This window comes from Telopea speciosissima, chromosome 4, assembly GCF_018873765.1.
Source record: "Telopea speciosissima isolate NSW1024214 ecotype Mountain lineage chromosome 4, Tspe_v1, whole genome shotgun sequence".
Classification (NCBI taxonomy): Eukaryota; Viridiplantae; Streptophyta; class Magnoliopsida; order Proteales; family Proteaceae; genus Telopea; species Telopea speciosissima.
The window spans coordinates 60441070-60552932 of record NC_057919.1 but is presented as its reverse complement, the minus strand read 5'-3'; the positions used below and the strand labels follow the sequence as shown (position 1 = coordinate 60552932).

The following is a 111863-nucleotide window of genomic DNA, read 5'->3' as shown; positions in this document are numbered from 1 at the left end:
ATCACATTCTCTCTCATTACTGACACATTCTCACCTTTTCTTGACCCATATGGGATCTCCTGTACAAATTGTAATACATTTTTTTGCGTCAGTTAGTTCCATTAGGTTGATTAAGGAAGCGTTTGGTTCTCCAAGTGCTAAGAATTTGAGTCTACGGACTCCTGATTCTTACTAACATATAGCGTTTGTTTGAATGTGAACTGGATTCTACAAGAATCATTCTACAAGAATCTACCATTTTGGGGTACCTGATATAAATAGGAGACTTTTTTGGTGATTCTTGAAACCTAATTCTAAATTCACGATCTCGCGAACGAACTCGACCTAGAAGGAGAGGGGAAAGGGCACTGAAGCTCACCAACGGTCGTTGCGTCGCCTTCAACATCCAGAAATTCGATCGCTGCTCTCTGCTCTCTACTCGCCGTCGCCTTCAACCTCCAGGTACCAACTTTTCTCTGCTCTGTGCTCTCTACTGGCTGCTCTCTGCTATTTCTCTCTCTCGTTCTCTCTGCTCTCTGCTATTTCTCTCTCTCTCATGCTCTCTGGTATTTCGCAGTCTCTGTCCCTCTGTCTCTCTCTCTCGTTCTCTCGTGCTCTCTGCTGTGTCTCACTCTCTCTCTCGCTCTTCTCTTAGCTCAGACCACCGATGTATATTTCAAAAAAAAAAAAATTTATGCTTCTCTGTCCGATTTAGGTTTTGTAGTTATTGATTAAAATTTTTGTTGTGTTTTTCTTCCAGGTGGATTAAGGTGGACAGGGAAGACCGGGTCAGGCAAGGCAGTTGGTTAAGGTGATTTTCTTATTCTCTTTTCTCTCTCTCTCTCTCTTTCTCTGTATTGGGTTGCTTGCATTTCATCCTAATTAATTCTGACCTACTTTATTGGGTTGCTTGCATTTCATCCTAATTAATTCTAGTTCTTGTTATATTATTCTTAACCAAAATGATTTCGAGTGTTTGATAATCCTGGTTGCTTTGCTGAAAAATCTTCTCCTGGGGCAACTGTGCCCTTGTAAGCAATATAATCCATATACTGTTGAATTCCGTCTTCTCATTTGTCAGGTAACCTTTTTCTCCAGAAAGATATCCCTTGTTCTTGTTCATAAGCTTTTCCATGTGTAGATGGTTGCTGGCCTAAAATTAGTTCTGATTTTCTTGAAGGTGGAGTTGAACGCATGTGCGGTTCTTTCATGTGCTTATTGTTGTCATGACATGATTCTCTGGAATGCAAGCTTTCATGATAAATTTTGTTGGCAATGAGTGTTCCAGGCATAAACAACTTGGCTATTTGCATAGCTTCCGGATGGTCATGACAGTTTTAGTTTGTGAGGGCTTCAGTCTCTTTCATTTCATGCGTAGCATGATCTTGTGTAGAGTCATGAAAAAAATAGTGATGATCTAGTATTATTTGCAACTATTTTTTAACACTTGTTTCCCTTTCCTCTTGAACCACCAAGTTCCCAGAGTGGGAGGGGAATTATACTTTCCTTGTTGCACTACAGGTTATTGGAAGTATAGAAACGAAGATAGAAGCTAATTGAGTAGTTGATTCTCTTTGTGGACATGACTAAGAATGATTGGAAGATTACTGTGTGTTTTAACACAGTAATGACAAGAGATAATTGTAATGATAAAATTTCTGAATGTTGCATTTTGTTGTGTTTAGGATTGCTGTTTTGTTTTTCTATTGAGTCTCCCTGGAAACATTATGTGATCTTGAGAGGAAGTCTGCAATTTGATTACTAGAATCATAATTTACACATTGGACTGCATGAGTGTGCATAGATTGCTTTAAATAGCTGTAATATTTCTCCTTCTAAGGAACCAGTACTGCGCTTGAGTGTGAGTGTGTATTGGGGCAGCATGGGGTGGGGGTGAGTGTGAGTGTGTGAGTGTGTAGGGGCAGCAAGGGGTGGGTGAGTGTGTGGGGGCAGCATGGGGGTGGGGGTGAGTGTGAGTGTGTGAGTTTGTATAGGGTCAGCATGGGGTGGGGGTGAGTGTGAGTGTGTGAGTTTGTTTGGGCTGTATTTTCTTTGTTTTATTGTTATTAAATTGTCAGTAGTCAGGCTGTATTAGGTTACTCCAGTCCTGTTTTCAGTATATTTCTTTTATTTTCTCAGAATCCTGGTCAGATTAGGACACCCATCACAGCCTGCACTTGGAGAATCTAGAGTTAGTTTTTTATTCTTTTTTTTTTTTAATCTGGTCAGGATTGGCTCTAGCCTTTCCTTGATTGAGTTTGAGACAGCTTTTAGTAAAGCTATAAATATACGTAAAAGGTTAAGACCACCCCATGATTTTGATGATTAAAAAAAAACTTTTTATGTTACTGGTTCTGTGGATTTCAGACCAAATACTGCTGTGGACTCAGTAATGTAAGGCCTAGAGGATTCCAGGTTAGGCTCTGGACGGATTTTAAGCCTGCAATCAGGTGGATTTCTGATTGGTATCTTCTTTGTTCTTCTACTTTCTTCTCCATCAAAATCAGGTCAGTACTTCTAATTTTTATACCTGCAGTTTGATATTCAATTAGAATCCTTCAGTTTCAGGTTAGTTCTTAAATCTGAATCAAGTTGCTGAATTGATTAACAGATATCCTTGTATAAACTGCCAACAATTTGCTTTCCTGAACCTCAGGTTTATTTTCTGAATTGCATCCAGTTATCTAAAAATCAATTTTTTAAAATTTAATTTAATTTATTCTTTGTCTTTTACTGCAAGAAACTAACTTCAGACGCAGAGAGGGAAAAAGAGAGAAGAAGAAAGAACCATGGTGGGAAACAGGGGTGTGCCTGAGAAAATGAAAATCCTCTTCATTTTTTTTTTTTAAAATTTTCTTGGGTTCGTTGAGTCTTTCATTCTCTATACCCATCGGTATTGGAGAGCTAGCACCCTTTGTGTCTGTATGGGGTGGGGGTGAGTGTGAGTGTGTCAGTGTGTGTGGGGACAGCAAGGGGGGGTGAGTGTGAGTGTGTATAGGGGCAGCATGGGGTGAGTGTGAGTGCGTGAGTGTGTATAGGGGCAGCCTGGGGTGGGGGTGAGGGTGAGTGTGAGTGTGTGACTGTGTATAGGGGCAGCATGGGGTGGGGGTGAGTGTGAGCGTGTGGGTGTGTGTAGGGGCAGCAAGGGGTGGGTGAGTGTGAGTGTGCATAGGGGCAGCATGGGGTGGGGGTGGGTGTGAGTGTGTGTATAGGGGCAACATGGGGTGGGGGTGAGTGTGAGTGTGTGTGTGAGTGTGAGTGTGAGTGTGAGTGTGTATAGGGCCAGCATGGGGTGGGGGTGAGTGTGAGTGTGTGAGTTTGTGTAGGAGCATCCTGACTTTTATATATTGAATTATATAGCACTAGACACATATTAATGGAACTTAAGTTATAAAGTAAGGATACGAGGAGAGTTATTTTATGAGGTTTTCATGTGAGGAATTTAGGTTATATCTCGATCTAAAAGTGTTGTGTTTTGAATTGTAGATCAACGTATAAATGGATTTCGATGACGAACACGATGAGGGTTATGCGAAGCGCAAGAAAGCCCTGGATGATTTGATCTTTCTTGTGGATTGAGATGCATGCTCAGTCTTGTGGATCCCATTTGTTCGTATTTGTTAGATTTGGAATTTTTTCATTGGGGTGGATGGGTGAAGAATACTTTCATTGTTCTTGCAAAATTGCATTGTAGGTTTGCTGGGATTTTCTTGCATTTGTAGGTCGACATTGAGCAAGGGGTTATGTATGTGGTATATGAAGTAGTTGTATAATGTTTGTTTTATCATTTTTTTTTCTTGTCAAATCTTCATTGGTGAATGCCCTAGATCAAGGTTTATGGGACTATACTTAGTGCATTTTATTTATAGGATCAGGACCACCATACAGATGGGTCTCAACTTAATCTGAAAGATTGCATGACAAAAAAGGGAAAATGATGGTGGGATCGATCCTCTCTATATATAATAATAATGAATCTGAATCTATGTAGGCTCTAATATTCAACAGGGAATGATGGCCAAGTCACTCTTATTGGATAGGTACGTACTGATAAGTGGTAACTATGACCCATATCTTAGCTAAATTCTAATGTCATTAAAGATTAAGCAATGGAAATTGTTTTCAGAACTGGTGTCCTTTTATATGATTTCTGATTTGTTCAAAATTGTCCACTTATAAGTTGGACAAAACCTGAGTCAAATTGATTGATCCAACTGGGAATGGCCCATTAATTAAAGAATTTAATTAATTCGTACAAAGCTAGAACTAGATCATTTCTGTTTTGCTTCTATATCTATCAACTGAATGTGTGTGGTTTTGTATGGAGCGGCCCAGTGGGATGAAGGGATTGGATGAAGTTTATTTTACCTAAGCGATCAATTAGATTAGGCCTGACCGGAATCAATGAGATCAAAGTTCGGAGTTCCAAGGCCGTGCTGAAGCCTGGAACTTCCTGCACTTGCAGCCCAAGGCTGGGCTGTATCTGGTCCAGCCATGCTGTGTTGATCATGCTAAGTAGGTAAAATTTGGGGCCGGATAATAGAATTTTAAAATTTGATCCTGATTTTTTATATAGTGGGCTGAATTTTTGTTGTGTTGGTGGAATTTATGTTATTTCTAGTATCCGATATCTATTGATATTTTTTTTTGTCCAGAGGGATAATGTAGCATTTTGTGAATTTATGTTAACTTTCTCATGCAAATATTCATTTCAATGCGATTTTCTTGTTGTATTTCTGTTTTAGACCTTTGCTCATTTCATTCTTCATGTGAAGATTCATGCTACTGTGACTTTTTTTTTTGTTGTATTTCTGTTTTTGGATATCTACTTAATGGGGTCTTTAGCTCAAATTGGTAGAGCACTTGAAACATGAGCATGTTCCAAGGGGATGGTGATTCGAATCCACCAAGACCCTTTTTATTCAACTGCTCATAGTATGGTCAGTTATGACATTAATCCACACAAGAACCCAATATTAATGATATTTATGAAATTTGATATTTTATAATTATTTTGGTTATGTTAATGAAATATTTTAATTTTATGCTAAGGTTGATAAGAGAGAAAATGATTTTGCAAGTATTTTTTGGTATACTTTAAAAGGAAATGACATTATTATAATTAATATCAAATAGTGAAGAACAAATTATACCAAACACTATTTTCGTTCTGAACGGCGTTCTTGAGACCGTAGCAAGAGATGGAGATTATTTTGTATTCAACAAATTATAGCAAACACTATTATTCTTTTACTTGGTCATCAGTAACTGACACCACCAGGAGATGGAGATTTGTCTTTTTTATTACTGGACAATTAATAATGTGGCCAATATCCTTTTTCACATGATCAACTATACACACGGTTGATTTAGGATGAATCTAACTACAAGACACAGGGTAGCCAAACAGTTATTTAGATAGATTTTGGATAAATCCAAGTCACAGACTCGGGGTAACCAAATGGTTATTCATATAGATTCAGAAGAATCCACCTGATAGATTTAGGGTAACCAAATAGTCTTTCAGAAAGAATCATGTTACAGAATCAGGGTAACCAAACAGTTAAAATTTTCAAGTTACGAATCCACAGAACCTGATTTTAGAGAACTTGATCCAGTATCCGAATCTAATCTTTCAAAACAACCGAACCAAACGCTTCCTAAAGGTGTCAAAGTTCAATCTAAACTAATTGGAATGACTGAAACCGATCGTTTCAATTGGGATCAATCCAAATCCTTATCGGTTTGGCTTCGAGTTTTATGGAACCAACAGAAATCAAACTAGGTCAATCGAATACACTAAATGAAACCAAAAACCAAATCAGATTCAAGGAAAATAAGAAGAGACCGAATCGATAGTAACCCAGCAAGAAATCTAATAATGATAAGAAATTGTACCAAAATCGAAAACTTTCTTAACAGTTTGCTTTTATATTAGCCTAGTAACACACTAAAACTGGTTCAACCTCGAATTAAAACCGGACCAAACCAATCGATTGACACCATTAGGCTGGATGTGCGAAATGTCAGCATATACTAGCAACATATTGATCCCTACCCAAAACAAATACAAATATATATTGAACAAATCACCAAATTTAAAGGAAAAACGATGAAGGGTATAATAGCACCTCTTTCTCTCTCTCTCCTCACATGAAATGATCTCACCGCCCTCCTATGTATAATAACAATTATCTCCCCTCATTGGTGCACTCCCTTACACCACTTTCTCAGAGAACCCTTTAGTTCACGGTATTGACATCAGTATCGGTCGTTGCCGATACTCATACCAATACTGATCGATTGTATCAAGTTGATTCTAATTAAAAAAATTAATTTTCATAAAAAAAGATATTTTTTGATCATATCAACCGATAAGTATCGATGCAATATCATAATCAATCACTTGCAATACCGATATGATGGATATAAAAATGGATTACCTAAATCCAAGACCCACTCCCCAAATTTTCTCTCATTCACATTGTGACTCGTTGTGTGTAATAGCCTAGGATCAAGACTTATTTCAACTAGGTCCAATAAATGAGATTAGAAAAAATAAACTTTTTCACGAATGATTCCAAGAGGAGTGCTAGCAAGTCTTGTAGATCAACAAGGATGGCCCACTCTTTTACACAATAAGGCACATTGTATTGAATAGAGGGATCAATTCCAAAGTACAATTCCCAATTTCAATAATCAATTGGGCGGTTAAGAACTCTGATTCTCTGATTTTCTAATAGTGTTGATAATTTAACAAAAACATGTAGGATGAGCCTCTTTCATTTAGTTTCAAAATGAGTTCTTCTTTGTAGAATTTGAGAATGGATTGACAGATAGTGAGATCAAAGCAGAGGCGAAAGGTATACTTCAAGGGGTGGAAGCATGTAGGAGATTGGGATTCAAATCAGTAGAGACGTGGACAGATTTGAGAAGGGTGGCATCCCAAATCCTTAAAGGAAGAAATATAGTTTGGCCGTAGAAAATATTCAGAATACTTTACAATATTCATCTGGTTTGTAATTAACTAATGAAAAAAGAACGCTTCCTAACAACGGCCTTGCACTCTCTCACATAAGACAATGAAATGACCACCCACCCCTCTCCTTGGATGCCCGTGCGCACGCTCCCATTAGCCTCCGCCCTAGCGCAGAGGCCACACTGAAGGTAAACATCAACGGCCACTAACTCCAACTACCATCCAAGACCACCGTCTAACCACCGTCCAAAGTTTTAAAAGTTCAAGTTCACCTCCAGTAGGCACCATTACATGTAGTTGTTATTTGTTGAAATCATTCATGTAGAAACTCCTTATAAAAGGAAACCTTACCGATTGTAATCTCATCTCAATTCAAGTAATTGCAGAACAATAGATTGTAAACCTGTTATTGTATCATAGTGTTGAAGTTTTTCAATAAATATTTTTTACAGTCTCTTTTAATATAATTCTTCAATTTAGTATCGGGGCAAGAGATAGAACAACCAACATCCTCTTCCTTCTCCGGCACAACACTTCAACCACTACTATAACACAGTTGGATCACCATTACATGTAGTTGTTATTTGTTGAAATTCTTCATGTAGAACTGTAATGCTTTCATCATATGTGGGCTAGCATCCAGTCATTGTTTGAGTATGGACAAGTGGATGGATGTTAATTGATGTGCATGGTTAGATGAAGCCCTACGCGGGAGGTGGTCTCCCTAGTGGGTAGAGGCTTCAGTGTACCCGTTCTAATAAGTGTAAGGAATAAAGTAATAAATTTATGTGTAGGTCTGCTTGCAGTAATGTCCTATTATGGGAGAAACATAAATTATTTTTAATTACAGGATTGGTCCCTACTCCCAGTCTATATAATGGTAGCAATTCCGATTAATTGCTAACCCTAGCAATTGTATAGAGAAAAGAGTAGACAAGACTAACATGAAGGAAAATGATATGGATCCGGATATGGTTCCAATCTAATCTCTATTACTGTATATTATTTGTGTTTAATGATTCATCATGTTTGATAAACCCAAGATTATACAACCAATCAGAGGCTGTCACGTGTCCCGATCCACGAAGTGACCCGTTCCGGAACCAGAGGAGAACCAGCTCGGACATAAACATCAAGGAAGACCGTGAGCGAGGCCTCACTCGCAGGCGCGGCCTCACCCGTAGGTGCGGCCTCACTCCCCGGATGCGACCTCACTCCTCCGGCGCGGCCTCCTCACCACGGGCGTGACCTCTCCACGGGTGCGGCCTTATATGCGCGACCCCTAGACATGACCTACGCGGACGTCAAGACACCTAGCCTATGATCCAGTCATCACTATAGACATATGCCACCTCCAGGACTCTAGGCCACCGCCTAGAAGTCACGTTGTCCAGACGGACTCAAACACCAAAGGAGCTATCACCGCACACGTGGATATCTATCTATTAAGAATATCAACACCATTGGGCCCTCCTACAAGGAGGCGACCAACCATGGAAGAGCCTTGCTACCCAAGGTCTCTATCCACTCTACGGCTCACTTGCCATCAAATTGGGACTCTCTACACCGCCATACTCTACTATAAAAGGAAAGACACTCAACCTCATCAAGGGACATCTTAACTTATCTTGAATACTACTATTCATCTGTTTGCTCAGAGAGATCTAACTTAGGCATCAGAGAGTCTTAGGTTGGAACCACACCGGTTCTTCTTTGTTACCTAAGGTCTTTTGCAGGTTACGACACTCGAAGGACCGTTGAGCGATTTCTTGACGCAACAATGTTGATCCTATAAAATTTTTAACAATTGGTATCAGAACCTCTATGATTGAATCGTTGAACCAAAATTGTTCTTGAATTTAAAAAAATAAAAATAAAGAATCAATCACTATTCAGTATAAATAAAGGATCAATGGACTCCACTCTGTTGCAATTGTTTATTTTCAATCATTTACATCCAACTACTGTTCAATATAAAAATAAAGGATCGATGGACTCTACTCTGTTACAATTTGTATCTGAATGCAAAGAGACTATACATACTCTTCTTTTGAGGACTCATATAACAGACTAATTAGATCAAGTATCAGCTTGACAAATATAGTTCACATAATAGTAAATAATCACGTTGACTTAGATGGTAATATGTCAAATACAGGTGGTAACGGACCAAATACTTTAAATAAGGATTGCAGAAATTTTAAAAAATACAAAATAAACTCAACTTTCAAATTATCTTCAACCTTAGATCAACTATGAAAAATTAGATTCCTCATAACATGCATAATATTAGTTTAACATTGATATACTTTTCTTACTTTATTATTCTATGTATCATATATCTTTGCTTTATCGTAAGGGTCTCCATCCGAAATTAAATTATGTTATTTCAGATTACCTAATGCCATTTATATAGCCAATTTACAGTCTTCAAGCCTACTACCGAAGTAAATCTTGTGGACACGCATATAATAATCGTATATTTCTTGATAAATGAAGAAAAAAGGATGACACCCATGATCATTAATTGACTTTTTCATTCGTGTACGTAAGTGTTGGAAAATAGCCAATCAGTGTAATGATGAAATTACAGTTTTCAAATTAATGAAGAAATTTTAATATAATCTTTCAATATTTGATAATCTCGTTGCATTTGATAGACTCTGTATATTTTGAACTGATTATATTTGGAACGAACTATAGAGTTAAAAATATCCATGATCCTATAATTCATTCCAAATGAGACGTAAACTGTTCTTAATTACAGGGTTATGTCTTATTATGGGAGAGACATAAAGTATTTTTAATTATGGAGTAGGTCCATACTTCAAGCCTATATAATGGTTGCAATCCCGATTAATTGTTAATCCTAACAATTTGTATAAAGAATGGAGTAGACAAGACTAACAAGAAGAATAAAAGAGCATTCGAGGAGTTCTTTAACGAACAATATGTATCTAGGTATGGTTCCAATTTAATCTCTATTACTGTATATTATTTGTGTTCAATGATTTATCATATTGATCCTATAAAATTTATAAAAATTGGTATTAGAGCCTCCATCATTGAATCATTGAACTAAAATTGTTCTTGATATTTTTAAAAAATAAAAAATAAAAGATTAGTCATATACATTCCAACCACTAGTCAGTATAAATAAATGATTAATAACTTACATTCCAATCACTGTTCAATATAAATAAAGGATCAATAACTTACATTTTAACTACTGTTTAGTATAAATAAAGGATCAATGGACTCCACTCTATTGCAATTTCATAGTTTCAATCATATACATTCAAACCACTATTCAGTATAAAAATAAAGGATCGATGGACTCCACTCTGTTGTAATTTGTATCTGAAAGCAAAGAGACTATACATACTCTTCTTTTGAGGACCCATATAACAGACTAATTAGATCAAGTATCAGTTTGACAAATGTAGTTCACATAATAATAAATAATCATGTTGGCCTAGGTGGTAACAGACTAAATATAGATGATAGCGGACCAAATACTTCAAATAAGGATTGTATAAGTTTTAAAAAACGTAAAATAAACGTTACTTCCAAATTATTTTCAACCTTGGACCAACTATAACAAATTAGATTTCTCACAACATGGATAATATCAGTTTGACATTGATATACTTCCTTTACTTTATTATTCCTTATACCATATATCTTTGCTTTATCGTAAGTCTCCTGTCCGGAATCCAATTATGCTATTTCATATTACCTAATGTCATTTTAATAGTCAATTTACAATCTGCAAGTCTACAATCAAATCAAATCTCATGGACACGCATATAATAATCGTATATTCTTCGATAGTCGAAGAAAAAAGGATGACACTCATAATCCTTAATTGACTTTTTCATTTGTGCATACAAGTTTTGAAAAATAATCAATCCGTCCAATGATGGAATTGCAGTTTTCAAATCAATGAAAAAATTTTCAATATCATCTTTCAATGTTTGATAATATCGTTGCATTTGGTAGACTCTACATATTTTGAATTGGTTATATTTGAAAAGAGCTACAGAGTTAAAAATATCTACGATCCTATCATTCGTTCCAAATGAGATAACACATCTTAGTATTTCAAGCACAATCTATTGTAGAGCAGGTGTGAGTAAGACTGAAATACTGAACTTAGACACCACAAATGAATCTCTCATTGTTGTTATAAATTGTGATAATTTGGTTGCCTTCTAAAATGAAATCAATTTATCACCCTCTGTCCTAGAATTTAATAAAACTATTGGGTTTAAAGCACCTCTTGATTGAAAAATTAAAAACTCAAAATATTTAACATCGTTATCCTAAAATCAGGCATAATATTCATTCTATTGAAATGAAAGATAACTGCAGTCTCTCTCAACAATCTCATGGTCATATTTTTTATAAAACAATGGAAGTTCATCGTTGGCTTCTATCACAAAAAAGTTCGTATATGAAGGTTTAACATTAAACATGGGAATGTACTCGTAAATGTATTACTCCTTAGTGTCATCTCTGTAAACTAGAAGCCAAAAAACCTTAGAGAAGCAAAAAAAATCCCTTGTTTGTCTCTCCAAAATAACCTCAGTTTCATCCCCCTTCTGAAACCCTCCCTCTGCCAAACTCTCTTTTTGTATACCCTCTTCCGTTTCGTCCTTCTTTTGAAATCCTCCTCTACCAAACACCATTTTTGTTTAGTAATGACGATACTGATTCTATGTAGTGTCAGTATAACTTCTTGCCTAAATAATCTCATTAATAATAATGGATTGGGAGAAAGGGATGACCTTTTATAAAGGTAGCAATCACCATTAACCCTAGCAACTGTATAGAGATGAAAATAGACAAGACTAACAAGGAGAAAAGAGCATTTGAGTAGTTCTTCAATAATCGATATGGATCTGGATATGGTTCCAATCTAATTTCTATTATTGTATATTATTCGTGTTTAATGATTAATCATATTGATCCTATAAAATTTTCAACAATTGGTATCAGAGCCTCCATGATTGAATCGTTGAACTAAAATTATTCTTGAGATTTTAAAAAAAAAAAAGGATCATTCATTTACATTTCAACCACTGTTCAATATAAATAAATGATTAATCACTTACATTCTAATCATTGTTTAATATAAATAAATGATCAATGGACTCTACCTTGTTGTAATTTGTATCTGGACACAAAAAGACTATACATACTCTTCTTGTGAGGACCCACATAACATATTAATTAGATCAAACATCAGCTTGACAAATGCAGTTCACATAACAGTAAATAATCACATTGGCCTAAGTGGTAATAGTTCAAATACAGGTGGTAACAGACCAAATATTTCAAATAAGGATTGTAGAAGTTTTGAAAAATGCAAAAAAACTCAACTTCTAAATTGTTTTCAACCTTGGACCAACTATGGCAAATTAGATTTCTCACAACATGTATAATATCAGTTTGACATTGATATACTTCTCTTACTTTATTATTCTCTGTATCATATATCTTTGCTTTATCGTAAGGTTTCCTTTGTCTGAAAGCAAATTATGCTATTTCACATTACTTAATGTAATTTTTATAATCAATTTATAGTCTTCAAATATACTATCGAATTAAACTCGTAGACACGCGTATCATAATCGCATCTTTTTCGGTAGTCAAAGAAAAAAAGATGACACTCATAATCCTTAATTGACTTTTTCATTTGTACACGCAGGAGTTGAAAAATAGCCAATCCGTCCAGTGATAGAATTGCAGGTTCCAAATCAATGAAAAATCTCAATATTATCTTTCAATGTTTGATAATCTCGTTGTATTTGGTAAACTCTGCATATTTTGAACTGATTATATTTGAAAAGAATTATAGAGTTAAAAATATCTACGATCCTATAATTTGCTCCAAATGAGATAACACATCTTAGTATTTCAAGTACAATCCATTGTGGAGTAGGTATGGGTAAGACTGAAACACTGGACTTAGACACCACAAATGAATCTCTCATTGTTGTTATAAATTATAATAAATTGGTTGCCTTCTCGAATGCAATCAATTTATCACCTTCTGTTCTAGAATTTAATAAAGCTATTGGGTTTAAAGCATCTCTTGGCTAAGAAATTAAAAACTCAAAATATTTAACACTGTCATATCAAAATTAAGAATAATCTTCATTCTGTTGAAATGAAAGATAGCTACAATCTCTCTCAATAGTCTCATGGTCACATTTTTCATGAAACAATGGAAGTTCATTTTTGGCTTCTATCACAAAAAAGTTCGTATACGAAGGTTTCATATTAAACATGGGAGCGTAATCGTAAATGTATTGCTTCTCAGTGTCGTCTCTGTAAATGAGAAGCCAAAAAACCCTAGAGAAGCCAAAAAAATCCCTTGTTTGTTTCTCCAAAATACCCTCTGTTTCGTCCCCCTTCTGGAACCCCCCTCTGCCAAACTCTTTTTTTGTATTCCATCATCTATTTCATCCCCCTTATAAAATCCTCCCTCTGCCAAATACCCTTTTTGTTTAGTAGCGGCCATACTGATTCCATGTAGCGTCAGTATAACTTTTTGTCTAAGTAATCTCATTAATAATATTGGATTGGGAGAAAGGGATGACTTTTTTTTACTGTTCTTGAGTTATTGAATTTATTCTTGTCTGAGTAATTTCATATGCTATTTTGTTGTTTCAATCTAATATCTATTACTGTATATTTTTTGTGTTCAAAGATTCATCATGTTGATCCTATAAAATTTCTAACAAAAATTTTCTATAAAAGGGAACCTTGTCGATTGTAATCCCATTGCAGTTCAAGTAATTGCATAGCAATAGATTGTAAACCGTTCTTGTGTAATGGTATGAAGCTTTTTCAATAAAGTTTTGCAGTCTCCCTTATTGTAAATCTTCAATTTGGTATCAGAGCTAGAGATAACATCGCATTCTCTTCCTCCGTCACATCCCTTTAATTGTTACTAAACACATCTAGATACCAAATGTTTTCTTCTTCCATCAAATGTCGTAGCGCATTTCATACCTCTTTCTCCTATGTTGCTTTCCATTTTTGTTTGCCTTTTTTTTTCACTGAGTCAACCTTATTGTTCTTCAATAGATGGTATTATGTCTTTTTTCGAATGTTTGTCTTTGCCAAGTTTTACTCTTCTTGTGCTCTCAAGTATAGCATATAGAGAAGAATTGTGTTATAGTATAGGGTGAGAGAAGTGATAAAGAAAAAAACAAAAATCAAAGTTTACATTTGAGAGAGTTGGAAGTGTGATAGAATTTAAAATAGGTGAGACTTGAGAGTGACGGTCGAGAGTGAGTTAAAAAAAAAGGGAGAGTTGAGATGACATGTCTCCTTGAAAGTTAAAAGGATACATGTGAGCTATAATTATGTGTTGATAAAAAAAAGAGTGAGAATAGTGTGTTGAGATTGATCTAGTCAAAGAAGGATTGTTCTTGTGTCAACAAAAATTCAAAAAATTTCTTACAAAAGTATAACATGGATAACTGCCAATCTATTTCTACGCCAGCAAAGGTCAACACTAAACTAAGTTGATGATGAAGATGATTTATAAGACTCGATCATATACAAATAATTTATAATTAACCTGATTTATATGACAGTGACTAGGCCTGATATCACTTATGCAATTGGCCTAGTGAGTCGTTTCATGTAGAAACCAAAGAAGCCTCATCTTGAAGTAACTCATTGTATTTTATGATATGTGAAGAGAACTGTTGATTTTGGTATTCTATACAAAAAGAAGAAGTGTACGAGCTATTTGACTATTGCGATGTTGATTATGCATATGACTAAAGTACAAGAAGATCAACAACTGGATATAAATGCAATCTTGGGTTAGGAGTAATTTTTTGGTGTAGTAAGAGACAACTGACAGTATCTCTATCAACCACAGAGGCAAAAAATAGATCAACAACAATGACAGCATAAGAACGCACATGGTTGATGCAAGTAATGAATGATCTAAATCAACCAATAAATTATTTGATATCATTATATTGTGATAATTTGTCTATCATATGATTAGTAGAAAATCTTATTTTTTTTTATGTAAGGACCAACATATGAAAGTACGTCATCGCTTCATTTGAGAAAAAGTCTTACAAGGAGAAATAACACTGCAACCAGTTAAAACAGATGAACAAGTTGCTGACGTGTCCACAAAAAACTTAGTTTTACCAAGCTTGTCAAATATAGATATGAACTAGGCATGACAAACATGCTTGAAAAGAGATGTTGAGGGGGGAGAAATGAAGTTAAACATTGACGGCTACCGACTCTAACCACCGTTCGACTTCCGTCCAAGACCACTGTCCAAAGCTTCAAAAGTCCAAGTTAACCCACTAGTAGGCACCATTACGTGTAGTTGTTATTTGTTGAAATACTTCATGTAGAAATTCCTTATAAAATGAACCTTACTGATTGTAATCTCATCATAGTTCTAGTACTTGCATAACAATAGATTGTAAACCAGTTCTTGTATCGTAGTGTTAAAGTTTTTTCAATAAAGATTTTTATAGTCTCCCTTATTGTAACTCTTTACATGTTGCTTGGCAGCAAATCTCTTCCATTAACTCATTTACTCTTAAGTATTGTAACTATAAACAAGTGCAGGTTGCTTACTTTCTTACACAGAAAGTTAGGCTTTAGAAGTAGAACTTTAAGGTGATTACAAGTGCTTTTAACTTGAAAATTTTTGTTTATGTTTGTTTTATTCCGTTTTCTCTGATTTTCATAGAAAAAGAAAGATGGTTAAGAAATATTTCATTATGATTCATAATATCCTAAAGATGAATACCAAAATTAGAGGGTGCAAAATTCTTTTAATTGTATGTCTCCAACATTATTTAATGCAATTAAAATTCATTTAATATAGTACTTATATAAAATGATAGAATTTACCCTTAGTGAAAAAAGAAAAAAATTGTTATCTTAAAATGGCAAAAAATGTAAGGTTAAAACTTCGTAGTTCACCTCTTTGGTTGGAATAAGATTGTCCCTAGATTAGATGGTTAAAATCATATAATGATTGAATTTATAGAAGGTTCGATAAGTTGAGACTCTCACTTAACTATTTAAAGATTGGGAGTGGGATCAACACAATGAGAGAGAGAGAGAGAGAGAGAGAGAGAGAGTGTGTGTGTGTTAGGTGGACCATGGTCGCGTGGACCCCACCTTGGGCAGTGTTTTCGGGAAGGGGGTAGGGTAGTCATTTCCACCCCGTGTAAGGAATTGGAGGGGATAACGATTCGTCGCGTGCGTATCTTGGGATTTCACTGGTGCCATTGATACCGAAACGAATTGGTAATATTGGATTTGATTAGACAATTTCATCCTGGATTCCAATGCCTTTTTTTTTAACTATATTACCCTCCTTATTTTTTGTACCACTGGTACAATATCGATCGAGTCGATACGGATCCCTAAATCCATGTATAGAGAACTACTCCTTTTTTTAATTGCCCTTTACCTTATTCTCAAAAGGTTTTTAAGTTAAGGGCATAACAAGATTTTTAAATATAAATTGAAAGTGACGTATTATCAAAAGGTGTCATTGTCATGCACATTATTCGAGTATAAATGTGAAATGACTCCGTTACCTTCATTGAAAAATTGTAGGTCATACCAAAATGGTAAAAATATAAAGTTACAAATTATTTAACACCCTGAGCGGTATCAATAAGAAATTCCCTAATATAATTGACCCAAAATTCGGCATGTTGATTGCGCCTAAATTTGTGCACAAGCAGAACTCCAAGGAGATAGGTTCATGTTCACGTACGTGAGCGTATGAGAATGAGTCACATTTGTTTAGATGGAATCCATTTGAACGGATGTGACCCGTTCTCATACGTGACCGTGAGTCCAACTCAACACTAAGTCCTCTGCTACCATGTCAAGTTTCACTACAATAGAGAATGGAGCTCTACAAATCCATGACCATGGGAGAGTGAACAATAGTAGTTGGAGTAGCATATGTAAGTTTGGACATACATGGGGATGAATACTGATATATGGGGGAGTGTAAGGTTGAATTTTAGTGAAATTTTTTTTTTTTTTGGTAAATAATTTTAGTGAAAATTAAGATAGATAAGTGACCTATGCAGAATGTCCATTGTCTATACAATGATGGTTAGAGTGGCAACATTATTCATGACATGTGGCAAAATTTTGCGGGGCATCAAGGAAAGGGACTGTGAAGTGATACTTTTTTTCCCATGTATTGAATGCTATTATATAGTATTTATCAAGAAAAAGCATTCCAGACCAAAATCTCTAACTAGACTTTGGTATTTGGATCCAGATCTTCTACGGCCCAGCTGCCCGAGTTGCTATAGCGGTGCAGACCATGTGAGGTGTGTATTTACTGCCTTACTCCTGCCCGAGCGCCTTGCCTGAGCAGGGGTAAGGCGGTCATTGCACACCTCATTGTGCTTGCGCTGCTATGGCCGCTCAGATAGCTGCGCCGTAGAAGATCTGTTTCCTTGATATTTACAATATTTTCGAGAACCTCCACCCCTTCTTAATCCTACATCCATTAAACTGTGTATCTATATCATCTTCATCGGATCTAGCCAGGCTCTTAATAGTGCTTGTGGTGGTCACTTAGTGAAGCTGGTATTGGATAGGATTGAAATGACATTTAGTCTTAATTGTATAAAATCTTTGAATAAAATAGATTAGTGAGAGGATTCATGTAGCCAACCACATTTAGTCGGGATATCGAGTTAAAATAAAATAAAAGCAGAGGATATAAAAGGAAAGAAGAGGAAGAGTCCGGCTTGAAGACTCCGTGATAACCACCCGCTAGAAGTGGAACCTGTTACGCTATATTATCATTCACTATTCAATGGTCGTTCACAGGTTCACTCACTCACTCTCTCTCATCACATAATTACTCTACGACTGTTCTTCCACACATCAACAATGGAGTTTTCAATTCTTTCAAAATTATAAAGCATCGGATCCTTTTGAGTCTAGATTCTGTTCTCTCTATCTATAGTGATTGAGTAGGAATAAATTTTGCAAACCACTGTCATGATTTTTTCTTTGCTGCACAACAACAACAACAACAACAAATATGGTTGTGGTAAAGAAGCAGAGGTAGATCTCCACTTCCTCTTTCCTGTTGCTTGTGTTGGAATGCCATGAAGATGTTCATCACTTGTTCTGTGTGACCTTTTTCCTCTTGATTTTGAAAGGGAATGGATATGGGTTAGAAGAAATTCAGTGGGCAAGCTTTCTTTTTCTTTTTTTCTTTGCAACCATTTATCATGTTTGGATGGATTGTTCTTTATCTGTTCTGTTTTTTTTTTCCCCTTCTGCCACTCCCTTTGAGGAGTTTATCTGTAATCCTTTGTGCTCATTGAATATATTTAATTATCCATCCAAAAATTAAAGAATCAAATTGAGAGCTCAACAAATATCAAAAATTTTTTGGTGGGTTCTCTAATATTCAACTCTACTAGTTACTTTTTTTCCCAACTAAATGTGTTTGAAATCCTGTTTTGCCATTCAACTTCTGTTAAGAGCCATCTTTGTTGTCTATTGTGGAATATCAAATGGTATGCAATTTGCTTTTTTGAATTTGGTGTCTTTCTATTTGAAGGAGTTGTTGAATTACACCTTCAAAAATGCATAAAGCATGACTTCACATTCCCATAAAATCTACATGAAGTTGTGCATTATCAGGTTATTGGTGCCACCAATAAAAAAGTTAATCTTTGTGCTTTGCCTGTGGGTTCTTGCTTGTGCATTTTGGTTATAACAAATGTATCTTGTGGCTCCTCTGTTAAGGATATAGGTTTGATATGCTTTCACTTTATTATAATTGAAATTCACAGTTTCATATTGGGATTGTTGCATCATGTCTTCCTTAATTATTTGCAGGAAATGTCTACATGCCTCAAGTGAAGAAACCAGTCAAGAAGGTGGTTCATTTGTTGATGTTGTAAAAGGATTTTGGTCTGAACTTCATGCTGACCTTCTTGAACCTATCGCATGCCGTCTGGGTATAGTTGAGCTACTGTGTTTCCGCAGTACTTGTAAGGCGTGGCGTTCTGCTTCTATTAATGCTTCAGCCGAAATTGAATCCACAGAACAAACTCCATGGTTTCTACAGTATGATGATGATGGTTCTGAGTGCATTTTGTATGACTTATAGCAAGATCGCCATTACATTATAAATATCCCAGAGTTGGAGGGTGCAACTTGAATTGCATCTAATAGAGGATGGCTTCTTGTGTACAAAGATGATTTGGTCTTCTTCTTATGTCCTTTCTCCAGGGCAAGAATAGACCTTCCACCATTGCCTCATTCAGAGTTTTCTGACCATGTTGGAGCAATCTCATCATCTCCTACTTCTCAGGACTGCATTGTCTGTGTCATTAATAAAAGAAATAGCAGCAACACATTGGTGTTAAATTTGATTCGATGTGGTGCTACTGAATGGACTACACATGAGTATCTCGACAGACAAAAGCGCCTAGACGCCATTACATGTGCCTCACATTATAATGGTGTTTTCTATTTTCTGAACTCTAAAAATGCATTAGTGACCTTCTCTCTGAAAAAACCAGAATGGGTTCCTTACACAATGGTCTCTCCTTATAAAACCTTTAATTATACTCCCTCAGAGTCATTACCATTTGGAGCAATACAAGACTACTTTAGCAAAAGAAAAATGGAGGAAAGGTTGGGATTACCAGAACATTTTTCAATTTCCACTTGTGGAACAAAGATCACGTGTGATGACTTGGACCGATACATTTACAATGAGAATGTCTCCCAATTCGACGATGGGATAGATACTCGTCACCTCAAAGGAGTATGGATCCTGCCTCGATTCCATCACCTTCCTCCAAGTTATAGTTGGTACCCCTGATGGTTTGATTCTATTAAACAAATTAGCACTTTTCTCTACATTTGTTATTAGAAACATATGTAGATAATGTTTACTTCTCCATTTCGCACTTCCTTTTCAATTCATAGGATGCTAGATTTGATTGTTTATGCAAACTTGTACTGATAACCTTTTATTTCCAGCAATTGGTTATTGTTTTCTTTCTTTATGGTGCTCATGGGCAGTTTCCTTTCTTCCTTAGAGGAATTGTTATCCCTGTTTGATTGTTACTTATTTTAATTTGCAAAATCCTGGAATTGGAAATTGGTATCTCTGCAGTCTCCAGGCAGCAACAGTGGGTCATGGAGCAGCACCTAATACTAATAATTTAGGCAACAATTTTGATTGTTAGTAAATTTATCAGGATCTTTCTCTTTATTGAATGGTGAATCACAACAAAGGAATAAGTAGTTCTGTTCTTCATTAAGAATAATTACTGAAGATTCAGTCAGACATACAAGAATGACAGTTTCCAAGCTATCTTGTATGAATGGTTAATGGTCCAATGTGACATTTTGCTTCCACAATGAAAACCAGACCATGTCCCTTGTTCAGCCCTAATTTGTTGAAAGGGCTTTTTACTTGTGAAGTCCGGTGTAAGGCTCCAAAGCTGAGGCGATAATGATCCTAAGCTCCTAATTTTGTTTTAGTGTGATTACACAAACCGAACCATACAAGTTTCATCCTTTCAAGGAATGGAATGCTTTATAGTTTTCAAAGCCAAACAAATTTGGATTTCTCATTTCAGATTTTACAAAATTTAATATTTTATACAAGTCTTCCATGTGAGGATATGAATGTTTCCCAGCTACAAAGACCATAACCCTGTTTCCCACTTCAATCCAACTACAAGCAGGCATCTTCTTTACCCCTTGCTCCACCAATGCCTTCCGCACCTTCTCTGCTTCCTTCCATTGTCCACTTGCACAATACAAATTTGACAGTAGCACATAGCTAGCTTCTCTCTGAGGTTCTATGATCATCAAATCCTCTCCTACCATTGCCCCAAGCCCCACATTTCCATGCGCAACACATGCACCAAGAAGAGCTTCATTTGAGCTAGTCTTCATACTTACTGTACTTGAATATTCCTCAACCAACTCTCTTGCTTCTTTCAAGTACCCAGCCCGGCCAAGCATGTCCACCATGCAAGTTATGTGATCTGCTTCTTGAGCAAGTCCATAAACTGATACCATTGATTCAAAAAACACAAGGCCTTGCTCTATTAGCCCTGAGTGACTACAAGTCATCAACAACCCAATGAAGGTCACTTTATCAGGCCTTAGACCAGAACCAACCATCTCTTCATAAAGCTTTACAGCTTCAAAAGCTTTACCATGCAGCCCAAACCCAAATAGCATTGCATTCCAAGAGACCAAATCCTTATTGATTATCTCAGTAAAAGCTTGCCATGATCCTTGTAAGTCACCACACTTGGTGTACATGTTTACTAAGCCATTGCCCACATAGGTCAAGGAATGAAAACCATGGCGGAATGCAGAGCCATGTACCATCCTACCACACCCGAGAACTGCTAAGTTAGAACAAGCGTGAAGGACAGCCCCAAATGTAAAGTCATCGGGTTTGATAAGATTACTCATCATGTCAACAAAAAAGACAATGGCCTCTTCTCCGTGCCCGTTCCTTGCATACCCTGAGATCATAGCCGTCCATGATATAATATTTTTCTCGGGTGACTGCCAAAACAGAGCAAGAGCACAGTCAATGTCTCCAACCTTCATGAAAGCATCGATCATGGCATTCCAAGAAACCTGGGTTCTAGTCGTGGCAGATGCAAAAGCCTTCACAGCATCATGCAAGCAGCTTAGTTTGGCGTAAAAGCTTAAAACTGAGTTGTTAGCCTCCACTGCAAAGCTCCAACCGCTTTTGATGATACAACCATGCACCATGATTCCATAGCTAAGATCTGCTACTTCAGCACAGGCGTTCATGAGGCCAGTGAATGTGCAGAGGTCGGGCCGGCAAGCAGCTCGTTGCATATGTTTGAACAGGCTCAAACACAATTCGATCTCTCCATAATGAGCATAGCCAGCAATCATAATATTCCACGCAAATTCCCCCCTTGTGGGCATGCTATCGAAAAGCTCATGGGCATCACCGAGCCGACCGGCTTTCACATAAACAAATAAGGCGGAGCACCACGAAACTTCATTCCTGAGGTTCATAGCATTAAACACCTGAACAGCACAGCCGGGAGAGTAACATTTGCCGTACATGTCTATGAGTGAATTGCAGACGGGCAAATAAGATTGGTAGCCGAGACCAATGACGAGTGCGTGAATCTTCTTTCCATACAAGAGTTCGCCGGCATCTGCTGATGCACTCAGGACGGCGGTGAACGAGAAATGATCAGGCACCATGTCGGCAACCCTCATGTGAGAGAAAAGAGAGAGGGCTTCTTGGGCATGACCCGATTGGGAATAACCAGCAAGCATTGCATTCCAAGCAATGGAATCTCTATGCGGCATTTCATCGAACAGCTTTCTCGCACAAACAATCCGCCCCGATCTCGCAACCGCGACGATCGTAGATGTAGTGCGGAACAAGCCTGAACGCATGTCATTCTCCTCGGAGACTCAATATGTGGAGGACATATTGTAGGCAGAAATGTTTCAGGCGTAATGGTAATGACGGTCAGGCCACAGACCTGGAGAGTACACACTACAAATTGAGGGCAATGAAAAGAACACTAGGCCGTGTTTGGTATTTATAACTAGAATAGATTTTAGGTATTCTGAAGTGCGGGAGCCTCATGCACTGGTTACTCTCTTTCTTTTTTTTTTCTTCCAATTGTTCATGGTTTTAGTGCACGGTATCGGATTGGGTATCGGTCATCTTCAAAACTGATTCGATACCGATATGGTATCAGTATGGATTAGTTGTATCAGACGAGTTTATCCCTGGGTTTCCTTAAAAATGAGTTTTTTTTAAAAAAAAAAAACTATTTTACCCCTTGTCCATACCGTTCCACCGATATGGTATCGGCAAGTCTCGGTAACGGTCACGTTTAAAATCACGCAATATCAATCATATCGGGCGCTCCGATACTGATACCTCAAATCATGGTCTTGATAGTAACCTTACACAAGGCTCCAACATATTAGTGCTCTTCTATGGTGCTGCAACTCTTAAAAGGCAAATCAAACCTTAGACGAGAGCGCAATGGAGAATAGAGTTACAATTACTCTTCCACACATCACACAAGGCTCAAACATATTCTTGCTCTACTGTGGTCCTGCAACTCTTAAAAGGTAGACCGGACCTTAGATGAGAGCGCAATGGATAATAGAGTTGCAGGTTCTCTTCCACACATCTCTCTGTTTACAAAGAATTTCCTGTAACCCTAGTAACCCTGTTACCACTAATTTGAAGGAAACACAAAGAGAGTACTGCACAACCTTAAAATCTAGGCAATTTGGGGGAAAGCTAGTTAGCTAATGATGGAGGCTAGCCTTGCATCTCATTTTTTTTCTTCTTCTAACGAGATTAGCTCATATTCAAGCTATGGCTCAAAGTCCCAAGAAGTACTCAAGCCCAAGACTAAGAACCAATCCAAACAAGGCCAACCCTTGTCTAAAGTTAACTCAAGACCAACTCTAGTTAAGCCCGACGAAATTTTGGGTGTTCCTCTTAAAGACCGTCTACCTCCCATAGTGGAAGATGATGTGGAATTCACTTTTGATTAGCTGTCAACAAGTCTTTTTGGACAAATCAATTTTTGTCTTTTCCAAGAGTCTCTCGTAGGAGACTAAAAAATATCTTATGAAAGGATGTTCTTAACCTAGCTTTGGAAGAAGAAATCCTGTCGATCCAGGGCTTGCCCTGGTGGTTCGCTACTCCCTTGGGAGAACGTACCATATTTGACCTCTTGTGGGTCCCCTCATTGCCTCCTTGTGGGGTCCTGTTGAAGTTGATGGCCGGTGGGCCCTTGAATTGCACCCAAAAAAAAAACAAAAAAAGAAGAAGAAATCCACTTAGTCTTAAATCAATCCTTGATTTTTGCACTCGTGTTGTAATTTGTTATCTTCTCTATCAAGTCATTTTGTAATTGGTCCATGTCATCATTTGACCATTAGACTTATAACTTTTGCTTTGGATTATGTAATCAACATAGGGACTTATAGAGGAGGGTACTTAAGTCATTTTGCAATTTTTGTTAAGCTTATAAATAGTGGTCAATTCTCATGTACTTAGATATTGAAGATTGAATTTGATGAATGAAAATTGCTTTGAGCATTTTTTTTGAACCAAGATGAGTTTTTTCCTTTGAATTAGAAGAGTTCAACTAAGAAAATCTTGAAGAAGTTTTTCTCCTTTCTAGAAGAGTTGGAGTTTTGTTCATCACCTACATCCTACAAGAGTTGTAGACCACCATTTGAGTTGATTTGCATTCTAGAAGAGAAGTAAGTCACTCTAATCTTCCCTTGTTTCTAGATTTTCGTTCTGTGTTGCAACTTCTTCACTAGCCATTATGACTTTCTTCCATCCCGAATCTTTGAAAACCTACAGAACCCAAGTTGGCAATTTCTGCTAGCTTTCTTCTTCAATTGGAATCACTTCAAACTGAGTTGTGAGTTGAAAATTATATTCGTTTTATTGACAATGTGTGAATCTGTCATGTTTAGCCTCTTTATAGTTGAGTTGTATCTATTCTTCCGATTCGAGTCTGACAGCCTATCTTGAGACTTGCATAAGTTAATTAGAGTATTCCAGATTTTACACTTTTACAGGTCTCCAAGGCTAACCTCAAATATTTGTCATTTGAGCATTTCCATCCCATGGAGAGCCTAAATACTCATAAAACTATGGAGCAGAACTAATGAGTTAGTACAATGGCCAAACAAGAAGTCTATTTTCAAATACTAATAGTATTGTTTACACATGAGAGGATGAAATGATGAATGTTCCCAATGGAGATCAGATCACCATTGGGTCGTAGCACTTATTTCTATTTTTAAACACATTTTAAAAGAACTCAAAAAAAATAAAAAAAATAAAAAAAAATTCAAAAAGTGAAAAAGAAAATTTTTTTTCCATTGGTTCGTAGCATTTATTTCTATGTTTAAACACATTTTAAAAGAACTCGAAAAAAAAATTAAAAAATTGAAAAAGAAATTTTTTTTAATTCTAAAAAATTTAAAAGAACAAAAAAAAAAAAAGACCGAGTGACAATGAAAATATAAAAAATTCACTTAGAGGGAAAGAGAATGGTGATTTTGGTGTTTTTGTGTTTCAAGCTTGCCATTGGGTTAGAGCCATTAGTTACATTTGCTTAGCCTTTGGGAATGTGAAGTGTGGACCTTGGTTTTTTGTTTGGGCTCTTTTGTTATCCCTACCAGTCCAACCCATCCCTAATCTAATCCTTTGGACATTTTTTAGAATCTGGGTCATGGACCCATCCCCAATCAAACCTCTAATCTCTAACCTTGTAGGATTAGCATGTTAAGCTTTTGGGTAATGATATGGCTTTTAAATGAGCTAATCCAGGCATGATCATAGTTAACAAATTTGGATTCGGGAATAATTCAGAAAGAGAACAGTTTGTGACTTTAATTCGTTTCACTAATTTGAGAATTTGGTTAAAAAAAGAAGAAAAGAGCAGACAATGGGAAAAAAAAAACTCGGATCTTGATTAATTATGGAATTAATTGTTTATGTTTGGAAATTTGAGAAGAAAAAATTCGAGACATTTTTTTTATTTTAGTTTTATCTAATTTTGTATTTAAATTTTGTAAAGATTTCAAAATTTTGAAATTAAATCAGTTGTTGGTTCCTCAATTAATCACAAACGATTTTTTTTTTCTTTCAATTTTTTCAAAATATTCGGATTTGGTCTAAATTTATGTTGAATTGAATTTTTGCTGAACATGATGAGCTAGGAAATCCCCCCTCCTCTTCTATCCATGTTTGTTGCTTAGATTGTATTAAATGAAAAAAAAAAGTACAATGGAGGAAAGGAAGGCATGCCCTGCTTTATACAAGTACAAAGGAATAAAGAGAACCTACCTTCGGCATTGCCATCAACAGGAACTCCTTAAACCCAAAAAATTAAGAGAATCGAAACCTTGGTTTGCCAGATGTATTAACAAATAGTTCTTCCTTAATGTGAGAAGGAAGAGCAATATGAGAAGGTGTGGATAAATTTTTTGCTGCCTCCTTGGCCAAGTTTTCTGCAATACAATTTGCCTCTCTATAACAGTGTGTAATAGGGCTGCAACAGGGTCTGGTTGGGCCGGGATTTATAAAACCCTAGCCTATCCCTGAGTCCCCTAAGTTGGGCCCAGGCCAGACCCGACCCTGACTTAGGGCCTGAAAAATCCAACCCTAACCCGCCTTCAAGGTTGGGCCGGGCTGACCCTGATTGGCCCTGATCATGGGGAGGGGGGGAAGAAAATGCATGGGCTAGAATGGACCGAGGAGAAAATTATAATTTTTACGTAAAATAACACTATAATAAAATTTATTATATCTCTTATTATCTTCATATATAATATATTATAAAACAAAATGTGGGTAACATTTAAAGTTTATAATATATATATATATATATATTTTATAGTATAAATTAAAACAGGGCCCGCCAAGCTTAGCCCGAAGCCTCAACCCTGACCCGACCAGACCCTGACTCAGGGCCAAAAATTTCCAACCCTAACTTGCCCTCAGGGCCAAATATCTCAGCTCAAGACCTGTTCGGGCTCAGGGTGGGCCAGGGCCGATAGGGCCAAACTTGCACCCCTACTTTGTAATCTTCCATGACATAGAGCACAAAAAGGTTGAAGGAAGTGCCAATTCTGCTTTAAATACCCTGGAATTGAGCCTGATTGAAGGGATACAACCACTGAAGCGAAATCACATTCAATCCATAACTGTTCAACATTCAATTCTTTGGCTTTGAGAAGGCCTTAGATAAGACCAACAACAAATTCCGCTTGGGAATTAGTAGTGTGGTCTATGTAAACATTGAACACATCTACCACTTATCCCAAATGATTCTTATGAACCTCTCCTACTCTTGCTCTTAGTTAGTAAGTAAGCATATAATACGCGTATTATATGCATACCGGAACGTTTAGATAAAAAAAACTTCCGTCCCCGCATTTTTCCGTATTTTTACAAAAAAATGCATTTTTTAAACGTTCGAGCATTAAACGCGTATAATTAACGTATTATACGGTTTTTATACTTTTTAAACCTAATATTAAAAAAAAAAAAAAACCCAAACAAAAATATCTATCGCTTCACTTTCCCTTTCTCCATTCTCTGCGATTTACGAATTGTCGAACTCGAACCCTAGCAGCTGCCCCCCCAATCTCCAATCATCCTCACCATCTCCGTTCAACAGCCACCGACGATCATCAAATCCTCGACGGCGACGGTGATGGCTTCTCTTCTCAATCTTGAAGGCCTCACGGTTCTCTTCTCTTCTCAATCTTCAAAAACAAGAGAGATACACAGCAGGTTTGTATTTTTCCTTTGTTTGATCTCACGATTCCTATGAGCCTATGACCCATCTTGCAAAGAAAATTGTTCTTCCTAATTTGTACAAGGTTTTAAATTTGGTGTGATAAAGTGTTACTGCATCAAACAAAATCATGGGCTGAATAAAAGTGTCACTTGATTTTTCGGTCAAGAATATAAAGCTAGTGTGTAGGTGATCACAATAAAAATCCTCAATGATTAGACATGAAATCATGATAATATTTTGTTTATTAGGTGGTGAATGTACGTTACATAATGAATATATACCCGTTTTTTTAAAAGTATTATTGCCATCTAGGCTGTATTAAACACGTATTAAACGTATATCGTATTATTGTCGTATGCGTTTTATTATGCCGGATTTTTGAAAAGTATTATTGCCATTTAGTCCGTTTAATTGCCGTACGTATCCGTTTCCGTTCAATTGCCGTTCCTGAACTTACTAACTAAGCTCCTGCTCTCCCAAAGATTATCTAATGAACATCCATCAACATTTGAGTTTTGATCCATCCTACCTCAGGTTTGTGCAAAAAAATTTTCGATGTTCTCTGAGGATGACGAGAACGCAAGGTGAGGTTTAGTCTTCTTGACTATAGAAGGTCTGAAATGGAACTTATCGAACTCTTCATGAAAGGACTCAAATCTGAGATTAATTTTAAAACCAAATAAAAAATTTGATTTGTTGAATGCTTTTTCCCTTCAAAGCGATAGGAATTTCTTTTGATCCAAAGGTTGAAAGGGATATGATACTCGCAAGCTAAACGAAAAAAAATCCAACACTGATCTATGGCTTTGCCAAGAGAAACCAAAGCAATCCATAAGTTTGCACCAAACCGCCTTTGAAAGAGGACATTGAGATTGTATTTGGTATGCATTCTAGGTTAATTTTGCATTCTCAAACAATAAAAACAACTATTTTTATCATATGAGAATGCAAAATCGACCTAGAATGCATACCAAACACTGCCTGAATGTATTGGATGTAGGTAAGAGTTCCAGATCGTAGAAAATTGTGGTATCTTAGGATTCCTTTTTCTGAATATCATTTCAAGTTGAGAAAACTAAGAATGACCTATCAATTGCTTGATCGGAGCATGGGACCTAGATGGCTGAGGGAACCCCCACAAACAAGCTTTTGTGCCACATGATTATATTTGCTAATTAATATAGCTAATCTTTTTAGGGCATGTCTGTATCATCATCTAATCATGACTTGAAACTTTTTATCCTATTTGACATTTTTATGTTTCAAAATAATACTTTACAAACAGTTTGAGAAGCTAAAATTTTATTTTATTTGCTTATTGAAAGAATTTCCCCTTCTATTCATCATCTATTGAAATTCAAAATCATCAATCCATGTGGACGTAGAACTATGTGACATGGAACAATGTAGGGAAGAGAAGGTCGGCTATCCCATCATTCATGGTGAATTGTATCTCTCCCTTTGCCATTCCAACACCCTTTGCGATTGTTGAGATGGTGAATATCGCACTCTATTTGGCCTCCGATGATGCAAAGTACGTGACCAGCCACAATCTGGTCGTGGATGGAGGCTTCCGCCTCCTTCCTCCTTCAAGACCCTGGGATTACCGACCGGCACAATCCCATTGAAACATAAACAAGTCAGCTGAATTAACAACCTTCATTTACAAAATACTCTTAAATGGTTACTGGAAGCCGAGGAGACATTCTGGTATCAAAAGTATAGGCATCTCTATATTTCTGATGGTGACCGTAATATTTGATTCTACCATACCATAGCTAGAGTCCATGAAAAGATTAGGAATATAGATTCTGTCAAGGGATAGTATTGGGAAGTTAGTCTTTGACCCTCTTGGAAAAGCTCATATATATATATATTTTGCTTCCCATTTTATGTCTATTTTCCAATTCTCCAATCAAAGGGATCCTCATTTGCTGGAGCCTCTTTTCCCTCCCTCTCTATCATTAGATGAAGATCGAATTATAATGGAGTTTCCTTCTATGGATGAAATCAAGGAGTCTGTTTTTAGTATTGGAGCTTTCAAAGCTCTTTGGCATGATGATGGCTTCCCAACTGTTTTCTTTCACCAAAAATAAAAAAATAAAATAAAATAAAATAAAATAAAATAAAAAAAAAAGGATTTTATTGGTCCTGAATCCTGATGTTGGTCAGTTTGTACCTAATTTCTTTACATCCTTAGAATTGCCTTTTGGAACCAACCACACGTTGATCATGGTTTCATAAAAGGGGCCAATCTGTGCTCTTTGAAGATTTTCGGCCTATTAATCTCTGTACTATAGCTTATAAGATTATTTCAAAATTGCTAGCTAGACGGCAATGATTTCTGCTCCCAAGGTTTATTTCCCCATTCCAAGCTGCCTTCCTAAAGGACTGACAGATCTTTGATAACATTATTATTGCCCATGAAATTTTCCACTAAATGAAACATTGTAAGGGGGAGTAGTTATGAAACTGGATATGTCAAAAGCCTATTATAGGATTGAATGAGAATATATCGAGCAATTTTTCCATCCCTCTGTTTCTCAGAACAAAGATGTGATTGGATTAGTGTCTTATTGTCTATTGTTTTCTTATTCCATTTAAATTAGAGATTCTTGTTTTAACTTTTTTGAACCTTCTAGAGGACGTCGACAAGACTGTCCCTTAAGTCCATATCTTTTTATCCTAGCAATAAGGGTTGTCTAGGCTTCTAACTTTGTATAAAAGTTCAAATATGTTTCGGAGTATTAAAATTGCTTGAGGCGCTCTTGAGATCTCCCATCTTCTGTTTGTGAATGACACCTTTATCTTTGTTGTGCCACTAGGAGTGATGTACAATGCTTTCAAGCAATTATCTCCATAATTCTGATCAATTATCTTTTAGGCATGAAGGAGATGCCCTTGGGGGTCTGTTATCTATATGCTCTTCTTGTTAATAAAGCCAAGAATAGGTCCTTATCCAGAGTAATTGATGGAATTCAAACCAAGCTTGCTTGTTAGAAGATTCCTTTTTTATCTCAAGCTAGTGAGCCATTTTAATTAAGTTTGTTTCGAGTTCAATTCCAACCTATTTAATGTCATATTTCTTATTTCCCTAGAAATTATGTACACTCCGTTAGATCAGATCAATGCAAGATTCTGAAAAGGAGAAGTCGGTGGTCACTCTCTCTAATTTTTTTTTTTTTTGGTAGAACACTCTCTCTCTCTCTCTCTCTTAATTTCGTGGTGGGAGATTTGCGAACCAAAAACTTTGGGCGGATTAGGTTGTAGGTTAAATGTTGTCCACAATGAAGCTCTGTGATTAAAATTAGGTTAAATTACACGTCACCCCCTGATTTTCAAACGAAACTTCGTTCACCCCTGATTTTTGAAAAAACTCAAATCACCAAACTGAGTTTAAAAACTAGGGGATGATGTGTAATTTACCCTTAAAATTATGATGGACATTGCTTTCTAACATGGTTCTTTATGGCCATGGGATCGGCTCTTAAAAGCAAAATACTTTCCAAACTGTAGTATCTTGTCTGCAGATTTTAAGCCAAAACAAGGATCTTGGCCTTGGAAAAGTATTGCTCATTCTCTCTCTTTCTCTTCCAACCTATTATTCAAAGGATGGGTTGTTAGAAAGTAGGTACCGGGGCTTCTACTGTAGAGCTTGTTGAGAGCTTCGATTTGATATGTATTTCGACCTATTTCGATTAAGGTCCGAACTGGATAGATTATAGGGGGCGGTTTTGTACTTTCTGGAGTTAGGGTTTTCTTATATACTGTTGTTATTTCATTGAGAGATGTGTAAGAGGGTTTTGTATTTTGCTTCATAGATTAATGGATCCATATTATCGCTCGGCCATGAATGTAGCCTTCCTTCATAGGGGTGAACCACGTAAATCTTGTCTTAGGCATGTGTTTTCTCTTTCACTTTACAATTTCTTCTGCAAAATCGTCATTCTGGGTGCTGTTTTTCTAACAATCTTTCCCTGAGGATCATCCCCATTTTAATCATGTGCTTCACTGAGGATCGGTTATTTGGACTGGCCTATGAAAATCTAAGAGTCACCCCGAGTTTAAGCTCTTCACTTGGGGTTATGAATTGAGTATTTCTTGGCCACTTCTTTTTTTGACTTAATTTGATGATGAACAGAGACTGGATCATTGCCATTACCATTTGGACTAATTGTTAGGATCTAATCAGCTAGCTAGGAGATATGGATCATTGGCCTTAGAAAATTTTAACTTTTTGTTAGATCTTAAGTCTGCTATGCACAATTATGGTTCTGTAACTTTTATTAAACAATCTCGCTCTTATGTTTCAGTCGCTCACTCTCTAGCCAACAAGGCTAGAACAGAGAAGCTTAGGATGTATATTGATGATGATACTCTTTCTTGTTTTAGTTTTAATCTTTAATGCATTGAAGAAAAGAAAAAAGAAAACCAACCTTCATCTTTCTAAATACTTTGGAGTTTGGGTCAACAGATTCTCAGGATTCATGTGCATCTGATTCAGTAGGATAGAAAGGTGTTGCATGTTGCATCTAGCATCTAGCATCTAGCCTGATCTGATGTATAGCTTAACAACACCATTTCTAGTTTTCAACCTTACATCAGTAGATGTAGATCTTCCGTAAGCTAAGAACTTAAAAGCAAGGCATGATGTGGCAATGGTTCCAGCTTCCAGTTCTCCAGCAGTCGATCAATGTGTTTGGTTTCTCCTCTATTAATGGTGAAGAAATTTCAGGGCATAAGGAGAATGATTGATTGACACAAAAGGTGGAAGGATAGGATCCATGCTCCAGAGATGAAGATTGGCCCCGCAAGAAGAAACTCCTGACATTTTTGGTAAATTTATGCTCAACATATGAAGTCATCCTGTTGATCAATTTCATACTTTTGCTCACTAGCTTCCTAAACATTCTGGAGTTCAAAGTCACTGTAGTGGAAATATTCTTAGAATATGCTTTGATTATCATTTCCCCTGAATGCTATGTAGTTTTCCCCTACATAGGCAAAGGCAAATACAGGAAAATCAAGAACCAAGTAGAGGTTTTCTTCCCACATAGATTCATTGTTAAACCCAACTCCCGACATAGGAAAAAAAACATGATACATGTGGAACAACTTGAAAATCGAAAAGAAAAGGGGAAGGGGATTGATTCAATTTTTTTAGGGCAAATATCTGAAATTCTGCTAACAATGGGAAAACAGAAGAATTACCATACACTTCTGAAGCCAACAAAACTAGTAAGAGGAGAGCTTTTGTTTTTGGAAGGGGGGGGGGGGGGGAGGTGCTAGACAATAAAACAGCGGGAACTAACAGTTTCTACACAACCCAAAATTAAACAAATAAATTACAATTAGAAAGGGTTTCAGCTGCAAGGAGACTATTTAACAAGGGCTGAACAAATACACTCAGTTTTTTGTCATGATTACTTCCCTGAACAGTTCCTTGGGTGCTGCACTTGGAGAATGATAAAGAATCAAATAAAGAACAAGAGTTGGACAAGAAAATAAACTCAAAGTTGTCTCAAAGAAGATTGTTTTTCCAGCTTACCAGGCAAACCTGTGAACCTCTCATATTGTTCATATGCCTGCCCAATGAACATCTCCAACCCGGAAACAATGGTGGCACCAGACTCTTCTGCTTCTCTCAAGAGTCGGGTCATTTTTGGGGTGTAAACAGCATCAAAAACTAGAGAATATGAGCTCAGAGCTCGCTGCAAAAAACATACTATCTGTTCACTTTTCTAGAATTTTTACATCAACAGAGAAGACAAGCAAAGTTGATGCTTATACATGACAGGTAAAGCACTTGGTTACAACGATCTGCACAAAGTTTTCTTTACCATTATGTGTCATACATATATATATTTTTTGATAGGTCCTACTCTACCCTATTCTATGGGGGGAGGGGAGATGTGAACCAGGAGACTTGAACTCAAGACCTCCTGGTAGCAATGGGCTTACACACACCACATACTACCAAGTGTGCTAGGCACCTTGTTCACAGTGTCATACATATTGGTTAATCCCAACCCATGTTTTTGTCATTATGTGTCATAAATCATATTGGTTAATCCCAACCCATGTTCTTTACCATTATGTGTCATAAATCAGATTGAACCATCCCTTCCTCTGACTTGGGCAAACTATCTAAGAAGAAAAGAACACAACCAAATTCAAGAAATTCAACCTTCCTTTAGGTCTGTATCTTCTCTCTTACTTGTGTCCTAATTTGTCCTGTATTTTTTTGATCTCACAAGTCTAAGATTCTAACTAATATTCCATTGAGCGTCACAGGTATTAAAAGCAAAAAAGGAGGGGAGGGGGGAATCAAAATGTGCCCAAATCTCTTAACCATATAGTTTATCACTTTATCCCTGAAATAAAATCAAAACCTTTCCCCCCCAATTATATATATATGGGCTAGGCTCCAACAAGCCTACTTCCTGCCATTTAATAATAGATGGGTGGGTGCATTAAACATTCTAACTTGATCCACCCAACCACCATTCCTTTCCTACTTGGGTAAAAATTCCCCAGGATTCTTCTAACGAAAATACACATTTTGTCATGTCAGATACATGGAATAAAAATGACTAGGAGATATGCATTTCTCATATGGACAAGAGGTAGTGATGTATGTGGAATATGGAAAGAGGTGTACTGACAAACCTTAGGTATGGGAGTCTCATCTACTTTGGGCTGCATTCCAATAGTTGTTGTATTTGCAAGGATCATTCCATTCTCTGGATGGAAATTTTCTAATTCAGCTATAGAGATAGCTTCTCCTCCCATCAGCTCAGCCAGTTCTTTAGCTCGGTCTTGTGGTCAAGAGAAAAAAATGAATCACCATTGAACAGGACGAGCACAAATCAATGTTTAATTAAAAAAAATATTCTCATTATCATGGTAAAAGAAACTGATAAATGCCTGGATTCATGGGCTTCATGCATTTTGTATCTGGGTACTTGGTTGTACAGCCTGACTATAAGTTGACTAAGTATTCCAAATTGTTTAATACAAATGCATGAAACAAGCTGCGGCAAATTGGTGAAGTGCCATGTTGTCTCTTTTTCTAAGAGGTCTTAACATTGACTCTCATTATCACAAAAATATATGTAGTTTGGAGAGTTAAATGCCAACTCAACCCATTTTGGTGGCTAGCTGTCCAACAAGTTCAGTACAGGTCCGATGCCCATGACTTACGTAGTAACACATCTACACAGTTGCAGATTCAACACATGATAAACATAGTTAGAAAAATTATGTCAACTCAACATTGACACTCATTATCACGAAAATATAGGGAGTTTGGAGAGTTAAATGCCAACTCAACCCATTTTGGTGACTAGCTGTCCAACAAGTTCAGTACAGGACCGATGCCCATGACTTACATAGTAACACATCTATACAGTTGCAGATTGAAGTATGATAAACATAATTACAAAAGTTATGATGAAACTATTGACAAATAAATGATAAGTAAAAACAATCTTTTTAAACTTACTCGAGGTGAGCATCCACGAATAGGAAGTTCTCTCTTTTTCCTCTCCCCCCCCCCCAAAAAAAAAATTAAAAAAAAAATAAAAAAGAAAGAAAAATGGTACTCAGCATGACATAGTCATTACAATAATTCAGTGAAACTTTGACATACCTATATGTTAAGAAATAGAATGGTTTAATGCTTAAGTGAATCATATTGATTCCCTAAGCCTTTATTTATACTAATAAAAGAGAATTACATAAGACACTTATGCCCCTATATAGCTGACATAAGTATAAACAAAGGAAAGAGAGTAAAAGAATAAATAACAAATTAAAAGGAGGAAAGGACCAGAATACCCCTACGGTATTCTGGCCCCTATATCTCTAACACTCCCCCTCAAGTTGGTGCAAAAATGTCACACATGCCCAACTTGGCTAGAAAAGGATGAAACACTTTGCCAGGCAGCCCCTTGGTGAACACATCAGCCAGCTGATCAGTAGACTTCACATAGGGAACACAGATAAGGCCAGCTTCAAGTTTTTCCTTGATGAAATGTCTGTCCACCTCCACATGCTTAGTACGGTCATGTTGGACAGGATTATGAGCGATGCTTATGGCAGCCTTATTGTCACAATATAACATCATTGGAAGTTGGACAGCAACTCCAATATCCTGCAACAGCCCCTTAAGCCACAACAATTCACAGATACCATGAGCCATCGCACGAAATTCAGCCTCAACACTGGACCTGGCCACCACATTCTGTTTTTTACTACGCCAGGTGACAAGGTTCCCACCAACAAAAGAGCAATATCCAGAGATGGACTTCCTATCACTTGAACCAGCCCAATCCGCATCAGTGTATGCTTCAACCTTCAGATGACCAATTGGAGATAAGAGTATCCCTTGTCCTGGAGTAGACTTCAAGTATCGTAAGATGCGAAGGACGACCTCCATATGAGAAGAATAAGGGTCATGCATAAACTGGCTGACCATACTCACTGCAATGGCAATGTCTGGCCGAGTGTGAGATAGGTAGATAAGTTTGCCCACCAACCGCTGATAACGACCTTTGTCAACTGGTGAGCCTTCTTTCTCCTTGAGTCTTGTCGTAGCTTCTATGGGAGTTGCTGAAGGATGACACCCTAGCAGCCCCGTTTCAGATAGTAGATCCAGGACATACTTTCTTTGAGACAGAAATATACCCTTTGAAGAACGAGCAACCTCTATCCCGAGAAAATATTTCAGAGTCCCCAGATCCTTAATTTCAAACTCACGGCCAAGGAATAGCTTCAACCTGTTGATCTCATCACCATCATTACCGGTCACTACAATATCATCAACGTAGACTATGAGGAGAGTAACCTTAGCGAACAAGGTATGATCAGCATTGCTTTGCTGGTAGCCCACGGACAACATAGCCTTGTGAAATCTACCGAACCAAGCTCTAGGTGACTGCTTCAAGCCATAGAGTGCACGCTTCAGTTGATACACCTTTCCCTTGGTAGCAGGACTTGAAAAACTTGGAGGAACGTCCATATATACTTCTTCCTTTAGTTCACCATGGAGGAAGGCATTCTTCACATCCAACTGCTGAATATCCCATCCAAGATTCACTGCACAGGATAGCAATACCCGTACAGTATTAAGTTTTGCTACCGGTGCAAAAGTCTCCTGGTAGTCAATGCCATACGTCTGAGTGAAGCCTTTAGCAACCAGACGTGCCTTGTACCGATCTACTGTACCATCTGCCTTCTGCTTGACCACAAACACCCATTTACAACCCACTGGTCTTTCTCCTGGAGGAAGAACTACAAGATCCCACGTATTGTTTTTGTTCAATCCTCTCATTTCTTCCAACATTGCTGCCTTCCACTTCCCATCTGTAGACGCTTCCTGCCAATTTTTAGGAATGGAAACAGAAGAAAGGGAGGAAACAAATGTACGAAAAGAGGGAGAAAGAGAACTATATGACACAACGGAAAATAGGATGTAAAGTGCAGGTCTTGGTACTTTTGCGATGAGCAATGGGTAGATCAGAAGAGGAGGGCTCACCAGGAGAAGGAGGATCTGGATCCTGAGGCGGCAACTGGATGGGTATCGGTGCTGCAGTGGCCTGATTCTGCCCTCTATTAGAACATCTCCGGTTATAAGTGAGAATGGTGGAATTGTCAATGGTCCTCTGAAAGTTACGAATGGTCCTCTGTACTGGAGTCAACTCCCCCTGAATAAGAACATTACCACCATCTGTTTCCATGATCTCCCCCTGTATTGGATTCCCCGCAGGTGAAGGGACAGCAGCCTCGGGAGGCTGGACAGCAGCCTCGGGTGGCTGGACAGCAGCCTCGGGTGCCTCGGGAGGCTGAACAGAAGCCACGGGAGGCTGGACAGCAGCCTCGGGTGGCTGGACAGCAGCCGGGGAGTGATGGTCGGTGGCTATAGGTGATGGGGAAAGGGGAAACCCAAGAGTATGAACCGCATCTTCACTAGAACGCTCCCCCTGAAGAGGTGGGGAGCAATAATAGGAAAGGGTTTCATGGAAAACCACATCCATACTGACCATAGTACGGCGGGTAGGGGGGTGGTAACACTTGTATCCTTTCTGGGTTGGAGAATAACCCAAAAAAATACACCGTAACCAACGAGGTTCAAGTTTGCCAGGGGAATGAGTATCCCTAGCATAACAGACACAACCAAAGACTTTGGGAGGAACCACAAAGGAGGAATCACCAAGTAAAACGTCAGACGGGCTACGGGAATCCAGTACCCGGGAAGGTAACCTATTAATAAGGTAAACGGCAGTGAGAACCGCATCACCCCAATATTGGGATGGAACATGTCGAGCAAACATTAATGCTCGTGCCACTTCCAATAAGTAGCGATTCTTTCTTTTGGCCACACCATTTTGGGCCGGGGTATCAACACAACTAGTCTGATGTATAATCCCATGATCAGCAAGGTATTTTTGAAATTGGGATTCCTTATATTCAGTGCCATTATCACTCCGTAAAACCTTAAGAGTGGCCTGGAATTGGGTCTGGACCATTTTATGAAAATGTTGAAAACACGAGAAACCTTGGTTTTTAGACTGAAGAAGATAAATCCAAATATTTCGAGAATGACAATCAATAAATGACACAAACCAACGATGGCCAGAAATAGAGGTCTTACGACTAGGTCCCCAAACATTTGAATGCACCAAATGAAAACAAGAAGAACTCCGTTTATTAGATAAAGAAAAAGTTGCACGTGTCTGTTTGGCCAGAACACAAGCCTCACAAAAAAAATCATCCTTATTACATTTGGTGACCAAAGATGGAAATAAATGCGCTAAAATTCCTAACGGAGGGTGACCTAATCTAGAGTGCCATTGGTAAAGTTCAGAAGAGACCAAGGAGTTCTGATGGAGTGGAGAAGGTAGCGATGAAGGAAGATGACCATCATCAAGCAGATACAGCCCACTGTGAACTTTACCCAATCCAATCGTCCTCCCAGACGCCAGATCCTGAAAAACACAATGGGAAGGATAAAAGGTTACCTTGTAGTGAAGAGCACGAGTAATACTACTAATAGAAAGGAGGTTTGTAGTAAAATTAGGTATATGTAAAACAGAAGACAAAGGGAGGTTGGAAGTACAGTTGATGATTCCTTTTCCAGAGATGGAAGAAAGGGAACCATCAGCCACCTTGACCTTGTCTTTCCCAGAAGCGGGAGAATATCTATAAAATAAGCTAGAAGTACCAGTCATGTGATCTATAGCCCCAGAATCAATGATCCAGGGATGTGAAGCTACAGAAGCACAATGACCACCAAAAGGGATACCTGACCGGGCAAAATATGAACCTGAAGGAGCTGAGGAATTGGCAGTGGCAGCGGAAGTAGTAGAGGCAGCAGCAGCGGAAGACCTTAGTATACGCAGGAAAGCTTGTAAATCGTCCTTGGATAGACCAATGTTTGTAGCCGGGGCTGTATCAACAGATTCAGATTGATTAGCCTTACTTTTAGGCTTTTTCTTGGCAGCCCGCTTGGCTTCAAAGTCAGCCGGTTTCCCATGAAGCTTCCAACACTTGTCTTTGGTATGATAAGGCTTATAACAGTGGTCACAGGTAATAGGACCTGAAGGAGAACTACCAACAGATAAAGGCCCAAGAGGGGCAGCAGTAGCCTGGGCAGCAGTCTGGAGAGCCGATCTGTCCGAAACAGGAGGATGTAACATAGCAGTCCTGCGGTTTTCTTTTGAAGAGACCAGGGCATAGGATTGTTCAAGTGTGGGAAAAGGGGAATGGCCCAACACTTGAACACGAATCTGGTCATATTCAACATTCAACCCTGCCAAAAAATCATACACCCCAATCTTGTCAACATGCTTCTTATAGGCAGCGATGTTGGTAGCTGTATCAGGGTGATAATCTGAAAAATGGTCCAATTGCTACCAGAGGCGGCGGAGAGTGGCATAATATTTAGACACCGTGAGGTCCCCTTGAGTAGTATGAAGGACCTTTTTGCGAAGCTCATACACCTGAGCATCATTACCATTCTGCCCATATGTCTCTTTACAGGCTGCCCAAATCTGAGACACGGTATCAAGTAGAAGAAATCCCTGGGCTAGATCTGAATTCATAGAACCAACAAAATATGACATAAGAAGACCATTGTTGGCTAGCCATCGAGTCTTGGCAGTACCAGGGGCAGTCGGCATAGGGATAGTCCCATCAATATAACCAGTGAGGCCACGTCCAGCAATAGCAAACGAGGCTGATCGAGACCATAGAAGATAATTACTGCCGTCTAACTTGATAGGGTTAGGATGGAGATCACGGAAATCAGATTTGTCATGGCTAACCTGATCAGATGTAGCAGTTGAAATATCTGTGGAGTCACCCATAGTGAAGAAGAGATCTGTCCAGCAGCAAAATAGGAGCCCTCCCCAATATCAAGTGTTTTAGGGTTATGGAAGAAAACCCAAAAAACAGAGATCGATGGGGCAGGGAAATTCAAAAAAATTGTTGAAGAAGGCTTATCCACGCTGTCCAATATACTGTAGAGAATGCCTTGGATGAAGAATAAAATTATCCAAAAGAAGCCGGAGCCGCAAGCAGTCCAATCCCAAAAACCGAGAATATTCAGGGATTTTTTGAAGAAAAAACCTGAAAGTAGGTCTCGATTGGGAGATATGGTCTTCAGTTGCTGTTGGAGTCTCGATAGTAGCAGTCCAATGTTGCAGGAGGGTCTCCAATATAGGGAGAAACAGTCCCAATAAAGCACAAGGCCTGATCTTCAAAAAAAATCTGGAAACTTCAATTGCCGCAGGAAAGAACCAGCAGCAGCCATCGAACAAAAAAAGAAGACCTGTTGTAGTCTCGATAGGAGCAATCCAATATCGCAGGAGTGTTTCCAAAAGAAGGAGAAGCAGTCCCAATAAATCGAGGACTGATCTTCCAAAAAAAGGAGGAAACTCTAATCAGCGCAATAGGGAACCAGCAGCCATCGAGAGAAAAGGTTTAGGTCATGAAACAAAGGAATAAAAGAGGTGGGAAAGGGCAGCCACTAGATCATGTGATCACCTCTGCAGTGCTGCCCTTAGAGAAGGAGAAGAAGCAAGGAGAAGGGGGAGAAAAAAAATCGATAGAGAAGGAAAAGGGAAGAGACCACGATGGGAGGGTGGGGTTTTTGAAAGAAAATCAGAAGTATCGTTGCTCTGATGCCATGTTAAGAAATAGAATGGTTTAATGCTTAAGTGAATCATATTGATTCCCTAAGCCTTTATTTTTATTAATAAAAGAGAATTACATAAGACACTTATGCTCCTATATAGCTGACATAAGTATAAACAAAGGAAAGAGAGTAAAAGGACCAGAATACCCCTACGGTATTCTGGCCCCTATATCTCTAACACTATTAATATCTCAGTCACTTTGGCCACATTTACCATTTTGGTTAACACAAACACCAATTTCAACACCCACCACTTAATTTTACCACAAATTAATTTGAGCATTATAGTGTTGTGTATCATGTAAAAACTGAAAAAAAAAAACACAAGATACCTACTCACTTTTGTATTATCCTTTTATTTTTTGCATATATAAGAGGTTTATGTGGTTGGTACTATATATAATTTCTTGAAGTAGGCATTGTTTTCTCATGGTATTCAATAAAATTTCTAAAATACATTAAAAAAAGGTAGAAAAATATAAATACATATAAAAAAAGGATGATAGAAAAATATAAGGCAATGCAAACTGCATATTTCGTCATCGTTTCTCACAAGATATTGTATATTATACTTTTAGGGTAAACAAATTTATTACTAACAGTCAGGATATTGCAAACTTGTTTGCTTCAATTAGGCACATGCATTTATTAAAAAAAAAAAAAAAAGGAGGGTGGGCATCCACTTGATTGAAGTGGTGTTCTTGGATGCAAGGCAAGCCACATGCCCATAACACTGTAAAGACCTACTCCTTTTTCCACTAAAATTGTTTCAACCACTATATACATCTAAGACAACCTAAGAGATATGAGGGGTCTAATAAGGTTTTCTCTTGGTGAAAAATAAAACCTAATGAGTCTGCGATATGGATTTGGCGATTTGCAGCAACAAATCTCTGAGCTAAAGATGGAATTAATGGTGGATACTGAGAAAGGTAGGAAAAACATCTTATGAATTTTCACTTGATGTTTATTCACCACAGAAACAATGAAGAAAATAATATAACATTTCTTCTTGTGAAAAACACCATGGGAGATGCATTCTCGATTTATCTTACCATAAGTGCGATTGGCAATTACAACTCTTGCTCCCTTCACCTTTGCACCATAAGCAAGTGCCTTACCAGCACCACCAGCTCCAATGACTACAAACAATTTACCAGCTAAGGGTGAACCACTTGAATTGTTTGTAGGATGGGAACCTGTAAAATAAAATAAGTAGATTTTTAAGCAATAAGGTCTAGATATAATCCTCCATTAGCTTGTAAGACATAATAAAACCTCTTAATCCATCCTCGATAGCAGTAATTGCACCAATATAGTCCGTATTGTAACCAATTAGCTTTCCATCACTTGGTCTCCTAATAATGCAATTAACAGCTCCAATAGCCTGTAAGGATTTGTCAACAGAACACATAAATCAGGGATGACATTTGAAAGATAGTAAATTCACCCTCAAGACCAAAAGAATTCGAAGGTCTAGATAGTCAAATGATGGGTCATCTATTCACATTACCTTGGCAACAGGATCAACCTCATCACAGCGCCTAAGTGCATCCTCCTTGTGAGGAATTGTACAGCTACATTTCAAATTAAACAATATAGAAATTGTAATGAGAAATTACCGCTGAATTTCTACTAATATGATTCTTTAAGAAAATTGCATAACCATTGAAGACTAAAACTAAATCTATGAAGCAAATCCACTCTAGAAAACAAAAACATTGAATACAGAGAAACCAGTAGCATACAAAACAAAGAACAGAGCAACTAGCACTAAAAATGAATAAACAATTGGGGAAAAAACTCATCATACCAATCAACATCATGCCAAAGACTACAGTGACTACAAAATATATACTTTTATTTAAACAAGCACTTAATCATGTAAACTAAATTTAAGTTGTTATCAGAAGAAGGAGCTTGAACCTGAATCCCGCAAAATCAGGAGATGAATATACATCAAAAAATTTTCCAACGTCATCCACCAGTAATGGTACGAAAACTCCATTAAAACCAACTGCTTTAAATGCTTTATTGTAAAGCAAAGGAGATTTGCTGTGCCCAACTGGTCTGCCAATAATTCCAAATACTTTGGTATCAGGTCCCAACTGTCTGAAATTGTATAAATCCAATAGATCTTTAAGTGTTGGTTGCCCAGGAGCGGAAACCATTCCAGCATTGATTGTACCAAAAGTAAGATATCCACCGAATTTTGGGCAAAGCAATCGTGACATCAAACCCCTCTCACTCATAACCAGCCCAATTATTGGAACCTGAAATTTCAATTAATGCGCCATCTGTAAAATTGTAAGAGACATAATAACAACATAGAACATCTGAATACACAGTGAATTCTAGAAGCACAATAATCAAAAGTTATGTTGTTTTGTCCTCTCTAATCATTATTATTAATTTTTTTTGGCTTTAATTCTCAAAGAAGCAACTTCCTCAAACGGGCTACATAATTCAGTTTAACAAGTATCCAGTATGGAAGAAAATTATTTTCCACTTTCTGGTAGTACCAATATGTAGCTACCCCTTATTCAAGTAGGGGAAGGAGAAGAAGAAGACGAGAGAATATCGGGACAATGAGTTGGAGAGAGATCTACTCCTCTCCGCTCTATGTTATAGATTCTTAAAACCAAATTACAAGTATGCCCTTACATTCTAGCGTATTATGCCCATATGACCCTATAACACACTATTTCCCATTATACCCTTACAACAGTATTCCAGTACAAGTATGTCCATCAAAGAAAAAATATGTGATAGATGAAAATCTTTTACCAAAAAAAGATGGGTGGGAATCTCGATTGAAACACAAGTGGAAAATTTTTTTCCTGTCTACTTCCAACCAGAATCTCTACGTCAATTAAACCTTATAAACCTGATGCGGTCCCAGGTTCTAGACCCTTAAAATGGATCGCCATGGGCCCACAAGAATAATAGATAACTCGAAATGAATGAGTAATGGCAATTTCATAAACATTCAGAACGGTACAATAACCTTTTGATAGAGACACTGAATTGGGACGTACGAGTAATTAAAGTTAAAGAGAAGGGAAAAGTAGAATTTAATTTTAGATTGGGGATAAAACAGAAACAATTTTGAGAATGGGCAAACCGTAATTTCAGCCCACGTTAGGACTTTTTTTGGAATTTCAAAATAATTGGGTGAAACAGAAACAATTTTTCTGAAATATTAAATCTCAGCAGTGGAATCAAATATGAGATAATTTCAGAATGAGGGGATTTTAAAAAATATGCAAAGGACTTGTCATTATTTGTAAATACTAAGAAGAGGTCATCCCCTACCTCTCGATCTGAGCATCAGTAACCCAAATTCGTTTCAGGTTTGATAGCACACTCAATATGAGACCATCCCAACTGAGACTTTAGGGTTAAGTTCCTAACCCTTCGGCCTCTTAGAAACACCCAATAACTGACCCCATAATCAGGTAATAGGTTGAGATTAATTGATTGAAACAGATCAGAATGGTAGTTCACAAACCAGACCTGGTTATGGCTTCAATTCTCACTGTAGGAGTAACAACAGGAGCCAAGTTTACAGGTTTCAGTTGCCCTTTGGTAAAGAACCACCATACAAAATCTCAGAAGGGTAGAAAGAAAAACGAAAAGAGACCGACTCACTTTTATCAAACTGTTAGTGCCACCAGCTGCGGGAGATAAGATTAAAATAGAATAAAAACAAAGGAAAAAAGAATAAGAGAAAGTAAATTGGATAGCACCTGAGACAAGAAGAGGAGATCTGAGGGGAGGAGATAGATTAGTGCATCCTCAGATCTTGGCAGCCAACATTAAAACTCAAATTCATTCATTCCAATCTCCCTAATACGATGGTTACAGAGAGTATATAAAGACCCAAAACAATCCTATTCTTATCCTGAAACAAAACTAAATATAGAGTTCAAACTAACTTGGACTCCTATTACTACTAAACAAGAATAAAATAAAGAATACCAATTAACAAAAATAACTCCAAATAAAAAAGAAAAAATATCCTCATTTATCCTAACATTTAACTACATCAAATCTCCCGGTCCTAAAAGAACTCGACTTCGTCGAGTTAGGTCATGCTCCAAGATACCCTTGTAAACCACTCATCGATGAGGTGCCCCATTGTTGAAATCCTTGAATAGTAGCTTATGAACAATGTGCCCACAGCCTCTTTATTTATAATCAGAGATCATTACAATAAAGGAAATAAAATCCTAGTCAAATCACATGTGCAACATGTGCATAATGAACCTGGACACTTTAATGTATCTGGGTCCGGGTCACGGTTCAACGGGTAATCCGTGAACATTCAACACTCCCCCTCAAGTTGGTGCATACATGTCAAACATGCCCAACTTGATAACAATAGAACAACATAATTTACTACCAATTCCCTTTGTAAGAATATCAGCCACTTGATCACTAGACTGAACAAACGGAACACAGATGACCCCTTGCTCCAGCTTTTCCTTGATAAAGTGCCGATCAATCTCAACATGTTTGGTGCGATCATGTTGGACTGGATTATGGGCAATGCTGATTGCGGATTTGCTATTGTAATAGAGTCTCATTGGAAGGTCAACTGACAATCCAAGATCTTGGAGAAATCCTTTGAGCCAAAGAAGTTCGCAAATACCTTGTGCCATGGCTCTAAACTCAGCTTCAGCACTTGACCGAGCAACCACTGCCTGCTTCTTGCTTCTCCAAGTAGTCAAATTTCCTCCAACATAGGTGCAATATCCAGAGGTGGACCTTCTATCATCAGGGCTGCCTGCCCAATCCGCATCAGTATAAGCTTCTACCCGGAGATGACTATGTGAAGAATATAGGACTCCTTTACCAGGAGAGGACTTTAGGTACCTTAGGATTTGGTATGCTGCCTCCAAGTGAGAAGAGTAAGGATCATGCATAAACTGGCTGACTACACTTACTGCAAATGCAATATCCGGTCAGGTATGAGACAAGTATATCAATCTCCCAACCAACCTCTGATAACTGCCCTTATCAATAGGGTCACCATCTTTACTCTTCAAGTCTGTGTTAGGTTCCAGAGGTGCATCGGCAGGTTTACACCCAAGCATCCCAGTATCCTTCAATAAATCGAGAGTATACTTTCTCTGAGAAAGAGATATACCTTTAGCAGAGTAGGCAACCTTTATTCTCAAGAAATACCGCAACCTGCCCAGGTCCTTGACCTCAAACTCGGTACCCAAATAGGTAATCACTATATCATCTACTATTTATCACTTCCGGTGATCACTATATCATCTACATAAACAATCATGTTGGCATTATCATGGAGTTCTTTTTTTCTTTAGTTCAAGCTGGATCTTCTTTCTTTACTTATTTGTATAATCCAGCTTGAGGGGGAGTCTTTGAATATGTACTCCAAAATACCGTGGGGGTATTCAGGTCTTTTTTGGGTAGTTTTTTTCTTCTTATCTTATTAAGTTTATGTCGGTTATGTGGGTTTTAGTCTCACATCGCCTAGTTTAGTCTCTTTGTAATTTCCCCTCTATTATAAATAGAGGGGCTTACCTATCAATGAATCAACATTCTAAGCAATTATTCTCTCATTCTCTCTTTTCTAGCCCACGATTCTTCCAACATGGTATCAGAGCTAGTCTAATGTAGGTTAGAAAAAGAGAAAAAAAACACCCTACTCCATCTCTTCAATCGACTTTTCCCTTCTTCTCCCTTTCTCGGCTTCTCCTCCTTTTGTTTTTCTTCTTCCCAACCTTGTAAAGGGGCAACACTAATGAGGTAAACACAACATATCAATGATTTAGTTGTTGTTCCCCTCCCTTTCTACCTTTTTTATTAAAAAAAATTCTGTTCGAAATCTGCTGGAGCCATACCTGCTATATTGGAGCTTTCCAGAGTTTTTTGGAGATCTGATTTCTACTTAATGAAGACTGATCCTCCATTGTTGGAGCCTCCTGTACACTCTTTTCCAGCACCCTTCTACCCTATTCCATTGTCTTCCTCCCCTTTTTTCTTTCTCTCCATCTTTTATTAACTTTTCTAGCCGCCATACTCAAATCGATCTCAACTCATATAGATTTTAGGGTTTCCCTTTTCAGATGCAGCTGATTTTTTGGGGGTGATTCCCTACTACTACAAGCCCTACTCGACCTAAGTTTGGACCCTTTCTGATGACTGGATTTGTTTCTACAACAAAATATCCTTAACCTGCTAATTTGGTTACCTGCTAAAAACCCACTTTCAGATTTCAGTTTTTGCTAATTTTTGGAGGGCTGATTACTCCAACTACAAGGATCACTCGACCTCAGTATTAGCCTCTTTCCAAGTGTTTGAAGACCCCTAACCCCAATCGATCCTCCTTTTCAGGGTTTTACAAAATCCTGACACATATCGATTTTAGGATTAGGGTTGCTTGCTGCTGCTAGAGTTTTTTGGAGGTGTTTCTACCATCAAGAGGGGCATTCCACTTCAACTATTCATGGCTTGAAGAAGTTCTATTACACAAGATAGCTGCTCCCTATTTTTCCAACAATTTTTGGTGTTTCTCCCTCTTGAAGATCAAGTCTCAAACACAAAAAGAGATTGGTTATTCACATTGGAGATCCATTCAAGTTGCAGAGGACAGCATCTATTAAAATACATCATCAATCTTTGACAAGTCATCGTCAATTTTTCTTTGAAGCCCCCTTCCCTACAATCGATCTCAACTTTCAGGGTTTTTTACAAAACCTTGACTTTAATCGATCTTAGGGGAAGGGATGTCCTCTCTTGCTGATTTTTTTAGGAGAGTTTTATAAACATCAGAGGAGTATTCAACCCATATTTCAGCATCATTCATCAGTTATATTTGGATAAAAATTCAGGTTCATTCTTATGGCTGGGTTTCTCCAATTATCAACCTTTTTTTTACTTGTTCCTATGTGGCTGGCTGCTTCACCTACCTATGGATCTGTCGGGTTATTAATCTTATATTTGCTTGTTCTATTGAACTTTACTACATATATTGCTGGTTTTATTGATTGGCTTTTGTAAGCATGACTAGTTGACATGTTACTGCTGCCTTTATGAGGACTACTGCTGCCCTGTTATTGAGACTGAGTATCCTACTATTGGAGATCGAATTTCTTTCATTATTGAAGACTCGAATCTACTACCCTGGAGATCAGCTTATTTGGGATTACAACATTGTGTTCCATGGTTATTGGTTGCAACTTGCAACTACGAACCTATTCAGTTATGTGAAGCTTTTCTGGTTTATATCCGGCTTACTTTGGAGCTTGATCCTAGCATTGTTCACTAATTCAGATCTGATCCAAGTTTTCTGTTGAAGCTTCTTACAACAATTGCTGTCCAGATATCTTCGTCAGTTCTATTTATCATATGGGAGTTTAAAGTTTGGACTTTTGCACACTGGTTCTTCCTTGTGTGAAGATCGATCAAATTTTTTAGGAATGGTGCCTTCTCCTTCTACAAATTAGACCTGTTTTTTTATAATTCAGATCTGATCATTGGAGATTGGTGTTTTGGAATCAGTTTGATCGATTGAAAAAGGTTGTAGATAATTGTGTTGCTTTGTCCATGGTTCATTATCCCATTGCTCTTATCACTTCACTACCTCCCAAAACATACCTTTGACATATACCCATAACCACTTTGGACGATAATGGTATTCTCTAATTTGCCATTTCTTCCTTTTCCATTACCCTTAGCACCTCTTGGAAAATTTTGGAATATTATGTTTTTTCCCTATCTCTTACATCATCTCTGTTATATCCACATGTACTACACGTGTGGGGGGGATTATGCACAATACACCTGCAGACATTGTAGAAGCAGAACTTGCAGGAACACTGGGTGCAATACATAGAAGATCAGGGTTTCCACCATTGCCATTGGGTATCTACTTTGTTATTAGGTTGAGTTTGCCGTAAGGGGGAGATTGAAGATGTTTGGTTATTGCCTGCCTATATGAGGTTCTACAGTTGGGTTGATCATTTATCATTTCTACTGTCTGATTCATTTGTTTCCGCTGCTTGCTGCCCTTATTACTTATCTTTAAGATTATTATTTAGAGATTATTCACTGGGCAGATTGGTGAAAGTTGCCTTTTTTAGGAAGACAATAAGACATTCCAGTCCCGGTTTGCTGATCTATTTTTCAAGTTCTTGAAGGTTTATTTAGGAGCTGCATTCATCTGTCCAGCTGGATTTTGCTACAACTTAGTTTTTTTCCATTTTGTTCAAGTTGGGCATTAGTACCTTGTACATGCCAACTTGAGGGGGAGTGTTAGCATTATTATGGAGTTCTTTTTTTCTTTAGTTCAAGCTGGATCTTCTTTCTTTACTTATTTGTATAATCCAGCTTGAGGGGGAGTGTTGGAATATGTACTCTAGAATACCGTGGGGGGGGTATTTAGGTCTTTTTTGGGATAGTTTTATTCTTGTATTATTAAGTTTATGTCGGCTATGTGGGTTTTAGTCTCACATTGCCTAGTTTAGTCTCTTTGTAATTTCCCCTATATTATAAATAGAGGGACTTACCTATCAATGGAACAACATTCTAAGCAATTATTCTCTCATTCTCTCTTTTCTAGCCCACGATTCTTCCAACAAATCAAATTAGTGATATGCTGTTCCACCCTTTTAACAAATAGCGTGTGGTCAGCATTGCTTTACTGATATCCATTAGCAACCATAGCTCTATGGAAACGACCGAACCAGGCCCAGGGAGACTGTTTTAAGCCATACAAGGCTTTCTTCAATTTGCACACCTTTCCTTGAGTATTTGGTGAGGCAAAACCCAGAGGTATCTCCATGTAGACATATTCTTCCAACTCTCCATGTAAGAAGGCATTTTTCACATCAAGTTGTTGAAGATCCCAACCTTGATTCACAGCACAGGAAATGATGACTCTCACTGTATTCATCTTTGCAATAGGAGCAAAGGTTTCTCGATAGTCGATTCTTTGGGTTTGAGTAAACCCTTTGGCAACCAACCTTGCTTTATACCTTTCAACTGAACCATCAGATTTATGCTTCACAACAAATACCCATTTACAGTCAACGGGTCTCTTTCCTGATGGAGGAGTTACCAAATCCCAGGACTGATTTTTCTCTAAGGCACGCATTTCTTCATGCATTGCATCCTTCCATTTTTGCTCCGCTATTGCTTCTTGCCAATTGTTAGGAATAATAACAGAGGATAATGAAGACCATGGTTCAAAATCTCGCGATATTTCGCCGAAATATCGCTTAATTTCGTATATCTCGAGCTTACCGAGATGCGAAATCAGGTCGAAATGAAAAAATACCATATTTCGATATCTCGTGAATATCGGAGATATCCGATATCTGTGAGATATCGACAATATCTCGATATCTCGTGAGATATCGACGAAATATGGTATTTTGGCTTAAAGTGTCACGTGAAGGGGGGCTTTAATACAATATTTCGCAAATTTCGGTCCATATTTCGACCGAGAGCTGCATTTGCTAAGGAATTTCAGTCTTTTGCCTATTCTTCCACTCTTCCAAGCTCTCATCCAACACTCTAGCCATTGTTCAAGCACATTGTTGTCGGATTTTCGCCGGTAAACTCATCGGAGGGTCATCTAAGCTCATCATCCAAGCTTTTTTCCACTATTTAAGGTAAATTCTATTCCTCTAAAACTATTTTTTTGAAAAGACTATGTACAAATTTTGTTGGATGGTGATGATATTAATATATGTTAGACACCGGAGGCCGATCTATAGCCTCACAGTGTCGAAATTTTTTTTCCATATGTATTTTTTTTTTTTTTTTCTGGTTTTAAAAATTCATTTTCCTACAATTAAAATAGGAAATAATTAGGGGTAATATGACTTAGATGGTAATGAATTAAATATATGTTAGACACCAATGGCCGATCTACGGCTTCACGGTGTCGGATTTATTTTTCTGCTCTTAAATAATTATTTTAATTTTCGCACATACCACTCCATTGGCATCGGATTATGGTGCATCACAACCTTACGATGGATATAGATATGGATCATCATCATATGGGCAGTTTAGTGGGGTAGGGGACTATGACTACCAGTCCCAGTCCCAGGGACATACTGGATCATCTTTTGTAAATAACATCTTTGCATACCCTAGCGGACCTAACTACCAACCTCACCAGCCATACATGCAGCCAATGCCATCGCCTGCTTGCGCCGCGCCAACATCATATCACAGGTGGATCATCTTCTTCACGGATGGATCGATTGGTAACCCTAGTTTATATCCTAGGATAGGTTACTTACATATGTTGATGATTCCATTTACGTGACACTTGTGGATGACTATACTCGTTTCTTCTCCGATTCTATACCGTGGTCCACATATGTCCTTCAAACAGAGAGCAATGGGCGTCGACTCGGCGAGGCATGAGTGGGATTGATCCAGGAGGCACAACAACTACTATTAGCGATTTAGCACTTGTAATTTGTAACTTAAGTTGTGATTTCATTGATCTATGAACTTGTGAGTTGTGACTTGCGAGTTGCGAGTCTTGTGACTTACTAACTTTGACACTTAGTGTATTGCCTTTAAGGCTTTAAGCGAGTTATTGAATATTATGGAGTTTATGAGAATCATGGCACTCATCAATGTGTATTGGCTTTAACTTGATATGTGATGAAGTTAAATACTATTATTAAATATTAACTGCCTAATCTATGTGTATTTAACTATTTATACATTAGGGTCGGCGACCGTATGTCAATCAAGGGTGCAAGCCCAAAACACCAATTTGAATTCACATTTTTACAATTTTATGGTTTAAATGTGTTTATTAAGCTTAAATAAGGCTGTCCATGAAGTTTCAGGCCTAGATATGGCCAAAAACCCCCCGAGATGGACCCCCGAAATATTGCAGAAAAAATGCAATATTTCGGTCATATTTCGCGATATCTCGGATATTTCGGATATCTCGGTAGGCCCGAGATACCGATATATCGCGAGATATAGTACTATGATGAAGACACAAAGTCATGGAAAGGAGTAAGGGAGTCGTGAGATACAAAATTAGAAATTGGATGTTGAGTACAACTCCGCTTTGGCTTCTGAACAACAATAGGTAAATCCAGACTGGGATCATAAGGAGGCTTACTAGGAGAATGAGTGGGAGAACTCGGAACAGGTGCTGATTGAGTAGGTAGTGCGGTAGTGGTCTCTTTGTACAATGGTCCATGAGGAGGAAAAAACATCCCCTGAGAATAATTCTTCAAATCTTTCTCCCCCTGAACTGGTTGCTACTCAATCTGTCCCATTTCTTGTTCTTGACTTGTAATCCCATCCTCCAATTCCACAGAAGAATCCTCTATAATAGGTACATGAACATTTAGAGGAACAATCAGTGGGACCTTTGAATCTGCACTTATGATCTCCCCCTGTAGAGGTTCCGATGATGAAAAGTAGGCCTCGGATTCACGGATTCACGGAATACAACATCCATGGTAACAAATATTTTTCTGGTTAGAGGATGGTAGCATTTGTAGCCCTTCTGAGTAGCCAAGAAAAATGCACTGAAGTCCCCTTGGGTTGAGCTTGCCATGAACATGGTGGTTTCGGGCAAACACCACACAACCAAAAATTTTTGGTGGTACAACAAAAGTCGAGGAGCCCAATAAAACATCCAACGGGCAGGGTCCTCCCAAGACTCTTGAGGGAAGACGATTAATAAGATAAGTGGCTATGAGGACCGCATCACCCCAGAAATAAGGGGGAACAACCATATCAAACATCAAAGATCGAGCCACCTCAAGTAAATGCTTGTTCTTGCGTTCAACGACCCTATTCTGAGCAGGTGTATCCGTATAAGAGGTCTGATGGATAATCCCATGAGTTTCCAAGTATGACCGAAAGGCACCATCCATGTATTCTTTGCCATTGTTAGACCGAAGAATTCTTACCTTGGCATCAAACTAGGTCTGAACCATCTTATGGAAAAGGGTAAAACAACGGAAAACATCAATCTTATTGTCCACCAAGTAGACCCAAGTGGTCCGACTACAACAATCAATGAAGGTGACAAACCACTGAAAGCCAGAACTAGAAACACACTGGGCAAGGCCCCAAACGTCAAAATGAATCAAATTAAAAGGTGATAAACTTCCACTATCAGAAATAGGATAAACCGTCCAAGTTTGCTTGGCTAAAATGCAAGCATCACAAGAAAGATTAAATTTATTACATCGTTTAACCAAACTAGGAAAAAGATTAGATAAAACCCCTATAGGGGGATGGGCCGGATGGCCCAAACGTTTATGCAAATTATTCAACTCCAAAATTGCCGAATCAAATTCAGTAGAGGAAGACTGAGATGTCAAGGTTGCCGGCGCACCATCAAGTACATAAAGACCACCAACAACTTTACCACATGCAATCATACGACCCGTCTCCAAGTCCTAAAACAAGCAATGGTTGGGAAAAAAAGTCACTTTGCAATTTAAATCTTTGGTTATACTACTAATTGAAAGTAAATTAGTAGAGAATTTTGGAACATGCAAGACAGAGGAAAGGCAAAGAGAAGATGTGCACTGTATAGATCCCTTTCCCGAGATAGAAGAAAGAGATCCGTCAGCAACATGGACTTTAGTATGACCAGATAAAGGAGAATACTTGAAAAGAAGAGATGAAGAACCTGTCATATGGTTGGTTGCTCCAGAGTCAATCACCCAAGAATCGGGAATGACAGAGGAGCAGTTCCCACCAAATGAAATACCTGGAGAAGGAGTGGTAGGAGTAGTAGTAGGCACAGAAACAGCAGAGGCAGCTAATGAAGAGGATGTAGATGCCGAAGAAGACGTGTCCAAACGAGTCACCATATCCCTGAGATGATTGAGTTCAGCCATAACTTGAGAAAGAGACTGCACAGGTTGTTCTTCAGTGGATGCCTGATTTGCACGTGTGCCAGTAGACCGATTGGAACCACCCCTGCCCCGCCCCCGAGTATCTGCAGGGCGACCATATAGCTTCCAACAATGATCCTTTGTGTGCCACTCCTTTCCACAATGATCACATTTAATAGGAGGACGATCCCCAGATGGCCGATCACTAGGAACCAAACGGGAAGTATTGCAACGGGTAAAAGACTGTGAACCATTAACAGCCGATTGTTCCTAAGGGACAGGATTAACCATGGCCATACGTCGACTGTCCTCGGCAGAAAGAATTGCATATGCCTGTTCAAGAGTAGGTAGAGGATCACGATTCAGAATATTAGACCGGATCGGATCAAATTCAATATTGAGCCCGACCAAAAAATCAAAAACATGAAGACCGTATTCCCATTTTCTGTAAGCCGTTGCATCAGCAGCACTAGTTGCAATAAAGGTGCCCAAAAAATCCAACTGTTGCCACAGAGTACACATGGTGTTATAATATTGTGAAAGGGACAACTCTAATTGCTTGGTAGAGTGAATCTTTTGACGAAGTTCATAGGACTGAGCGGCATTCCCAACTTGAGAATATGTGTCCTTGGCTGTTTTCCATATCTTGGCCGCTGAATCGAGAAGATGATAACGTCCGACAATCTCTTGCTCCATGGAATTCACCAAATAGGACATAACCAGAAAATTAAAATCCTCCCACCGATCTTGGGCAGAACCAGTTTCAGCAGGCCTGACAGAGGTTCCAGTGATGTAGCCAAAGAGACCACGGGAACCGATTGTAAACAAGCATGAACGAGACCACAGGAGGTAATTGGCCCCATTTAACTTTATAGGACTGGCTGGAAAAGGAACAAAGTCACGCTGCGATGAGCCGTCAGGGCCAGAGGAAGCAGATGTAACATTAGAGTTGTCAGGCATGGTGACTAGTTAGAAAAAAAATAATAATGGAAAAAAAGCACAGATTTGTTTACTGCATAGGGGAAAAATTTTAGGGGAAAAAAGAGCCCTTGGTGGGAGACAACTCACCACCAAGGGAAGGTCTAAAAGGATCGCAAGGATGCGGGAAGTCCTCTCGCGAGAAAAAAAAGAGAGAGAGAGAGAGAGAGTCGCAGGAGGGAGGCGATGCAACCACAGGACCTGATGAGGTCCCAAGACGACTTGGCACTGAAGAGACCCAACGAGGGGGCAGACCAAGACAATATCACATTATAGTTCAAACTTAAAAGGGGTTGATTCTAGCAAGAGAGAAGTAATTTACAGCAACAAAGAAGGAGAAGAAGAGGAGAAGAGAAGAGAGGAAGAAGACGAAGAGAGGTGGGGAGAATAATCGATATGTGTGTTGAGTGATTCTCAACACACATAATAACTTCATTAATAAACTTCTGAAAATTACATAAGCCTCCCTAGGGAGGAAAGAAGAAATAAAAGAAAGAGAAAATAACAACTAAGTCATGTCTTATAATATTGCAATGACAGAACTACCCTTACATACATAACTCTAACACTCCCCCTCAAGCTGGAGAATAGATATCATACATTCCCAGCTTGCACAATAAGGTACTAAATAGACAAGGGCTAAGACCCTTGGTGAAGATCTCTGCTACTTGATCACCTGTCTTCACAAAGGGAGTACAAATGCACCCAGAATCCAACTTCTCTTTGATGAAGTGTCGATCAACCTCAATATGTTTGGTTCGATCATGCTGAACCGGATTATGGGCAATGCTTATAGCAGCTTTGTTGTCACAATAAAGTCTCATTGGCCCTTCAGCTTCAAAATTCAAGTTTTGAAGAAGTCTTTTTAGCCATATATGCTCACACACTCCATGAGCCATGGCCCTAAACTCAGCCTCTGCACTGGATCTAGCTACAACTGGTTGTTTTTTGCTCCTACAGGTAACTAGATTACCACCCACAAAGGTACAGTACCCAAAAGTAGATCTCCTGTCAGAGATAGAACCAGCCCAATCAGCATCTATGTAGCCTTCAATCTGCAAATGGTCATGCCTGGCAAATAGAAGGCCTTTTCCTGGACAGGATTTCAAGTATCTAATGATGCGATACACCGCATCCATGCATGAACTGACTCACCACTCCAACTTCATAAGAGATGTCTGGTTGAGTCAAGGAGAGATAGATTAGTTTCCCAACTAATCTTTGCTACTTGCTTGCATCTATAAGAGAAGAACCACATTCATCACCAAGCTTATGATTCGGATCAATAGGGGAAGTTGCTAGTTTGCACCCTATCATGTCTATCTCTTTCAAAAGATCCAAGACAAATTTCCTTTGGCAGATGTTGATTCCTTTCCTTGATCTAGATACTTCAATACCCAAGAAGTATTTCAAGAGTCCAAGGTCTTTGATCTCAAACTGTTTAGCCAGATAAGACTTCAAGTTGTTTATCTCTGCAACATCATTCCCAATTACCACAATGTCATCAACATAGACAATGAGAGCTATAACTGTACCATTACCTCTCTTGATAAACAAGGTGTGGTCAGCTTGACTCTGATAATACCCATTCTTCAGGATGGGTTGTCTAAATCTCTCAAACCAAGCCTTAGGAGACTGCTTGAGGCCATAGAGAGCTTTCTTCAAGAGACACACTTTCCCTTCAGTTGAGAGACACTTAAAACCAGGTGGAGGCTGCATGTATACTTCTTCTGCTAAATCTCCATGAAGAAATGCATTCTTCACATCTAATTGGTACATTAGCCAATCTTTATTGGCAGCCACTGAATTGAGTTATGCTTGGCTATAGGGGCAAAAGTCTCCTGGTAGTCAATGCCATACACCTGACTATACCCTTTTGCAACCAGCCTAGCTTTGTATCTTTCCACTGTACCATCGGATCTATACTTGATTGTATAAACCCATCTGCATCCAACTGGAGTTCTCCCCCTAGGAAGATAAACTAGTGTCCAAGTATTGCTCTTCTCCAGAGCCACCACTTCCTCAGACATTGCTTGCATCCATTTTGGATCAGATAAGGCCTCTGTGACATTTTTGGGAATGGAAGAAGACTCAAGGGCAGTGGAAAAACAATACCTGTAGGAGAAATAGAGTCATAAGAAACAAACTGGGCTATGGGGTTAGTACAAGCTCTCTTCCCCTTTCTCATAACAATGGGAAGATCTAATTCAGAAGGAGAAGAATTACCTGACTGAGGATGAGACTGGGGATGTGTATCCAAAGAGGGGTTTTGGCAGGGTTGCATTCCCTTCAACGCATACTAGGGTTGCTTTCCTTTTCCCTTCAACAAGCATTCACCTCTTGTGAATACAACATCTTTGAATCTTATTCCTTTAAATCTTATTCCCTTATATTCTTCTTTCCTGCTAGCATCACCACCACTATTATCATCAATATCAAGAACACCATCAGCATCAGCAACATCCACTTCTTTATATTTTCCAATATCAAATAGGAATGGGAAAGTGGAGGTAGGCAAGGGAGATAGAAAAGGAATGACATCAGCATCCTGTTCACTTCTAGTATTCTTCCCCTGAAGAGGATGCTGAGGAGAAGAAAAGTACGGAATAGACTCAAAGAAGCTGACGTCTTTGGAGAGAAGTCGCCTTCGGGAAGGAGGATGGTAGCACTTATACCCTTTGGTGGAATCAGAGTAGCCCAAGAAGATGCACTTGAGAGCTTTGGGATCAAGCTTGGTGCGGGCGAATTTGTTGACATAAACATAACAAACACAACCAAAGACTTTTGGAGGTAAGGAGAAGACTGAGGATTGAGGAGAAAGAAGAGCCCAGGGAGATTTGGAGCCAAGGAGTGGAGTTGGCATCCGGCTAAGAAGAAAGGCAGTGGTAAGAAGAGCATCAGACCAGAAAGTCTTAGGCACATGCATACCAAAGAGAAGTCCCCTAGTGATTTCCAACAAGTGGCAGTTCTTTCTTTCAGCCACCCCATTTTGTTGAGGGGTGTCAACACATGCCAGTTGATGGATGATGCCATTATCAGTAAAGCACTGTTGGAGCCCCCCATACATGTACTCACCCCCCTTATCAGACCTAACAATTTTGATCCGGGTACCAAACTGAGTACTGATAAGTTGAAAAAAATCCTTAAAAGCATCACAAACATCACTATTTTGTTTCAATAAAATTGTCCAAGTAGACTGAGAATAGTCATCCACAAATGAAACAAAGTAACGAAATCCAGACAAGGAAGTAGTAGGGGAGGGCCCCCAAACATCAGTGTGAACCATAGTTGTCACGTCGTCACGGCGATCCAAGTCGGTGGAGGGGTGTCATGTCGATATATCGACTTGTCGCCCGCCCATATCGACCATGTTTTATTTTTTATTTTCTCTATTTTTAATGTCATTTAGTATGCTATAATATATACCCTATAACATAAAAAATTAACATGAAAGTGTACTACTAATCTACTATGGTTTAATTCATGAAAGTGTAATATCCATTAGTGTATATGAAATCATGGATTATCAAATAATTGATAGCAATAGTCTTGCTGATAATAAAGTTGAAAAATCATGAGTTGAGATATGATTCATATGAAAGTGACTACAAAAGTAACAAAACAAAAAAACAATTACAAGAACGTAAGTTATATTGAGTGAATAAAGCTAATAAACAACCCATCTAAATAAAAAAAAAAATTGCTGATATGAAAATGTGATTGTGTATTAGTAAATAGTGTATTAATGTTTGATGTTTGATGTTTTTTTTAATTTTTTTTTTATGTTAAGGAAAAAGCATTAAAATAAAAAATGGTTCAAAAAAATTATTGTTAAAAAATTAAGTTTTATAATTTGAAACAACCATGTCGCCCGATATGGCCATATGTCGTGGAATGGCATCCATGGCGGCGCCATGGCAACGACATGGAGGCCATATCGGTCGATATTCTTACATCATCCATATCGGTGGTCGATATGCCCACTTCTCTAGTGATATGGCAACGCCACAACAACTATGGTATGAACAAGAGAAAAAAGTGCAGTAGATCTATTACCCCGATAAGGATAAGATGTGCGACAATGTTTAGCAAAGATACAAGATTCACACTGAAAAACATAAGAAGAAGGAAATGAAGTAAACAAATGGGGTAACTGTCTCCTCATGACAACAAAAGAGGGATGACCAAAATGTTGATGCCAAAGCATTACAGACTCCAAAGTACTACGGTCACTCCGACCACAAACATAAGCTGTAGCACTAGATCGATCAGGTAACCGTGGTTCAAGAAGATGGAGTCCTCCTTTTTCAGTCCCATTGGCAATAACCCTCTTTGTCTCCAAATCCTGAAAAAGACAATAGGAAGGAAAGAAAGTGACAACAATTTAAGGATTTGGTTAGGTGACTCACTGATAATAGGTTAGTAGCAAAATCAGGAACATGAAGGATAGACTCAAGGGAAATAGAAGGGGTAACTCTCACATTACCCTCACCAGAGACAGAAGAAAGGGAACCATCAGCAACCCTTACCGTGTCCCGGCCAGAGCAAATGGAGTAGGAATCATAATACTTTGACATACCAGTCATGTGATCAGAGGCTCCAGAGTCAACAATCTAGATGGGTGCAGTAGGAGGAGTAGACGAGACCTGTAGAGCTGAGGCAGAAGTAGTTGACCCTCCAGAGGTAGAACTAGTAGAGGACCCTCCAAGGTGAGGCATAAGCCGGCGGAGGGCTGCAATATCATCCGGTGACAGGGACTCAGGAGCAGGCTGGGGTCCAGATGTCTCAGACTCAGATGTCACAGAGTGAGCCCTAGCTCCCCCTCGCTTGCCTCCACGGGCACTAGGTGGACCACCATGCATACCAGGAGGCTGTCCGTGAAGATCGCAACACCTGTCCTTGGTGTGTCCAAGCTTTCCATAGTGATCACATTTAAATCTCTCACGGTGATCTCCACGAGTTGGTCCTGGGCCTTTGCCCCCACATTTCCAGTCTTTGTGGGAACTAGAAACAAGAGCGGATGTCTCTGTTGCTGGTGCAATATCAATAGTTATTCTCATGGTTTCTTCACTTTGCAAGTAGCTACAGACTTCATCCAGAGATGGGAAGGGAGATCTCCCCAAGATTTGCAAGCGAAGAGGCTCATAATCTGAGTTAAGACCACCAAGCAAAATAAGGATCCTTTCCTTTACGTGGCTCCTGTAGACTTTTGCCTCATCATCAGAATTGGACAGCTGGAGGTTGTTGTAGTGATTATATTCCTCCCACAGGCTAATTACAGTGTTGTAGTAGTCAGATATACTCCTATCACCCTGTTTCGTATGGATAATCTTTTGGAGGACTTAATAGACTTTTGTTGCATCACCAACTCTATCAAAAACCTTGGAGACACTATCCCAGATATCTTTTGCAGTCTCCATACTCATAAACCTCCTACCTATCTCAGGTTTCATAGAGAAAATCAGTCAAGTCATAACAATGGAGTTCTCAATCTCCCACTTGAGATAGCCTGGATCAGTTGTAGCAGCAGCCTGGATAGACCCAATAATGTATCCCAACTTTCCCTTACTGCATAGGGACACCTTCACAGAACGGGACCAATCTAAGTAGTTGGTATTATCCAATTTCACAACAAAGATTTGGGTGTTGGGGTTATCAAAGGAAGTCATGGTTGGGAAACCACTACTCAGGCTACCAGTTGTAGTAGGTCCACTTACCTCAGAATCTTGTCCAGACACAATAGACATAATGGGCAGACACTTCAACAATCAATAGTGTACTGCTCAAATGGGGAGTACCCTCAACCCAAACAAAGTAGGCAAACCAGCAAACAAGTAGCTCCAAACAGCCAAATCAACCAAATAGAGAACCAATACCAAAAAAACAGCAAGTGTATAGGGAGTAAAGGCTTGTATAACGTCAATTAAACTGCTCTAACACCCAATAGCCTTCAGTCCATAGCAACAATAAGTGTAAAAGGAACAAACAACTCCATTCGTATCAACCAACACACATCCAATATACTTAGCTTCAAAAAAAGATCAAGCCAGAGACAAAAAAACAGAGCTGGCGGTACCTTGAGAACATCAAAGTTTGGAGCTATGCTCCTCAAACTGGTCCTCTCTTCAACCGAGTGGTTGGGGGTTTAAAAGAGTACCCCTAGGCGATCCACAAGCAGCAAACCCCTTCCCAAAAGATGGGAAGATGAGGGAGAAATAGGGGAACTACTCTTCAGCTGGCAGAAAAAATTGGGTGGCTGTAAGAGCTTCAATCTTCATCAGCAGCTACTAAACTCCATCCATGGTGTGTTGATTTGAAGAATAAACCACCAAAGAGTGTAGTATGTGTATACTTCACATAGTACAGCCTCTAATGGAACCCTTTGTCCTCTTAGGGTTCCAAAGAGAGGTAAAGAACAAGACACCCAAGCTTAGTCGACTCTCAAACCAGATTGCCTTGCTCTGATACCAAGTTGGAACTTAAGAAAAGATCGAATCTAGTAAGAGAGAAGAGATTTACAGCAAGAAGAAGGAGGAGAGAATAAAACAGGATGGAAGAATCGATTGTATGTTGAGTAATACTCAACACACCTATTTACTTCATTAAGCACTTCTAAGAATTACATGGACCTCCCTAGGGAGGTAAATAGAAATAAAGAAGAAATAACAAAACATACAACTTAGCCATGTCTAATGATAAGACAATGACAGAACTACCCTTATACATTTAGTCTAATAACTCTAACAATTTGATGATCCCATAAGCAAGAAGTCTGAGCTTAGGGATTTTTCTCCAAACCCATGAAGCATCAGATAAGGATGGAGCAGCCCAGACAGGGTCATTGCGTAAGGGCGGGAATAGACCCAAATCACCCAATCAACCCAAACACTCTTCTGCTTAGCTGCTAGCTTCCAAATGAGCTTGAGAATACTAGCATGATTGACATCTTTGATTATTCTCAAGCCAATTCCCCCTTCATCTTGAGGAAGATAGACAAAAGACCAACTGACAGGGTGGAGAAACCTAGATAAATCACAACCCTTCTAAAGAAAGGTACACATGAGAGACTCCAACTTCAAAATAGTAGACTGAGGGAGCCCAAAAATGCGGGACCAGTACATATAAGAAGTCTGAAGGACAAATCTTCTCAACTCTAGACGGCCAACATAAGAGAGAAGCTTCTCATTCCAAAGCTAAAGCCTTTTTGCAGAGGCAATCCAAGATGGGGGAACAATGGTGGGACGTTAACCTGGAGGGGATCAGAGGTAAACCCAAGTACTTGACCGAAAGTCAGCCCAAGGAGAACCCAATCATCTCTCTAAAGCCAGAAGAGTCAGCCTCACTGACCCAAGCAAGGAACAGTAAGGATTTGGAGCAATTAATGGGGAGACCTGACAAGCTTTGACAGAGGCGCAAACAGGACAAATGGGAAATTTTAAGAGATTTGCATTTGGACATAGGGCAGATGAGGAGCTGGTCCATGCTAGATTGGATGCTTCTAGAAAGAACTTCAAGAACAAGAGTGAAGATGTAAGGGGAGAGAGACAGCCCTGACAGATGCCAACAGATGAGAAAAAGAAGCCATCGGGGCTACCATGGACCAAAACCGAAAAGTGGGGAGAGGAGATGCACTGGAAGATCCAATTGACGAAGATTGGGGGAAGGACATCTTGTGCATGAAACTGATAATAAAGTCCCAAGATAAAGAAACAAAATCTTTGTGAATAACTATTTTCATAAGAATAAAAGGGGGTGGGATTTTTTGTCAAAACCTCTAACAAGCTTAAAACAGAGAAGGACGTTGTCAGTGATGGATCTGCAGTGAATGAAAGCCGATTGGTTGGCATTGATAAGATAGTCGACCACTAGCTTGAGACTGTTTGCAAGGATCTTGGCAATGAGCTCATACAAAAGGTTGTAAAGGGCAATGAACTGAAAGTTGGACAAATAGGAAGCACCTTCTTTTTTGGGGATGAGGCAGAGAAAAGTTTGGTTAATACCTTTATTCCAGTTGGGGTTATAAAAGAAATGCTGAAGGGCTAAGATGAGGTCTAATTTGATATATCTCAAGAGGAGGAGAAGAAACCCATACTAAACCCGTCCAGACTAGGAGATCTATTTGCTTTGTGAGAGAGGACAATAGAGAGGATTTCCTCCTCAGAGGGGATAGCTTGGAGAGAGGGAAGGAGGGATGGTTTTATCGAGAAGGCCATCAGGGATGGCAGTAGAGGGGAAGGAGGTAGGGGTTGAAAATGGGACTAAAGAAGATGACGAACTCAGTCTCGATGTCTTGAGCAGAAGAGAGAGGAGAGCCATCTGATGCAGATTCATCACTAAAATGGGCTTGTTTAATTAGGAATAAGTCTAGGGTTGGGTTTTATACATGTTGGGCCTTTGGTCCATTAGGTTTTTAATGTAATAGGCCACCTTTATGAGCATTAAACATGAGTAGTAAGATTGCATAGGGGATTTCTTTTATTAGGACTTAGTTTCTTATACTTAGTTTATTTTTAAGTTGTTTTGGGTTAGTTCAATTGAAACAGTTCTATGTGGTTCAATTTAAGTTGCAATTAATTGTTATTAAGTGTTTTAGTTGGGCTAAATTAGGATTCTATAAGTCCAGTCCTGTTTTGAGTTTGTTTCTTTTATTTTTTCACTTTCCTAGTCAAATTTTTTTTTTGGTAATTAAATATATTACTGAACCCCAGGAGGGGGCAGGGAAAGGAGAACAAAGGAACAATATACAAAGAGGGAAAAGGGGCACGAACAAAAAGCCCACTAGGCCGACAAACAGCCAGCCAAAAAAAGGGGGGGGAGGAGGGCGGCCAGCCTGCCTACACAGAGGTGACTGACCGCAAAAGGGCAGAATCAAGGCCCCAAAAATCCAAAATGTGTCTATTCTTGGAGTTGTCCGTGGAGGGACGATGACGGATGCAGCTGAGCTTAGAGGACACATCAAAATAGATGGCTTTCCAAATCGCATCAAAAGATCTCGATTTGGAAGTCCATCTCCTGAGGTTCCTCTCCATCCAGATATGGTGGATAGCTGCGCTGAAGACAAGCTTCCCTATAGTGTCACATATAGAGCTTCTTGGAAAAGTATTGAGCAACCAAAACCATTCGCGATCAAAGCACCTGGTCCTTCTACTGCGCGGCCAGATAGAGGCTAAAGTTGTGTTCCAGATAGTGATAGAGAAGGGACAGTTAAAGAAAAGATGAGGGATATCTTCACGGCCAATCCAACAAAGGATACAAGCGGGGGCAACAAGGATGGTTCGGTGGTTAAGGAAGGCTTGGGTGGGTAGACAAAGTCTGAGGGCTCTCCAAACAGTAAGACTGTGGCGAGGGATATGGTCTTTGAACCAAACAAGGTTGTGCCAAGGGACCCTGGAGAAGTTCCAGGCAGAAGAGGAGGAGAACAAACCGGAGGGTGAGGGGAGCCAAATAACCTTATCCGCGCGGGTGGAGGGAAGGAGGGGTAAGGGAGGAAGGGTGGCCCAAATCAAAGAGATGATGTCTGGGTTAAGGGAGGGGTGAGGGGTCCAAGAGCCAGAGGAGATGAGGGAGGAGACAGTGGCAGCCTTAGGGAGGCCAGAGTAAGAGATGGCCCTGGGGCCAAGAATGTTATAGAGGATGCCAACAGGATGCCAAGGATCAAGCCAAAGAGAGGTGGAATTGCCATTGGAAATGGAAGAAGAGATACCACGAAGGGCCCCGGAGGGAAAGGATCTTGCGCCAAATCCAGGAGGGGTGGGCATGGATGGACACAGTCCAAATGGAGTCAGATCTAAGGAGGTGAGAGTAGACCCAAGAGACCCAGATGGAGTCCTGGCGGGAATGGATTCTCCAGAGGAGTTTAAGGAGACCCGCAGTATTAGAATCACGAATGCGGCGGATACCCAGACCACCTTCAGACTTGGGGAGGCAGATAGACTTCCAGCTGACAGGGCGGAGAAATCTAGGGGTGTTGCTACCCTTCCAGAGGAAAGCACAGAGGATTCGCTCAATAGCCTTGGTGGAGGGGATGGAGAAGATGCTGGTCCAGTAAATGTAAGTGGCTTGGAGGACCGAGCGGATACATTCAAGCCTACCCGCGTAGGAGAGAAGCTTACCTTTCCAGAGCTAGAGGTGCTTGCGAATGTTGTCAAGCATAGGGGTGCAGTGGTGGCTCGAGAGCCTGGCAGGAATGAGAGGAAGGCCAAGGTACATGACCGGAAGAGAGCCAATGGAGAAGCCAGTTAAGAGGCGGAGAGCTTCTTTAGTGGAGTCAGGGGTACCAACAAGGAAGATTTTGGGTTTAAGCAGGTTGACTCTGAGACCGAGAAGGGATTCAAAGAGATGAAGCGAGTCCACGATGGCGGAGATGGAGGCGTGGGACGCCTTAGAGAATATCATCGGTCATCAAGAAGGCCGGATGGGAGAGGTTGGTGCTCTTGCACTGGGAAGAGGGGAGATAAGGTGGAGATCGCTTTTGGTTTGCGAGGCTTCGGAGAGGACTTCCAGGGCAAGGGAGAAGAGGAAAGGGGAAAGAGGGCAGCCTTGGCAGATTCCAACATTAGAGCGAAAGAAACCGGCAGGCGAGCCATTAACCAAGACAGAGAAGGAAGGGGTGGAAATACAGGCGTATATCCAGCGAATGAAGACAGGGGGAAACCCATGAGGGAGAGCACATCACAGATGAAGTCCCAACGGATAGAGTCAAAGGCTTTGTGAAGATCAATTTTCAAGAGGGCTACCGGAGAATGTGATTTGCGGTCAAAACCGCGAACAATCTCAGAACAGAGGATGATGTTGTCCGCTATACTTCGGCCGGAGATGAAGGCCGATTGGTTGGGACTGACAAGGGAAGGGATGACTCCCTTAATCCGATTGGCAAGGATCTTGGCAATGAACTTGTAGATGAGGTTACAGAGGGAGATAGGCTGGAAGTCAGTCAGAGAGGAAGCCCCGTCCTTTTTAGGGATGAGGCAGATGAAAGTGTGATTGATCTGAGCTAGCTGGCCAGGTTTAAAAAAGAAGCTGCGGACAGTTTTGAAGATCTCACCTTTAAAGGAGTCCCAATGACTAAGAAAGAGTCCCATATTGAAGCCGTCAGGGCCAGGAGCCTTGTTGGACTTATGGGAAAGGATAGCTCGAGAGATTTCATCATCAGAGGGGATGGCCGTGAGAGAGCTATGGAGGGCGGGGGGAATGAATTTGTCAATGAGAGAGGGGGGGATAGGGGAGGGGGGGAAGGGACGGGTTGAAGAGGGAGGAAAAGAAAGAGGAAGCAGCATCTTTGATGGCAGGGGGGAGGAGAGGTGGGTTCCATCAGAAGCGACGAGGAGGGTGATGGAATTCCGATTTTGCCTAGCTCTGAGGGAGCGATGAAAAAGGCAGAATTCGAGTCACCAAGCTCCAACCACTTAAGAGCGCGATTTCTGACGGAGCAAGCTTTCCTCAGAGAGGGAGAGAGAGGAAAGATCAGCGGAGAGGCGCTTCTCCTCAGCGGCGAGAGCCGGGTTGAGAGGGTTAGACTGGAGCTGAAACTGAATGGAGGAGAGGTCAGACCGGCAATCAGAAAGACGGGAAGGGATATTGCCGAAGGTGGAAAGGTTCCAACGCCGAAGGGCAGATTTGGTGTTGCAGAGCTTACGAGCCAGGGCTACCCAAGGGAGAAAGGGGGAAGAGACCGGGAGACGCTAGGCTTTCTTGATGGTCTGGAGGTAAAGGGGGTGGGAAGTCCACATATCAAAGAACTTGAAAGGTTTAGGACCAAACGAGGAATAGGGCTGGAGAGAGATGAGGCAGGGGCAGTGGTCAGAAAGACCTTGGAGAAGGAAGGAGGCATGGGAGGTTACCTTATAAGTTAAGAATTGGGTAAGACCTTTACTTTTTAGTATTTGAGTCTATTTTTGAGTCTTCTATATATGTTTGTAAAGGAGGCCAACATTCTACACGAATTTAGGAAAGAAATTGCAGATTTTGCTTGCCTCTTCGTGTTTGAAGATCCCTTGTGTTTGATCAAGGAACCCCTTGTGTGCGATCAATGTAGGTTGGTGTTTGATCCAATCGAACCACCTTGTGGTGTGAAGTCCGGGCGTTATTTTCTGTTGTTCTTATTATTCAATCATCTTCTTCATCCATTAACAAGTATTTTTCTATTTTCCTGCAACTAGAACTTTTATTTCTAGAAGATTACATGCTACATGTTTTTTGAGATTAAGCAATCCAGCCATTAGATTCCTTCAAGATTTTCAGCATATGTTCAGGAACCCTATATATGAACTTGATTTCAGTTTGGTAACTTTCTGACCAGCTGATCTTGAGAAATCTGAGTTTTCCTATTCTGCCCCTGCACCCATTAAGTCATTGTTTTGTGCCTAGATCAATTCTGAGTTTCTGATTTATTTTAAGTACTGTTATTTACTCTATTAGCAGAATCGACTACATATTCATAACCCTAATTTTCTGACCTTTGAAATCCTTGGTTACTTAATGGTTAATCCCTGGTTTTAAATACTGATTATTACTTGATCGAAATACTGATTTCAGGTTTTGTTTAATTCCTATTTCATAACAGAATTCAGTATAGGTCGACGACCCTATTTTCTGTTCTTGTTTGTTGGTTTATTACCAAAGGACACTTCTCCTAGATCTGCTGCAATTGACCTCTATATTCTGAATTATTCTTTGTGAAAAGATCTTGTCTTGGTATTGTTTTGTTCTTTCAATTACAGTACTACATTACCATCACTTGACAAAAGGTAAGTGATGGGGTTTCTGTTTGTTCTGGCCTTAAGGGATCTGTGAAAGTAAGTAGAGTTGGAGTTGCAAGCTCTAACCACTTGACTCTGGATTTTTGGCAGAGGAAACTCTCCTCTTGGGCCACTAAGGAAAGGAGCTCAAGGGAGACTGAGTGTTCCTCAGAAGCCAGAGAGGCATTGAGGATATCAGAGTAGAGGCGCAACTGGATGTTAGTGAGCTTGGTTCGGCAGTCAGAAACAGAAGGTACACGGAATTATTTGTTTTGGTAGTGGAGGTGCAATTGGATGTCGGTGGAGGCACAAGTCCACAACTGGATGCTCAAGTTCAATGGGATGTGTCGAATGTAACCAAGGTTTTCAGCAATGAAGGTACACGACATTATTTGTTTTGGAAGAATCATGCATTGTCACATTATTCCTCATTAGTAACAAAATATTTTATTACGGGAAAACAAGAGAGACTCAGAAAACAGAATGGAAAAACTAAAGAAAAATACAGGTACATGAAGACCACTTTTATATGGTAATATATATCACCAACTTCAACACAGCAACATCTCATGCTAATTTATCATCATAAGCTAATATAATATGACTTCTCAATTATGTACAATCTAGAAAAATTGGTGGAATATAAGCAATGAAGTAGACCTCTAAGGTCATGAAAAACTGGTGCTCTATATACAGTACTTACTTGGGAATGGACAGTTATTTGGAATACGCGTGCCACGTCTGTGATATCCAAGGCAGTTGTAGCAATTTTAACTATGTCCGCTCCAGTAGCTTGTATTCTAGCTACAAGGTTGGCAATATCTTCAACAGATGGTGTACTTTGATAGTTGTGAGATGAAATAATCACTTTGGTATTTTCTGGCTTTCTTCCAGATATGGAACTGAGGAATTCATGGGCGACCTTCATTTAAGAAAAGCAAAGTTATGGTAACTGGACTCTTGGAGTTTCCACAGCATATTCAATACTAGAAGTCTAGAACTACTCATCCAAAGATATTTATACATTAGTAATAGTTCTTCCGAGGTTTAACTGATTCCATGCACATGCATGTACCGCCTCCAGTACATTGTTTTATTATTTATTACTCATTATTTGAATGAGTATTGAGTAGAAGCTGAAAATTCAAAATGGTTAGCTACTGTTGTTTAAAGCATCGGATAGTTTGCTTTTAAGTTAGTTTATCATAGCTCTTCAAATGTTTATAACTTACTTCATATGCAACAATTTGAAAGATCCAATATTCAAAGCAACACTTAATTCTAACACTAAGAAGAATCAGAAAAGAAGGTAAGAAGAGATGCTAAATTGTTGACATGTTGGTTCTAGTACCCCCTTAATATATAGCCTCTGATCACTGTACTCCTCATGGTCTTTAGTATTATATCCACTATTCAGGAGCTCAAAGCCAGGGTGAACAATGTCTCTTCATGTCAGGCTATTGGATTGAGAGAACACATGTAACAAAAAGAAAGGAACGCGATCTTTTTCTTCTTACCACAAAAAAAAAAAAAGGAACGTGATCTTTCACATGTCAACAACCTGAGGAACCACTGATGTGATCCTGGTCACAGAAACCCTGTTTGGGATCGTTATTGGCCCACTCAAATGATGAATGTTTCAAAATTTGAAGGTAATGGCAATTCTGTAATTTTTGAGACAAGTCAAGTCCACAAGAGTATGGTAACAAGATAGGGGACATATCAGAGATTAACTTAAGGAGGACAATCCGGAATTTAAAATCAAATTGGAATAAAATAGAAACAAACAAGATTGTGGGAATAGGATCCTCACTGCTAGCCCTTCCAAATAGGACAGCACAAGGTTGGAACAACAAACAACAAAAGAGCCAGAAGGGACTGAACTCAGGTTTTACAGTAAGCTTTAAACCAGATTTGATTCTCTAATGTCACAACGATGGAATATATGGGTAATGGGATAGGGCCATGGTTTAAAGTATCGTTACGTATCATATTGTATCGGTTGATATGTATCGGTATCAGTCGGTATCGACACAATACTGACCGATACGTCTCTTTTTAAAAAAAAATAATGTATCAATCATATCGACCGATACAATACGATACGATACAATTGCTATGTATCGATTGTGAAATCCACCTCTAAATTGAACTTTTTTGAATTTGTGTGATTACAGGTTCTGGGTCAGTGTCCATGCTTGCCTCTATGTTGTGGGCTGCATCGGTGGTGGATTCGGAGCAATCCATTGACTCGCCTATGGAGGATTCCGAGGAGCCAGCACAGCTAGCCATTCTTGAATCCAAAGATCCTGCCGGGTCCCAACACATCAACTTCATCGGCCAAACATGCTAGATCGAGCATATGCAGAACCTCACAATTTCCTAGGTTGGTTTAGGTAAGAATCTGTCTTTACAAATAAGACTGTACTTTTAATACCAATGGGGGGCAAAAAGGTAAATTTACCCTAGTGGGACCCACACCCTTTGTAGTCTGGGGCTGCTTGTGTGTCAGCATGCCCGGGCCCACATTTATGGCCTATAGGTTTAAATCATAACTTAAAAATTGAACTTAAGTAATTAATTATCTTTAAAATCAGTTTTGAGAAACACATTTATAAAAACTAGTTCTAATAACTATAGACCAAACAGTCCTTAGTTCCACCCCTTTATATAAAACCACCTTAGCCTAATTTCATTTTATCCAAACCACAAAACCGATTCAGCTAAGGAAGAAAGGGAGAAGAAGAAAGAGGGAAGATTAGGGTTGAGGATTTCTTCTCAAATTGTAAACTTGGAGCTGGAGAGAACCTAGGAGGAAATATTCATCTTCATTACAGCTAGGGTAAGGTAAGTTCCCCTAAAATTCTGGAATCTCCTCCCTTCTTCTCTTCTTCTTTGATTTTCCTTTGAAACCATGGTTTAACCAGCCCTATGCCATGTAATTACTTAGGATAGTTGTTTATGACCCTAAACCCTAACCTAATTAGACAAATCTACCACTCTAGGGCATCATCCCAAACCATTAAAACCCTAATTCTTCTATTCCCATACTTACCTGCCATTTACCTATAAAAATTTTAGAAAATCCTTTCCTTCCCATTTAGGATTACAATCTTTGCATGGATGATGCATGCAAATGGGTCATTTTGGACCTAAGACTGTACCCTTAAACAACCCTAACTCAATTTGGGTGTTGGGGACCTGTGCTAGGCTTAATCCAGGAAAAACAAAACCTAAAATAGCTACTGGTTTGGCCCTATGGCCGATCGGATTCAGGTCAGCTCTGAATCCGGTCCTCCCTACAGTCCCAGTTTTAGTTCCAATATGATTTGGGCTTTTACCTAGGGTTGTGCTGGACCTAATACATGATGTATATTGTTTATCTAGGCTGTATAGCATCAGTTGGTGAGGTTAAGGTGTGAGTTGGAACTCTCAATTACCTAGGCTGTATCTGGAACTTCAGGTAAGGGGGTTTGACTTTTATTTATTGGAGTGTTTACTGTTGTCTTTATGTTTATGCCTGCTGCATCTGTTCATACACCATATTAATGGTTAAGGTTCATATAGGCTAATAGTTTCTTTTCTTTTGCATTAGATCTATGCAGGATTCTAGGATGCATTTTATATTGCATAATTATTATGTTTTATGATTATTGTGAATGAGATGATGATGGAACTAAGTTACTACCTTCTTACTGCTGAAATATATGACATCATGATAGAATGCATGTGGTTAGGTTATCATAAACCCCGTGCTACGACCCTTGTCAACAGGGGTGAGGTGTTGGATAACCCGTGGCATGTCTGAAGGGTACATACCGGAATGTCATTTACTATCCCAGGTCTTAAGAGTACATACCAGAATGGGAACAAACCATAGGGTTAACATTGAGGGTTCGTTGGGGTCTGATGTGTTCATTCCGGAACCGGTAGGCCTTCACCATAGTAGAGTGGTATTCCTGGGTGACCAATGTTTGGTTTGCGGTTCCGGGACTGGGAATATCATACCTACTACAGTAGCATTCATACCTCATGAGACTTAGAACTGTTGCTAGAAGCATCCTTAGTCTAGGTCATGCATCATGGACTATTATATGCATATGCTTGCGTGTTTTCCCTTATTGGGCTCAGTAGAGCTCACCCCTGTGGATCTCTCTTTTTTTTTCAGATAGTATGACTAGTTCTGAGAAACCAGATGATGGACTTGTTACTGCTTCGGACTTCCACACCGATGAGGGTCGTATGGTGCAGGAGTTTGAAGTTCATAAGGCATTCTGCGGATGCGATGCATGCGCGTTCACGTGATCAGGCTTGATGGAGCAGGCTATCTTCTTTTTGTGTATATAAATTACTTTTGTGAAGTATAACATATAAATACTGTTACACTTTTGTCTTGTAGTACCTTGTGAGAACTATACCAATGTAATACAAAGTTCAGTTATATCTAGTTATCACTTGATCTCTTTATTTATTGTTGTTAGTATTACTGCTTATTCTCTTCCGCTGCGAAGATTTACTGTGTTTTGATGAACTGTGAATGGGAGTACCGCACTTATTGATCCTGGAGGATTGATTGGGTGCCATTTGGCATCCGGTCACATCATGCCCTTACTAACCGGGCTGGGGTGTGACAATTTAGTGGTATCAGAGCAACTGTGCTCTACTCCTATTTACAACCTAAATCATAACACAGCAGCATCTTAGACTCATTGACCTAAAGGTCAGTTTACCTAAGGATAAATTAAAAGCTTCAATTAAAAATTATAAGTATAAAAGAATTTGTGAAGTGTAAAAATGTAATGAAAAGGAAAATATAAACTTATATATATATTTTCAAGATGTTGAGTACAAAATTTCAGCATTATATGTTGATCAAGTTACATCTGTAATATTAAAAAAATAAAAAAATAAAAAAAGAAAAAAAGAAAAGAAAAGAAAGAAAAAGAAAAAGTTACATAGCCTTTATAGAAGACAGAAGACTAAAAACCTAAGTCTAGAAATAGTCAGGATGAAAGTCATCAGGTAGTTACGGTTGTGGTGGTGGTGGTGGTGCCTGTCCCGAGAAGTAAGACCTCCACTGGCCCAACTCTGCCTCTACAGCGCCTACTCGGCTGCCGACTTGAGTAAGATCCTGCCTCATATCTGAGAATCCACATGCCACTGTCCTCTCCAAGGAGTCGAGGCGACTGAACAATTATCCCCAAGTGCTGGCATCTCCTGTGATGTGTGGGGCAGCAGAAGAGGAAGAAGCACCAGGATGTCCAAATGCAATTGTGGGCTGTGTGCCTATAGGAATATCACCAGGCACACCCGTGTGATCACCTCTGCCCTCTCCTCATCGAGGACCTCCCTTGCAACCTCCTCATCCCCTGTAGGTTGTGCTAACTCTGTGCAATCTGGGTGACCAAGCTCTGGAGTAAAGGGAGGAAGCTGGATATGCATCTTGACCAGAGAGACTTGACTTATGTTCACCACTCTCTTCGTTGAAGGCTCCTCATCTACAAGTCGGACACCATACCGACGGAAGATCTTGGTGAGCAATCTCCCGTAAACCAAGTTCCCACGCCCGGGGTTGTCATGAAGATACGCCATAGTGCGCATGATGGTATATGGCAAGCATATCTGGTAGCCTGTATACAGACAATAAGTGGCAAGGACCTGCATAGAGGAAAGCTCGGTGTGATGGCCTGCCTTCGGTACAACGTTATGGTCACATATCCTGGAAAGCACCCGAGCAAAGGGTATAAAGTCTAACTCTAACATCACCCTCTCATACAATGCCCCATCGGTGAGCACCGAAAACAACCACCGTATCTCTATGTGCAAGGGGAACTCAGAAGTCTCTGTCCTCGGAGAACAATACCTCCTCTCGCCCTCATTGGATATCTCAACAGGGCTGCCAGTTGAACGGTGCTGAAGGAAATCTCTCGACCCTTCACGTAGTTGCTCACAATGAACTCTTCTCCCTCATGTTGATAGCCAAGGTTGCTGTAAAACAGCCGAACCAATCGAGGGTAGCAAGAACTGGCTGGCTGAACCATTGGAAGCCACCCCAAGTTTTCAAACCTCTGTTGGACCTTGAATGTGTCCAAGTCTGCCAAAATCACACCCCGTTCTTCCTCCACTGTCTGACCCATGAACCACTCCCCATATCTCTCTTCTTCCATGGCATTCCAGAAGAACATGGGCTCAAAGTCAACTGCCGGTGCGGGGGCACCTCTTCCCTACCACCCCTACCTCTACCACCTCGCCCTCTAGCTGCAGCCATGCTAATAGGAGGGCTGAAAAGGTTTAAGAGAACAAGAAATTAGGACAAGTTTCCAAAACATATATGCATGTGTGAGTGCAAGTGCATTGGACTACCTAGGAACTTCAAGACTAGGAAAAGATAAGTAATGGCATTGAAAAGAGTACTAGGTAATAGGTGGAAAGTATAGGAAAGCCCTAGATTTCGAAATAAACAACAATATAACAAAGAAAATGTATTCATGCATTTATACAAACACATTGTGGGCACCTTTTGAGTGTCAATAAGAAGAGAACCAATGTAATACTAGTAACCTAAGAAAATAAAAGAAATGACAAAAGAAAATGAAAGAATAAGGAATGTACACATTAGAAGTACATTAGTTTCAAAAATGAACAAGTAATAAGGTAAAAAGACTCAAAGAGACAATTTTACAAACACCTATTATGCACAGTTCTATGCATTGTGGAATAAAGAACAAGAGAACTAAGAAACCATAAGAAAATGAAAAAGAAGGAAAAAGTGTATGCTAAGAATCTGTAAATAAGAACAAAAACATGCAACTAATGTCAAGAACCTCAAGAAAAACTACTACCTAGCATAAAAACCTAAAAGGAAGCAAGATACATTAGGTTATGAGCATAAACTTTGAGAATCTAGGAAATAAATCACTTACTTGTAGTTTAGAGAAGTAGATCTAATGTTTGAATGCTCAAAATAGGTTAGAAAACCCTTAGGAACTCTTTGGGAGAGATAGTGAGAGTTTAGAGAGGGAGAGACTACAGTGAGGAATGAAAGAATGAACCAACGTTTTAATATAAGTCACCTACTGCTTCGTCAACCGGTCGACCGGTTGACCCGCAACCTGAATTCGTAGAAACATAGGTCCTGAATCCGTAGAACTTAATATTTTGACAAGGCTACTGTGAAGCCCTACGGACGACCGTAGGACTTCAAACCTGAATCCGTAGGGCCTCCAAACCTGAATCTGGTGGACTTAAAACTTAAATAAAAACTTAAAATAAAAATTTAAATAAAATATAATAAAATACTATAAAATAAAGTACTATATGATAATTATATAAACAATACATATATTAATAAATTGATATAGAATAGACCTAAAACGTCAAGGGACATAAGTATCTGTTTTGTTTAATTATATTTTTATGTAATATCATATATTAATGTTAAATCTTTGTATTTATATGCTTTATAAATGTATACTAGAATGATAAAGTTTATTGTAACACTGTGCCTTATATAGGAATTTCAATCTCAGTGTGATACATCGCTGCAACTTCAATGAGTTACAAACTGAGGCCAATTGGCGAATATGTTTACAATAATGAAAGCATTGACGATTTAAATTATAAACTCGAACTGGTTATCAACAATCGGAGGTACCTCCAGTCTGTGTTATAGAACGACCGAACCCTGATGACTAGAGACTTCAATGTCATCGAGCGAAGGGTGGAATACCTTCAATTTCATACTACCCACATCGAAAGTATATTTAACCGGTGGGTGAACCAAATCCAATGCCTTAGATAGGGCATTATAACTGTATGTCCTTGTTTAACCCCAGTACTTACTTTTGCATCTATATCTTGATGTTATTGATGAATATCAAACTATTGTTTTAAATGCTAATAGTTTGCTTCTTTCCCTAGCTGATCAACCATGGTTGGATAACATCCGAATACCTATCAACGGATGAACACTCGAGGACTTACTAATACGGCATCCACTTCTAATCCCCATAATTTTGATCAGCCTCAAAGGGAGGATACTCATGAAAATCCTTCAAACCTCATGGCCCAGGATGTTACCACTATTATGGATCATATGATGGACCGTCAGCAACAGCAAATGCAACAGTTCATGACCACCATGGCCACGCGCATTTGCAAACGCGCCATGAGACCACACAGACCCTATGGCTCGCTCCTGCTTTCCTCTGTCCCAGTCACAAGCTGCCCCTGCAGCTTATGTTCCACCAATGGGTCATCCTGCCCCTGATGCCCCCGCAAATGATGCCACTGGCCGCTTAATGGAAAGATTCTTGAAGATCCAACCCCCCTTTGCTGGAATCTCTAAGGACTCCCTCCTACCAGTAAAGTGGAAAGAAATGGAGAAAGCCTTTGAGTTCTTAGGCTGTAATGAAGAACAGAAGATTTCTTGTGCAAGGTATAAGCTTCAGTAAGAAGCAGAAGCCTGGTGGCAGATCACCAAGCCCATTTTGGCTACAACCCACCCCGTCCTAACTTGGGAAATCTTCAAGGAAGCCTTCTTTGGCAACTATTTCCATAGTAGTGTGAGGAAGAAGAAGGAAGTTGAACTCATGGAGCTAATTCAAGGACCCAGATCGGTGCTAGAGTATTCGAGGAGCTCTTTTTCTTCGCTCCTCCCCACCAGAGCACTGATAAAGCAAAAGCACAGAAGTTTGAGGATGGTTTGAGGCCATCCGTTGCCACAGTAATGATCACCCATAAGGCCCAGAGCTATTCCGAAGTAGTACAGCTCGCGAAGAGGATTGAAGATAAACAGAGGGACACCTATCTGACCAACCAGGGGTCTGGCAAGAGATCGGTACCCTTTGCAGACAGGGAATATAGCAAAATCCCTAAGCCGGTCTACTATAGCCCGGCCTCTTCTCAGCCTCAAAGGGGGGCTACAGAGTCATCAGCTCCCAAGCCGGTGTATACAAATCTTAACACCAAAGCTATAGAAGCTCCAGCAAATGTAGACAGCCAAGAAGCCAAGTGCTACAATTGTGGCCAAGCGGGCCACTATTCAAGGACCTACTTCAATCACAGACCCCCACTATCTCAACGACAACAAGGCAACCAGCCTTAAGGTCGAGTTTACTCTGTCTCCGCTGGGGATGCTAAGGCGAGCCAGACTGTGGTTACAGGAATAAATTCTGCCTATACATCTTCCATGTACTCATTGTTTGATAATATACATATGCATTCATCAAGTCCTTGTCGATTAGGTACCATTCTTGTCTGTACATCGCCAGCATATACACTGTTTGACACCTGAGCCACGCACTCCTTTGTGTCTCCATCTTTTGCTAAGAGAATGGGGATTTCACCCAAGAGTTTAGCAAGTGGTTTGGCGGTTAGCATACCCACAGGATTGACGATAGAACTAAACACAGTGTATGAACCATGCCCTGTAAGGATTGCTGCCCGAGAAATGATAGCACACTTAATCCAACTTGATATGACTGACTTTGATGTCCTATTGGGTATGGATTGGTTGGTAGCTTACAAAGCAAATGTGCTTTGTGTAGAAAAGAAGATTGTATTCTAGCCTAGAGGAGAACAAGGGTTTATCTTTAAGGGAGACAAGAAGAAAAGGTCAACGAAGACAGTCATTTCAGCACTTTAGATGAAGAAACTACTTAGCAAGGGTTGCTAGGGATAACTTGTCTCGGTGATGGATACAGAGACCAAGGTTAGGCCTATGTCGGAAATTCCTATTGTAAGGGAGTTTCCTGATGTTTTCCCTGATGACTTGACAAGTCCACCTCTGCCAAGGGAGACTGAGTTTATAGTTGATTTGCTTCCTAGAGCGGCGCCAGTGTCCAAAGCACCTTACAGAATGGCGCCAAGTGAATTGAAGGAATTGCAAGCTCAACTGCAAGACTTGCTGAAAAAGGGGTTTGTAAGGCCAAGTGTCTCACCTTGGGGTGTACCGGTATTATTTGTTAAGAAGAAAGATGGGTGCATGCGAATGTGCATAGATTACCGGGAACTAAACAAGTTGACAATCAAGAATAGGTACCCATTACCAAGGATTGATGACCTCTTCGATCAACTACAAGGTGCAAGGGTGTTTTCGAAGATTGATCTCAGATCTGGATATCATCAACTCTGAGTCAGGGAAGGTTACATCAATAAGATGGCTTTTCGAACTCGATATGGGCATTACGAGTTCTTACTAATGCCCTTTGGCCTTACTAATGCGCCGGCAGCTTTTATGGAGCTAATGAATCGGGTTTTCCATAATGTCTTGGATAAATTCGTGATGGTATTCATAGATGACATCTTGGTTTACTCCAAGAATGAAGAACACGCCAAACACCTGAGTTTTGTAATGCAAAGACTAAGGGAGAAACAGTTGTATGCCAAATTCAGCAAATGTGAATTTTGGCTACCTCAAGTAGGGTTTCTGGGCCATATTGTTTCAGCAAAGGGAATTGAAGTAGATCCAGCCAAGACTGAAGCAATTGTGAACTGGGAGACACCCAAGTCAGTGACAGAAATAAGAAGTTTCCTGGGACTAGCTGGCCATTACAGAAAGTTCATAGAAAACTTTTCTACAATAACAATGCCTATGACCCAGTTGACAAAGAAAATTGCTAAGTATGAGTGGACTGAAGCTTGTGAGAAAAGCTTTCAAGAGCTGAAACAAAAGCTAGTGACGGCCCCTAAACTGATTGTTCCAAATGGCACTGAAGGAATGGTTGTATACACCGATGCTTCCAAAGTAGGACTAGGTTGTGTACTGATGCAATATGGGAAGGTTGTCGCATATGCTTCTCGACAACTGAAGGAGTACAAGAAGAATTACCCCACATATGATCTAGAACTGGCTGCAGTGGTCTTTGCCTTGAAGATTTGGAGGCATTACCTCTATGGGGAGAAGATAGAAATATACACAGATCATAAGAGCCTTAAATATTTCTTCACTCAGAAGGAATTGAACATGAGACAAAGGAGGTAGCTGGAACTTGTAAAGGACTATGAATGTGAAATCATCTACCATCCAGGCAAAGCCAATGTGGTGGTTGATGCCCTGAGTAGGAAGTTACAAGGCTGGTCAACAAAGATGATACACTTGAACAAACATCTAGTGAAAGAGTTCAAGGATCTGGACATGACTTTTGTGAGGGGAAATACCATTAGGCTCTAGCCGTGCTAACTGTAGAGCCTTCACTTAGAGCACAGATCATTTCAGCCCAATCCTCCGATGAAGAATTTCAAAGGATAATGGAAGAGATCAAAGAAGGAAGACAGAGGGAAGAAGGAAGACAGAGGGACTTGGACTTTACTCTAACTCCAAGTGGTGTCCTCATGTTCAAGGGCAGATTGTGCGTACCTACAGTTGATGACCTAAAAAATTTAGTGTTGAAGGAGGCACACCAATCTTTAGTGTCTATACATCCAGGGAGTACAAAGGTGTATAAGGACCTGAAGCAGTACTTGTGGTGGTATGAAATGAAGAATGATGTAGCAGCATTTGTTTCCAAGTGTTTAACCTGCCAACAAGTCAAGGCCATTAGACATCGACCTGGTGGAATTGTTACATCCATTATCTATACCGAAATGGAAGTGGGAACAGATTACAATGGACTTTGTCACAGGCCTCCCCTGCACTAAGAAGGATATGGATACCATCTGGGTGGTTGTAGACAGGCTAACAGAAACAGCCCATTTTAATCCCATGAAAATCACTTATTCCATGGATAAACTGCGTAAGTTATATGTTGATAACATTGTCCGGTTGCATTGGGTGCCAGTGAATATTGTGTCAGACAGGGACTTCAGATTTACATCAAGATTTTGGAAGAGTCTATAAAGTGCAATGGGCACCAAGTTGAATCATAGCTCAGCACATCACCCTGAAACAGATGGACAATCAGAAAGAACAATTCAGACCTTGGAGGACATGCTTAGAGCATGTGCATTAGAGATGAGTGGCAGCTGGGATGAACATCTTTCCCTGGTTGAATTTGCCTACAATAATAGCTACCATTCATCCATTGATATGACTCCTTTCAAGGCACTCTATGGAAGAACTTGTCGCACCCCATTGATGCGATGCATGCACGTTCACGTGATCAGGCCCGACGGAGCAGGCTATCTTCTTTTTGTGTTTATAAATTACTTTTGTGAAGTATAACATATAGATACTGTTACACTTTTGTCTTGTAGTACCTTGTGAGAATTATACCAATGTAATACAAAGTTTAGTTAATATAAATATCTAGTTATCACTTGATCTCTTTATTTATTGTTGTTATTATTACTGCTTATTCTCTTCCACTGTGAAGATTTACTGTATTTTGATGAACTGTGAATGGGAGTACTGCACTTATTGATCCTGGAGGATTGATTGGGTGCCAGTTGGCATCCGGTCACACCATGCCCTTACTAACCGAGCCAGGGTGTGACATCGATACACTCGATACATTCAATACAAACTACTTAAACCCACTTTTTACTAGGCCTGTAAACGGATCGGATTCGGCTCGGATACAGATTGGATGTGATCAGATCCGGATATTCCCTGGCCAAATACGGATACCTAAACGGATTCAGATTGAGTCGGATGCAAATCGAATTCGGATTTTCGACCCATCCGGTTACATCTCTGTCTTGTGTAACACTGTAACCCGAACCTTCCTACCCCTAGTGGATACAATTCACTCTCAATCCATATCTCTAAGATCATGATTCTCTTTTCCTCATATTCTAGAACCTGTTGAATCTTCAAAAACCCTCAAGATCATTATTTACTTAATTTTTTATTATTATGTATTCGGATTTTTTTCCGGACGGACATTTATCTGAGTATTCAGACTTTTCTCCGAATATCTCTAAACAAATACAGATGTCCCTAAATGGATAAGAATGCAGATCGAATTTGGATTTTCGGTTATCCATTTACAGCCCTACTTTTTACCCCTAAAGTCAACACAGCAAGCTTCTGGGCGGAAAAAAAACACCCAAAACCCAGGTCTGAAACCTTGAAATCTTGCTTCTAACCTCGATTTCTCACACTTGCCAACTTGGGGCTTCCAATCAACACTTGAAAACAAATCAAGGAGTGGAAAAACATCATCCTTTCCATCATTAAACATGCTGAAATCAAAGATTGAAGGAGTTATCATAGGAATAAGTATGGTTTTTGAAAGAAAAAAAACTTGATCTTTTTGTTCAAATCATACGGTTTTTTTTTTTTTTGGATAAGTCAAATCATACGTTTTAGTTCTATTTTTTGCTATAAATCCATGGATTTAGGTTAAACTAAGCTAGTAAATCTATCAAAGTTGAACATTTGCAAGGATTTGAACTCAAATCCATGATATTTCAAAGAAAAACGAAAATTTCTTCCATAGAGCTTTTTTTTTTTTACTTCTTCCAAAAATCAAGTCCGATACTTGTCTGGTTATACATTATTCTCCATTTTAGTGTTTAAGCATGATAGAGTGACTCTATATTGCTTGTTTATATGTTTTTTGTTCCAAAAGTGTATTTCCACGTGTATTTCCGTGCATATCTACACTGTTCGATACGTATCTCCGATACGCTATGATACGTCTCTTAAAATCACCTAACTGATATGACACCCGATATCGATACTTTAAACCTTGGATAGGGCTATGGAGTTTGAGGTTGCCCTATTATGGTGATTCTATTCCTCAACTTTGAAGGTGGAATTCTACGTTATGAGAGAGATCAAGTCCTCTCTCTGCTGAACCCAGATTACGGCAGAATAATAACAAGGAGAAACTGCGAAAGGAAGAAGAAGAGAAAATAAAATAAGGAGAATAGAATAACACTATAAAGTAAAGAAGTAAAGGAGGAGAGTGAAAGTTAAGAGCTTACCCAAAAGGGAGGAAAACTGGATAGATTGGAGGGAGGGTGAGGAGGGTGAAAAAGAAGGGAAAGAGGAACCACTCGGCCAATCCTTGGCAACAACTTCAATCAAACATCATTCCAGTCAATTTATTTCTGCCGTTGGATTACAGAGTATATATAGTATTGCTATCAAGCAACATTGACCCTAATAAGGAAGCATGAAACTGGAAACAAACAATGAAATTAATAAATCAATCTAATCTATTATGTACATCCAACTCTAAAATAAAGCAGTTACAAAAATATCCTCAAATAACTAAATAAACCCCTCCCAACCTTTAATGGTTGGGTTCGGTTTTGCCTTGGTCTGGGTTTCCAGATTGGGCCATGCCGGTCCAGCAATGATAATGCTACTGCATCAACCACACACAACAAACATGTAGTGTAGAAGTGACAAATCTTCCAGAGATGGATCTGGACAACTGGCTCCCCAATTTGATCCCCAACATTACCATATGGGATAATACCCAAGATGGTTTTAAGATCCTATACTCATGGATAGTGGGCCTACAGAAAAATCCCTTGGGTATCAATAAGTCTAGTAGTATTTTTCCTTATCAATTAGGGTTTACCAAAAATGAATACAGAAAGAGGAACACAGAGTGAAAGAGTGGGCACAATTGAAAGGAAACCACGTCCTTACTCACAAGAAGGGGGCAACTGGTATGAATTACTCATTAAAGGACATTTAAATCCAGTTCAGATCCATCATTCCTTATATTAACAAATGTGATCAAGAAATCATTAACGAATCCCAGCCACCGGTCAAGATTGATAATCTGATCTTACAAAAAAAATTAGGAACTCGAAGAAAATCTGAATAATATAGATGTAGATGAGAATAATCACACAAATTACCATGCATGGATGACTAACCTCACTTGTGTACTCAACTCAAACAGCACCCATATTTTGATATAAAAGTAAAACAGTCCACAATTTTAACAGCAGAAATAATAGCTTAAAATGGACATAAACAAGATGGATGCAGCCCGTACCTATGGATTTATGCAGTAGGAGCAGCACACATGCTTTTAATTCCATGTATGAATATTCTGCATGTATGACTCATCCTACAAGCTCAATATAGACATCTACAGACTTATACTTCTACTATAAATAGCAATAACTTTATTTACTCCTAACTAAATGTGGACTGAATTAAAGAAGCAAACCTTCTACCTCCTATTCTAATTAGTCAGGGAATAAAATAAGAATAACAGAAGAACCTAAGTTTGCTAAAGAAAGTAAACCCATGAAGAGATCCAAATTAAGTAGAAATAACAAAGTAGTACTCAATGGAGCTAAAAACAAGCATATAATTTTATAATTGGTTATCATTGTATGCCAAAACACAAATAAGCACAATACAATAAATTGCATGACCAAGTATTCCCATTCCCAGGCATGTAAACAAAAAAGCTACCTGAAGCTCAACGTCGATGTAATCAGCTCCCAATTCCATGGCTAACCTAAGTGCATCCAATCGTCTTGTTTCATCACCTTCATATTGACCACCTTCCCATTTTGGTCTGTGAAATGTTTTTTATTTTTAAAAAAAATATATGAATGTTAAGACCTGATAGATGAAATTTCAAATGTGGACTTTCTTATTCCAAAAAAATAAAGGAAATGCATTAAGTAACTCAGAGCAGAAAAAAATACTATTTGTCTTGATTGATACATGAAATAGGAAAAATCTAGGAAAAAATATCAGCAACACCAAAAGGGCAAGCCTCTCAAAAATTAACTCCAACAGGATATGACATGTAACATCCAGAGTGGTTTGTCATCAATACAAATATTTGAACAGTAAATATTTGCTCCAGGCACAGATGACTCATATAAATTCCCTTCAGAAATGAAACTAAAGAAATACTAAAGACCTTAACAAAACATGACTTCAACACACCCATTGATATTTGACCTAGGTTATCTTCGGTGGCAGTCCATGGGTCTGTCTCATATTTCTCACCTCATTTGCATTCTATACCCAATTTGTCAAAGAAAATTGATTCCCAGGTCTATATCCACTGTTTGCATGACTTCAGTGTTACATTGGAAGAAAATAATATGAGCCGAAGATTCAAAGTTATCAAACCTCTATTCAAAATTAATGATAAATCTAATTAAGAAAATAGCATGTATTGTGCAATCAAAATTGGTGTTTAAGGTTCAAAACATAAACAAAATGAAAATGGTTACATTGATCTGCTATCAGCAATAAAGACTCAACTACATTTATTCATCTCTAACAAATAAAATGCCCTATTTACAAATGAGGATAAGGAATGAAGGCCAGCCTTCAGAGGAAAACCAGTGTCTGATGGCTTAACTGTGAATCTTCTAGGTGAGTCACTGATTATGTAAAGTACTTGAGTAATAACTTTAACCCTCATTTCTTCCATCATATTGCAAAGGGGGTCAAAAAGACCTCCTTCCCTCCAACTGATAGATCATGAACCTCATTTATCAATGATACATCTTGAGGTCTAAAATAAAACCCTCCATTCAATATGCTTTGCCATATTGCTTTTTGATACTGATGGAGCTGTTCACATAGGTTTCAATTTGAGACCGGGGGCTCAAAAACCAAACGCAAGTACAGAATCAAGGTTAGGCACTATGGTAGTAGTCCGTATCCTCCATTTGACCATTCCAAACCATAACAGCAGAAAGTTGGCAAAAATCCAACGTTTCATGATTTTTCCCAAAAGCATGTAATACATTAGTTGCACCTGTAAGTGAAGAGCGTAGGCAAAGGAGACTGCTTGATGAGAACTTTGAGATCTTGGCGAGGGTTTAAGTTGTTGAGATAGTCCAACCGGACCTCAACAAGGTCAGCACCACCGGCCTTGGCTTTACCCATCTCACTCAACATCTGGTCGACAGATTGCCCCATTACAGGCGAACAAATCAGGGTTGAATTCTTTCCCATTGCTCCGCCACCGCCCATTTGAAGATAATCCGAAGAAGCCAACTAAAACTCAGAATATAAAACATCAGAAATCAGAAGAAGAAAAGAATTGGAATAAAAGCGAAAACCATATGCTATAATCAATGAAAGGAACAGAATAAGAGACTTACCGAGAGGCCACCGGACCTCATTTGAGCAGAGTAGAGGTGAGCTCAGTTTAGACTACAGAGAAGAAAGATGGAGATGGAGATGGAGATGGAGATGGAGAAGCCAGAGAGGCTAAGTGGGTTGGTGAGAATGGCTGCCGAATAGGAGTCTGGTATATATAACAGACTTTTCGCAGAGTCGCAGGCTTTGTCGGAATCGGTAGCATTTCCTCGGCTGCTACCGATTCCATTAGTGGTTTGGTAATTCGGAACGTGGACACTCTAAATCAAAGCATTAAAGAATCCGGACGGTCAGACTCACAGGCGGCTGCCCGTGAGTGATGCTCTCAGAGAAGACCACGCCACCACCTACCCATGGACGGACTGACGGAGAACAGCTATTATAACGGTCTTAAAATTTTTGGTAGGTAAGGTGGTTGCTGTATAATGGGTAGGCTCGGATTGGACTGGTTTTAAACCACTTCAAGCCCAAGCCCAAAGTCAAGCTTAGAAAGGCCTAGCCGTAGCCGGCCCAGGAAAGAGTATAATGCAAGATTTCAAACTGGTCCGACCGGCCTAGGAAAATCTTGTTGTCGTTTAACGTTTGGTTAAAAACAAAAGTTGTAACATTACCCTTTTACCCATTTAGTAAATACACCTTTTTTCTCCCTAATGTGGGTAAATCTTGTTTTTTTTTTTTTATTTGTTTGTGCAGTGTATTTGAAAAATGTGCATGACAATGATATTTTTGAAAGTGACTTATTAGGTGCAAGATAATGACATAATAATAAATCACTTTCAACCCCCAAGGGGTAGTGCAGTTGACAAGGGACGAGGCCTAAGGAAGCTGAAGGTCTTGAGTTTGACTCCTCCCCCCTTGGGGCTACCCGCCTGAGAGGAAACTCCCTGGTGAACATGGGGGCTCAAGTATCTCCCAGTTCGTGTGTGTTGCGGGTTCGTACACGAGCCCTGGGGGATTAGTCGGCCAAAGGCCGGATACCTCCTGTTCCAAAAAATAAATCACTTTGATTTTCATATTATTTTGAATTTTTTTGGGGAAAAGAACCTTGAAAGACATGACCCATACAGGGATGTAAAATGATCGCCCCACCCCCATGAAAGATGGAAATCCCACCACTATTGATGCTTCCACGCACTCTCATTGTCCCCCATGTTGGCACAAGGGGCAAGGGCTGACTTTAAGGAACCCTCCCCTCTTTTTTATCTTTAATATCTTATGGGAATAAGACAAGGGAATCAAAGATTACCAAGTTGATGACAACAAAAAGCACCCATTTAAAATAGGACTGAATTTTTTTTTAATCTATAGGATTTGATACTTTGGTTGAATTAAAAAAAAAGAGGTAAGGGCAGACCTAAAATGACTATTGGAGAAGTGGTAAGAAAAAATATGCATATGATAAGGCTAGATCCTAGTATGACCGATGATAGAGTTGTTTGGAGGTCAAGGACCCGTGTAGCCGATCCTGCGTAGGGGGATGTTCCTAGGATGCTGCTTTGACTAATATTAAACCCCCTTTTTTTTTTTTTATATATTTTTTTTTTGCCCTTTCAGATCCATGTAACCGACCCCATTTAGTTGGGATAAGGTTATAATTGTTGTTGAATTAAAAAAAAAAAAAATGAGTCTTATAGACCTTCGACAATGGGGGTGAGAGTTAAATGACGACATTCACTATTCTAGGAGTCCATAGATGGAGGAAAACTTCTTGCCTTCAAAATATTTATAATATCCTACCTCAAATATAGTGAATTTGTTTGTGTCTATTGTTGAATCTTTTTCGCGGCTCAATAGATAATTTGATAAGCCAATGATTCGTTTCACGGCTCTTTAAGGCTATCTCGGGATTGAGTTATTTAACAGAGACGATAATAACTCTGATCCACCAAAACCCAAAGAGAAATGGACCACACCATTCATTACTTGCAACAAAAGAAATCTAAGATTCTAAGTGAAATCATTATTCTAGTAATCTAGTCTATAGTTCTAAGCTCAAATGGTCCTACTTTAATGACCTAAAGTACTGTATTAATTATAGCGAGGAATAACAGTTGAACAACTATCAATAAATAGAGCATCACAAAGAAAATCCTTGAATGAGCCTTGGGCCTCAATAATAGTCCTGATGGGCAAGCCCAGGTCGAGTTCGGGAATGGGCTCATCAAACCCACCTTGGCCCAAAATCATGCATGAAAGGGCCCAACTATGTAGAGACAGATAGAGAGAGAGAGAGAGATTAACTAACGGACCCTAATGGCCGAAATGATTCCTTACTACCTTATTATCATAACAATGCCTAGCTAGGAAAAAGAACAAATCTATTCATTGAAGATACAAGTTTTTAATAAGTTAAGTTTCTTCTTAAGCTTCTGATTTAAGAATGGACATGGCCGAAATGATGGGTTCTTACGCCCACGTGGTCATATGGTCAACCCAAACTATGCAGTTCTAGGCACAGACACACAGTATCGAATTTTTTTCGTGTACGGTTTCCTGACCGGTGCGGTTCCCTAGTTCCTCTCACAAGAGGAGGGTGGACCCCACCTGGGCAGACTGTTCGGTCAGATGCCCCGGGTGGGTCCCACCCCCCTCTTGTGAGAGGAACTAGGGAACCGCACCGGTCAGGAACCGTAGACGATAATTGTCCACAGCACTCGGGCTTGGGTTTACTCTCGCGCCCTGTCAAAGAAATGAACCAATGGCTTAGTCTGGGACAGTAATAAAAATTATCCTAGGCACCTCTCAAAAGAAAAAAGAAACTCTTCAATTGGGGCATTTGGTTGAAAGTAAAATGGAAAAAAAGTTTTACTTCTAACAGTATACACATTGTCTTACAGAAGTGATAAGCCAACATTCCTGAGAAACATTTAAAAGTTGATTTATTCAACATTTCAATCCCCCCCCCCCCCTCCCCCTTCCATCAGGCAACACTGAAATGCAAGCTTTACAATTTAAAGGGCCATTACTCGGTGCTGGTCCGGCCTATGCGGGATCCTGGGAGGGGTGGGTGTGGAGACAGCCCAAACATTCGGCATTTTTTTAATGCAAAGAGGCTGCTCTCAAGACTCGAACCCGGGCAGTTGCCCTGGTAGCTCGAACTTTTTACCATTGCTCTAAGCAAGCTTTAGAGCTTGTCACAAAAATTAACTGAAAACCAACCAGGGACTGGAAAGAGCACAAGAGGAAGTGGCATAAAGAGTTTCCTTCTACTTAGATTCAGTACTTTTTTTTTTAAGTTTTCAAGTATTAGAAAAAGAAGTCATATGAATAAGATTCATAACTAAACAATATAGGTTATGGGTGACATGTCAAAAACTGTGCTGATTTACATATGAATAAGATACCTTACTAAACATGATAAGTGACATGTCAGGAATGTGCTAGAACAACCTTGCGCATGTAGTCTTCAGGGGCTGCCAATAGCACAGAAGAAATAATAGTTAAAGGAAGAGGCAATTTTAGTCCTCAACAGAAATAATATTTTTTTTTTTCATTTACCATTATAATTAACTTCCTTAAATGTAAAAGTAAAAACACATGTAAATGGTTTTTTTACAATGTTGCGGGACCTTTCTCATTCCCTCAGGCTTGCATTTTTTGAATAACAAGTTGAGGCTACCTTCTTTTTGGCAATGTTCTTAAGGATTATTGGTTTTCTTTTTGGCAATGTTCTTAATTTCTCCTAGGCGTCAGGGCTGGGCATAGCCCTTTATCTGGGTGCGTAATGGCCAGAGTGTGCTCCTCAATTTGGTTTTAGGGATAAGGTAGATGTCCCCTCTCACCGCTTGTATTTATTATCGCTTTTGATTATCAGTAAAATTTCAGAGGGCTTCCCAGGGTGATGGAGTTTTGGGGTACCCAAAAAAAAAACAGAATGTTAAAACACAGGAACTTCATCAGCCAGTTAATAATATGTAAGATTACAAAAATGGTCATGCTAAAGAAATTTCAGTGTCTTAGAAACTACTCTTTAAATTGCCTTCCATTTACTAGGTGTACTTAAAGCAGTTCTATGACTACAGAGGGAGAGTAAGGATGGGCATGAGTACCTTCTTCACCAGTGAAGAGATTGAACTGACCAATGGCCTGCCTAATGAACATCTCAATGCCACTCACCACAATGGCACCCACCTCCTCAGCTTCTTGCAAGAGCCTAGTATTTCTAGGTGTGTAAACTGAATCAAATACCAGCTCATATGCCCCCAAGGCATCCTGAAAGGTAACAAATAAATAAGCAACGCAATATACAAATAGATTATTAATATCATGTTTGGGCCATTTGGCAATTATTGACCTGACTTGCTGACTGGTGTAGTTTTACTAAAATTCAACTGTGTATGTGTGTACACATGCCTGCATATAAGAGAGAGAGAGAGAGACCTTTGGAATAGGTGTTTTATCTGAATTTGGTTGCATGCCAATGGAAGTGGCATTTGCAAGGATCATGCCCTTCTCTGGGCAGAAGCTCCCCAAATCTTGAAAAGGCAGTGCTTCTCCTGAAACTGAAAGTGCAAGAGCCTTCGCCCTATCTACTTGCAAAAGTTTAATTATGGTTGAATAATAAAAAAACTTCATAATCATTTAACGAGAAGAGTACTGGCAGCTTTACCATAGTTGCGGTTAAATATGACAATCCGAGCACCTCTACTTTTGGCACCAAATGCGAGTGCTCTTCCAGCACCTCCAGCTCCAACCAGCACAAAAACTTTCCCAGCAAGTGGAGAAGTGTTGGATGTGTCCCCATTATCTCCCTTCCTTGCTGTCACTTGCAGTTCTCACAATTGTTAATAACAAATAAGGTAGGGGCACTTATACTAACACTGTTTCAAAGAGCCCTTGCAGTGAATCAGAAAATATCGTTCACTTCATTGGAAGGATTTACTTTTCCAAACCTTTTATTTACATATTTTTCTGCAGAAGTTACAATGAAGTGGCTTCAAATTCTAAAACAAGAAGATTTTCCAAGATATTGATGTGATCCAATACAAAATAGTCATTAAGAGAAACTTCTAGAGTCTTTCCAATACTTTATTAATAATATGATAACAAAGGGTGGGGGGATCCTTGTCATCTATGACTGGATGATGTAATGTATTCTTTTGGTCACTCGGAATTAAATGATGGTACCTCTCAATGCATCCTCCATTGCAGTAATAGAAGCCTCACAATCTGTATTATAACCAACCAGCTTCCCATCACTAGGCCTCCTTATAATAGTATTTACAGCTCCAATAGACTGAATGAGAAAGCATGCCACATTTCAGAAGATAATATGGTTATCATGTCCAAGTTAATAAACTCTAGGTTGATAAGTTCCAATTTAACATAAATCTACCAAACTAAATGATCCAATAAAGCATCCGAGCTGTGCCAGAGTTATGCGATCAGAGGCTAGATGAGCTCATACCACAGCTCAAAATGGTTCTTTCTGCAGATGCTTTGTTTTTCTTTTTCTTTTCTTTTTTTTTTTTTTTTTTTGGGAGGGGTTGGGGGTGGGCTTGCATTATGGAGGGCATTAAACAAAGAGCCCGTTATCCTGCAATCTTATTCCGTTTATGTGATCTGATCTGCAACTCTGGACTATGTGATCCAGTGTTTGAAGGAGTGGAGGATTAGTTAACATAACAGATCATGGGACCCTGAAATCGAAAATTTCCATGCAACTGCAAGACAAAGTCAAGAGAATAAGTTCCAAAAACCTGAGCAAGGGGATGGACTTCATCACAGCAATCTACCGCTGCTTCCTTATGTGGAATTCCAACGCTACAGGTACAATTACATACAGGAAAAGGGGCCAAACATCAGGAAAAATCCAATCAGAAATATAATATCACATTACTAAAAGTTTATGCATTCACAACTCAATTACATTGGAAGCTAATGCCCACTATTCAATAGTTGAAGCTTTACCTAAAGCTCTATCTATAGGTAAGTTCATCTTCACCGTTTTAGAAATGTAAAACGGGATTAGAAGTGAATAACAATCAAGGCACAATGTTAAAATTTAAAAGTTGACAAGTATATTCTAGAGGTTAAACAAGCAGCATATCAGAGACTGCAAAACCTGACCAGCAATAGTTGAAGACCTATCTAGTTAATAACATCCATGCTCTCACAATCCTTTATTAAAACCAAGACCAGTAAGAGATATTTATTTTAACCAAAACTACTCATATGCTTAGTTATCCTCAAGGTAGGGTGGGAAAGGCATCTGTTTCTGACAATGGCTAATTCAAAAGTACGCCTTTCATGTTGGAAAGAAGAGGAAAGTTTAGACATTCATTAACTTTTGTCTGAGATGTGATTGGCTCATTGCTCCCCTATATTTTAGGAGAACAGAAATAGCATTTAGTGACTATCTCCCCAGATTCACATAAATATACTGTTATCATTTGCATGTGCAGGGATGGCATTAGCAGTAGATAGTTGTCCCCTATCAATTTAAAGGCTAACTGGCACAAAGTAACTCTAACCATTTCAAGCATTTTCCAGATTCTTTATGGGTTGATCAATTTAGAGTAATAGTCAATTCACTAGTCTACGCTGGTTTTAATAACAAATAGAGAATGATAGGTCCAATCGTTTATGGATTTGCATTACTTTATTTAAGAACTGTGAATGAGATCTATAATTAGGTTCAGTGGGGTAACTCACATTTCTTCATGTAACTTGATAAGAGCCCATATAGCATTGTTTATCAATCAGAGCCCATATAATAGCAGATAAACTTTTTTCTCCACTTGTAATGTTAAAGGTCTGACTTCAACATTCGCCATGTGCAACTCAATGGAAGACAGTATTTTCTCCTTGAAAGTTTAATTTATTCAGACTGATCATCCTGGCTGCTTCAAGTATAGTCAGAGTTTTCTGTTTCACTATGAAGGCTATTCCCAGGTGAACAAGGTTTTCACTTTTTCTTTTATAATCCAGATCAGTGTTGTGACTTTGAGTACATTCATTATTCTTCACTATGATTATTAGTTAGAAAAAGAAAATTGCTTTAGTTGAAACATTAATCAATAAGAGCAAGATACAATTTGCAAGGACCAATTTTCACAAGTTCAGGTAAGGAAGCTAATAATATCAACAAGTGAGTGGGCATATAACTGAGAGACGTTCCAAAATAAGAATTAGCGTACCCTCCCTCCACCCCCTCACTCCTCTCTCTGCTCTCTCTATAGATAAGTCACATACCTGAAGCCTGCAAAGTCGGGGCATGAATAGACACCAAAGAACTCATTGATGTCATCAACCAGCATGGGAACATAAATTCCATTGTAACTCGCATATCTGAAAGCAAAATTATGCAGAATAGGGCTTTTGCTATGTCCCACTGGATTTGCGATGAGGCCAAAAACTTTTGTGTCCATATTTAGATTCTCAATCTTGTAAACTTGCCTAAGACTGACAATAGTTGGCAAGCCAGGTACTGGTTTTCCACTCACGGATCCATAAACTAAAAAACCACCAAATTTTGCGCATAATAGCTGGCTTATAAGACCTTTATCACCCATTGCCAATGCAATTAATGGCACCTGTGTGTCCATAAAATGAGATGGTGATCCAATATCAAGCATTTAAAACAATGGAAAAGCTAGCGCAACTCCCAAAGAATGAACAAAATACATCCAATTCCAATTAGGATTGGATTTTCAAAATAGAAAGCATACATGGCAAGAGGAAGCAAGCAACATGCGTGAGATGGAGAGCGATTCGTCAGTTTCTTCATTTTTTCTTGTACAATGCATTCAGAACAACTGCGTGCAGCTACTTTCCTGATTATCTCACTTGACTGTATAGAAACTATTCATAACATTTCCATCATATCATTTTTTTTCTTTTGGTTTCATTTGGGGGGGGGGGGTGGTTAACAATCTTTTCAAATTCTATAACATTATTCTATTTGTTTCACCTTCATGCAAAATTTCTTGACACATAATGATCTCAGTTATCATTTGTTATCCCTCAATCCTTCAAAATATTGAAATAATAAATATTCACATCCACTTTTTACTCTTTATTTCTGGTCTCTGCTTTTTCATATGTATTGGCTAAAGAGATTATGTGAGCAATCTTTTTTTTTTTTTATAATTTGATAGTCATATTATTAACTTTAAAACTTTTAAGAATAGGCCACAAATATCTTATGGATATGTAAACCCCAAGGTCTCTTGCTCACATGTAAGATTTCAGACCAAAGAGTTTGCCAAGTGATAAAATTGAGCTTTACAAATTCAGGACCATGGGAGAGTGAGTGCCCAGTAGTGGTTGGAGTACTGTAGGCACACATGGACATACATGGGGATCCATACCAATAGATAGGAGGGTATTTGATTGAATTAGGCCCTGAAATTTGACACGTGGCTAATCCAAACCATGTAATATCCATCCAACAATCAGAAATGCGACATCATCATTCCACGTGGCACAATGAGAATGAGCCGCTTCGGTAAGCTTATCAAAGCAGGCCGTGAGTGAGTTTTTGCCTATTAACTTCCATAGCTTTGAACAAGAAAAACGATGGAAAAGGATCCAACCTCAGCATCCTGGCCTATAGTTTATTTTTTGCCCTAAATAACAAAGCAATGAACTTAGGGAAAATTACACCCCCTCCCCTGAACTATGGCTTAATTACACCCCCTCTCCCGTGTTTTCAAAAATTACACTCGTACCCCTAAGTCTGACGGTGTTAGTTGTGAAATGTAAAAGACCATTTTACCCTTAAAACCAAAACATCCCAAATCAAAAGAAGATGACACGTGTCAAAACAGAAACAGGTTAGTTTGTTTTTTTGGAAAAAATGTGGGACCCACATCATCTTCCTCAATTCTCTCTCTCAACCCTTTCCTTGCAACCTCGCCCCCACCCCATTTCCTGCAGCTCCGCCTCCACCCCTGCTGCTGGTGCAACCCATCTCCCTGCCCCCACTCATGCTCCCTCCCCGCCTCAGTCATGCTCACTCCCTGCAAAGCCCCCCTTCTCCCCGCTTATGAGGGAATCATCCCGACTCACAAAACTAAAGGTTAAAGCACCCGGATGGGCGTGGCTGCATTCCAACTTTTCGGTTCAATCTCAAATTAAAGCCACTACTCTAAACTCTGTCCTCACTTTCAGATTTCAAGCGACGGGAAAGCACAAGCTTCCACCTTGCTTAGCAGTACCTTCTCTCGAATGCTAATATTCACATCGATTTCTGATTCAGCCAAGTTATGTCTTGCAAAACTCTCAAAGATGGCAGCTTTTATAGGTGCAGGAATCGGGAGGATGATCTACATCCATGTGAATTACTGAAGAGTTCTGTAACTCACTAATGGATAGCTCACCAGTGTATTAAGAGCAGAGATGGCAGAACCTGTGAACCCAATCATCTCAACGGCCCTTGCCTTCTCACATTCCCTCTGCAAGGTTTTGTCACATAATGGAGGTATATGGAGGTTTTGTCACATAATGGAAAAGATGAATGATATTCCTCTCTCATGTTTGATATTGAATACGGGTCAACCCATTTGCTATTGTCTACACCTTCCATTCCATTTCCAATTGACAGAAGCAAAGTTGTGGCATACATAGTTGTCACGGCGATCCAAGTCGGTGGAGGGGTGTCACGTCGATATATCGAACGCCATGGCGAGCATGTCGACCATGTTTTATTTTTTATTTTCTCTATTTTTAATGTGTTAATAGATGTATACTCAAGCCATGTTTTATTTTTTCTCTATTGTTTCTCAAGTTTTAAGAAGAAAATTCAGAAATCGAAGAGGGAAAGAAGACAGGAAGAAGAAATCGAAGAGGGAAAGAAGAAATCGAAAGAAATTGAAGAGGGAAAGAAGAAATCGAAGAGGGAAGAAGAAATCGAAGACAGGAAGAAGAAATCGAAGAGGGAAAGAGAGACAGGAAGAAGAAATCGAAGAGGGACGCCATGGCGTAGGTCGCCATGCAACCCTCTCCAGCGCCAGGACGCCATGGCGACGCCATGACAACTATGGTGGCATAAGCAGTATACTTTCACTTACAAATGGGTTGGGCTGGCCGCAGGGTGGGGCGGAGTTGCAAGAAAGGGGTGGGGCGGGGTTGCAGGGAAAGGGTCGAGGAGAGAGCAGAGGTGGGGATGGGGAGATGGGTTGCACCGGCAGCCGGATGGTAGAGTTGCAGGAAAGGGGATGAAGTTCAGCTGTTACTAGGGGCCATCGATTCCGGCGGTGCTACCTAATCTTTATGGAGATGGGGCGGGATTGCAGAGGGGTGGGGGCGGGTGGGGTTACAGGAAGAAGAAGGGTATTTTGAGCATTAAATGAATTAGCCCTTACTGACGTCCTCTGAATTAGCCCTTATGGAGACACATTAACGAACTGGGGCTGTTTTTAACGCATTTTAAATTTTAAGGGAGGTTAGTAAAATTTTTGAAAACATAGGAGAGGAGTGTAATTAGGCCACAGTTAAGAGGAGGGGGTGTAATTTTCCCATGAACTTATTATTAAACAGAATTGAACAGCAAAACAGGATCCATGTGGCCGACCCCATTTAGTTGGGAAATTCTTACCATATGAGTTTTCATAAGATCCAGTTGACTACGATATATTCTGTTGCATTATCTTAGGAGCTAATTAGGATGATTTATTCTTTCATATCCGTTACTTAATCATAGGAGTTAATTAGGGAATTGTCCCTTGTAATCTTTGTATAAATTTATACTCTTACTTCAATGAAATACACACCAATTCAAATTCAAAATTCTGCTGTCCATACTCTTGTCATGGTATCAGCCTAAACGTTTCTGGGATCCCTCATTCTCACAATGGCTACTGGGAATACTAATCCCACTGCTGCTGAAGATGCCACTCCAATTGCAACTTCAACAGCCATACCCGCTTATTCACCTTACATCTTGCATTCTTCTGATCAACCAGGTACAGCACTTGTTACACCAGTACTTGGTGGTGATAACTTCCGACATGGCATCACGCCATGGTCATGGCGCTTGAGGCAAAAAACAAGCTTCAATTTCTTGATGGTTCTTTGCCCAAGCCAGCCCCTACATCTGACGACCTTCCACATTGGATTCGCTGCAACAGCATGGTGAGGTCATGGATCATACATTCCATTGTTCCCACCATTGCTCATAGCATACTCTGGATCGACTCTGCCCCTGATGCCTGGCTCGATTTACACGATCGATTCTCTCAAAAGAATGCTCCTCGGATCTTCGAAATTCGCAGATCCATCTCAACATTGAGCCAAGGTCTTGACTCCATTTCAGCCTACTACACCAAACTGAAGAGCCTTCGTGATGAACTCTCCTCATATCGAGCCATGCCAACCTGCACATGTGGAACTGCTGCCACACTTCAAGGATACCTTGAATCTGATTCCTTAATGGATTTTCTTCAGGGATTAAATGATTCATACTCTGCTGTTCGCAGCCAGATCCTATTAATGGATCCACTGCCTACGATGCAAAGGCTTACTCTCTCTTATTGCAAGAAGAGCGACAATGCTCCATCCATTCTCTTCCCACTTCAAATGTTGAACATGCTGCTATGGCAGCCGGTCATCACAAAGGAGCAAACCCACGTGCATCCAAGCCTGCTTACCACTGTGACTTCTGTGGCAAAGATGGCCACTCAGAGGCACGCTGTTTCAATAAACACGGGTTCCCTGACAGCTGCAATAGAACCAACACCAAGAGCACATCCAATACTTGCAGCCCTGCTGCCCATTGTGCAACAACAATGCCGTCTCCTTTTACTGCCGCGGCTACCACCACTTCGGCTCCAACTCTATCTGCCGAACAGATACAACAACTCTTGGCATTGCATCCTCTCAGTAACCCTCATCCCCTCGCAAATCTTGCAGGTACATTTTGTCTAGCAACTTCAGTCGGCTCTTCCCCTTGGATAATCGATACAGGGGCAACCGATCACATCTCTTCTGATTTATCAATTTTTTCGAATATTACAAATCCTACTCATGTGTTACCTATTACATTGCCTAATGGTGCTCAAACACCTGTTGTTCATATAGGCATTGTTACTTTATCATCTTCCTTAGCACTTGAAAATGTTCTCTACATTCCCACCTTTCATTTCAATTTGCTTTCCATTCCCCGGCTAACCACTAATACCTCCTGTGAAGTTCATTTTACCAATAATTCTTGTGTTTTTCAGGACCCACGCTCGAAGAGGATTTTTGCGACAGGTAAACATCATGGCAATCTCTACTATCTGGAGATACCACAGAGGTCGGTTGCCGCTGCCAATGGAACATCTCATGACCTATGGCATTGCCGCCTAGGTCGCCCGGGTTCTTCCATTCTATCTCCTTTAAAACATTTGGATCCTGCTATCTCATTTGATAAGGATTGTCCTTGTATTGTTTGCCCACTTGCAAATCAAAATCGTCTTCCATTTCCTACTAGCAAATTGTTTTGATATGATACATCTAGATGTTTGGGGACCATATTGTACCCAATCCCTATCTGGTGCAAAGTATTTTTTAACAATTGTGGATGATTTTTCAAGAAGCACTTGGCTTTATCTCATGCAAACAACAGCTGAAGTACCAACACTGGTTCAATCTTTCTTTGCCATGATACAAAGGCAATTTGAAACCAAAATAAAAATCATCCGTTCCGATCATGGTACAGAATTTCTAAATCATCCATCATTTCAATTTTTTCAATCAAGTGGGGTTATACATCAATTAAGTTGCGTTTCCACCCCTCAACAAAATAGAGTGGTGGAACACAAACACCGTCATCTTCTCAACGTAGCCCGAGCGTTACATTTTCATGCCCATTTGCCATTAGAATTTTGGGGGGACTGTGTTCGTACTGCCACATATCTTATCATTGCTTACCCACTTCTGTGTTGCAAGGGAAAACACCATATGAATTGTTATTTGGCAAGAAACCATCCTTCTCCCACCTAAGAGTTTTTGGCTGCCTTTGCTTTGTTCGAAACATTGCTCCACAGCATAAGTTCGACAAAAGGGCATCACCAGGGATTTTGCTTGGCCACCCATTTGGGCAAAAGGGATACCGCATTCATGATTTAGCCACAAAAAAAAATTATGGTGTCACGAGATGTCATATTTCATGAGCATATTTTTCCAATCCAGAAAGTCTCAGACACAACCTCACCCCTTGTGCGCCCACTAATGCATACCGAACCTGATGAGGATGATTTAGAAATTTTGCTACCACAACCCACTACAACTGACCCACTTCCCACTACATTTGAATCCCCATCACCACCGACCACTATTGACATTGAACCTCCACCACTTCCCACTACATTTGAATCCCCATCACCACCGACCACTATTGACATTGAACCTCCACCACCAGCCAATGCTTTACCAGATCAGAATTCAGAAACAGGCCTTGTTCCTCATGTCCCTTCAATCCATCCAATGCGTAATAGAGCGCAACCACGGTATTTGAGAGATTACCAATGTTCGTTTACCACCTCGCAATTATCATCTTCGACAACGGTCCAAGGTAACCCCCATACTCTGACTAAATTTTTACAATATAGTAATTTTCATTTCCTTTCATCTTTAGCTAGTACAAGTGAACCTGCAACCTTTGCCGAGGCAATGAAATACCCCGAATGGCAGGATGCAATGCGAGCAGAAATTATGGCATTGTCTAAGAACAATACTTGGTCTCTTGTTCCTTTACCACAAGGAAAAAAGTCAATTGGGTCGAAATGGGTGTTCAAAATAAAACGGCGCTCTGATGGTTCAATTGAACGTTACAAGGCACGATTAGTGGCCAAGGGCTACAATTAGGTAGAAGGAATCGATTACCATGACACCTTCGCACTAGTCGCGAAACTTGTAACAGTCCGCACACTTATAGCACTTACATCTATCAAAGGCTGGTTACTACATCAAATGGATGTTCACAATGCGTTCTTACATGGAGACCTTGATGAAGATGTCTACATGACACCACCTCCTGGATATCGTCGAAAGGGGGAGAATATTGTTTGCAAACTTCAAAAATCTTTATATGGTTTAAAACAGGCATCTCGTCAGTGGTTCTCAAAATTTTCAACTGCTCTACTCAAATTCGGGTTCAGTCAATCTCAGGCAGATCATTCCTCGTTTACATTTCAGCACCAAGATGAATGCATTTATATTGTGCTCTATGTGGATGATATAAACATCACTGGCACCGATGCCACATTGATCGCCACTGTCAAAGATTTTTTATTGCAAAATTTTCATATAAAAGATCTTAGCCCCTTGAAATTTTTTTTGGGCATCGAGGTGGCGCATTCTCATAAGGGAAATTATCTATCTCAGCGGAAATACACCTTGGATCCTCAAGGACTGTGGGCTCACAGGTACTAGGCCAGCAGAAACACCAATGGAGCAAAACTTGGGTCTCACAGATTCCAGAGGAGAATTATTACCGAATCCTTCCATTTATCGTCGACTTGTCGGCCGATTAATTTACCTGACGATAACCCGCCCTAATATTGCCCATACGATAAATATTCTCAATCAATTTATGCATCAGTCCCGTCAACCTCATTTGGATGTTGCGCATCGATTACTCAAATTTTTAAAGGCTACACCGGGGCAAGACATGTTTCTATCTTCTACATCATCACTCCAACTGCGTGGTTACTGTGATTCAGATTGGGCAACTTGTCCAATAACCAAAAGGTCGATGATTGGGTATTGCTTACTTCTTGGAACCAGCCCCATTTCTTAGAAGACAAAGAAACAAACCACTGTCTCTCGTTCACCTGCAGAAGCAGAATATAGGGCCATGGCCATTGCAACATGTGAAATCTCTTGGTTATCATATCTGTTAAAGGATTTGGGAATTACTCCAACATCACCAACACCATTATTTTGCGATAATCAAGCGGCCATCCACATCACATCAAACCCTGTTTTTCATGAACGCACAAAACACATTGAAATAGACTGCCATGTGGTTCGTGAAAAACTTCAACAAGGCATCATTCGCCCAACAAAAATTGCAAGTTTAGATCATCTAGCCAATCTCTTCATCAAGTCCCTTGGTCAGGAACAATTTCAAAATTTGAGTTCCCAGTTGGGTATTTGTAACCAACATGCTCTAACTTGAGGCGGAGTCTTACCATATGAGTTTTCATAAGATCCAGTTGACTAGGATATATTCTGTTGCATTATCTTAGGAGCTAATTAGGATGATTTATTCTTTCATATCCATTACTTAATCATAGGAGTTAATTAGGGAATTGTCCCTTGTAATCTTTGTATAAATTTATACTCTTACTTCAATGATTCAATGAAATACACACCAATTCAAATTCAAAATTCTGCTGTCCATACTTTTGTCAGAAATGTTTTAGTTGAGTTTTTTTTTTTTTGGGGGGTGGGGGGGAGGGGAAGTAAAGGCTTAGTTGAGTTAGTTAATGAATTTATTAGTTATATCTCTTGATCTTGATAGAAATTACCACATCCTCCTAGAAGAAATGAAGAATATGCAAAGTAGTCCACAATTTAGGAAATGAGAAGAAATAAGGGTGACATGTGACTGTGCAACATGCAGAGACCTAATTATCATGGTAAGAGAGGAAAGGACAGAAGAATTACAACAATTCTCAATCAATTGATAGGATAATATCATAAGAAACAAACCTAGAGATTAAGAATCACACTATCAACAATAATTACCTGGCAATGTGAAATCAGATGGAAAACCGGTGCCACATCTGTGATTTTAACCACATCAGTTCCAAGTTTGATGATATCAGCACCAATGGATTGGAGGCGTGCAACAAGATAGCTGAGTTCCTCTTTGGAAGGGGTCCCAGCACCCTTATAGCTTGATACAATTAGCTTACTATTGGAACTTTTGTTTGAATACTCGCTCATCGTGAAATCAGAAGCCACCTGCAAAGTATAAACAAATAAATATTTGCTTTTGGGGGAGATGGGGGTTGGAATTAATGGATAATCATTAATCATGGCCTAGCTTTTATTCAACAAACTGCTGTTATGGTAATTAATTGATGTGGAGTCATCAAATGTGTACTGATTAGAAATGTGATTACTTAACTTCCTTCTCGCATTCTGTAGTAGAAAGTAATGTAGTTTTCTGCTACTTTATTTACATCAATTTTCATGCCATTTGAGCACCAGGAAATTTTCTTGAAGTCGAACAGAATTATGAAAAATATCATACAAGATGTTGTAATCAATCTAACTCAAAAGATTACCTAATACGCAGGGGTGGGCTGGTGATGAAAAAGAAATATGATAGCGATTAGTAACTACCTCGAGCTCTACTTCCACGAACTCCGCGTTCAATTCAAGAGCCAAACCTAACACACGAAAGCAAGTCTTCTTCTCATCTCTTTTCTGTGCATCATCCACTGACGATTTGAGCCTGAAACCTCGCACATTTTAAATATGAAGCATGAAAAGACGAAGTCTGTGATAATACTAAGCCCAAGTCTCAAAAGATTGTGAGTCAAGAGCCAAACACAGAATGAACAAAGAAAAGGGAAAAGCGATGGACTGGGTAGAGGCAAGACAGAACTCTTGGTGGTGACCATGATTAATTTTGGAAACAGAGAGAACAAATACTCTATCATGTTCTGCTATTATGTCATCTTCATTCCCACTTAGCTCATTAAAGCTCTAAATCCGAGCTCAGGTTTCACCTACGAAACAGATTTGAAGCAACAATCCGAGGAGAAACAAGTTCTTTCACTTCTTTGCAGCCGAACTATGAACTACTGTGGCAAACAACCACTAGCTCGGTTGGCTGCAGGCATTGCAAGTTGGTGCATGCCCCAGCAGGTCAAGGGTTCGATTCTCCTGGATTGCATTTGTGCCAAAAAACTCCCCCCCAAGATGGTGCATGTCCCCAGGAGGTCAAGGGTTCGATTCTCCTGGATTGCATTTGTACCAAAAAACTCCCCCCCAAGTTGGTGCATGTCCCGAAGAGGTCAAGGGTTCGATTCTCCTAAATTTCATTTGTGCCAAAAAAGGCACTTTTCTCCCCCTCCCCCTCCCTTTAGTCCTCCCCTCCCATTAGTTGTAGATGTGGGTTTGTCATAGCCCTCCCTTTAGTTTGTAATTGGCCTATGGGCCCTTGAGTAGGATAGACCAAAAAAATAAAAAAACCTATGAACTACTATGAACCAAACAAAACTCAATTCTCACTCCAAAATCCAAATTCCAAAGATCTTAACAGGTTGAATTGATTCAAATTATCAATTATTATACTAGTGGCTGTAGCTAAATGAACAATGATTCACGACCCAAAACCCTCTTGGGGCTTCCAAGCTTTTTTCTTGGTCGCGCTGTGGGACGATTGTGATTTTCCTTAGCTGGATAATTCATTAATTCCGGCCCCGGCCCCGGCCCCGTTTCTGTAGTGGTTTGTTTTTGGTTTTCGGTTCCATGTTTTGGCGGGCTCTTAGGCACTGTATGACAATGTTTATGTGACCCGGCACAGTATTATGTGCTTCTGTGTTTTTTGAGCGTTTCTGATTCTTGAAATATTGCTAAATAAAACTCTGAAAAAACAAAAAAAAACACTTCTATAACTAAAAAGAAACATAAACCTTTAATAGAATTGTGTCTGGTGTCCACCAAAAATTGTAAAATGCCACCTACATTATAATTTTTATACTTATGATCAATAGTGCATTGATTAATAGTATCGGAAAAATATCACCTCAATTACCCGTCAATTTCCTCAATTCCCTCTAATAGAGTAAGGTGGGTCCCACCTTGGGCAGTGTGTTCGGATAGGGGATAGGGTGGTCATTTTTGTTCTCCTATTAGATGGAATTGAGGGAATTGAAGGGTAGGCACATTGAGGGGATAAAGATCCTAATAGTATCACACGATGTATTGATTGTTACAACTGTATTGGCCACGGTATCGGTCAATGCATTTTTTAAATATCGACATCATATTGGCTAGTATATTGGTCATTTTATAAATATCCAAACATTTTGATTTCTTTTATTAGGGCAAGAGATCACTGTGTGGTCGTGTAGCCCCTGACCAATGCGGGGGCCAATGAGAGCTTGTGCAGGGGTATTGGGGTGTCAATCGATCGGGCCTAGCCGAGCCTCACAATGCTTAGAGTCATCACCGTGACAGCCCGTTTAAGTATTCGGTCCGGCCAGGTCGAGCTATAATCGTGCTAATGTTTAACTCTAAACGGGCTTTAACTGGCCTGTGGGCATGTTTGACTCTCTTTCAGTGACTATTTTGCAGCTGTGCAAAGGATTGAAATAATCTTGTTAAGCTTGGTTTCACACCCAACAAAGATATAGGGGAGCATATCTGTGAGTTGTGCGTAAGAAGTAGTAGGCCTTGCCGATTCAAACTAAGACTTGAAATGTATGTCTACTCTCAATCTTCCTACACCTCCATTCTCATCATTCTCTATCATAATATTTATGTACTCATAATCACCTGCACACCTAGAAAGATATTCTGAGGCAGTAAGAACGCCCATTTAATTAGTGACAAACTGATTAACACCACAAAAAAAATCCTAATCATGTGGTCACTTCTATTATTGCTTCACAAGGTTTTAAAGTCAGTAAATAGGTCAGGCTAGGTTCGATTGGGCTAGGTCAGAGTAGCATTCGGCCGATCTGGTCTGGCGCTCGATGGGCTGGGACCCCAAACTGGGACCTACCGATTACTAAGCCGGTCCGGGCTTTAGCTAGTGGGCTCGGTCGGTTCTACCGGGTAGGGCCTAGATTGGACACCCCTACAAAAGTACATACATGGATGAGATTTTTTATTTCATAGGGGATAGAGTGGTAATTTTGCGTGTTCGTGTGTTTGGGCACAATGGCTATGTGACCATGCAACATTCTTTTTTCCTTTTTATTATTTTCTCGATTGATAAAATGGTTGATTTCCAAAAGCGGCTTTAATAATCCGTATCAAACTGACATAACCAATCTATATCGATACCGATGCCGATACCAATTCCTATAATCTTGCTTGTAACAAGCATTAGAAGCAGAAGGGGTTAAAAAGTGGTATAATTATGTGTCATAGTTATGGAATATTTTGGCATTTCATTGTAAACCCTTCTCTCCTTTCTAGGGGGAGGTCTTTCTCTTCTTTCTTTTAATAATAATTCATTTTGTTTGCTTGGCCAAAAAAATAAAATAAAAAAATAAAAACCATACCATTAGGGAGCATACCAATGAGAAACGATAAAATGAATTCCTACATATGGGATAGAGAAGTCATCTTATGTGAGGAGGAGAGATAGAAAGAATGCATGTATTAAAAAGTGATTACTAAACTCTCTCTCCCCCACCCCCACCCCCTAAAAAAAAAGTGATATTAAACTATAGTGATACATCCCCCGTCAATGGTGATAAAGTTGATTTCATGCTATGATGCTTATGAGGTTAATTACTTCAACAAACAAAAGACCAAAAGCAAAAAATCAAAGTGATATTATTGTTATTATTTGAGCAATTTACATGCACCCCGGTGTTTGAAACAATAACAAAACATCCCCGTAGTTTGATATTTTACGTGCATTCTCCTAGATGCTTAGAAGGTTTTCAAATAAATTCTTACCGTTAAGTTTAAATCGTAAATTGTAATTAAACTTTTGAAAATGATTATATTGCCCTTCTATTTTGTCATGGACAGTTTTACCCCGAAAATAACCACAGCTCAAACCCATCTCCAGAAAAACCAACATTCCAAACCGTCTTCCCTGATCTCTTTCTTCTCCGACGAACTGCAAAGTATATTTATCATCGCAGAAAAATCGCTTAAAAAAAATCACCCTAGACCCCATAACCCACATATTGAGTTCCTCCAATGGAAACGAACCAATATTTACTTACAGGCTTCAATAGAGAAACAAATAGAGAGGAGAAAAGATGGGCTCAATAAAAGAAACGAAAACTCATCTTCACCTACGGGCATGGTTCTGAATCTCACATAGGATATTGGCCGGATTGGACCGGTATCAATCGAGGCCGATCCTGAGATTAGACCTATACAACAAGGTTTGATTGGATCGCTCCTTTTGATCCGATTGAATTTTTTTTATTTTTTCAAAAGTTTTTAAGTTTTTTTTTTAATTTTTTATATTATCTTGACCAATATTGATCGATACCAACCGATATTGATCGATCTAATCCGAATAATATCTGCCGATCCGATCCTGAGATCAAAACATCCACCAACTTTGGCCGATACATAACCCAATCCACAAAAAAACGATTTTGGGGGTGTTTTGATCGATCCTGACCAATTTGTACCGTTTCGATCCCGATCCAAGAATGTTTTGACAATGACCGATACCGAGTCCGATACCTGAATTTTGAACCTTGCCTACCGGACCCTCAAACGAGGCTTCCCCAACCACGGCTTAATCGAAGCCCTGATGCCAACAGGTGATGTCATATTTCTCGAAGTTTATCGAACTGTCGAGAGATTCACACTCGTCTGCGGACCCTATCGTGTTCCTTTCCTCATCAACCTCAACGGCCATTGCAACCAAGTCTGGGGAGAGCTTTACGGAGTTATGACGAAAGGGCTTGAACGGATGAACGAGTTGGAAGGAATAAGACGTAGGCACTACAAGAGGTTGCCGATAGAGGTTTTTCCGGTGGAAGAAACCGCTGACGACGGCATTGAGAAGAGAGTTGCAGTGACTGGCGGAGTAGAGGCGTATTATGCCCATCGGAGCTGTGGCGGAGCAATGGAAAGAAAGGATTTTGCAGATATTCCAAGAAAGAAGCGAGTGGGTAGATAGAAGACGAAGTGGAGAGGGTCGTTATCCTAGATCGGATGGTCATAGACCATCATCTGGCGGCATCTTCGCAACCTTCGTCGGAACTGGTGTGTGGCAAAACCCTAAATCGATTTAAGGATTTTTGGTTTGGAAGAGATGATATAAATAAGGGTAAAATGGTAATTGACATTTGATTTTTTTTTTTTTTTGGTTAATTGAAAGCTTTACATATATAGTATGATAGAAAGGGAAAGGGGGAGGGGGGGATCGAACCAGGGAGGGGATAAGATACCAGCCAAGAGACTTGAATTCGAGACCTCTTGGTGAGCATAGGCATGAAGGACACCACGGCTTACCAACTGAGCTAAACAGTTGTTGGTAGAAATTTGATTTTTTCCTTTTGGTAAACAATTGATATTTGATTTAAGTCACTGATGTTAAGAGGGTAAAATTATCTTTTACCTTTCAAAACTAACACCGTCAAACATCAAGGGTTATACGTAAATAGTAAAGGAGATATTCTATTATTGTTTCAAACATCAAGGGGTACATGTAATTTATATGTAATTATCTTTTACCTTTCAAAACTAACACATCACTAACATCGTCAGATATTTGGTTTGTGATTAAAGGCTGCATATTTGGGAATTGTTATTGATGGTGTAAGCATTAAATGTAATGGACATAATTTAGAGGGTAGAAGTTGAGCATACCACCAGCTTTCTTAGAGCTAGCTAGCGGCTCAATCAATGGGGGTAGGATGGGAGGAATAGGGGGACTTTTACATGAGGGAGGAGAGAGGCAAGACATGATGTTGGGCACTCTAACCTTTACCCTAATTTAGGGGGAAGTTTTCTTTCATCTTATGGTGAAGCGTCTGCTGCCATCGTACGGTCATTAATGTCTGATCCCATCCCTAATAGGACGAAGTCAATAATGCCTTCACCCCTTGTGTGATACCTTCTCAACACCATTCTCACCCACTAGTCAAAGAATTCTCCTTTGATTGTGGATGTGGGAAAACTTGGTCAAATATGATGTTATACACCCAATGTCAACCAAATGGAATCTATCAACTACCCACATGGGGACGGGTGGGGATAGATCTGATCCTTCCATAGGACGTAGATCTCACACCCTAGAGGCAGATCCCACAACCCATGGAGGGTTCAGATCTATCTCCACCCGTCCCCATGTGAGTGGCAGATTTGAACTTTGGTTAGTTGAAGGACGGATGAGTGATCTGCCAGTACATGACATCATAACCAGTGAAAGAGTTTAAAGTTAGTTGGTTTTATGGTAAATTAGTTGAGGGAGTGATGACAACATCACATCATAATTGGTTGGTTGTATGGTAGGTTAGTTGAAGCAGTGATGAACTAATAATACAAGCACATGACATCATCAAGGACATTAAAAGCATCGATATCATTAATCTCAAACTAAAGAGTATTAAAGAGTATAAAGCATGGTTTGTAATCTCCATGGTTCTAAGTATCGGTATCGTATGATATGTATCGGTTTTGCTAGTCACCGATATCGATACCGTGCTGATATAGTAGCAGTAGCACGGTACGGATAAGGGGTAAAATGATCAGAAAACTCATTTTTAAAGAAAATTTAGGGGTAATTTTGTTCAATACTTTTGATCCAGGCCGATACCGTACTAGTATCGTATCGGTTTTGTGTGTTGCCGATACCCATTCTGATACCGTGCACTAAAACCATGGTAATCTCAGTATATGGATCGGATCGGTATCATCCAGAATCAGGCCAAATATGACACATTTGCCCTAGTTTTTTTTTTTTATAAAAAAAAACAATTTTTTTTACCCTTGTCCTTACTCTGTACAGGTGTATCTAATTGGTCTCAGGATCGGTCTCAACCGATACCAATCTAATCTGACCAAAATCGACCAATCCAATCCGAAATTTAGAACCATGGTATAAAGATCATCATCTTCATCGGTCTATCCATTAATAGGTAAACTAAGTTATGATAGAATCACGAAGTGAGTAAACTGATTAGTCCCACATCGAACAACGTATGAAAAGATAAATTGAGTAGTCTCTTAAACAATGCAAATATGGATAGAAGATTTAGAGGTAATTTTTGAGGAAAATTATCACCTCAATTTGCCTGCCCGTCAATTTCCTCAATTCCCTCTAATAAAGGGAGATGGACCCCACCCAGACAGTGTGTTCGGATAAGGTGATCATTTCCGCCCACAATTAGATGGAATTGAAGAAATTGAGGGGATAGAGATCCTATTTATGACTATATATAGATTCTCCGAATATGAGGTACAATTTGGGATTACATTATCCACATCCCTTATCCCCTTAACCTTAGCTTTCAGATACTGCTTTGGGATTATTTTATCCACATCACTACTTAACTCACACTGATCAGAACAGTCAGAACCGATTATACTAAAAGAAAACTACAATTTAACAACACTAATCACATTAATTAGGATTAAGATCCTCTCCAATTCTTTACATGTGCATGCGCGGTGTAGTTCAGGGGTGGATGTCGCCATATGACAGGTGCGACATCCAACGGTCTGAGTTCAATTCAGTCTATTTTTTTTTGGAAAAATTTCCTAGATCTACTTGATTAGAAAAAGATTTATAAACTTGGTAGAAATAAATTATGTTTTACAATCATAAGTTACTATGTTGAAAATATTTACCAAATTCCCGTAAGAGTAATAAGCTAAAGGAATAACCTAAAACACCCTTTGCGTCTTCTCTTTTCTTTTTATTATTTTTTTATTCCCATTTTAGCGTTTTACGATCATTTTTATATATTTTTTTTATCACCTCCCTCCTCCTTCATCACCACCAGGGGATGAGGTTGCAGCGGTGACTGTCACCACACTCCTTGCTCCCGCCTTTTAATTTTTTATTCCCCACACCTACTACCATCATCCCTCTTCTTCGTCATTCCCTCCTGTTAATTCTATGAATTTCCCTCCAGCCACACCTTCACCCTATCCCCTGCAACCAATTTTCTGTGGAATATTTTGGACGCTTGATATCCTCCTCAATCTGTTCAAGTGGTTTTCCTATGTACCTTGAATATAGATTAATCAACTCATTCTTCAGATTTTTTTTCCTTCCTTTCTTGCAAAATCAACATTTATTGTGTGACCTTTTTATCTTTTTGGTAAAGTATTGCATGACCTTCAAACCTTGCAATTGGTTGCTTTATCATAAAGGTTGAAGAGGACAAAACAGAGCATTTTCCTTTGGCTCCAAGAGCTAAAAGCAGTGATGCTTCTCGGGTGAAAATAGGTGGTTGCACATACCTCATAACATCATAAATGGCAAATGATGGCAAATGCCTCTATTCATATCCCAATTTATACCCACCTTTCACCTTCGTTGTCCCAATGGAGTTTATATATAGGTAAATTGGCTTCTCCCCACCTTTCACTTTGTTCTATCACAGCATTGATCCTGTGAAAGAGTAGTTTATGATTTGTGTATTATATGTAGGTAAATTGTCTTCTCCCCACGTGAGCCGATCGAGAAGATATCAAGCTCCCGAAATATTTCTGAGAAAATTGACTATAAGAAGGGTGGGGTGAAAGGGGTGGAAGGGAAGGTTGTGGAACTAACTGGAAGGAGGAGCAGGGAAGAGAGAGGGAGGGCGGGAGCAGGGAGTGCGGTGACAGTAGCCGCCGTAGCCGCATCCCCTAACAAAGAAGAGGAAGAAGAACAAGGAGGAGAGAGGTAAAATAAAAATATAAGAAATAACGAAAAGAGAAAGATGCCAAGGGTATGTTAGACTATTCATTTAATTTTTATTACTCTTATGGGGATTTGGTAAATCTATTCAACTTAAGAATTGTAAAATATAATTTATTTCTACTAAAGTTTGTAAATCCTTTTCTAATCAAGTAGATCTAAGCAATTTTCCTTTTGTTTTTTTCCTAATTCCCTTGAGTTCGGATTGTTCAATGTCGTAGCTGTCAGATGACAACATCTCAATCCCAAACTACATTCTTGGAGAATTTGAGAGGTTTTTTTTTTCCGCATTAATTATTAACGAGTTAAATGCAAGAAATAAATACCTGAACGAGACGATTACAGGCAATGTTCTTCGTTTTATGAGGTCTGCAACTTCTGAAATGCTGGGGAAGGACAAAGCATCCATTCGAAGCTCAACCAGATCAGCTCCTTCAAGCTTGGCCTTCGCCATGGAAGAAACCATTTCATTCACTGTCTGACACTCTAAGCTGGTGCAGATTAGGAGTTTGTTGTTCAAAGACGCCATGATTTAATGCTCAGAGGTACCTCTTATCAGGCTAGACTGATAAGAAGACAGGAATAAAATAATTGGGAAAAACTAGTTTTCTTATAATAACTTTATTTTAGTTGCCAAGAATACCCATAATGAAAAGGATATGATTGGTCAGAGAAAAACTGAAAATGTAATTTTAAAAGTTAATGACTGACTCTTATCTTTTCGTACCTGTAAGGATGTAAGTGAAATTAAAGTGTTGAAGAGACCTATTAACGTCATTTCTCATGCCAATCAATCCGTCCCTCTCTCTTTCCCACTCCCACGTGAATGAGGTCATGTCTTGTAATTATAAGAGACCCAAGCAAATCGAGGAACTGATCTCTCTGTTTCTCATTACTCAACAAAAAAAGAAGGGAAAAAATATTCTGTCTCATCATGTTTGGAAATCTTGTTATTGGGATTGAACCGTCCGATTAAAATCAAGGTTCTAAAAGCTCGGATTTCGAGAAAGTTTTAATCAGTACATACATCGAGACAGATGATATCTCGATTGAAATCTATGATTTTTAAATCAAGATTTCGACTTCAAAATAAGAAGGTTTTTTAGGTTTTATTTTTTGTAGGTTATTTATTTTTCATATTTTAAATACAATCCATGAATTACATTCATCAAAAAATCACTGAAATGGTATTTGTGGTTATTGACGCAAGTTTACCAACATACATGTTGATACGATGCATTTTAGATTGATTTTATATCAATCTTATAGTACAATATCGGCATAAAATGCATTCCAAGAATATATAACAAACATAGCCTATATGTACATACGATCATGTTGACTTGATGTCTCCTTAGACTAAAAACCTTACAAATGAGGAGATGATGTCATACATGATACTAGAATCCCAACTGAATTTCTTCTGCATACCATTAGATCAAGGACACCCAAATTGAGAACCAATTTTCTGTTTTCAACCGTAAAACCCAAAAACAAATGAAGAAAAACTAACCCAACACAACAGAATAGTTTCTTGTTCTGTTTTCTGATAAAATAATGATATTCACTATGGTGTATATAAAACAATCTGATGATACTCTTGAAATGGAAGGAGAGAGATATTAGATATCATAAGCCACAAAAGTATATTAGTAGGGGTAACATGGTCAATTCACTATTGTTGGCTTATATCACCACATGTATGTAGAGCCGCACCCTCAAGAAACTTTCTAGGTTTTATTAATGGAACTAAAAAAAGAAAGAGAAAGAGAAGTCACGCGTTTGTATTTAAAACACCACCCTTTTTTGCTTTTCTCATAATGGGGCAAAAAAAAACAAAAGGAGAGGAAGAGAGAGGTATTAATTAAGGTTCTGTATGGTAACGTTCTGTTTTTTTTTTAGTGTTTTTGGGTCCGGCACACTTTTATGTGTTTCTGTGTTTTTTGAGCGTTTCTGGGTCCTAAACTGCTGTATGATAACCCCGAAATTTTTTTTCTTCTAAAATTTAGAAGAAACAGAAATCTATATGGGTAACACTTAATAGAATTGTTTATATTGTTTACCAAAAATTACGTAATTGCCACCTACATCATGGCTTATATATATATTTTTTATATTAATTTTAATCTGTTTATTGGTTGAAGCCTATGATGATATTACTTGATATTTTGTTGGAATTACCGTCTGAATTTTCCTTTGATGTTAAGTGGCAATCTGAGGCTTCTCTGTGTTTCCTCTCCCTATTTCCCCTTTTTCTTATTTATTTAAGGAAATTCTTAAAAGTAAAAGACTGCAACAGAAGCCAAGAATGGAATTTTAAGAGGAAAGAACTCAATAATGGAAAACCTTGTTTGTTGGTTTCATTACTGCCATTGTTGAAATTTCAATCCAAGCATGAATAGAAAGATGCAAAATTTACCTTATTATTACATCAGATCCTACAAAGTCTAGATCAAATGCTTTACAATGCTTGAGAACCCACTTAATGATAGTGTGACAAAATTACAGAAGAAGCAATGGTCGCCTAGAAGTCCTCAAAAAATTGGTCATTCTCAACTCCCACTGAGAACCTTCACTAGAACTCTAGTTCACAGGACAGAGCTTGCTTGGTGACCCAGTTGTAGATTTGCTATGTGGATGGAAAGAACCGGTTGAGATTGACAGGCAAAGTGTAGAACTCCTCATTTCTGTTCTAACAATGAACAAGTACTCTAGGATTTTTCCTGGACAAAGAGAATATATAACACTTAGATCATGTTATACGTCAAGGACTTCATTTGTCATCTCTATAAATTATTGTAGGTCAGATGTTAAGATTAATTCGAATAAAAAAAGAAAACGACAGAAAGATGGCCTGAGTCGAACGAGGTTGTTCTGTCCTTAAGACAGTATTTGCACCCTCCTAATCCTGCAAAGGGTTGCAGCAAACCTACCTCCCAAAATAAATCAGGCTGGACAGATTACTGGTTGCAGAGTCAGTAATCTCTTGAAGCTATCAGAGAATTGTATTTTTTCTTTATGCTAGACTGAGAGAATTTGTGGCCCATTTATAGGCCCACAGGGCCTGTTCGGATGGGTCACACCCATAGGTTCATATGGCTGTTCTGATGGGTCATGACCATTGAGCTTTCATGGCTGTACGGATGGGCTACAGCCAGTGGGCTCAATGAATAGACCAAGGGTTGCACCTCCCTTTTGACCAGCATCCTATCCAACG

At 39.3% G+C, this 111863-nt stretch overlaps 3 protein-coding genes and 1 non-coding gene across 5 annotated transcripts; 1 reads left to right on the top strand and 3 right to left on the bottom strand.

The window, feature by feature from the left end:
• Window positions 1-20549: 20549 nt before the first annotated feature.
• Window positions 20550-22502, bottom strand: LOC122657583 (pentatricopeptide repeat-containing protein At2g36980, mitochondrial). The gene has a single exon (XM_043852327.1). It carries the CDS (start codon window positions 22448-22450, stop codon window positions 20552-20554), a length of 1899 nt encoding a protein of 632 aa, XP_043708262.1. The 5' UTR covers window positions 22451-22502; the 3' UTR covers window positions 20550-20551.
• Window positions 22503-32659: 10157 nt separating this feature from the next.
• On the bottom strand, window positions 32660-84188 carry LOC122658370 (bifunctional 3-dehydroquinate dehydratase/shikimate dehydrogenase, chloroplastic-like). Of its 2 annotated transcripts, none has more exons than XM_043853297.1 (11): window positions 84141-84188; window positions 83792-84033; window positions 82474-82585; window positions 67852-68064; window positions 42482-42828; window positions 42069-42132; window positions 41834-41942; window positions 41611-41754; window positions 34027-34175; window positions 32906-33068; window positions 32660-32807 (listed from the first exon to the last, which is right to left on the bottom strand). In XM_043853297.1, exons 1-11 carry the CDS (start codon window positions 84159-84161, stop codon window positions 32764-32766), a joined length of 1608 nt encoding a protein of 535 aa, XP_043709232.1. In that variant the 5' UTR covers window positions 84162-84188; the 3' UTR covers window positions 32660-32763. The 2 variants fall into 2 exon arrangements, with proteins under 2 accessions (XP_043709232.1, XP_043709231.1); XM_043853296.1 differs by having other exon boundaries at window positions 67852-68070; window positions 82480-82585; window positions 84141-84185.
• A 2598-nt stretch (window positions 84189-86786) lies between these two features.
• Window positions 86787-109175, bottom strand: LOC122658372 (bifunctional 3-dehydroquinate dehydratase/shikimate dehydrogenase, chloroplastic-like). The gene is made up of 11 exons (XM_043853298.1): window positions 108973-109175; window positions 100420-100531; window positions 99817-100035; window positions 91333-91673; window positions 89838-89901; window positions 89266-89374; window positions 88748-88897; window positions 88519-88667; window positions 88188-88350; window positions 87483-87551; window positions 86787-86817 (listed from the first exon to the last, which is right to left on the bottom strand). The coding sequence occupies exons 1-10, from the start codon at window positions 109173-109175 to the stop codon at window positions 87508-87510; spliced, it is 1554 nt and encodes a 517-aa protein (XP_043709233.1). The 3' UTR covers window positions 86787-86817; window positions 87483-87507.
• Window positions 109176-110787: 1612 nt separating this feature from the next.
• LOC122660608 lies at window positions 110788-110872 on the top strand. The gene has a single exon (XR_006332721.1). It is a non-coding gene; the product is annotated as a small nucleolar RNA snoR77Y (small nucleolar RNA).
• Window positions 110873-111863: the final 991 nt, after the last annotated feature.

Bases quoted from the DNA above. Each gene is read 5' to 3' on its own strand.
- LOC122657583 (XM_043852327.1), bottom strand. From the start codon at position 22,450: ATGCGTTCAGGCTTGTTCCGCACTACATCTACGATCGTCGCGGTTGCG.
- LOC122658370 (XM_043853297.1), bottom strand. From the start codon at position 84,161: ATGAGGTCCGGTGGCCTCTCG. The intron at 42,829-67,851 runs GTAAGTACTGTA...TTGAAATTTCAG, and splicing joins AAATAACTGTCCATTCCCAA to GTTCCAATAATTGGGCTGGT. The intron at 41,943-42,068 runs GTAATGTGAATA...AAATCCTTACAG, and splicing joins AGGTTGATCCTGTTGCCAAG to GCTATTGGAGCTGTTAATTG.
- LOC122658372 (XM_043853298.1), bottom strand. From the start codon at position 109,175: ATGGCGTCTTTGAACAACAAACTCCTAATCTGCACCAGCTTAGAGTGT. The intron at 91,674-99,816 runs GTAATTATTGTT...ATGGACACACAG, and splicing joins ATCTGATTTCACATTGCCAG to GTGCCATTAATTGCATTGGC. The intron at 87,552-88,187 runs GTACTCATGCCC...TGCTATTGGCAG, and splicing joins TCTCTTCACTGGTGAAGAAG to CCCCTGAAGACTACATGCGC.